The sequence below is a fragment of the Alosa alosa genome, chromosome 10 (assembly GCF_017589495.1).
Source record: "Alosa alosa isolate M-15738 ecotype Scorff River chromosome 10, AALO_Geno_1.1, whole genome shotgun sequence".
Lineage (NCBI taxonomy): Eukaryota > Metazoa > Chordata > Actinopteri > Clupeiformes > Clupeidae > Alosa > Alosa alosa.
In genome coordinates this window covers 22,730,958-22,875,136 of record NC_063198.1, presented here as the reverse complement: position 1 = coordinate 22,875,136, position 144,179 = coordinate 22,730,958, and the positions used below count along the sequence as shown (strand labels likewise).

Below are 144,179 nucleotides of genomic sequence, written 5' to 3'. Positions count from 1 at the left end.
CCAGAGCCCCTCCACCACACACAGGAAGAGCTCCTGTGCTCTGTACAGCATGGCGCTGGAGGACTCAGTGAGAGAGAGAGCGACTCCAGTGCAATGAGGAATAGAACACATTACTACATGTCTGTCAACAGCTTCCCCCCCATTTATTATGTGAATGCTAACAGGCTGAATAGCAGTGTGACAATCACCATATTAGCACATCCTCTATACCACAGTTTCCACTTTCCACCCTGTCAGATGCTCACTGGCCAAGTTGCTGTGAGAGGATTAGCATGCATTAATACATGTCCTCCAACAGTACTAGCATTCCCTGCTTGTAAGCATTTGAACACTCACAAACAAACTAGCATTACTAGCTCTGTATTTTCTACTAATTCTACATTTAAAGGCTCAGACTAAAAAAAAAACAAGTGGGGTGATTGTGTTCATTTATAACCTGATATATAACAGCTTCCAATTTGTCTGCACTTTTAAGTTCTTTCAAACTTGAGAGCAGGGTGTCTAGTGCTCTTGTCCTGCCTGCTGCTCTCACCTTCAACATTTTGAGACACCACATGTGCTTTCCTTTGTCATCCAATAGTTTCCTGCATGGTAAATAACTCTGTTTGTGTTTGTCTGTTTCAATGCATGGCTATCTGTCTGTTGGCATTCAGTGTCTCTAGAGGTCATCATCACATTTGGCCAGGGATTGGAATGTTATTCAATATTTCTTTTCTGTTCCAATGTGCCTCCTCTTCCATGGATGTGTTTCAGAAACCTGGCGTAGGTCAGGTACTGAACATAGCTTTGCACTGAGATAGGGAGAGGCAGAAGATGAGATTTGGATTTGTCCAGACAGGTCATCTAAGATATATATATATATCAGCTGGATGCAGCATCAGTGTAAATAGACAATATGGAAAAACGATTACACACACACACACACACACACACACACACACACACACACACACACACACACACACACACAACTTTTTGTCAGCGTAGTGGGTTAGTCCCCCTGTACTCTCATGCTGAGACCTGACAGGACACTGACACCATTTACCCTCCAATTCATTCTGTGTCTCAATTAAGGACTTCACTTAGAGAGCCTAGCCTCACTTTTCTCTCCTGTTCCGTCCTCATATCCTTCCCTCCTCTTCTTCTTCTTCCGCTCATTCACGTTGTCCTCCTCTCATCTTCGCTTTCCTCCTCTCTTCTCATCCTTTCCTCTCACCCACGGTCCTCTCTCCTCCTCATCGCTTTCTTGTTCTCTTTTTTGCTCATCCTCGCATCCCCTCTTAGTCTTCTCCTCCCCACCAGTATTCCTCTGCTCTGTCCCTCTCTCCTCTCGTCCCCTGTCATCCACTATCCCCCTCTTCCCTCCCTCTCTCCTCATCTCCTCTCTCAGGCTCACTTAGCCAGCCCTGTGAGTGCTCGCTCGCTGCCCCACTGCCCTGCTGCTCTGCCAAATCATTTCCATCACTGTCCGTCCACTGTGGTTAGCCCAGAGCGCAGTCCCACATGTAAATGACCTGCCCCGACACCGCCTTTCACCCGCCTCTGTTTCACATGCTAATTTATGCAAACCGACGAGTCATTCTTCACAAACACACACACACACACACACACACACACACAGACACAGCAGTGGTGGTAGCTGGCTAGCCTATGGCATTGTCCTTTCTTCTCAGGAACTTTTATTACAGTATACTCATCCTCAGATGTGCCTAAGATCTATTTCGATGTGTAGGTCAACGAGTGTGTTTGTAGACTTTACTGATTCCTAGTGTGATTGTTTGGGGTGTACAGATTTTGATGGTAGCAAACCTGGATGGGGTAGCATCTTTTCTCTGTTATATGAATGAATGGTGTGGCAAGTATCGAGCGTATAATGTTTGTTTCACGGCCTTGAATAAAAATTGATTCTGAAACTTTCCCCTAATGATATATGAATGGTATGTAACTATAACATACAGAGGTGTATTGCTGTATAAGTCAATCTTACCAAATATGTTGGACTCTCTTGGACTATCAGTGGCTGGGTCTCAGTTTTGATATTTTGGTGCAATTGTTACGTTTCAGAGGAAGCTCATGGATCTTCCCCCACGTGTTGACTTGAGAAAGCCCAGCCCTTCCCTAAAATGGCCGAAGAGCGGCCATTTTGTTAGGTCTCCTCTCTCTCTCCCCTCTTTGCATTGGTGGCAGCAGCCTATACGCACAGCTTTGTGCAGGCTAGCGGGAGTCAGCCAGGGGAAGCCATGTTTAAACTCAGCTCTTTACTTCTGCCTGTTAAACAGCAAGCTTGCGCTGGTTTGTGGGGCGGGAAAGAGCCAAGTTTGTAAGAAAAACGGGTGCTCGCTCTTTCTTGGCGCCGCTTGCCTCTGCTTCATGCCAACCTCACTCTGACTGCCAGTGAGTTACGCTTAAGCCTTCCAGAAATTAGCACAGTCGGAGAAGCCTGCGCTGCACTGTGCGTGCGCCGCCTCATGATTGTGTTGTAATGTTCCTGGCAACAAAAAAAAAATACTGCCTTTGTAATTACTGTGCGCGGCTTTTCCATCCAAACGACCCACCTGTGCCGGACGCTAGGATACCCTCAACATTTTATTTGACCATTGCTTAGGGGCAGTTCTCTGCATTCAGCTGAGAGCTCACAGGGTATAACTCAACCCCTCCTTTTTTAAGGAACGCTAATTGTTCCCTCAAGGTAATTCTCTTTAAAACTGCTACCAGACTCCCTTCTCTTTGTGCCTTTGAGGATAATGGCAGCTAGAGAACTCCCATCACCAGGCTATGGGCAAAGAGGACACCCCAACCCTTTCCCAGTGAGAGGCTGGCTCTCTCTCCCCCGATCAGGAACAGTCTGTCCAGCTTTTGTTCATGTTCTATCAGTCTGTGTGTTTCTATACACATCTGACACACTGATGCTCATTTGTTCGCTTGTGAATTGATTGATGTACTTTCACTCAATGGCTTCCTTGTGTTTTTGTTTTTATTGGCAAGTTTAAACCTTTCACTTCCACTTCAGTGACTCTAAGGAGATATTTTAAAAGCACAGCGCAATTTACACTATATTGAGACATGTAACTATGAGCATCTAATAAAGCACCTCTTCTCTCTCTCTCTCTCTCTCTCTCTCTCCCCTTCCCTCTTTTTTCTTTTTCTCCAGTTCATTGTTCTGCAGAGTAGCTGCCAGGCCATTGACCATTGAGAGACGGCTTGATTGCTGGCTTAGTCCTGGCTGGATGATGGCTCACTCTTGCCTAATTGACAGCTGTTCTTGAGGCTGAGGTAGTAGATTGAATAGTTGTGGGGTGCGATCCTCCCTCTGAGATAACTATACAATCTACTGTCTTTCCTAAAGAGACAGACTGACCTCCAGGCTGACCACTCACCACATCTGTTGGAACGTCCAGGACACAGGCAGAAATTCATATCCAAATATGTAACATCAATGATGCTGCCCATATTAAACATTATCTAGTAACTTTATCCGAGCCCTTTGTCATCAGAGTATGGCTATGAGCATGTCTGGGAAGATACCACATAGATGTGGATGATGATGATGACATTCACTTTCATTGATGTCGTATTGGTAATTGTCCAAAGGTATGACACAGATGTGATGCATATGACAATGTTAGCTGTTGTTGCTTCAGTAGCATCAACATTTTTGGAAAAAAACATTTTGGCAATCATTGATACTGGTAACAAAATTTTATCAAACCATTTGCTACAAACTGCTGTGAGGACATGTGACAGGATATCTATACGGTATCTCCTATAACATGTTTATCACATGCTTATACCAGTCTTATGACATGAAATACTTTTGGTAACACTTTATTTTTATGTGTCGCTGTTACAGTGTACCTACCTAATTAGGTACAGTGGTACAACCTGTGTAACAACATGTACTATCAGGTACTATCATTGTACTTGCATTATATTTGTGGGTACCTACATATAGTTGTTACATTGTAATACTGAGTGCTTTTACAAAACTTTTTTTGTAGGCCAATTTGCCTAAATTTTCATCAGAGGCAAAGAGCTGACCTGAGACCTGTTGGATGGGGTAAATCTGGTCATGATAGATTTGATATACAAACCATTCTTAGCTCCAGTCAAGGCCTCATTGTCTTCAGTGTACATGTAACAGCTGTGCTGCTACAACCTTGTTACTCTTTGATACAGTGGAATTAACCTTAAGTGTACCAGTTAATTACTTACATGTACATATGACATGTATGTTGTGTCTTCGATGTCTTGGAACAGGTCTGCTAATTCACATGTACTGTGTGGTGTAACAGCAGACACATTTCAGCACATCAATTACAGGATGCATGACATCATTGACAGGATGTATATAATATGTACATGTGAGTACTTAACTGGTACACTTTATTTTAATGGGTTTATTCCACTGTATCAAAAGAGTAATAAATGTGTACCAACACAGTTGATACATGTACTACAGTATGTAGGGTAATGGCAGACATGTTCCAAGACACCAATGACACAACATACATGTAATATGTAATTGTAAGTACTTAACTGGTACACTTCATTTTAATGGGTTTATGCCACTGTATCAAAGAGCAATACATGTGTACCAACACAGTTGATATATGTACTATGTAGTGAATTAGTAGACCTGTTCCAAGACATCGAAGACATAACATACATGTAATATGTACATGTAAGTAATTAACTGGTACACATAATAGGTTTATTCCACTGTATCAAAGAGTAACAAGGTTGTAGCAGCACAGCTGTTACATGTACACTGGAGACAATGAGGCCTTGACTGGAGCTAAGAATGGTTTGTATATTAAATCTATCATGACCAGATTTACCCCATCCAGCAGGTCTCAGGGCAGCTCTTTGCCTCTGATGAAAATGTAGGCAAATTGGCAAAGTTTTGTAAAAGCACTCAGTATTACAATGTAACAACTATATGTACTGTAGGTACCCACAAATACATAATGCAAGTACAATGATAGTACCTGATAGTACATGTTGTTACACAGGTTGTACCACTGTACCTAATTAGGTAGGTACACTGTAACAGCGACACATTAAAATAAAGTGTTACCATACTTTTTTGTGTAGACTACCCATTGTCTAGGAATGATATTAGAGCTATATTCATTACGCAAATAGATAAATCCTCTTGATGATGCAGTGTGATAAACATGTCTTTGCAGTGGTTATGTTTTCCTTATGACAATGTGGAAAGCAAATTTACCAGTTAATCTGCATTCATTGTAAATGTAGACACAATATGACATATATTCATTATGTACAGTGTGTCGATGAAGCCTCTTGGTGATGAGGAGTTATCTTGACCCGTGTACTTCTCTCATGTGTTATGGACTGTAAAAGGACTGGTGATGTCTTGACCAGTGGTCTGCTCTCATGTCCTGTGTGATGGGGTGTCTCAGCGAGGTGAGGTAGTAGGTTGTATAGTTTGCGGGAGGGATGAAACCCTATTTAGGTGATAACTATACAGTCTATTGCCTTCCTCGAGGGACACAGTAAGCATGTGTCTGGCTGGTTTTCTACATTCTGCCTTTATCAAAGCGTAAGTACCTTTAACAAACGATAATGACATTTGGCCTAAAAAATAATCTGTCTAAATATGAGGGCTTTATTATTTCAAATAGACATTTAATATGAACTCGATAATATATTTGTGTGTGTGTACAATTACATCATTATTCAACCATATTTTGCATTAAAAACAAATAAAACAAGTCAGCTTAAGTTTGGTGGATGGTATCTCACAGAAAGCTATAGCGTCTGCATGACAATTTATACTGTGTTCTTATAACACTGTATTTACCTTGATAATGAATCCTACAATATACTTTTCACACACTTATGTTTTATTATGAAACTATAATCCTACATACATCCTGTAAAACATGTACCAATACAAAAAGTATGAGAACACATCAAATATTATTTGACCTTATGAAATGCAGCATACATTAGGACACACAATAAACTGAGAAACATTTCTGGCAACTTTGACTAATGTTCATCTGGGGCTATTCAGATAGTCATCCCAAACTGTAGATTTCATCAGGCTCTCTGTTTCCTGCCAGCTGCCCATAGTTGACAGAAAGTGTGGTTGTTAAATATTCAGTTCACCAAAAGAGGGGGCTAACAAATTACAGGCACCACAAAATTATCTTAAGAGTTATGACAGGCTGACCTCTGTTGGCAGGGAGGTGGAACTGCATAGAGTTTATCACAAGGTGGATGATTTACCCTGAACTCTAGTCAAGGCTATTTCACAAAGATGCATTCTATAGAACGAGACTGTATGGTATTTAAGCAGTATTGAATTAAAATCTATTGTAGCATTTCACACTGTATTAGTCAGTGTGTGTCTCTGATGCAATCTGATATATATAAGTCCATATGAAGAGTTTGTTTCCAAAACGCTATATCCTCCATTTTAATGCATTTTCATAAATGCCTTTTTTTTTAATTATATTATTTTGTATTCCAGATTTTTTCAGTGGAACTGTAATTGGGTTAGGTTATTCTTATTTTATTTATCTTTACTCAATCACACAACTGCAATTGTATTGATATTACCTGAAATACACAATTAAATAACATGAATTACTGTTTTTAAAAATGGAGAGATAGGGTTTTGGAACCAAACTATTCATATCAAATATAGCCAGCATTTCAGACCACTAGACCTTGATGTGCTGCTAATTCCTGGTGGTGCTGGTGCTGTTGGTCACCTGACTGCCCCCTGGGGTCTCTTGGTACTCCATGCATAGAAGGTATCTGCTCCACAACATCTTAAAAGCAGACTTGATCTTGCGGATCTTCCAAGCATACACGACTGGGTTAACAGCTGAGTTTGCATGAGAGAGGAGGATGCCGACATAGAAGGCCTGGTGAGGAACTAGAGTACCGTAGAAGGAGGTGATGTTCATGAAATGCAGAGGTAGCCAGGAAACAGCAAAGAGTGCCAGAATGACAGCGAGGGACCGGGTGAGTTTCCGTTCCTTCTGGTAGTAGGAACGAGACCGAGACTCACTGCCGCCCAGTCCATGGCCTCTCAGCTGTTGGTGGATCCTTCTAAATATATAGAAGTACAACACCATCATAAGCAGCATAGGTGGGAGTAAGCAGGTCAAGAAAATAAAGTTGACTATGTATGGCATTGGAATCACCGCCAGAAATGTACAAGTGATGGTTGTCGAGTTGGATGCTTCCATGTATTCAAGAGTATCATGGCGATACCAACCAAACATAGGAATGAAGCCCAATATACCAGCAGAGAACCAGCAAACTCCCACAATAGACCAGGAGTGAAATTGTGTCACAACTCCCTTGTATCTATAAAGAAGGATTAGATAACACTGCCATCATGTAAAACTCAAACAATAATGATGCAGTCGTTTTTGAAAAAAGTAACTGCAACCGAGATTCAATGTCATGTCAATGTCAAATTTGATGAATCACAAATTAGTTAGGTTATTCTTCAAAACAGACATTTTTGACATAATTACACAATACAAGAGTAAGCATAGCAATGCTAGAGGACATATTTACTGTGATAATAAAGATAAATGCATCAGTAAAAGAAAAGTAAAGTGACTGGTATTTTGCAGATGCTTTTAGCCACACAGACTTGAAGCAGTGGGTGAGCTTGGGTTAACCAATTGTCCTACTCCATCACACCCACAAAATATAAAAGCAAAAATGTTACTAATAACCCATGCAATTGACAACTTTGAAGGGAAGGCAAGAATAGTGAAGCGAGCATAGAATGTGGAGGAAGATTACCGGTGAGGGATGTAGACACGTAGGAACCTGTCCAGAGCAATGGCCATCAGTGAATGAATTGAGGCTAGGGGCAAAATGACCACCACAGAACACAGGGTCACACAGCCATAGAAGGAGGTTCTGACCCGTCCGTCCACCAGAACCGCCATAGGTACCGCCACAGCCCCCACCAGGAAGTCAGCAACAGCCAGAGAGACGATGAAGCAGAAGGTGGGCTGCCGCCGCATGGCACCACACGCCCACACTGCCCAGATGACCAGCAGGTTACCAAGGCAACATGCCACAGCGATCAGGACCTCAAGCACGGTGTAGAGAACTTCTATGTGCTTGGCCATTCTGTTAAAAAGAAGGACTTAAACAGAGAATTAAACTCTAGATGAACTTCCTTCTGAACAGGCATCTAAAGCTCTTCTGAGAAAAGCTCAGGTAGACTTCTTGTGTTGAAAAACCTACCCTGCACTGATGGCACAACAGGAACTTCTTTCAATGTGTGGATTCTTCAAGGTGCTCTGATAGCAACAGTCTCTGCAATCTCTTAAATACACACACACACACACACACACCAATACCAAAGCTAAACAGGAAGTTTAGGGGCGCCAAAACATGCCTTATTTCGTGGACAGAATGACTTTTGTGTGACGAAATACATTCATAACGTAACATTCATTACGAAACCACGTTACATCGTAACGCCTTTTGTCCACGGAATACACAAATTGGTTTGCATTGTGTCCACGAAACACTGAAGAGAGCACATCGTTTTCATGGACCAAATTGACTGGTGGCCTTTTCCTTTCATGTACAGTACATACAGTAAGGCTGAATGCCAGAGGTGGAAAGTAACGAAATACATTTACTCACGTTACTGTATTGAGTAGTTTTTCTGTGTATTTTGTATTTTTTAAGTAGTTTATAAAATCGGTATTTTAAATTTTACTTGATTACTTTTTGAGTGAAGTATTGTAGGGGAGACCGGGTATGGTTGTAACATGGGGAGAGTTGTAACATCACCAATTCCACCAATCAGGGATAAGATATGAGCCATGTGACAGTTTCTGACTGCTCAGACTTCCTTAACGATCACACATGGACATTTTCAAGTTGTTAGTGCCATTTATCCCGGAGTAAGGAGAAAAATTCAACATCTGAAGAGTAACTTTAAAAAAAAAAAAAAAAACAATTTCTAGTGCTTTTACCATTGTAGATACAGTTGTATGAGTTACATCAGGTCAAACTATAGTTTCTCTAGTAAAGAATGGTGTAGCTCTCTCTTGCTAATGTCAAAGCACCATGCTAATACAGCTAGCTAAACAATGGATGACAGTGGTGGGGTAGGTTGTAACACAATTTTTGAATATGTTACAACCTGTGGAATGGGGCTAGTAGACCCATTTAATGTCTGTTTAATTTCATCTTTGTGTGTGTGACTGTTCAGCCCTCTCTCTCTTTCCATGAGAGACACAAATACATACACACACAAAAGTATAAACGCTGTGGTTTTTATATTTAGTTTAAAACGTTAATATGATCTTCATTCTCTATGTGAAGAACGGATTGTATGGTATACAATATGTTGGTGAATCTATTTTCACACCCTGTGTACCCTGTTTATACAATAAATCAGTATATCAAATGGAATTCCATTGTTTTTCTGCATTTTTTTGTACCTGTTACAATCTACCCCAATAGGTGTTACAATCTACCCCAGTAGTGGGGTAGGTTGTAACAAAGGTACACACTGTATTTGTCATAATCTCACAAATTCTGTAATATAGTTGAAGAGATTTAAATGGTTGCCACTTGTAGTAGACAAATGTGGTTACTTTGCCAAAAAAAGTTCCATAACTGTAGCTTTAAAAGAAATGGTAGTTTTAGGTGCTGAAGAAAAATGTGTTACAACCATACCCGGTCTCCCCTACTTCGCTACATCAAAAATCCCATCCGTTACTTGAGTAAAAAAAAAAGTTAAGACTAACGAAAACAGAAAGGGAGAGAAAAAAAAACCAGCGCCCTAAACCACTAGCCAAGTGATAATGATCAACATGTAGCCTACAACAGGACATGAATCAAGCTGACGCCATGCAGTCTTTATGAAAGTGATGGAGATGGACCTGGATCACAAGATGCATCAGATTAGCCTAACCTATGAAAGTGTATTTTCCGCTATTCCAATGGGTTGTCTCAGTTCGTTTTAGCACCAAAGATTGCGGAGATATTCAAGCAAACACCATGGGATTTCGTGTTTTGACGTTTGTGCTCACCTTTCTTTGGAAAGAAGTTTATTAGCAGTTGTTTCCCCTCATTTTGATGTCTCTTTTTCCTGTTTTGGCCTTTGTTTTTAGTAACCTGACTTGGCTGTCTTGGAGAAAGACATTGCACCAGCAGCATAACAATTAGCGGTCCACTACTAGCGATGCTCAACTAAATAAACAAAAGATAGACTACCTTATGAATCGTGCAGGCGGACTAAACCATTTAGCTCTTTAGCAAAGGAGAGTGAGAGTGACCTTAGACAGTTTTCACTATGTTTTGTATACAAAATCCAGTCAGTCAAACTTTACATTTCGTCTGACATTCATTTTTACATTTAATTTTGAAGTTAAAATATTCAGGTAAAATAAATATATAGTGGAAATAAGTATTGAACGCCTAATTTTTTTTCTCCAGTAATTAGCCTAAACTTCCAGTGAGTCTATTCGAAATTTTCACCACACATTATATTAACACATATAGGCCTAAAAAATCCAAACATAAGAGTTTTGTGTATTAAAGTGGAATGACACAGAAAAAAAGTATTGAACATGCCTACTGAAATTTCTTCAATACTTTGTGGAAAAGCCTTTGTTTGTAAAGACAGCTTCAAGACATTTCCTGTATGACAAAACTTATTAGTCGCAGTATCAGGTGTGATTTTGGTCCATTGTTCTAAACAGATTCCAGGGGTCCCTCTTGTGAATCCTGACCTTTAGTTCCAGATTACTTCCAGAACTGTTTAATTGAATTTAATTGAATTGGCTGCCTTCAAGTCTTTCTGGAGCTTTCTCCGAGTGGTCCTTGGCTCTTGGAATTGACTATCCTTCTGACTCCCTGGTCAGAAATATTACGAGGAGATCCTGTGCCCTCATGGGAGCCATTACCTCCTGTGATGTTTCTTCCACTTGGAGATAATGGCTCCCATGCTGCTTACTGGAAGATTCTGAAGTTTTGAAATGCATCTGTAACCAGTTTCATTGATATAATTTGCAACAATAAGGTTGCAAAGGTCTTGGGAGAGCTTTTTGCTTTTATCCATCATGAAATGTTTCTTGTGTGACACCTTGGTAATGAAAAACCTTTTTATAGCCCATCAATATGTAAGCTACTAACCAAGCTTATATTAATTTGCACAGATAGAAAGGATAATTAATCTCTAACTACTTACAGATTCCAGCTCGTTCCTTCCCTTTCCTTGCCTTAGTGCTTTTTCTTAGCGTGTTCAATACTTTTTCCCTGTGTTATTCCACTTCATTACACATGACTCTACTTATGGAGTTGTTTGGATTTTTTATGTGTGGATTACCTGAGTTATTACTAATGCCTGATGAAAATGTTGTGCCCCCTGTATTCCACTTTTCTAGGGCCCTCTCCTCCATTGCCCTATACTTTTCCCACTTTCCCCCCCAGTTCGACGCCCTTTAATCTGCTGAACCTTCTGCTCGTTTCCAAATATAAAAAAAAAACATTCTGCAACTCAACATTGGCCTGCCTGCCTCAGCTGCCTGTGAGGGGATTTTCAGTTGTGCTGGATTACTGTTCACTGCAAAGCGACCCAAGGATGAGTGCAACTAACTTTGAAAATCAACTACTGCTCAAACTTAAAGGAGAACCCCGGTGATTTTTCACATAGATCTCCATTTCTCAACATCCTTATCAGGCAAGTACCTCCACTCGGCGGCCATATTGCAACACTTTTTGGGCACTTATCGGGCATCTATTTTGGCAGAAATGCGTGTGCGTAAGGCTTCACGACACTAATCTTGCTCCAGCAGCGAGATCACAACAGATGATTGGAACGATGTCTTTACAGCACACCACATGATTGGCTCAATGTATTTTACAACACACCACATGATTGGCTCAATGTATTCACATGTCAACGTTTTGCCGCGGAAGGGTTGTGATATGTGTAGACAACTGCCATATTGCCGTTACAAACTAACCCCATGCATTACTATGGAGGATTTTTTGAGTGCTGTATCTCCTCATTAGAAAGTCTCTGGTAAAACTGGTTGTTCTGGTACCCACCCCAAAAAAAACTAACTAACTAGTAACTTTTACTTAAAAGTACATTTTTAAATGAACTACTTTTTTACTTTTACTTGAGTACATTTTCAGATCGGTATTTTAACTTGTACTTGAGTAATATTTCATCAAGGTATTGGTACTTTTACTTGAGTACAATATTTTCATACTTTTTCCACCTCTGCTGAATGCACTATTCTCTGTCGTAGACGAAATAAACTCTTTTTTATTGGTCAAACTGTTTTTTATTACTTTTTTGTCCAAAAGTAATTCTGTCTATATAAGTATAAGTATATATACTCTTTTGATCCCGTGAGGGAAATTTGGTCTCTGCATTTATCACCCGGTCCCTCGCTGTCATCCGTGAATTAGTGAAACCAGAGACTTTCTAATGAGGAGACATAGCACTCAAAAAATACTCCATAGAAATGCATGGGGCTCGTTTGTCACGCCAATATGGCCGTTGTCTACACATATCCCACCCCTTCCTCGGCAAAACGTCGACATGTGAATACATTGAGCCAATCATGTGGTGTGATGTGAAGACATTGAGCCAATCGTATGGTGTGTTGTGAAGACATCGTGCCAATCATGTGATCTCGGCGCTGGAGCAAGATTGGGGTCGTGAAGCCTTGCGCACGCGCAGTTCGACCCAAAGACTGTGCCCGATTAGTGCCCATAAAACGTTGGTATATGGCCTCCGAGTGGTAGCCTGGGTTTTCCCATGCTGCCTTACGCGCGTGATTTTATTGACGCTGCTAGGCAGCCTGGATTCTATGGACTTCGTTTTCACCTCAACGAAGGAACCAATCTCAGAACGGAGGGAGGGCAGCAAGACGATGACGACACACCGAAGCCGTTATGAGCTACGTACAGACGCATTTGATAGACATTCGTAGCGCCCAATAAACGGCTCTGGGCATTCGTAAACCACGTTTCAAATACGAGAAAATGAATGTCTAGTTCCCAGACCCCATCTCAATGAGATGAGGTCTGACGTTAGCCAGGCTAGGGACTTGCCTAAAAGGACTTTGGTGAAACACACTCAGCACACAGTAAACACACAGTGAAGCACACACTAATCCTGGCACAGTGAGCTGCCTGCAACAACAGCGGCACTCAGGGAGCAGTGAGCGGTTAGGTGCCTTGCTCAAAGGCACTTCAGTCGTGCCTACTGGTCAGGGTTCGAACCGGCAACCCTCCGGTTACAAGTCCAAAGCGCTAACTAGTAGGCCACGGCTGCCCACACGTAAATATGGAATGCACCTACACGCATCATTCTGTTCATCCTATTTCAATTTCGTCCACGAAAGCATTGTGTTGTGTTACAGAAATTATGATGTGTCCAAAAGGGATTTATTCTGTGACTCTGCAGTTACAGAAGGCATTCCATCCACAAAATAGTAACGTAATAATTACGAAATGCATTCAGTGACATATGCTTTCATTCTGTGGACGAAATGCATAATAGAATCACATACAATAATACATTTTGTGAGTCAGCAGTTTACTGAATGAATTATGCGTCACAATAATTTCATTACGTGGACGAAATGCCTAATAGAATCACAAAATCAGCTTTGTGACCTGCTACAATACATTTCGTGAGTCAGCAATTTACGGAATGAATTATGTGTCACAATAATTTCATTACGCGGATGAAATGCATAATAGAATCATGAAATCAGCTTTGTGGCCTGCTACAATACATTTCGTGAGTCACTTAGGACTTAGTATGTTTTACATACTAAGGCCTAATACCAAATGTTACAATGATTATAGTATTGGTCATCCTCTCCAAACCCAAACATCATGTCCCCTACAAACCTCCCTTCAAGCCGAGCTCAAAAGAGTGGCTCTTTATTCCTACCTAATGACTAAGCTTAGTCAAGCACATCTGCTTGGTTAGTTCCATCTAAATGTAAAAGTGGCCAACTTGTGTGTGTACAATATGTGTGTTTTTGCTCTCTTCCTGCCCACTTCAGAGTGCTTTCTCAGTAAAGGATGTTTACAAGTTTCAGAATCAGAAGCCCGTGGTAAGGTGTGCAGTGAGGTGGCTAACCACAAAACCGAGATAGCTAGATCCTGACCTTTTCTGTATGTGTGCCACACAAACACAAATTCACACATACACACTCACACATTGGACAGTATAGGAAATTGCTATAAGTTTAAAGCATGTTGTCGCAGAGACACCTGTAGAAAGACCCTGCAGGTGACACGCTGTTCTGTGAAAAACACACTGCTGATGACACACTTGTATGGTCACAAGAAATGACTGTAAGTCTACTTTCTCAGTATGCCGATCCAGCAGGTCTTTACCTGTATATGTGCACTAGGCAAAGCTTGCTGCTCTATGTGTATTCAACCCTTAAAGGTGTGGGTTTTTAAACATTCTAACATGTTTAGTCTTATACCCCCACCGTTAGTCTAGGTTAACATAATTTATTGAAATACGCATCCCAAAAGTGACAAAAACATCTAAAATGTTCTTTGCATGTTGTGTGTAGTTACATGTCCAAATACCAATGCAAAATGAGACACGATTTTCTAATACTTACAGTATATGACATTGTATGCATGCCCAAAATAATCAATATTATGCTTTCTTGATATACTGTAAAACTGAAATTAGTTGTGTGTGGCCCAAAACATAGAGTGTAAATTAAGCTATATATTTTCCTAAAAAATGTATACAAAAATTCCAGCGACAAAGATACATTTATTTATATATATATTTTGAGGTGAATGGGTAAGTGAAATATTGGCCCAGACAGAACATTGTGTTGTATAATCTTTGGCTGCATGATGTGTTCCTATACATGTGATTAAATCAACAGATTTGTTCAAAAAGTCCCCAAGGATAGCAAGTGGGTGCTATTCTATGATAAATACTGAACGGAAATTTGTCATGTCATCGTAGGTTAAACAAAACAAGCCAAGTCATTCAAATGTCGCCACACCACACGCCCACACTGCCCAGATCACCAGCAGGTTACCAAGGCAACATGCCACGGCGATCAGCAATTCCAGGAAAGTGTATATGGCCTCAGTGGTGTGATTTCCCATTCTGGTACATGAGCTGCAACTTCAGCTAAATACTGAGTATGACACACTTCTTTTTGAAACAGAGACTGTAGCTCTATTGAGGAAGCTCACAGGGGGGGAGAACAACACTACACTTGTGGCTTGTGTAATTTGTATGCTTCTATTTTTTTCACCCTTTTTTTCTTCAGTAATTTTGTGTCACACGGACCCATTATTTTTGTTTTGATCTGTTGCCTAGGGCCTAGGAGGACCACATTTTTTAGTATGTTGGTCTCAAGGAAGCATGTCAACCCATCCCATAACCACTCATTTGATGTATAGCGCCACCTAGTTAAAAATGAAAAAGCAAAAATTAGGTGTTGTAATCGCAGGTATCTCTGGCTGACAGGTTCAAAACTGCAAAGAATTTGAAGTGTAAGATCATGACACCCTTTGAATGCATGCCAAGTTTCGTGGAATTCCATTTATGGGGGACCATACAATAAATTAATATATGTGTACATTTAGTGACTGTACACTACGCATGCACACATACGCCCACACACACTCAGGAACACATACAAATACACACATAAAGATACATGCACACATACACATGTAAACACACACACACAGCAGTGGCGTAACTCCCAATGGTGCAGCCAGTGCAGTACACTGGGGCCCAGGCGCCAGGGGAGGGGGGGGGCCCACCTCCACACCCCGATATGGGCCCCTTTTCGTCAGTACTCGGGCCCACCGCTCAACACCGTAATTGAGATGTTATGGCGTCGGCAGTTCTCGGATATCAATATTTTTTTCTCAGACCGCTTTTACAGAATGTTAGGAGGGATTGACAGCTATTTATACCAGTCATGGTGACCGTATAATTTGTTGCATTGTGTTTATGTTCAGGCTACAATGAGTAAGAAGTAAAAAAAAAAAAATACCTGCAACTTAATTTCTTTTTTATTGTCAATTTTTACAAAGGAAGAAGGCCTGCTGGGAATGGGGAATGTGTTTATTCAATGATCTTACTTCCCGTCATTCGTGATTACATTACACTGTGTCACGGGGGTGGTGTTGGAGAGGGGGCCCCAATGAAAATGCTTGCACCGGGGCCCAGCACAGCACCAACTCGCTCAAAATGTACAAAGTATTTATCTACATCCTTTTCCAGAAACGGTGGCACTAATTTGATATTACGAGAAACATCAAATGTTGCATCAACCGTTGTTAGAATTTCAATACCCTCACTTTTTGCAGCTAACTGCAATCTGGCAATTACAAGCTGAAAGGCCAGCTCTTGCTCTCTTGCTTGCAACTGCAATTGCTCCCGGCGAAAAGCCAACTCTTGCATACGAAATTCATGATCCTGTTCTGAGCCGTCAGGGCCTTTAGGAGTCCTGGGCTGCTCAGGAGGATCTTTCGCTTTTACAGGACTTTCTGGTTTGGGAAGAATTCTCGACTAAGCGTGAAGTCAGAGCAGATATTACTGTGGACTTCTTGCGCTTTTTCTCTGACGAGAGCTCAACTTCATAATTAGCTGCCAAATCAATCAATTGCTCTTTAGTAAGGGTTTCCATCAAGGACACATCAGGATTTGCAATAAAGTCCTCGCCATTGTAGCGAAACCAAATTAGTTCCAATTTCAAAAGGAAACTAGTTGAGTTTCCAAATCAAACTTTGTACCCAAAAGAAACAGCTTTCAAAACACAGGAGTTATCAAAGCAGTACTTCAAACTGCAACAAAGTCGCTATATGCAATTGAAATTTAATTTTACCTAAGTGGTCAGCAACGAGAACAAAGACCACAAACAAAGCGCGCAGTTAACAAGATATGCAACCACAAACGCTCAAAAGGTTTAGGAAGCGCACGTCTAACTAAAGCTATAACCTGCAAAGAGGTTCAGTGAATGTAACGAAGCACTAACACGAAAAAACTTCCAACAGCGAAGTGTTACAAAAGCAACACGAAAACTCAAAGAAGCTTTTAGCCGCACTCAAAATTTGCAAAACAGAAAATGCTAAATGGAACAAAAGTGCACCAAACTGAGTCAGTGGAATCCCAACCTCCCTAAACTGAATCTCTCGACCTGGATGTCTTCTGGCCGTACTGAGCTCGAGGCCTCTATGGACCCCTTCCTCAGATATTGCCCGAAAAAAACAGTGACGCAGCTTCCCAAGGAATTTCCACTGAACCAGTGCAATGCACTTACCTTACTGTTCCGCACACTTGCAAAAATCAATGCCAATTCACAAAAAAACAAATTCCAAGATACTCGTGACAGGAAAGCCAATCAGGAGTATCCCGGACGAGCCCCCAAATTTATGTTACGGACCTCAAAGAAAGGTCCTAACATAACTTTAGAGACACACCAAAGGTAAGGCTCAAAAATACAGATTTATTAAATGTCCAAAAGCGTAAGCCAAAAAGCTGTGGTTCTCAGAGAACACTCCTCTGCATGTGCTCTCCCCTGGACTGCAGAGGTACGGGTCTTATAGAAGCATGCCAGGGTTAATTGGAGCAGGCACCTGGGTGAAGGTAGAGACACAGAAAAAGACAAAACACAAAATAGCCAGCAGGGTGTGCCAAAAATTACCCCCAATGTAAATCGAGAAATTTAGGGTTCGTAACACACACACACACATATACACACACAGTAAACATGTAGGCATTACATACTGTAACGTCGGTGCCTTCCGGACTGAGTGCTATTCTCCCAGAATGCAATGTGTGTGAATGCTGTATTGTGTAATGTCGGTTTTAGTGAGTGTAATTGTGTTTACTTTGTCATGTATGTGTTAGCTAGTGTAGTCTTTCTTTAGGTTGTACCTCATGTGTTTACCTGGTGTATTCTATGTGACTACACTGTTCGTGTATCATGCTTGTTTTATTGACTCCCCTTGTGTTTCCTGTGTATGTAGTAGTAGTAGGCCTTTATTGTCACATAGCCACAAGTACCAGCGAAATTAACTATCATACTGTCCATACATAACACAAACATACATACAATATGACATCACATATGAACTCACGACGGTTGGGCAGCCTCGGCGGGGGTGCAGTGACAGTTGACCCGTGAGTTCCGGTGCTTGGTGCCACAGTCTATGGTAGTGTAGGCCACCTAGGGCCCCGCCTGGAGTTGTTGTTGGCGGTACCACAAACTGATGGTCTGAGTGAGTGAATGCCCACACCAACATTATGGCAATGGCTAAGCCGAGGAGACATTGCCGAGGACGACAATGGCTTGCGAGGAGGCTGTGTAACGTCTGTGCCTTCCGGACTGAGTGCTACTCTCCGAGAATGCAATGTGTGTGAATGATTGTGTAATGTCGGGTTTATGATTTTAATATTTACAGATATCTAGGTTATATTTAACATTTATGTTTTATTTGGTCTGCTATGAAATTTAAAGCCCAAAATTGGAGACATGCATGTATAAATTTGCTGCAAATTCAAAACCGGATTACTCTGGAATGGCTATCTGTACAGGGGGATGCTTTACACCTTTCGTGTTCGGTAAGGTCCGCTGTTTATTCTGATATATGGTTTGTATGTATTGTTTGAAGAGTTCGCAAAGCATTCCACCGAGATGAATGGGTAGGATCGGGTTCGGACAAATATTTAGAAATTGTAGTCGGGTTCGAACACATGGGGGCGATATGCATTGGAAGCTTTACATTTAAAATAGCTTATTATGTTGGGTAACCAACAGATCTGCTTTACATGATGCAAACGTTTGTTTCTTGAGAATAAAATAAAATGTAAAAAAGACCTTAGGGACCGTTCGTTATTTATATTCTTTGTTGAGGGGAGGGTCACCTAACTTTTTTTGTCTAGGAGGCAGGGTCACCCATCTTTTGTATTAATGAAAACAGCAAAAAGTCCAAGTGGCTTGTTTGATTGTTGATTTCTGTCGCCATATAACGTTCTCTTTCGTTCCATAGCTCTGTCAACATTGAACAATGAAAATAGGGGAGATTTCCCGGGTTTCTCACGCAAAATACGGAAAATGTCAACATTCGTCTCCATTAACTTTGGAAGGGTTGGAGCAACAAAGTAGCCTATTTTATTCACGCCTAACAGCCTATATCGATTTGGTCAACTTTTGGTCAAAAAAGTTAAATTTAACTTTGGTTTACTTGTAGTTTACCGTGTAGCCTAACTTGTGCTTCATTCATCCACACATCCAGCTCCTAACGTTTTGACAAGCATTTCTACCAATTGACCTCGTTCCTGCCCATCTCTAGCTTTGCTGTCTCCATCCTTTCTGTTTTTGTTGTTTGCAAAAAAAAAATATATATAGTATTTATCGGTAACCAGCAACAAGTGCAATTTGTTAATTGCTGTCATTCTCTCTCCTGCCAACAAAAATGTGTTACGTTCCAAATAGCAGTGCGTAATTCTGCTTCATAAAGTTGAACAAATACATTTGGCCAGTTTATGGTCTACAGTGTAGTTGGTAAGTTATGGTAGGCCAACTTGGAGTGAATATACAGGGGAATTCTTTGTCTAGCTGAGTAGCCTGGCAGGAAAAGACGTAGGCATAGCCCACACGGCCGAACACTGCAATCGCTGATGAATCGTGCTCTCCGACAACCACGTTGTTAACTTAAATAGGCCTAGGTTAACATCACTCTGAGTTTGCATTCAAGCAAGCAAAGCGATGATTTGAATACATCTGTTTCACTGGAGGGCTAGGGGTAACAACAGGACAACACAGAAACAGGCCAGAAAGCAGGACTAATGTTATGAGAGTATTACAGTAATATGGGATATTCACGGAAAATATTACAACGGCAAGACAGCGGGGAAGCGTTAAAATGATAAACCCGAAAAAGTTGGCATGTTAGTTATTCTTGGGGGTCCCTGTGATTATTTGTGAAATTGTGCAAACGGCCTTTTAAAGCCATTTGAGAAGGAAGGAGTGTAGCAAGCTCCCCAAATTGGCCTTTCGTCTAAAAAAATTGAGTTTTGGATAATGTTCAGCTTTGGCAGCTTTAGGCCTACAATGACTGAGGAAGCCTAGAGACGAGTCCATAGCAACAAGTTCATGTGTTGAATTTGTTATTACCCAGTGTGCTTTGTTGAATGGTCTCAATGCTTTATTGTTTTATTTCATGTGAATACTTACTAGAGGAGTAACTTTTCAAGTAGGCTAATGCAGTTGCAGGAAGTGTGCATTTAGTTTCCATGCTTATTGTGTTTCCACAACAATGTTAGTGAGTAAATCTACTGAAATGGTGAATCTTGGTGAAGTGTAATGTGTAAGATCAGAAAGCAGAGGTTGGTTATAGGGCGGTAGCATATGTAGATGTGTTTTCATAGCGCGTAAAAGCGTGGGCGGAAGACATCGACAATTGGCCGGGGATTGTCATGTCAGTTTTGAAAATGCTGCTGGAGGGTCGTTGAAAATTATAGCGCAGGCAGGGGAGGGTCATGCAACTCTTGATCGAAGCACTCAAAATCCCTCCGGTGATCCCGTTTATAAATAACGAACGGTCCCTTACAGCTTTTTTCCTGTGTGCAAGATTTGTTTATGTAGCCGTGACAACGCATGTGCATGTCAGACGGCACGTCTTGGGTGACGTTAAAAAAAAGTTGTTAGCCTATCAGGAGATTTTAAGACCAAGTAAATTAAGCCTAGGCCTACTATGTGAAGGCAGTCCTATTTGCGTTGCATACTGTGGTAAAGACATATAGGTTACCGGTAGGCTATAAGGTCGTCTCATTCAACTGAGGAGGATTTCTTCGAGTTGCCCCAATTAACGTTGATGCTGCATATGAATCAGTGACAGAGGGACTGTAGTTTCAAAGACTGTTGCAGTTCATTTCAAGACTTTTCGTCAATGGTAAGGTTAGAATTCTACTTGATTGGGCCTCTTGTTAATGTATGCTGTGTGTGACCTGTGTGTGTGCACGCCCATCTGATCCTGTAGACAAGAACAATGTAGACATGTTTGTTCCGTTTAATGGGCTAAAGAAAGACAGGCTATACACAAACTTGAACGTTTAATCACTAGCATGGGAATAACTGCGATTCTGCTAGTCGCAGTATACATCCCGCCCACCAACAACAACAGCGATAAGAACGCGGCTCTTAGTGAACTGTACCAGGCTGTCAGTGAACAACAGACGGCACACCCAGACGGTTTCACCATCTTCACTGGAGATTTTAACCATGCTGATCTTAAAACTGTACTTCCAAAGCTACACCAGCATGTTGATTTTCCAACAAGAGATAACATCCTGGACCTGGTCTACACTACACACAAAGGAGCATACAAAGCCACCCCCCTCCCCCACATTGGACTTTCAGACCATATCACTGTTATGCTAATGCCCGCATACAGACAAAGGGTAAAAGCGAACAAACTGATTCGTAAGCAGGTAAAAGTGTGGCCTGAGGGAGCCTCCGATGCTCTTCAAGACTGCTTTGACACAACAGACTGGGAAATGTTTAAGCAGGCAGCCACTTACAACAACCGGACAGACATAGAGGAGTATACAGACACTGTAACCTCTTACATCACCAAGTGCATCGATGATGTGACCCACACAAAAGACATCATCACTCGGGCTAACTGGAAGCCATGGCTGACAGGGGATGTCCTCAGGCTGCTGAGGGCCAGAGACAAAGCCTACAGAGCTGGGGATGAAGCCGGCATGAGAACAGCGAGAGCCAACCTGTCCCGTGGCATCAAGGAAGCAAAAAAGGAATACACTCACAAGATAACCACCCACTTCAAAGACAGCAGGAACGCACAAAGCCTATGGCAGGGCATTCCAGGCCCTCACGGACTACAAGCCCGGCGCCACAGAGCTGTGAGAGCAACATCCCTCTGCTCAACAACCTGAACCGCTTCTTTGCTCGCTTTGAAGCACAAAACAGCACCTGCCCACAGAAGACCCATCCCCCTCTACATGAGCAGCCCCTGTGCCTCTCTGCCGACAGCGTGAAGAGGACACTTGCTGCTATCAACACCCGTAAGGCAACAGGTCCAGACAACATCCCAGGTCGCGGCGCTGAAGGACTGCGCAGGGGGAGCTTAAGGATGTCTTCACAGACATCTTAAACACTTCCCTGAAGCAAGCCATCATCCCATCATGTTTCAAAGCTGCCACCATCATACCTGTGCGAAGAAAACTGCTCCATCCTGCTTCAATGACTACCGCCCTGTGGCACTGACACCCATCATCATGAAGTGCTTTGAGCGGCTTGTCATGTCACATATCAAATCCATTCTCCCCCCCACCCTGGACCCCTTCCAGTTTGCATACCGAGCCAAGCGGTCTACAGAGGATGCAATCTGCTCTGCCCTCCACCCAGCCCTCACCCACCTGGAAAAAGAGACTCATATGTGAGATTGCTGTTTATAGACTTCAGTTCTGCATTCAACACCATAATACCACAACAACTCATCTGCAAACTTGACAAACTGGGACTCAGTACCTACCTCTGCAACTGGCTACTGGACTTCCTCTGTCAGAGGCCTCAAGTAGTGCGATGTTGGCAACAATACCTCAAGCAGCATCACACTGAGCACAGGGGCCCCCAAGGCTGCTGCGTGCTCAGTCCGCTGCTCTTCACCCTGCTGATGCATGACTGCACTGCAACCTACAGCAACAATCACATAGTGAAATTTGCTGACGACACAACTCTGGTGGGTCTCATCACCAAGGGCTGACGTAGACTCAATACAGGTTGGAGGTCGACCATCTGACCACGTGGTGCAGGGACAACAACCTCCTGCTGAACGTCAGCAAGACCAAAGAGATTGTTGTTGACTTCCGGAGAGGTCACACCCAACACCTGCCACTGACCATCGGCGGTGCTGTGGTGGAGAGAGCGAGCAGCACCAAATTCCTGGGGGTGCACATCGAAGACCTCTCCTGGACCACCAACACTGCATCACTGGCGAAGAGAGCTCAGCGCCGCCTGTACTTCCCTCGCGGAAACTCAGGCGAGCAAGTGCTCCACCAGCCATCATGACCACATTCTACCGAGGCACCATTGAGAGCATCCTCTCCAGCTGTATGCTGTGTGGGGCGGAAGCTGCACTGAATACAACAGGAAAGCCCTGCAGCGCATAGTGAACACAGCTGGAAGGATTATTGGTGCTTCACTCCCCTCTCTGAAGGACATTTACACCACCCACCTCACCCGCAAGGCGACCAAAATTGTGAGTGATGCAAGTCACCCCGCTCACAATCTGTTTGATCTACTGCCCTCTGGGAAGAGGTACAGAAGCCCTGCTCCCGCACTACCAGACTCACCAACAGCTTCATACACCAAGCTGTAAGGATGCTGAACTCTCTCCCTCCTCTCCCCCCTCCACCCTCAGCTACATAACATCCTGGACATTGGACCCACAATGGCCGCCTGCACTACTCTGCTGCTCTTACATAACTTGCACCACTATGCCACTTTCTTTCTTACTTAGGTCAAACAGAACTACCCAAGCCTTTTATTGGCCTGACTTTGCACTAGTATTTTATTGACTGTCTATGCACAATTTCAACCAAATTTTGCTGCTCTTATTTTTTTCATTATTATATGTGCCCTCTTATTTACTTATTTACTTACTTTTTTGTTTACTTGAATGTTATGTTTGTCTGTGGACTTAAATTGGTAAAATATGTCTTGTCTTCACCGTGGGATAGTGAGAAACGTAATTTCGATCTCTTTGTATGTCTGGAACATGTGAAGAAATTGACAATAAAGCTGACTTTGACTTTGACTTTGACTTTGAACTGAGGCATCACCTGCGTCGGGCTCGGGCCGGGTTCGGACAGAAATTTGCGGCCCGAACCATACTCCAACCCAGACACACAACATACCCCCTCCCCACACACATACACACCATTTCATCATTCCCCCTCCCCCCTTTCATCACCCCCCAAACACACACACACACACACACACACACACACACACACATACACAGATACAGTACACACACAAAATACACCTTCTTAATTACTTTTAATTTTACTCTTTTAAGTTGAGCTGGCTCTTGAGCTTAAGAATCTCATTACTTATAATTCATTTTATAAGTACATGACAATAAAACTACTTGAACTTGAACTCAGTGGCTAACATCGTTTAACCCTAAGAACCCTAGACTGGGCATTTTCACTACCTTTAGTTAGAAGCATTTATCCTGGTTATTGTAAGTGCCATACACACATGCTATATATTTTCTAGGCTACCCAAATCTATTAATACATTTTATGTATTAATACTTGAATTGATTTAATAATAATTGATTTTGAATAATAAAAATACAAAAAGTGTATTATAAAAATGTTGAAATTTTGACATGTACAGTACCCTCCAGAATTATTGGCACCTCTGCAAAAGTTGACTCTCACAATGAAAAAATTAGGAAAAATGCAACCTTGAAGGGAAGAAAATGTATTTTGAGAAAAAGGAAAATGTCATAAAGAAATAAATATTTAATTAAATATTTAATTAAACTAAAACACGTTGCTCACAATTATTGGCACCCCTGAAAAATCTTATAAACAAACAAAACAGAAGCTTTTTCCTATCTAATTTCAATCCTATTTTTCCTATCTAATTTCAAATAATTTAAGTTAATCAGAGTGTCTGAGAACTTTCAGAAGTAGTTCATGACTTTCATTTTCACTAAGGTATGAAAATAAAGTAACACAGAGGCTAAATCCTCTAGTCATTTTTCAACATCGGAAAGACAAGAGAATGCCTATGACAACTAGGTACTTTGTTGAAAATGCCTATATTTACAGTTAAAACAATTATTAAAAGGTTCTAATCATCTGGAAATGTGACAAACATGCTTGGACAAAGACCCATGGTTATCTTGCCCCATGTACAGTATGGAGGATGGTAAGATAGGCAAAAAATTCCATAAGAACCACTGTTGGAGAGTTACAGACAAAGGTATCATCTTGGGGTCAAGTCCCCCCAAAAATCTTCAAAAGTGACCTCACTGCTAATAGATTATTTAGAGGGCATGCCAGGTAAAAGCCTGTCCAGTCATTTAATTACCAATGTAAACGGCAAGAGTTACTGAATAGTACAGTGACTTTGTCTGGAAGTGTGGTCTATTGTCAGATGAAATGAAAATTGCACTCTTTGGCTAGAAACACTTTAGGTGTGTTTGGCGTACATAGAAGAATGGCTATATTAAAAAGAACCCCATGATGAGAATTATGGTGGAGGGGCTGTGCTATTGTGGGGCTGTTTTTATTCCCAAAGGCCTTGCATGGTATCCTGAACAACAAGTAGTTGGTCATGATTGGATCATTCATCAGGTCAATGAACCAAAACAATTGTCCAGATCAAAACACATATGGTTTGCTGAACACAAGATCAAGCTTCAGGCATTGCCGTTTCAGTCCCCTGATCTAAACTCCATAGAAAAACAGTGGAGTGAGTCAAAGAGGAGAATGCACAAGTGTAGACCTAGGAATCTGGACGATCTGGGAAGATTTTGTAAAGACGAACGGTCCTAAATCCCTTGCTTTGTATTCTCCAACTTTATGGGATGTCACAGGAGAATATTACAAGCTGTTTTATTGGGAGGCTTAAAGGAGAATTCTGAAAATGACATTTCTGCGCTCCATATCTGTGACACGAACTGATCTGACCTGACTTGATCCGAGTTTTCGTGTTAGCCTGTGTGTGCCTATGGTGTATTCACTCATAATGATTCTCTACAACAACTTTTTACTGCATTGCCATGAACAAAGTAAAAGCAAAAAGGTTTTGTTCTTTGTTGAACAAATTGGGATGCAATGTGAGCTTTGAATTGGATGCCATGCAGGAATTTGCTAGGATCTCAAAACCGGATTATGAACATGCTTTCCATAGAGAAACACACGATAGCTTTGGATTATAAATGCTTTGCCACAAAAACAGACAAAAACGTGGGGTAAGTCGAGCTTTATGAAGTTATTATTTTGTTGTCACTTTGTCTGTTTTATAACCCAGACGGATGTACTAATGGTACCACTTGGTACCAATGGATAGCCCTGTGTCTCATCTATCATGTGATATGCTTGCCATATCTATGCGATAACGGGTTCGTGAGTAATTCAAATGAGAGTAATCGGTGCGCAGCTGAACGCAGAGAAGTAGGCTGTAAATATGATGCAATTTGATTTAATTTCATGTTTTTTTTTTATTTTCATACTTGATTGTAGACAAGTGCGTAGTCTCGTTGGAAAGCCCCACTTCTGCTCTGCCACGCAATAAAGGTTTTATCTCGCTGTGATGAACAGTTAAAAGCTAAATTATTTTGCGCTGTGAATGCTAAGATTATTTTGACAGGCCAGGTTAAATGAAAATCGCTATTAGTCGGATGCACAGCAGAATATTGAAAGAAGGGGGCACCAAGGTCAGTGGCCTGAGAACTTCCGATTTTCAAATCTTTATTAGGACACCAACACACATCCTCTACATACTTACTGCACACTGCCCCCACTTACCCACACACACACTACACACACACACACACACACAGTCACTGCTCCACTCCCCTCCCACCCACACACACATCTTCACTGTCATCACTCACATACATCATACATACAGTACTCTGCTTGCAATAATAAGTCCCTTCACCATACTTGCAGTACACTGCCCCCCCTCCCCTACATACACAGCACATTATTTCATCAGGAAGCTTCTCCAACACACATCCCCAACATACTTACAGCACACTGCACCCCCACCCACATACACAGCACATTATTTCATCAGGAAGCTTCTCCAACACACATCCCCAACATACTTACAGCACACTGCACCCCCCCCCCCCCAATACACAGCACATTGTCTCATGAGGAAGCTTCTCCAACACACATATTGCACACTGCCCTCTCCCCACATACATTACATTACATTACATTTGGCTGACGCATTTTTAGCCAAAGCGACTTACAACATGGTAAACAGTTTAATTTTTAAAGCAATTCTCAACAATTTTAGGACAATTTAAAAAAACGGTAGAGTACAGTAAGAATAAGTGCATCAGTGAGTGCTGTTTTTAACAGTTACGTGTCAGTTTAAGACGGCTGGTGAGTGCTAGGATCAGCAAGACTTGTTGTAAGTGGTGCTATGAGAGGAGATGTTCTCTAAAGAGCTGGGTCTTCAGGAGTTTTTTGAAAATGGAGAGGGATGTCCCTGCCCTTGTAGGAACTGGCAGTGTGTTCCACCAACGAGGAACAACAGATGAGAAAAGTTTGGATTGGCCTGAGCGTACCGGTGGTAGAGCTAGCCGTTGTTCCTCTGAGGAGCGCAGCGGTCTGGAGGTAGCGTATGTCTGTATGAGGGCATTCAAGTAGGTGGGAGCAGAACCAGAGACTACTTTGTAGGCAAGGGTTAGAGCCTTGAATTCGATGCGGGCCGCCATAGGTAGCCAGTGAAGCTGGATGAGCAGTGGGGTAACATGTGCCCTTTTGGGTTGGTTGTAGACCAGGCGCGCCACTGCGTTCTGGATCATCTGAAGGGGTTTCACTGCGCAGACTGGGAGACCTGTCAGGAGGGCGTTGCAGTAGTCAAGTCGTGAGATGACTATTGCCTGAACCAGAAGTTGGGTAGCATCTTGAGTCAAGTAAGTCCTGATTTTCCGTATGTTGTAGAGTGCGAAACGGCATGACCGGGCGACTGAGGCAACATGATCTGAGAAGTTTAGTTGGTTGTCGAGAACAACATCTAGATTTCTTGCATTCCTGGTAGGTGAAACAGACAGGGAGTCAAATTTGATGTTGATGTCGTGGTGTATGGGAGGTTTAGCTGGGAGGACCAGCAGTTCAGTCTTTGAGAGGTTCAGCTGGAGGTGGTGTGCCTTCATCCATGTAGCTATGTCTGAGAGGCAATTCGAGATCCGTGCTGAAACCAAGGGGTCATCAGGTAGAAAGGACAGATAGAGCTGTGTGTCGTCTGCATAGCAGTGGTATGAGAAGCCATGCGAATGGATAATCTGTCCCAAGGAGGTGGTGTAGATAGCAAAGAGAAGGGGGCCCAGCACTGAGCCCAGGGGGGACCCCTGTGGTGAGATGGTGAGGTGCAGATAGCTGACCAAGCCATGATACGTTACGAGCGTCCTGTGAGGTAGGATTCAAACCAGGAGAGAGCAGAACCGGAGATTCCCATGTTAGCGAGTATAGAGAGAAGGATGCGGTGATTAACCATGTCAAAGGCAGCCGATAAGTCAAAGCAGAATGAGTACTGATGACCGGCGGTCAGCCCTGCTTTTTTTTTAAGGCTTCTGTTACAGACAGCAGAGCCGCTTCGGTAGAGTGGCCGCTTTTGAATCCAGACTGATTTGGATCCAGAAGGTTGTTCTGTGAAAGGAAGTCAGAGGCCTGTTTGGAGACTGCTCGTTCAATGCCTTTGGATAGGAAAGGCAGGAGTGAGACAGGGCGGTAGTTCTCGACTTGAGCAGGGTTGAGAGAAGCTTTCTTAAGTAACGGTGTTACCCGGGCCAATTTTTTTTTTTATTTTGTCCTTTTTTGCCTTTATTCAGATAGGACAGTGAAGATAGACAGCATGTGACAATAAACTTCCTTGTAACCTTAGGTGCTGTCAGTGGATCAGCATTATGGTGTGGTGGTGTTATATTTGTGGTGTTTGACCAGTGTCTATAAAAAATAAAAGACAAAGACCTCTGGTCAAAACGTTGTAGCTTATTAAACCACTCTGGGAGATTAAAGAACATTGTGCAGCTATCTTTTTGTTTTTTCATATGTCGGCTAAGCCTTATACCCAGCACCTGTTGAATAAAACAGACACAGTTTGACATTTGCGTAGAGAAAAACAATGCCTGTAGGCCTACCTTCTTTCAGAAAACCTCATAAATTGTTTTGTATGTTTCACCACTTCCTGACTCACACTAAACCACAAACAGACTCTCTCAGACTGATACTGGCAATGTTAATGGTCAGTACTACTTTCTATCAGAACCAGAATGGCTAAAAACAATGTTTTCTACACTGTGCTGGAGGTCCTGATCGCTGTGGCATGTTGCCTTGGTAACCTGCTGGTCATCTGGGCAGTGTGGACGTGTGGTGCCATGCGGCGGCAGCCCACCTTCTGCTTAATCATCTCTCTGGCTGTTGCCGACTTCCTGGTGGGGGCCGTGGCCATACCTCTGTCGGTTCTGGTGGACGGACGGGTCAGGACCTCTTTCTATGGCTGTCTCTTGCCAAGCTGTGGTGAGATTGTAGTGACCCAAGCGTCCATTCACTCCCTGCTAGCCATAGCTGTGGACCGATGTTTGCGTGTATACATTCCTCACAGGTAAGTTTCAATACACAGTATTATTAGAGCAAAGGTACAGACATAATGGCTTAAAAATCAGTAAACCTTATTTAATTCCCAAGCATAGAAAATAGTATACTGACCTTTCTTGGTTTTTCTTGACAGGATAGCATTTATTTCAAGGTTATTCAGCTCATTTGCTGGTATTAAATTATCTTTATAAATGATTACCATGGGTTCTGATGCATTTGTTGTTGTTGCTACTGTTGTTGATGCTGTTCTTGCTGATCGTTTGCTAATGGATTTTGCTTGTGAAACTAGTTGTTGTATAGTTGTAGTTGAAACATGCACACCTATTTCAGTCAATTGTAATTCTCAGTGTTCACATGGTTATTTTATCCTGTATGAAGTTTGCATGAAATATTAATTGAACTATTACTCTAACAGATACAAAACAATGATGACACAGAAACTCTCTTGGACCATAGTAGGAGTCTGCTGGGTGTCTGCAGGTATTTTGGGGTCTGTTCCCGTGTTTGGATGGAATCGCCACGACACTCTAGAACAGATGGAAGCATCAAACTCCACAACCATCACTTGCACATTTTTGGCAGTGATTCCAATGTCCTTCATGATCAACTTTAACTTCTTTGCTTGTGTGCTGCCACCCATGCTGCTTATGATGTTGTTATACTTCTACATCCTTATTAAGATGCAGCATCTGAAAGGAAGTGGGGCTAGCAGCAGTGAGTTTCGTTCTTACTATCAGAAGGAGCGGAAACTCACCCACTCCCTCATTCTCATTCTGACAGTCTTTGTAGTCTGCTGGCTACCGCTGCACTTCATGAACATGATCTCTTTCTACCGTCCACAGACCACAGTTCCCCATGAAGTCTTCTACATGGGCATCCTACTTTCCCAGGCAAACTCAGCCATTAATCCAGTCATATATGCCCTTAAGATCCAGCATATACGAGCTGCCTTAATGTCATTGTGGAGGAGGTTATTTATGTGCAAAGAAGCAGAGGAGACACATATGAGCAGTCAGACACCAGGGAATGCCAGCAGCTGCAACACACACAAAATGAGAGTTATTCAGGACATGATCAATGTAACAACAACAGAGCGTGACGAGTGATATTTGTCTGACTGCAATATATAGTTTCATGCATATTTGCATTCATACAGATTGATAATAGTTGTATAATGCCCTGTAATCCTGAGGGGGATATACCCATAAACATACTATCCCTTTGTTTCATTTTGCAACCTTTAAACTCCAGACTTTTATGGATAGTAATATTTTCATCATAATTGTGGATTCTACCTATAACATGTGATCCATAGTTCCCAACCTCACATGGTATTAAAACTAGATATACCATAAAGCGGTACAAAATATGACCACTGCTCAGTCCTGCACATTCTCTCTGCAAAAATAAATCACACTTTGTCAATTTGTCTCTATCTCCTACTCCATCCCCTACTCTTGCAACTTTTTGTATGTAAATTAGTGTGTCCATGTGTGTGTTTGCTTTGGTGTATGTGTGTGCCTGCTTACCTGCATGTGTATGTTTTTATGAGTGTGTGCGTCATGTGTAGTCACCATAATATTCAGATATGACCAAAATGCCCCGCCCCCGCATATACTGCAGGAAACCAACAAGCACCATTATCTGAAATGTAATCATCAAACGTAAATAACGCACACATTAGTGACCTATGGTTCCAGAGAGAGTAGCCTACAGCCCTGAGTGGTTTGTCCTGGTGGTTTTTCGTTAGTGCCATGCGCTATCAAAAGCTTCCATTTAGGCTACTGCGGTGCAGTAGGGCTGTAGTGTTAATTTCGTCAGACGAGACGAGAGGAAATATGTTCGTCAACGACCTTTTTTTTCATGACTAAGACGAGACGGCAGTAATGTCCTGAAACACTGACTAAGACCATCTTATGCATTATTGCATTATTGTTGACGAAAAAAGACGAGACTAAAATGTTTTGCATGAAATAAAAACTAAGATAAAATCTCTTCATTTTCGTCTACAAAATGATAAGACAGAATATCTAGCTGTTATGTTTTCAAAATATTACGAATAAGTTCATACGTTCAGCTTTCCTGTAGGCTAGTCTACGTGCTGTTTCTGCAACCCTGTGGCTGCAACATAAAACTACATGGAACAAGAACACTGCAATTTCTGCCAGAGTTAGCAAGCTAACTACCTAAGCTGTATGCCACAATTCTACATACCCAGAAGTTGAAGCTTCTCTCATACAAATTAACATCCCCCAGAATGTCCATACGAAAATGTTCATTATGTAATGTCAACTATTTAACTGATGATGCAAAGTTTTCTAGCAAGTAAGCTAATATGGAAAGTTCGCTAGCAAGTTAGCTATGGCTAAGATGGAGAGTCTGTTTGGGGAATATGTTGTGTTTGGGCGCATATCACCATCTAGCGAGGCGGAGTAAAACATTAATACTTTGGCCTATGACAGTGTTTCTCAAACTTTTTCAGTTTCAGGACCACTTAACTAACCCTAGCTAAAAAAAAAAAGAAGATTAGACCTACTTTAACAATAGCCTATAATTAGTCTACACAATAGGCCTACTCACTGAACCACCTTGCTTATTGTCTTTGCACTTTGCTTATTGTGTGGATTCATACTGTATGGCATATCTTACATAGACAGTGTTGCAGAACTGTTTTTACATACAAGTTGGTTCAATATTGCAAACAACTCATCTATATTATATTTTACCACGTCTGCTCACGGACTACTTGGGATAGCTTATGGACCACCAGTGATCCCCGGACCACACTTTGAGAAACACTGGTCTACTGAATATGACAGTGGTCCAGTCAAATCTTTTACTGTCTATGGTCAAATCCCAGCCGAGCTATAACTGTAGCTCGACTTACCTGTGCATGTAAACATACTGACTGACAAAAATCTGAATGAGTAATTATAACAGGCAGAGTAGCCCTGTGGACACACAATATTGTTTGAAAATTGAGATGTGTGAAACACTATTTGACTCAAATGGTAATCAGAAATAATTTGTTATAAAAAAAAAGACTAAAATGTGTTGACTAAAACTGACTAAGACTAAGATACCTTTAGTTTTCTTTTGACTAAAACTAGTCTAAAATGACGAGACTTTTAGTCGACTAAAACTTGACTAACAAAAATGATATTTGAATGACTAAATATGACAAAGACTAAAAAGGACATTTCGTCACAAGACTAAGACTAAATTAAAAATAGGTGACAAAATTAACACTATAAGATCCTGAAGACAATGTGCTGTGTATGTAGGGGGGGCAGTGTGCAGAAAGTATGTAGAGGAGGCTTACTGTAGCAAGCAGTGTGCTGTATGTATGTGAGGTGATGACAGTGATGATGTAAGTGTGTGTGTGTTGGGGATGGGGGTGGGGGGGCAGAAAGGCTAGGCAATCAAGGACATGGGTAGATAGATGGAGGAGAAATCAAAAATAATAAATAAAAAGTTCTATGGAGATATGCAAAAATTGGAGAAAGTCAGATATATGTGTGTGTGTGTGTGTGTGTGTGTGTTTTGACGTGTGATGAAATAAGAAAATAAAAAAAGGTCTGTAGCATAGGGAGAGGGATGTAAAAGTGCTAAAAGTCATGTAGGTGTGTGTGTGTGTGTGTGTGTGGGGGGGGGTCATGAGTGCAAAGTCAGTATAGTGTGAGTTCAGAGTTGGGAAATGTTTGAGAGTGCTCAGGAGTGAATGTGTGCAAAGTCAGTATAGTGCGAGTTCAGAGTTCGGATGGCCTGGGGATAAAAACTTCTCCTGAGTCTCTCAATTCTGGCTTTGTGACTACATAGGCGTCTTCTTGATTTCAGCGGTAGGAATAATCCATTGTTAGGATGAGAATAGTCCTTCAGAATCTTTTGGACTCTTAGGAGTACTCTTCTGGATTAGATATCTTGTAGAGCAGGGAGTTGAGTTCTTATAGTACGTTCAGCTGAGCGCACTACTCTCTGCAGAGTACTACAATCTCTAACTGTAGAGTTCCCATACCAGGTGATGATGCTACCAGTTAGAACACTCTCAACCGCTGAAGTGTAGAAGGCCTTCATGATGGATGTAGAAACTTTGAATTTCCTTAGCTGACTACGGAAGTTGAGTCGTTGTCTGGACTTCTTCAGAACATATTGAGTGTTAATAGTCCATGTTAAGTCTTCAGTAATGTGGACACCAAGGTATTTAAAACGTGTGACTCTCTCTACAGGTTGCCCGCTGATCATTAGTGGGGTGTAACTATAGGCCTGCTGATGCCTTCTGTAATCCACTACCATTTCCTTGGTTTTATTGACATTCAGTGTCAAGCTGTTAGATTGACACCACTGTGCCACCTCATCAACCTGATCCAAGTAGAGCTGTTCATTGTTGTTACTAATCAGACCCAAGATCACTGTGTCATCTGCAAACTTGATGATGGAGGTATGACTACTGTTGGCTTTGCAGTCATGTGTGTAGATGTTGTACAGCAGTGGACTCAAAATACAGCCTTGGGGAGCACCAGTGCTGATGGTTAATGTGTCAGATGTCAGACCCCCCACTCTAACCACTTGTGAACGGTTGGTGAGAAAGTCAAATATCCAGTGACACAGGGTGGTGTTCAGTCCTAAGGCCTTCATCTTTGTGACCAAGGTGAAATGTACTATCGTGTTGAATGCTGAACTAAAGTCAATGAACAGCATCCTCACATAAGGTTGCCATCTGTCACAGTTTTACCAGGATTGTCCTTTTTAATAGCCTGTCCTGGGAAATGGATCAACTCTACCAGGACACTGAATGTCCCGTTTTTCAAAAGGCTGTGTGAATACGTATGTTCAATTGACTATTTTCTCTCCACTTGAAATAGCCTATGCGTCTGTGTCTCTTGTGTGTAGAATGCGCCATCATTGGCTCTGTAGGGACGTGACGTAGCCTATCTACTATCTAGTGTGCCTGTCTTGGCAGCTACTACAGGCGGCAGAAGCAGTGAAGATTGAATAGTCTACCTAACGTCAAATACTCAACATTGTTCGTTAATATGGGTAGCGAGGCGGAGGACAAAGATGACCACAAGACTGACAGGCCAGTAAAAAGAAAAAAACGTTCAACATAAGTTATTCCAATGTCTGATTGAGACCTACTAAATAAAAGTGGCTATAGGTGTGGCTAAGCAGGGATGTGGTGGAGGCTAAACGCAAGTAAACACAGTTTATCCACCTCTGAAATTTCAGAATTAGAGAGTTTATCCACCTCTTTAGAGTTTACCTCTCAAAGGAGTTTATTCACCAATTGCAACTTTTAACATTCACAAATCACATTGTATTATCCACATTCACCAGCTTAGAAATCTAGACACACCCTAGCAGCAGCAAATTTAGTTTGCTTCCCAGGCTAGTCTAGCAACTCTTTGTTGACTCTGTTGAGCTGGAAAAATCAATGTTAATGCACAAAGGCCAAATTTGTCTTGTGGGTCTAATGTTATGGACATTTTCACAAGCAAAGCGGTTGGTCGGGTCATAAAATATGTTCAGGTTTTTTATCAGACATACAGTAGGTGGCAACCCTAACAGCACCATAAAAACTTCTTACGTTAGGTAATATTAGAAGTATGAATGTGGGATTGGCGATATTAAGGAGAAACTGAAAATAACTTATTTCCATTTGACTCAGAGGACTCATAACAGGAAATTATTTTCATATGGTTTCAGATCAACCAAAACCGCAGCCAATCACTGTCTTACTTCTTACCTCCTACTCAGAGTTGAAGTACAGAGGTTTGATCAGAAAATTACTTAAGTAAAAGTAATCTATAAGCATACCACTTAAGCAAAAGTCTTATCTTATTTACAGTTCTTAAGTATGACAAGTAGCCCATTATAAAACATACTTAAGTACTGAAAGTAGAAGTACAAAGTACTAGTAAAACCTTTTCGAGGCCAGGTAGGGTGACAACCCCCTCCCTTGCTATGCTTTTAATGAAAAAGAAAGCAGTCAGATATTTGGATAGGCTATAAGTTAATGCAGCACCTTAAAACTTGGTACCTATACTTTATACACAATGTCTGAAGCCTGAACAATGGTATGGTTGCCATTCATTTTTCACTGCTGCTTCCTTTTACAGGCCTATACAGTTTATCCAGCATGTTTAGATAGGCATTTACATCACACAAAATTGGTATTTAATTCAGTTCCTAATACAACCTACGTAGGCCTTGGTGTGCTTATGACTTAGCTATTTGCTAGGCCTTAACTCTGTCACTATGTCTTCATTCATTGCTGTGTCCTGTGGTGACATCAGGTCAGAAAATTCTGGAGTTGCGAATATCTAACATGCTGAATGGAAACTGAGGCTTTTGTTTTCATTGGCACATTATTTTAGCCTACTTCCTACCTAATCACATACATAAACATGCAGCCACATGGAAGCAAAACACACAACAAAACAAAGCAAAACAGCAGTGTCCGTCCTGACTTCATCAACACAATGGTCCAGGGGTGAAGGACATCAACTGGGGCACAGTTGTAGTGGCACGGCGATAATAAAAGAACAGAATCACACCATGGCTCAATCAAACCTCTCGGACCATAGACCACATCCACACTATGAGCTACACTGACATCCATACATACCTGAGCGTTATGCCCAACAATCCCAGTAATGCAGATCACAGAGCTGACCGGTAGACAACCAGGAGTGGACTAAAAAGACCAGTCCTGCACAACAATACAGGCTCTATATCATCCCCTCATTCCACACCATTAAACATTACCAACCAAACCACACAAAGCATCATACCTGCACAGCTATGGTTGCCAAACAATCAGCCTCCGACCCTGGAGCTTGGGAGGAAGGCAGGTCAGGGAAGCAGTTGTTTACAAAAGGGCCCTCTACCAGGTGGCGTCAATTTACCCCTTTTATAACCACTCAGGGCATGCTAATTGGACTAAACTAACAGGTACAGGTGCAGGGGGAACCCAAACAGAGGGGAGCAGAGAATTCATCCTGCTACACATGTATAGTCAGGTATCCCCATAGATTAAAATGGCAGAACACAAGACAAGAATGATAAATACTAAACATGATGAGGGGGGCTTACTGTAGGAAGGCAGGCTATACTGAAGAAGTGAGGTCAGGATCACACGTGGCTAGGACAAAGCAACCACCGCAACCCACACAGGTGAACTGTGTACTGGGAGTGTACACAGTGAAACCAGACATGCACTACAAATGGATACCCACCACATCCAGATAGATCCATATCCACAGATCTATCTATCTATCTATCTATCTATCTATCTATCTTCCATCCATCCATCCACCCATCCATCCAGATGTCAAGCCGTCCCTCCAGCAAAATCAACTCCTGCAGCAAAGTCAACGAAAACAAACAAATCACAAAAAGACAAGAAAATATGCTAAGGAAAGGAGAAATCACACCAGTTGTACCAGGTGCATGTTAAACACAAACACACTAAACACAACACACAGGACACTCATCAAGTAAGGCAGTGGATGGCCAATGAAAAACTAAATTCAGAGTGGACACCAGACAACACATAATGCTCTCAGGGAAGCCTGGTATCAGGGAAGTAGTATTCAAAATGTATTCAAATGTGGCAGTCTCCGCAACCCTGTGAACCCTGCAAATTTGTTTTCGGGTGGCACGTAATGTGTCCGATCCTCTATGTGAACGTGCAAACAGAGTGGAAATGGGTTGGTAGAGGGAGGGGCTAGTTTGGCGAAAGTCCATTTCTCTTACTGTACACACACAACTACAAACATGCATAGGAGAGGTCCTATGCAGGGATGGACTGGGACAAAAAAAAAAAAACCGACCCTGGCATATTTGGCCCAAGCGCCCCTCAAATCGGTCGGACACCTAATTAAAAAATACAAAATCCTTGCATTACCCTTAAATATGCATATATTTACAAAAAAGTGTCGTGGAGCACTGAAAATTGTGTGGTGGAAAAAACTCACACCCACCCGTTCAATTCAAGACCAAATTAGCACTCCAAGCTCGATCCAAGGAAACACACTGAGACGAAAGTAGCTGTTGAAGTGTCAATATTTTAATCACAATACTACAAAGTGACAGAGCCTGCCTAAGTCTAAGCCCATGCAACACTGAGCAGTAGAGTGAATGTACAGTATGTTCTGCAGAATATTTAACCCAATTTGAGATCTGTGCAAAATTTGAGGGCAGAGCAGCTGTGTTACATCCTTTATCCTCACAAAGGGGTCAAAGGCCCTCCTATTTCCTATATGCAACAATCCAATCAGAATTTGGTGTTCACCTTCTCAGTGGATGACTGACATCTTGGCAAACCAATAAGGGATATGACATCAATCCACCTTACAAAGCGTTTTTGGGTGTTATCATGGTAACTTTTCTATCAGCTGACAGACTACAATCAGCAAGATAACGTGCTGACCGACAGACTGAGGTTAGTAAAAACCTGAGTTACGAAGAAAGAATAAAATAGCTGATGGACAGGCTAACTGAATGCAAACACTTGCTGTGTTCAGATGTCCATTCTCTACAGAAAAGCAAGGTGCAAAGACAATAAAGTTTTTTTTTGTTTTTTTTTAGCTAGGTGGTCAGTGACTTTTTTTATTGGTTAAGTGGTCCTTGGTCTGAAAAAGTTTGAGAAACACTGCTGTAGGCTATACTACCTACCTACATTGCACATTTTAGAACAGTAGCTACAAGAGCTAATTCCCTTTCATGTCTTTCAGTAGCCTATCGTATAGGTCAGTGGTTCTCAAATGGGGGTACGTGAAGGCACTCCAGGGGGGGTTTGATATTTTAAAATATAAATATATTTAAAAAGTAGAATCCATGCAAAAATACTTTAGCGCAGCGAAGCGGTCATATAGGTATTGTCAAAGTTTTTTTTTTTTTTTCTCCCGTCATCTACTTCCTGAATTTTTTACCCGGGACTAGTGTTGTCACGATACCAAAATTATGACCTCGATGCGATACCTGCCATAAATATCACGATGCTCGATACTGAAACGATACTATGGCGAAATCCTAAGATATCTGGAAAAGAAAGGACTCATACCTCCTCAAAGTGTATTGAGTCATTTGTGTTGAATTCGGTGCACTTTTGTAGTGTGCAGGTCAATTCTGGGTTCTAAACTTCCTACATAATTATTATTTTTATAGTCCGTAAAATAGTAGGCCTACTTTGTGTGATTAAGTCCTTTATTTTTGTTATAGTTCATTTACATTGTGTTGTGTTTTGCCAATAAAGTAGCTTTAAATAGCCAAACTAGGCTAGATCAAGGTCAGTGTTGAAATTACTGCATGCAAATCACTGAATGCTATGCAGAGGGGCCTAATCTTTAGACAGTATAGGCTTCCGTAGGCCTTCCCGTGTTCATGGGATTTATTTGGCAGTTGCAAAGGGAAAAATGTGAGGATAGTCTTCTTTGCGCCCAGATCAACCTGGCCCATAATCACTCATTTGTGATTTGCACCCCGGTAAAAAATGAAAATGCAATTTTATTCTGCTTTAATCGCCCCTATCTTCAGTTAAGATGTTCAGAACTGCACCAAATTGTATGTGTATGATTGACCTGGCATTCTCAGGGGGTATGCCAAGTTTCGTAGAATTTCATCCAGGGGGGGGTCTAAAAATAATTAGGTTATGTGTACACATATACACATGCACACACACAGGCACCCACCATTTCCATTATTGGCGATAAGTAGTCGTTTGTCCACTAGATGGCGCACCGTTGCAGTGAGACGTAATTTTGTTGGAAGTTAAAAGTGGGTTGGAAAAACAATGGACGCTTCCTACAAGGACTATAGTTTACTGGAGAGAACGTCTAATAAGGATAGGACAATGTTCACATGAAATGTAATTCCCATTTCTTATAAATCTGAGGATGTTTATCGGACATGCTTGGTTTTTACTGCAGGTACGTTAATCTTATAATATCAATAAGGACCTAGGTAATGTTACCGTTGAGTATGTGTGTGATGGAGGCCAATTTGATTAATTGCATTTGTAGAAAACTATAAATGCGGTTGTACCAAGCAAATTGATAGCAGCACTGTAATTGTATCTTTCGACTGTCATTTGTTGCACGTGCTACAAAAATCATTCTGTGCCATGGAAGATTTACCAACGTTACATCGGTCTGATACAGTTTTGCCTATACATGCATGAGACTGAGACGCCTGTTTATTTTGTTTTAAGTGCGTACAGGGTGTGAGAGGGGAATCGATGTGCTTTGATTCCAGCTTGGTAGTTGTAGGTAGTCTGTGAAATTAAAAAGCACGTGTGTGTGAAGTATCGAAACAATGACACCTTCATTTCATTATGGCTGCTTTAGCAACACACCGCTAGTGGGTCCCATTTAGAAGTGGCTACTTCATTCGCGCTTTCCTTGACTCATGGAGCTGCGTGAATTTTATTACAACTTTTCGCCACGATATGGCAGTTTAAGTCCGCTTGATAAGGTGTAAGCCATTGGTTTCCAAAGGAGATTTTATTTGTGTCGCCAGCATTGACAATTTATGTTGTAAATAGGCCTACCTTATAAACCTACCTGTAGCTTAGGGAAGCTAACAGCTTTCTATTAGGATCTAGTTTGTTAGTTACAGTCATAACTCCCTGATGCATTTTTGCATTTAGAATAGCCAGAGCGTGGATATCTCAATTGGAAAATTAAACAATATCAGGTGCCTATAGACTAGGCTGGGTGAACCCAGCCTGATCTGCCTGCTATTTATTTTTTGATTTCTTAAAAGATTGAGCTTGGTCTGGTGAAAGCCAAACTAGCCAAGGACCTCAGTTACACAATGCAAGGGAACATGAATCTGGGTACCAGAACAACCAGTTTTACCAAAGACTTTCTAATGAGGAGATACAGCACTCAAAAAATCCTCCATAGTAATGCATGGGGTTAGTTTGGCAGTTGTCTACACATCATATGTCTACACATATCACAACCCTTCCGCAGCAAAACGTCGACATGTGAATACATTGAGCCAATCATGTGGTGTGCTGTGAAGACATCGTGCCAATCATCTGTTGTGATCTCGCTGCTGGAGCAAGATTGGTGTCGTGAAGCCTTACGCACACGCATTTCTGCTGAAATAGATGCAAGATAAGTGCCCAAAAAGTGTTGCAATATGGCCGCCAAGTGGAGGTACTTGCCTGAAAAGGACGTTGAGAGATGGAGATCTATGTGAAAAATCACCGGAGTTCTCCTTTAAGTTTGAGCAGTAGTTGATTTTCAAAGTTAGTTGCACTCATCCTTGGGTCGCTTTGCAGTGAACAGTAATCCAGCACAACTGAAAAGCCCCTCACAGGCAGCTGAGGCAGGCAGGCCAATATTGAGTTGCAGAGAGTTTTTTTTATATTTGGAAACAAGCAGAAGGTTCAGCAGATTAAAGGGCGTCGTACTGGGGGGAAAGTGGGAAGTATAGGGCCCCAATGGAGGAGAGGGCCCGTGAAAAGTGGAATACAGGGGGCCACAACATTTTCACCAGGCATTAGTAATAACTCAGGTAATCCACACATAAAAATCCAAACAACTCCATAAGTAGTCATGTAATGAAGTGGAATAACACAGGGGAAAAGTATTAAACACGCTAAGAAAAAGCACTAAGGCAAGGAAAGGGAAGGAACGAGCTGGAATCTGTATAGAGAGTAGTTATCCTTTCTATCTGTGCAAATTAATATAAGCTTGGTTAGCAGCCTACATATTGATGGGCTATAAAAAGGTTTTTCATTACCAAGGTGTCACACAAGAAACATTTCATGATGGATAAAAGCAAAAAGCTCTCCCAAGACCTTTGCAACCTTATTGTTGCAAAACATATCAATGAAACTGGTTACAGATGCATTTCAAAACATCAGAATCTTCCAGTAAGCAGCATGGGAGCCATTATCTGCAAATGGAAGAAACATCACTGCATCATCAACCGGCCATGCACAGGATCTCCTCGTAATATTTCTGACCAGGGAGTCAGAAGGATAGTCAATTCCAAGAGCCAATGCCATGCCAAACAAGCATACACAAAAGTTTCAAGAGTGGGGGATGGAGTAAAATATGGACACAAATTGAAGTGTGATTTATTTTCGCGGAACAGATGTACAGGACTGAGCGGCGGTCATATTTTGTACCGCTATGCGGTACATCTAGTTTAATAAATATTTCAGGAAGATATAAGTTCATAGAATTAATTTTATATTTCAGTAGGCTATTCAATTTCATTATCCTAAAAACCCAGAGTCCCCCCCATAACAGGATGGTTTGACCCAACCTGTCACATGCCACCCGCCATCACCTGTCAATCACTGTCAAAACTCAAACGATGGAGTCGTGGTTGAATATGCGTGCATGAATATGACTTTAAGTTTTGTAGCCTACATTTCCGTCAGTCTACAGTAGCCTATTTTAGCCCATCTTTACCAAGAGAACCCTTCTGAGATAGAACCCTTCCGACGCCCTACTTTAAGAGACCAACCACCACTCATGCGTCAATGTTGAATTATGGGGGTCTGATGGAAACTGACCAACAATTAACGTCAATTTCACACAATTTTGCTGTCCGGGTTTGCAAATAATTTCTTTAGAAAACTTAAGTTGCGCTATTTGTTATTGTGATCACAGCACGGCCTTAGCCGTTATCATTACCATGTCATTACATTATTGCAAACAACTTATCATCATTGTCAGCATGGCATGTCACACATAGCCTACCTGCTCCATCACTGAGTTCTTGTTCTCTCCACCACCTGCTCTGTCCCTCAGAGAACGGGAACGTTAGTTTTTGGTTCCCGAACGTTCCCTGAAGGTTATGTTTTGGTTAGGTTTTGGTTCCCATGGAAAGTTTCTGGGAACATTAGTTTTTGGTTACATAACGTCCCCTAACGTTCCCTAAACGTTGCAACCTTTAGGGGACCTTCCCCTGTATCTGTATGCTTACATGTCCTCGCTCAAATTCAACGAACTTCAACATGTTGCTGACATAGGCTAGCAATATTTACACTTATACTTGCAATATTGTATATTTGAAGCATCTATGGTGTCTTTTTTGCACAATAAGCACTACCGGCACCTGCCGCAATTTCAAGGTGTAGGCTACTTTAAGTAGGCCTAACTACTTTGATGCGCTCACAAAATCCTGGCTCTGAGCAAAAATGGGAGGGGTGGGGCCTGACAAGAGCTGTTATTGGATCAGTCCAGTGTCAGTATGGAAAATGAACTAATGAAGCCGCTGACTGTCTTTCCTTTGAGCCGGTTAAATTATATAGCCTATTTTGGGGCGCTGTGCCGTACCATATACGGGTCCGAGTGCCCACGGGGACCCAGGTTCGAATCCGACCTACGGTCATTTCCCGATCCCACCCCATCTCTCTTTTCCACATGCTTCCTGACACTCTCTACTGTCCTGTCCTAATAAAGGCAAAAAAAGCCCAAAAAATATACTTTAAAAAAAAAGGCCCAAAAGGTGCATCGGCCCACCGGGAAGATGCCCGGTAGGCCAGATGGTCAGTCCGCCCCAGGTCTTATGTACAAAAAATCCTCAGTTATCCATCAGATAGGTATCCAAGATTTTCTACCTTTATTATAACAGTTATGCTACACTTGATTTCAACAAATTCACTGCTGTGCTTACAGTACAAAAAGCCAAAACAGTTAATTATACAGTAGATACATGTTTACAGGTTTTGGCATTACTTTGTGTATATACAATATGTCTGTTACAACTCAGTCAAACATACATATAGAGTATATATACATACATATATATAAGAGGGAGTTAACGGTGGGTTCATGCGCATGGGGAAAACATTTTTCCCAATGAAAACATCATTGTTCACGTCACCTCATGTGGGAATAACAAATAGGAAATTGGGGGAATATTGTTAACGGAGTTGCCCAGTTGTGGGCTTGTCGTCACTTTTGTTGTCACATTGTAGTTCATTTATAGTCCATGTGGACTTTCATGTCCAACAATTTTAATGTGAACTTGGGAATTTGCCGTTTTTGTCACTTGAAAGCTGCATATCCACCTTTCACAAGCGTCTTACACCATATTTTTAAGCAAATACAGTTGTTTATTTAAGATTAGCTGTGGCATCCATGTTTTTAACACATTCCGACGGCAAAGCACATGAATGCTCGCAGTGGGAAAAACGTGGTAAAAACATCGGAATTATGGTGGCGGTCTCTGATATTCTTTCAGAGATGAACAACCATCACAGGAAGTCATAACAAAGGGACACCAGACCCTTTTGTAAGCAGGGGGTAGACGAATGTTCAGAAAGCGTACTCCCTATGGGCGGCTTTGAGGCTAGAAGTTGACCACTTGGAGTTTGCATTCCATTGACCCCCATTAATTTATCATTCATAAATTTAGGCATCACTGTGACATCAAATAATGTTTCATATGAAGTGTTTTAAGCCTTTATATGAACCTTTTCTATTTTCAGAGAAATACAACATTGTGTGACTGGCGTCATCACCTTGTAATTCACTTTATGGCTGAGTGATAAACTTTTTTCCGAAAACAATGCTAACAATGCAGTAAGCATGCGACTTTGCGTTGCACAGGAAATAAGTAACCATATTCTCTGGATAAGAAACTACGGTGCCGTGGAGGGGATATGATGGTGAAAAAAATATACATTGTGCGCATGTTTAATTAAACGAGTGCACAATTAATATAACGAGGGAACAAAATAAATAAATGTTTGCGTTTTAACTATATTGTTCCCACATTTTAATAAAACGTTTGTGCGTTTAAAGTACATCGTTCCCACGTTTAATAAAACGTTCATGCATTTAAAGTACATCGTTCCCACATTTAATAAAATGTGCGTTTAAATTATTTCGTTCTCACGTTTAAAATGTTGCTGCCTATGTGGTGTCAAATGCCTATGTGGTGTCAGAACATGTGGTGTCTTATTTTATGTTTCATTTCTGCCTATTCTGTGTCATGCATTTTAGTATGAGAATTTGCATAATGCAATGTGTATTTCATCCATGTGATTTGTTGCTTATTTCTATAACAGTGAGAACCGTTTCTTATTCTGTTATTTAGCTGTAGGGAAAGACTGATGACAGACATGTAGTCTACAGAAAACACTTAATACCCTACTGAATTGATATGCTATGATGCTGACTTTATTATTTTGTTTTTATATGCCCTTTAAGAAGCTTTAGGGGGATATATTTAATCACGATAAATGTATTTAATATATATGTACTGTAATATCACGATTAATTAACTCATTCAAATGTCTCTCGGCATCTGTAGGATGACATCAAAAAATGTGCAGTGGTCTCTTTATTTTTTTCCAGATATATATGCATGCAATACACCTGCTATAACTCAGTCACATAGTCTGATATTTCTGGGCTGTGTAGGTGCTTCCCTGGGTTTAGGTTGTTTGAACATGGAGTAATATTAGTGGTGTTCTCTGTCAGCCACGAGCCAAGAAGGCATACAGATGTCCCTGTATGCCTTCTTGATCCTGGGCACCTTGAAAGTGTATACCACCGGGTTAACGGCTGAGTTGGCATGCGAGAGCAGGATGCCCGTGTACAACACTGTCTCATGCACGTCCTTGTTGGCGTAGATGGCAATGTTGATGAGGTGTATGGGTAACCAGCAGAGAGCAAATAACACCAGCACAAACAACAGCGAGCAGGCCAGACTCCTCTCCCGCTGGTAGAAGGCACTGGACTCCCCATTCCAGCTCTGCAGACGTCTGCGGATCAGATGGAAGATATAGGCATACAGCGCTGCTGTGCACAGCATGGGGAGCAGGATACAGCCCAGGAAGTTGAAGAACACCATGTAGGACATTGACATCACATCCATGAACTTGCAGGTGGGAGGGTGGGTTGAGTTGATGGTGGTGTTTTGGGAGGTGTGCAAGCTCCACCCTAGCAGGGGCACAGAACCTAGGAGACATGCTGTGATCCAGCATCCCCCCACCACACCCCAGGACCTCTTTGCCGTCACTAGCTTTCTGTACCTGCAACAACAGTTCGAATAAGACAGGACCCTAAGCACAAGTTTAGCAACTTTATTGGCATGATTGATCTTGGCTTTATGTATACAACCTATGACAGTAGGAGCTGTTTTAACAATGTCTACATAGTTTCTGTATTTTCATCTTGTTTTCTAGTAAATGATTAGAATCAAAGCAGAATAATATAAAGTTCTCTGTCAGTGTAGTCATAATATCAGTTAGTTTCCTCTGATGTTATCATACAATTACAAATGTGTTTTTGTGTTTAGATGTTTGAGAAGGTTTAATATTGCTACATATTAGGCATGAAAGGCTCCCTGGTGGGCTCGTCCATCTCCGGGGAGCGTTAGCTGTATTGTGACGGCATCTTCTGTTATATTCTGCTGCTTACATGTTTACTCCGACACTGAATACCTTGTTTGCCCAATAATTACTATTTCAACACACACATAAATACTTCCATATCGTAACATGCTGATTCACTAGGTGCAACAACCAACCTGGTCCATGTAGACACTAATTACATTAACAATAGAGGCAGGTTCAAACACACCTGGCTCCATCAGAAACAAACCAACCAAGCCCACCAAGCTACTCGTGCAACAAGTACAAGTAATATTCAACAAGTAATATTCAACGCTGTCTACATTCCTCCACAAGCCAACACAGATGCTGCGGTTTCAGAATTGCAAGAAGTGTTAAATAGACAACAACACACGCACCCTGAAGCTGCGTGATTTCAATCAAGTGCATCTGAACCGGTCCATGCCTGAATTTATTCAACACATTCACTTCCCTACACGTGGTGACAACACACTGGATCACTGCTACACGCAGTTCAAGAACAGTTACAAGTCTCTACCAGCTTTCGGAAAATCAGATCATGCCGCTGTTTTCCTACTGCCTATGTACAAACAGAGAAGTCAGACGGACCCCCAGTGGCGAGGGAGGTCCAAGCTGGACTGACCAATCGGAAGCCAGGCTACAGGATGCCCTTAGCAACGTTGACTGGGAGATGTTCAAGACGAACTCTGCTGACATAAACGAGTTTACGGAAGTATCATTGAGTTACATCAATATGCTAACTGATTCCATCATCCCAACTGTAAAGATCCGAAGCTTCCCTAACCAGAAGCCATGGGTGGATAGAGAAGTGAGAACGGCATTAAAGACACGCACCATGACTTATAATGGGCTTATTTCAGGGGATATGACGGATTACAAAGCAGCATCTTATAGTTTCACATTAGAGCTATTAAAGATGCTAAAGCGGGCTATAGAGACAAAGTTGAAGCTGATTTCTTGGAGGGTGATCCAGCATGAGTGTGGAAAGGACTCCGAACCATCACTGGCTTTGAAAGAAAGTCCCTCCTATGATGAATGTGAGTAAAGCCCCCTCCCTGATGAACTTAATGCTTTTTATGCTCGCTTTGACATGAAAAACACAGACTATCTTGCACTAGCTGCAGCATGTGAAGCAAATGAGGATGCACCTTTCTGTGTCTCTGTGGTCGATGTGAGCAATGCCTTTAGGATGGTTAATTGTAGAAAAGCTGCTGGACCGGATGGAATTTCTAACAGGATTTTGAAATCCTGCGCTGCTCAGTTAGCTCCTGTGTTCACTTATAGTCACAAAGCCAGAACTGAGAGACTCAGGAGAAGTTTTTATCCCCAGGCCATCCGAACTCTGAGCTCACACTATACTGACTTTGCACACATTCACTCCTCAGCACTCTCAAACATTTCCTAACTCTGAATTCACACTATACTGACTTTGCACTCATTCACTCCTCAGCACTCATGACCCCCCCCCCCCACACACACACACACACACATCGGACTTTCTCCAACTTTTGCACATCTCCAGAGAACTTTTTATTTATTATTTTTGATTTCTCCTCCATCTATCTACCCATGTCCTTGATTGCCAAGCCTTTCTGCCCCCACCCCCCACCCCCCCCCCATCCCCAACACACACACTTACATCATCACTGTCAGCACACTGCTAGCTACAGTAAGCCTCCTCTACATACTTGCTGCACACTGCCCCCCCTCCCTACATACACACTACACACACACACAGTCACTGCTCCACTCCCCTCCCGCCCACACACACATCTTCACTGTCATCACTCACATACATCATACATCCAGTAATCTGCTTGCAATAGTAAGTCCCTTCACCATACCTACACAGCACATTATTTCATCAGGAAGCTTCTCCAACACACATCCCCAACATACTTACAGCAATAAGCTTGTATTTTTGTCTGTATTTTGTCATGTGTGTCTGTCAGTGTTAAGTTTTATCCAGTGTAGCCTACAGGGTCTGTATAGTACAACCTGAAGCCATATCAATTTGGCCTCACTGCCTACCTGAGTGGGATGTAGACACGTAGGAACCGATCCAGAGCGATGGCCAATAAGGAATGGACAGAAGCTTGGGTCAGAACGATCACCAGAGAGCACAGAACCACACAACCATGGACGGAGGTTCTGACCCATCCGTTCACCAAAACCGCCACAGGTATCGCCACAGCACCCACCAGGAAGTCGGCTACGGCCAGAGAGACGATAAAGCAGAAGGTGGGCTGCCGCCGCATGGCACCACACTTCCACACTGCCCAGATCACCAGCAGATTACCAAGGCAACATGCCACAGCGATCAGGACCTCCAGCACGGTGTAGACCAGTTCTACTTTGCTTGCCATGAAGAGAGAGAAGGAGATAGAGAGAGTTTTAAAAGATATTAATAGTTTCACTCAAACAGGAACAGGACGTACTGTAAGAGTTGTCGAAACAAACAGCTCAAAATGCTCAGCCCTCAGTCTGACAATGATCTCTGTTCTGTCGAAGAGTTGCATCTTTGTGGTGTGTGCGTCTGTCTGTGTGGGACTTCATGCATGTATGGTTGTGGAGATGTTTTGCATGTATGTGTGGGTGTGTTTGAGAATATGTGTTTGTGTGTTTATATATTCCTGTGTGCACCTCATGCATTGTGCATTAAAGTGGAACTTGTGTCATAGGGCCCACATTTTCTAGCAGGGCCCCTGAACATGATTGCCGGTTTCCACTTAAGACTTAAGGTTATGGATATAATGCACATTCTGAAAATGAAAGGAACTACAGTCACACAGTGCAGGCTACTCGCACGGTACAGCAAAAAAAATATTCAAATATGCTCCTTTTAGCTCAGAGAAATTAGCCCGGCCCCAAAACGCCACCAGCCCACCATAGATCACTAGAGTAAAATATGATTTTTTCACAAATTTATTTCTGTTGGAATACCTATGCGTTTAGCTCAGTGTCATTTTTGGAAAACTTTGTCACAGTGTGAAATAATGCTTCTTTGATTCTATGACAGTCACTGCCATACAATCTAAATACAAACAAGAAACTCCAAGAGAGTTAGCTTTCATTTGACACCAAGATTATGCTTCTACTCAAAGGGGTTAATAAGAGATTTATTGTTAGTATGCAATTTATGCAAAAATGTACTTTTGGATTTTCCGTTGAGTAATTAGCTGTTCCATATGTTTGCATGAGTTTTGAGGGGTGTTTTGTAGGGCTCTTACCGTAAAATCACGTCACTGAAACGCTCTACTCCTTGGCTACAAGATTAGGCTCATTTGACTTGATCTATGCAAATCTAACTTGATGTGATGCATGCTGGGTCGAACGCAATGCATACTGGTTAGAAATACAGTCCGGAGCTTAACATGGTGTCATCATGTCACATGACCTTGCAGAACTGATGATGTCATTTCAGAGATGTGATAGGGCAGTTTGGAATCTCCCCATGACGATTATGACAGGTTTGTGAAAATTGGTAAAAATGTAATGGATACCTTCTTATACAGTATGTGATTTCTGCAACAATGGTAGGCTAGCCTACTGAAAACTTTTTGATATTCTGTTATTTTATGCTGTTGGTTAAATGGATGACAGACATATTATACAGAAAACACTTAATTTTGAATGTATATGCTACAATCCAGGCCCGTTAACTGTATAACAACAATTGTTTATTTAAACTACATCATAGCAATGTATTTTGTCAGTCATCATGCTCATTTAAATGATTAAGAAGGAAAGTTGAACTGTATTTATTGCACACAAAATTCTGCGATATTTCCCGCAAGTCATGTCAGGTAGACTACAACTGATCTGTTCGGGACAAGCTGCCGTCTGTTCCAACTCCTACCGACCAACATTTGAAGTTCATGTTGACATACAGTATGAAGTCAGCCACAGTCAGCTGCAGTTAATCTCGAATGAGCCTATTGCCATCCGTCTGTAACCCAGACTAAGGGCCCGTCCCATTTCTCCCCCCTTAAAACTGCCACTTGGTTTTGATTGCCCTCAACATTAAAGCCCCCTCAACAAGGAAAGTGGAGGTGAAGATCCTTCCCTATGAAGTGGGACACCACTATATGCAAATTAGCGTAGCTTAAGCGTGCTCACCCACGTCCGCAGCCCAGCACCGGACGTATCTACTGGTAGTAGCCTGCTACTATTTTCATTCAGGAACATGCCCGTTCCAGCGGCCATTGTTGTGTGGGCCGTGCTGGTTTATCTACGTCTGGTTAATCAACAAAGATATTCGTGTTCATGTGAACGCCAGAACACACACCTTAAATATTGACAAAACTACCCACTACAGATACATAACGTTATTTGATGGGCAGACTCTCTCAAAGCACTCAGCAGATATCATGAACATCGTCAGATAGCTTCCTGAGACATTTTCTAACATTAGTGTTCAAAACTCATCAGTCCATCAAATTTTAATATGCTTATTTGCGAAAATATATTAAAAATTTGGCCGACTCGCTGAGCTCGCACAGTATCCTGGGTAATTTCATCTCCCACTTCGTTTTAAGCCTGCATTGGTCCTGGCTATATTTTGAGGGTTGATTTTAAGGGGAAAATAGCACTTCCCCTTGCTCCCTAAAGTAATGGGACACCTTAGCCCTACATGTGCACGCGCAAAAACGAGGGTTAGGGCAAAAATCTAGGGGTGGGGGAGGTATTGGGACGGGCCCTAAAAGTTACAGAGGCACAGATTCACGAGGGGGTGGAGGATTTTTCAAAGGATGTATAGTTTCAAAGCATTTTCAAAGGATGTATAGTATCTCTATATGGTGCTTCATGATATGCATAAAATTGATGTACAGTACGGGGGCACTGTAACAAAACCGGTGGCGTGAATAACAAGGCTAACTACAATCATCCCCCAAACACTGGTGAACAAACTGTCAGTACTTGGACTAACCACAACACTCTGCAATTGGGTCTTAGACTTTCTAACAAATAGACCCCAATCTGTCAGGATCCGCAACCATACACCATCATTCTCAACACTGGTGCCCCCCAGGGATGTGTCTTGAGCCCCCGACTGTATACTCTGACAACCAAACAACCCAAACAAACCATGTACTGAAATTTGCAGATGACACAGTGGTAGTAAGTGCAACTCAAAACGATGAGTCAGCATACAAAAGGAAGTGGTTACACTGGAGACTTGGTGCAACAACAACAAACTCAAGCTGACTGCAAAGAAAATGAAGGAGATGGTTGTAGACTTTATGTAGACTTCAGGTGGAGAGGACCCCCCTCCACATTGACAGTGCAGAGGTTGAAGCAATTCAACCTAGCATAGCAATTGCATAGCAATGAGGGCAATATCACTACCTCCAAGTAAATCCCTACTTTAAACCTCTGAATATGCTCAAAATATAATTATACTTCCATGAGTCTGTGGAGAGTGACTCTCATGACAGGAAGAATAAGGAGTCCGGGCCGTTTCAAGGAATTTGGGGGCCCCAAGCAAAATGGACATGGAGCCCCCCCACCCCACCCCACGCAAAGCCTACAGGAACCACCGCATAGCCATACAGTTTAAGTTCACCCACAGTTTATATAAATACAAAATTTTGACAGTGCAATACTGCAGTTGCATATATATATATATATATATATATATATATTACATTACATTACATTTAGCAGACACTTTTTGACCAAAGTGACTTACAAATGTCAGCTATATTACAAGGGATCACATTGTCCCCAGAGCAACTTGGGGTTAAGTGCCTTGCTCAAGGGCACTGTGATTGGAAGCCGGGAATTGAACCGACAACTTTCAGGCTACTGCACGCTAGCCCAGTTCCTTAACCACTACACTACCACCGCCCACATATATATATACTGTGAACATTTGCAAAAACACCACAGTACCATAAAATCCAATATAAATGTAAAAAAGTGCACAATAACTAAATCCAACATACTTAAACACACACACACACACTCACATTAACATTTTTCAGTTCTCACAAAGTGAGAAAATAAAACACTGCCATCTTACGCAGAAAAAGGATGCATTGTTCAAACTATAAAGGTTGTATAGCAATGTAAAAATCCAACATAAATACAACAGTGGCGGCTGGTGGTATTTTTTTCTAGTGAAGCAGTTATGAAATTATGACACCTCCCCACCAACATCAACAACTTGGCATTAATACACTGCAAAAACTTACCTAGTCACTAATAAGTGCTACATTGGAGATGCTCTTTTTTGGGTCAACGATGTTCATCACCTGACACTTCCGTCGAATCCATCTTGCTGACTGGTGGGGGAGACCCCTAGCTGATGTTAGAAAACACAGAGCTACACACAATAATCCTAAATAAAATATTCTCCCCTACACAGAAAAAAATCGGATGTACAAAATGAATGTAGAACAAACTATGCGAATTAATTACACAATTTATAATGAAACTCTAGTAAGGTCACTGAAGGCAACTGAAAAGTGATGGCAAGCTAATGGAGACAGTGATTGGCCAGAGTGTTGCGTCAATCATATTCAACGGCAGGAAGCGTGAAATTCTGCCCAATCGGTCACTGCTTCACGGGTGGGACTTATCTGCCATAAGGATCAATTGAAACGGAAAAAATCCACGAGCCGCCTGGGGTTTCACTCGATTTACATTGAAGTCAATAGGGAAAGATATCTATGGTAGTGAAGCAAAACGAAAATTTGGTGAAGCAGTCTGATTCACTGTAATTCTCTGTTCCACCGCGGGTGCGATGGCGCTGTTGTCACTCACAGAACTGATTTCAGGAAAACAGCTCGTGTTAGTGACTGTATTTCTCTTTCAAAGGAGTAAAATTGTGATAATTGTAAGATTTTTTTTGTGTTTTGTTTTTTACTTTTTTTTGGTGAAGCACTGCTTCACCTGTAGTCTTATAGAAGCCTCCTCTGAAATACAAGTACACACACACACACACACACACACACACATAAGATTAACCTTTCAGTCCATCTTCATCAGTGGAGGTATCCTTAGGAAGAGCCTGAGGGCTGAGAAATGTAAGCAAAGCACCTTGAGGGAGAAAGAAAAGATATGTTAGCATTTCCATATTTTGATATTTAGAAGGGATGCAGCTGCTTTCACAACTACCAATGCTTACTGTAAAAACATCCCAAGCTAATGTTATATATTGACCTAGGCCTACTTGTAGCTTAACATAGCATTTAAGCATTCTGCTGTTTGAGAATTAGACAGACGCACCTGATGCTTTAAAGACAGTAAACAGCTGGCGTGCATGAATACTACTAGACATGAATGTTCCAGTCTGCTTTGATGCACAGAATTTATCGTGTGGTTTTCCTAACCCCCATTTGGTAAATAGATTATCACGGTCGAATAGTTAGTATAGCAGAGAAGCTATGCCACTTTCATCAAACCCTATTACTAAGCTATAGCAATGTTATGTCATTAAATACAATAAACAGTGATTCTGGAACAGATCTGTGTCTTCCTTATCCCATTAATAAACATATTACAGTATGTAACCATATTCTGTCCGTTCGAAAAAAAAAGTTGCGCTAACTGTTCTAGTTTGTTACAAGCAGCATGGGCCGTCAGGCAGGTAGTTAACATAAACATTTTTTGCTAGTCTAGCCTTCCTGCTGCGACATTACACCATTTGTACAAGACAAGTAGAGCTATTTTATCCAGTATAATTTATAACTTACCACTATCTTGTTTTTTCTTGTCATCCTCTTCCTTTCTCTTCTGGCTTCCAGACGCATAACTCCGCTTCATTATGACTGCCAAGGTTTTATATTTTTGCGGCAGCAGCAGAGACCACAAACCTGGCTGGCTGGCTGCTGTCAGCGACTACTGAGAGGGGCCCCCTTGAGGGGGATCCCGGTATTGCCGATAACAGTGTCATCAGATCTGGACATCGCCATATTAGAGATACTCGCCTCATTAGAAAGCATTAGAACGTGACGCAAACCCCTAATACATACCGGGACCCTTTTTCTTCCATTTTCGGCAGGTGAAACAATCTCACTTCTGACGCTAGTGTAACGCCGATGAGAAGTTAGGAGACGGGAGGCTAAGGTATCGTTCAAAATCCAGTATATTTATTTCCTATACTATGGTTTTGGGAAACGCACCCCTGTCTGACAAGCTAGGGCACGGGCAGCAGGAGGTGTCATCTTAAAACAGCAAACTGATCAATCTATTCAGATCATGGTCTCAATCACTCGTCATTCAAACTCATTGGCCAACAACACAACAAAACACAACAAATCCACTACTCTGATTCTACTCTGATCAATGGCCAACCTATCTGAATATTCCCTTACAGACACCTCCCCCCAATCTAAACACATCAGAACTCATTGACACATTGTATAACACAAGAGGGAGAGGGAGACACAAACAATTTCGCGCACACACACAGGGATGGATTACTGCACGGGCCTACCGGGCCCCGGCCCAGGGGCCCAAGGGGTCAGGGGGCCCTGAAGCCCAAGCCTTTGCATGGAATCATTGCCTCAATATCAACACATCAAGAAGTAGGCTATGAATCTGATTGAATTTAGTATTGGCCATCCCCAAAATGCACCAGAATACAGGAAATCACATCATACAAATTAAAAAATTTCTGGAGAAGGACCCCCAAACCCCCCCTCCCACATATACGACAATAAGTGGGTGGGGGGCCCTTAATACATCTGGGCTCAGGGGCCCGAAAGTTCATAATCCGCCCATGCACACACACACACATTCGCACACACCGGGAAAACAGGAGACACAGGAGAAATGACGGGACAGTCCAACAAGAGGGCTAATAGCTTCGGCGCTACAATATTTTCATAACATGCAGAAAGGCAAGTGAAAGTGAGATAAGGCCTTTCAACTCTGCCTGGAGAGATGCAAAGTCACACAATAAAGTAACAAACAAGAGCAGACACCTATTCAAATTAATGTGGAGGCATACATCACTCCAAAAAAGGGAGGTCATATTGACAACAAAAATGTACATCAATCAAATCTTGGTTTAAATCTGAATTGAATGGTATACCACCCCCAAATTGCAAAAATAAGGCTAAAATAATGCTGGGAGAATGGTGCCTGCACCCACACATTGTGAGTCAGGTGTGGGCCCAGTTTGGCCCCCGCGGTCGTGGATCTGTTTGCCTCGACGGAGAACACGCTATGCCCTCTCTGGTGCTCTCTCAGGGCAGAGGTCAACCTGCCTCTGGCTCCTGAGAGGCAGCGGTTAGAGAGATGCGGTGTCTCTCCGCAGATGTCATTGCTACGATCCAGGGCACAAGAGTGTCTTCCACAGTGTCGGCTTATACGACACATTGGCAGCTGTTTTCGGATTGGTGCGAGGTGTTTCATGTTGACTCCATGATGGCTCCCATCGTAGTCATCTTGAACTTTTTACAGTCACGCTTTGATTCGGGCAGGACCACATCTACTATCAAGGTATATGCAGCCGCCATTTCGGCGTGACATGAGATGCTACAGTGTTCTCTTACCCCCTCTTATGGCACTTTCTGAGGGGCGCCTTACGCCAGAGGCCGCCACGGCGAGAAGCTGTGCCGTAATGGGACCTACATGTCAAGTCAAGTCAAGTCAAGTCAACTTTATTTGTATAGCACATTTAAAAACAACTGAGTTGAACCAAAGTGCTTACAAACAAACATAAAACAATGACAACGGTACAACAACAATAATAACATAACATGGGGGGAAAATAAATAAACAATTGAAATAATAAACAAATTGGTCAAAAATAAAATAAAGAATAAAGAGAGAGTGTGTGTGTGTGTGTGTGGGGGTATTAAGGTATATTAAAAGCTTGGGAGAAAATGAAAGTCTTGAAGTTAGACTTAAAGCAGTCAATGGTTGGAGAGGACTTAATATGTACAGGTAGACTATTCCAGAGTTGGGGGGCAACAACAGAGAAGGCTCTATCACCCTTAGTTTTAAGGCGTGTTTTGGGGATATAGAGAAGATTCTGAGATGAAGACCTAAGTGATCTTGGAGTGCTGTAAGGAATTAGTAGGTCACCTATGTAACTAGGTGCCAAACCACTGAGGGCTTTGAAGACAAAAAGTAACATTTTAAACTTAACTCTGTGCTCCACAGGTAACCAGTGCAGCTTAGCCAACACAGTAGTTATATGCTCACGTTTCTAAGAGCCACTTAATAATCTAGCTGCTGCATTTTGAACTAGCTGAAGTCTGTTGAGAGTGGAGTGGGTCAGGCCTGCATATAATGAATTACAATAATCTAGTCTAGATGTTATGAAAGCATGTATAAGAGTTTCAAGATCGGAGAAGGACAAAAAGGGCTTCAGTTTTGCAATGGTTCTTAACTTCTAAAAAGCTGCCTTTGACCACACTATTTACTTGCTTATTAAAATTTAAAGAGGAGTCAAAGAAAACCCCAAGATTCTTTACTTCACTGTGGCAGTTTGCAGAGAGAGGTCCTAGTGCATTTTTCAAGATAGAAACATCACTTGGAGGGCCAGAAATAATTATATCAGTTTTACTTTCGTTCAGTTGAAGAAAATGTCTTGCCATCCAGCATTTGACGTCACTGAGACAGTTAAAAATATTCTCCAAAGAACAAATGTCATTAGTGTTAACAGGCAGGTAAAACTGAGTGTCATCTGCATAGCATACATGTATACATGTAGTCCTGAGCGGTCACCAGAAGCACCGTTTGAGCCACTGGAGAGTGTCTCTATGTGCTTTTTGTCCTTGAGGACAGCCCTGTTGTTGGCCTTGTCTTCTGCAAAAAGAGTGAGTGATATGTGCGCCTTGTCGGTGAACCCCCAATGCCTTGTGCTGAGTGTGGATGTGTGGTGGTGTTACACCCTAATCCGGCCTTTATTCCCCAAAACATCACAACCTCTTTTAGTTCTCAGACAGTGGTGTTGTCTTTCATCCTCCTCCTCACGCTTCTGACGAAGACATCAGGATGAATTTGAATTATCCTGATTTGCCATGTGCGCCGCACGTTGGGGGTCTGTAAGACAGACCAGCTGCTCATTTGCTATGGGGCAGCTGCATCTGGACGGTCGGGCGGTCTCTACTCAGCGCTTGTCACACTGGTTGTGTGCTGCCATTTCTGAGGCTTATGGTGCTATGGGTAGCACTGCTCGGACGGGGGGCTCATTCAACCAGGGGAGTGCCAGCTTCTGCCGCCCTGCATAGAGGTGTTCCTGTTGGTGACATTTGCGCTGCAGCGTCTTGGTCGCCACCATCCCCCTTTCTTGGATTCTACCTCAGGGATATGACAGCTGGGTCTGTGTCCGAGGCGATATTGAATGTTGCTGCGGACAGGAAACAGCCAGAGTTGAGTTTTGGTTGTCGGTTCTTAGGCTACAACTTTTCCCCCCTTCTACACTGGGAAAGCTGGGCGTGGACTCATCTAGGCTCCGCCCTTTTTGCCACTAGCAGAGCTGTTAGAGGGCGGAGCCCATACGAAGTATAACGATAGTTACTGGGTATGTAACTCCAGTTATACGAGTATGGGCAGAGCCCTCTAACCATCGGAGCCCAGCTGTTTTTCAGTAATATTGAATATTGTGTGATCATTCACATCAGTGGCGATCCTAGACTTTGTTCGACCCTCCACACATACACACACACAGAAAGTGATGGCATACGTCAAACATTTCTATTTCATATTTGGGAATTTATATAAACTTCATATATTTTGTTAATAAGTTATAGTATTTCATGATCTGCATAATTACTAATAGCTAAACATGTTTAGTAATTTGAATAGGCCTACTTCATATTGATTTTTAAATTATTACACTTGTCTGTTGCAAACTATTTGTTTCTCCGCAAAAGCCACGATGAAACAGTAACAAATAAATGTAAAGAGTCATATCATGTGGAGTGTATTTTTTAGTTTAGGCCAGTATCCTTGTAATAAGCGTGTATTTATAAGAATTTGGAAACTTATTTCATTTTTAAATTTGATTTGATTTGGGGGCCCCCACCACCTTGACGCCATCAGTAATATTGAATATTGTGTGATCATTCACAACAGTGGCGATCCTAGACTGATGGATTTCCTAGACAGAAAGTGATGGCTTACGTCAAAGGTTTCTATTTCATATTTTGGAATGTATATAAACTTTATATATTTTGTTAATAATGTATAGTATTTTATGATCTGCATAATTACTAATAGCTAAACATATTTAGTAATTTGAATAGACCTACTTCATATTGATTTTTAAATTATTACACTTGTCTTTACATTTGTGGTGTGTAGGTCTAATTGAGTGCCTGTCAACGTGAAAGTAATTAGCATGGTTTTAGGCTAGTGGAAAATATTTGCATAGTGCAAGGATATGTGGATGCAATTCATCGTGTTGTCTATTCAAAGAAAATCTTTCCTGATCATAGAAGAGATAAGTGTCTCACAATGTTCATTTCTATGATATTTTTTGCAACTCGCAACATTTTTCTTTTTTCAATTTCAATACTGTCTGAAATCACGTTGAGTGCCTCAGGAAACAACTGTCAGCTAACAGTGGACTTTCACTTGAAGCAGATCTCAAGATCTTTTTGTTTAATGATCACTTCTCCTCTACACCCAACACATAGCTTGTCTTGTTGTATTGTTATTGCTTGTCTGTCTGTCTGTTGTTATGCTTTCCTTCTACTATGTTAAAAGACCTTGGGTTTGAGAAAGGAGCTATATAAAATAAACGTATTATTATTATTATTATTATTATTACTACTATGAAGCAAGTCTGAATGAACGCTATTGCTATTGTTTGCTATTGTTAGGGTGGAGAGAAAAGCAGCGTGAATCACCCAGTCAGAATATGTAGTTGAATACCTTCTTCTTTATCGTTTGGTGCCCTTGATGTAGCCTCTGTGTATCATCTCTGTGACATGCCGGCTCAATGCATGAAACATGAATGGGGAGACCACACACTGATTCCGTAATAATAAAGATAATTTATTAAATAAAGGTAAATTTAACAGAGACTAAATGATAACGTGGTGTAGTGCAAGTCAGTATAATGGAAGGAAACCAAAAGTGTCATGCAAAATCAGTCTAGGGGTTTAACAGCCAAAAGACAACGAAAGCCAAATGCCAGGAGGAGGAAGCCGCCCTCACTGTTGTGGATGCAGGGGATTTACAATCCTGCCAATCAGGCACACCTGAGAAGGTCACACTTTGTAACAAATTTTGCGGAACCTACACGGTCTACGCAGTCCTCTATCCGAGGAAGTGGAAAGGAGTCGGGCTTCGTTACCATGTTCACTTTGCGATAATCTGTACAGAATCTAAAGGTACTATCTGGTTTTGCTACCAGCAAGCATGGTGACGCCCAACTAGAATACGACGGTTTTGCCAGACCATTCTCAAGTAAATACTGGACCTCACCCTCCAGAATTTTCTGTTTGGCTGGTGGAACGCGGTAAAAAAGCTGCCTAATTGGATCAGCCCCACCAACGTCTATATCGTGCTCAATAGCATTAGTGCATGTCGGTACATCGGAAAATAATGATGAATAGGATAAAATCAGGGATTTCAATTCACCCCTCTGTTCATCGGACATATGACCCAACAGGCCATCAAGATTTTTCAACATTTCTGAATTTTTCAGATGTGGCAACAGTAAACAGTCGTCAGGGCCACCCTTCTCCTCCCCCTCGGCTGCCACCCTCAGGGGAGGAGAAACCGTACCCCCGTCTGCCAGAGCAGCAGTCTTAACATCATCTCGATCATTTCGGAACGATGGAGTGTAATACCGTTTTAATAAATTGATATGACACCGCTGAGACGATTTCTTTCGATTTGGTGTAGCAATTAAATAATCCTGCTCAGTGACTTGACGAACCACCGCCAATACCTGATCCCCTGGAGTGAACAGTCGTACCTCTGCATGACGGTCGAAAACCTTTTTCATCCGTGCCTGAGATTTTATGAGGTTAGTTTTTGCACACTGCCCAGACAAAAACAACCTGCGACGAAAGCCATTAACGTAATCAATGAGGTTAACTGGAGGGTCCGATTCCTGCAAACCATCTTTTAAAACGGACAGTGGACTGCGAACCTTATGTGCAAATACTAATTCATTCGGACTGAAACCCAGACTATCCTGCGAGACTTCCCGAGCTGCCAGCAGTAACCACGGGAGGCCTTCCTCCCAATCGCGCTGTAATTCACAACAATAAGCACGCAGCAAAGACTTTAAGGTTAGATGGAATCGCTCTAAAGCACCTTGGCTCTGCGGATGGTAAGCGCTACTTAAGTTATGCTTTACCCGAAGTTGTTTCAAAATGTCCGCAAACATCTTCGAGGTGAAATTACTCCCTCGATCAGACTGAATTACTTTGGGAATGCCAAAGACTGAAATAAACTGTGACAGAGCTTTTACTATAGACTTTGTAGTGATGCTTCTCAAAGGGAATGCTGCAGGATATCTAGTAGTTTGACAGATGACTGTTAACAAGTAACTAGAGCCAGATTTCGATGGGGGTAATGGACCAACACAATCTATGAGGAGACGTTCGAAAGGCTGACCCACTGCTGCTATTGGATGCAGTGGCGCGGGCTTAATAGACTGGTTTGCCTTACCAGCTATTTGGCAAATATGACAGGTTTTAATAAAGCCTGCAACATCACGCCTCAATCGTGGCCAGTAAAAATGCTGGAGTAGTCGAACATACGTTTTACGCACACCGAAATGGCCCGCTCCCTCCCCATGGACAGCCTGTAATACCCGTTCTCTGTATTTCTTCGGCACGACAATCTGTAATAGTTAACAGTTTACAATCTGTAAAAAGTGTCAGTCAACTCGTTGTTATAAGAGACAAATTTACGCACAAGCAAGCCGTCAATGAGAAAATATCCCCGGTCTGCGCTCGGCATTTTCTCTTCCGATAAAGCCCCACCCAATAGCTCTGCCAACCCATCATCCTCTCTCTGGGCCTGAACAAAATCACAGCGTTCGAACGACGATGGCAAATTAGGTAGCTGTGGGCATACACGTTTAATGTCGGAGAGCTCACCAGAACCATTCACTGCCTGCGCGCGACTCTTTGCCCGAGTCACACAAGACGCAGCTTAACACCTCAGGAAACTCTGCGGCAGATTCGTCTGGTTCATCAACCTCTATTGGCTTGGTAGTCACTATGGGATGCGCTGGTTCTCTCGGCCATACTCGATCCCCTGCCAAGATGTTACCTAAAATCACATGGACACCTGGTACAGGCAACGCTGGGCGCACCCCGACAATAACTTCACCCTGCACAAGATCGGAATTCAGTATGACCTTGTGCAGGGAACGGACATGGTTTGCATACCGATGCCCCTAATGAGAACACTATTTCCTGTATGGGATTGTACTGAAAACGGTAAAACGGACTCGACCACAAAAGGTCGATCAGACAGGACAGGGGAGAAGTCTACAATAATGGTGTTCAAAGACTAGAATACAATAGACCTAAGAAACACATTTTAAAGAACAAATATAGGAGGGAAGGAGAAGTATGTATTCAGTGGTAGGCTACATGTTCTCCATGCTGATGTAAATAATGGTCCAGTGATCCAGTGGAGTGATCTTGAAGGCCCTTAAGAGATATTACATCAGTGTTTCAGAACAAGGACCACTTAACCAATAAATAAAAAAAACCTCACAGACCACCTAGCTAAACAAAAAAAATAGTAGGCCTACTCATTGCTTATTACCTTGCTTATTGTCAGAGGATTCATGATTTAAACTGGCGTAGCTTACATAGGCAGTGTTACAGAACTGTTTGGATTTACATAAAAGTTGTTCAACATCGCAAACAAATCATCTATAGGCCTATTATATTTTAGCATGCCAGCTCGCGAACCACACTTTGAGAAACACTGGCTTAGGCTACATGAATAGACAAAAACAACGATGCATATTTACATGCACACTGAAACACTATGTAGAAAGAGAGCATTCTGGAAAAGCATGATTGTATTTGTAGTAGCTTATCTGCACAGGTACAGTTGGCAAATTATCAAAGTTAACAAACCATCAGAAATTTAAAACGATGACTGTAATTAACATAAGCTGAAGTCGCCCATTTGAAATGTAAATAAATTGATAACTTAACTACCTAGGAACAGCGAAGATAACTGCCGATAGAGAGGGGAAACATTTTGTTAACGACTTGCCCGTGTATCAGGTACACTGGCTGTATTAACTATCAATGTACCTCAAGGAATATAGGAAACTAGCATCGAGCCCGTTCCTTAATTAGACATTCTCTGCTAAGCGTGCTCCAAGCGTAGACTCCCAGTTTGGTTGCACCCACACAACTAGCCACGACGGCGGAGCTGCTCCTGCTCTGTGATTGGTTAGTGAACTGAGATTCATGGTTGGCTAGCCAAACCTGAGGATCGCCATTGGCTATTCAACAGGAAGCGCCAGAACAGTCTCAAAATGATTTGTATACTTGTAGAAAATACTTGTGCGAGCAGCAGAGATTTGTAATGGCAGAATAGTTTTGTAATTGAAAGACAGCAACTGTGGAATATTTCATACCTGTGGAATATATTTGTAAGTGAACGACATATGAGTAATACTTAAACCTGAGAGATACGACTAGAGTGTTGCACCAGGGCGACGCATCCCACCCCCTTAACTGAGTGCGGTTGGTTGGAGTTCGACCTGTTTTTATTTTTACCTCGAAGCAATGGACATTCCTTCTTCCAATGACCATACTCAAGACAGTAGTGACACTTATTTTCAGAGTCGGTTTTACTGCGACTGGTCAGCTCATGTCTAACCACAGCCTGACCACTATTGTTACCATTACCCCGATTATACCGCTGTTCATCCCGTGTGTAATTAACCCTGTGTGGAATATACTCATTACTTCTACCTTTATGAGTCAAGGTATACTCATCCGCAAGTATGGCAGCCTCTGCGGCAGTCTTAACCTTATGCTCATTAATAAAAGTTGCAAGCCGTTCAGGGACAATGCGTTTAAATTGCTCCAAGACTATCAAATCACATAATTCCTCAAACGTGTTAACACTTACAGAGGAACACCAGCGGTTAAAAAACCCAACGAGGTCTCTGGCCACCTCAGAGTATGTTTGTCTGTCATTTTTTCGCCAATTTCTGAAACGTTGCCTATAGAACTCCGGGACTTGTTCGTAAGCCCGCAGCACCGCTTCTTTAACTGACCTGTAACTCCTCCGCTCAGTTACCGACAAAGCAATATACGCGTCTTGAGCTCGGCCCTCTGGAACAACATGGTGCGCTCCGAATCACCCCAACCCCGCTCATCTGCAATGCCCTCAAAAAGTGAGAAAAAGATGTCGGGATCATGGTCACTAAATTTGGGTAAAAACCTAATCATATTTGAAAGGCTCCCGTCTACGACATTTCCACCCGAATCATCCCGTATTTTACCTTCAGCAATTCGTCTTAAGCGCTCTCTTTGAATGTCGTTTTCCCTTTCCTCCTGTCGGTCACGTAGTTTAATCTTTTCATACTCAAACTCGCGCTCCTTTTCCCTTTCAATGCGCTGTTGCTCTAGTTCATATTCCCAACTTTTACGCTCTGCTTCTATTCGCTTCAGCTCCACTTCACGCTCCTGCTCACGTTCTGCTGCCTCTAAACGCTTTTGCTCCAGCTGTAATTTCAAGAGCTCCATTTGTTGGTCAAAAGTTAAAGCATTTGGTTCAGAACGCGACCCTTCATTTGAACGGGGAGGAGTAGAGGCCGCTGTTGGAACTACGGGGTCAGGGGCTGAGCCTATCTCTATAATGGACCTATTTACCAATTTTGATTTTACCTGATCTTTTAGTTCTTGTTTTTTTAATTCTTTCGGCAGAGTGTCGTCAAATTGATAATGCTCCGCAACTTTGCGCAACTGAGCTATAGTTAACCCATCCAAACATGCCTCCGATAGACACACAAAAAAACTGTCCAATGTTTCCATTACTGCAATTTTACCCTGAACTGCGAACTGGATTAATTTAACGCGCTTATATCCCAAAAAAAATGCCTACCAAATCAGATTTTCCTTCAATAGCTCAGACGCAACAGTGTACAATCCGCCGATAATCTAACACAGGTGCAGATAACCACCCCAATAACCCACAAGACTAGAGCTGCCCCGCATCTAACTGAAAACAACAGCCCTGAATATTTCCACTGCCTAGTCTTCAGTGTGCCCTCATGCAATTGAGTTGCAAGCAACCCCAGCGCGTTCGACACACCAAACACAACAAACACATACACAATAGCACCCAGCGGTAAGCGCTCTTCACCTTGTGCGGGGTTTCACGTCTGCTCAGGTAGGCTCTAACCTACCATCCCCCCCAATTAGCAACTAAACTACACCTGCGCCAAATTACCACAGCCTGCACGTCTTACCTGCAGCGAAAAGTAACGAAAGCTGCAAGCAGTCCCTAAATGGCTCTCCTCCACAGCAAACCAAACAACAAAACCTCAATCAATTAGATCGCCAACCGAAATCTCAGTAAATTACCAAATACTAACTTATCAATTGAAAAAAATAAACAATTTCAGCGCGAGTCTCCCCAATTTATAATTAACTTCACAGGCAATTTACGCCCGCCAGTAAGGCCAATTCAAAACAGTGTACTTCACGGAAAATCACCTTACCAAATTCCGGAAAAAATCCCAGAGAGTCCCCATATGTGACATGCCGGCTCAATGCATGAAACATGAATGGGGAGACCACACGCTGATTCCGTAATAATAAAGATAATTTATTAAATAAAGGTAAATTTAACAGAGACTAAATGATAACGTGGTGTAGTGCAAGTCAGTATAATGGAAGGAAACCAAAAGTGTCATGCAAAATCAGTCTAGGGGTTTAACAGCCAAAAGACACCGAAAGCCAAATGCCAGGAGGAGGAAGCCGCCCTCCCTGTTGTGGATGCAGGCGATTTATAATCCTGCCAATCAGGCACACCTGAGCACCAACACCTACTCAACAGGAACAGAGAAAGAGGGGTAGAGAGCACAGGCACACCAAACAGGGCGGGGTCTAAGACCTGCCAATATCCGTCACATCTCTCATAACAGTCTGTTTAGCTTTTGAATCATTGTAGATCTCCCCAGATCCCACAATGCAGTGCAGTTGAAGTGCAATTAAAAATGTACAGTAGGTTGCTGTATTGTAATTGTATAGGTTGTAATTGTATAGGTTGGATATCAGTAGGCTAAAATTCAGTAAACATTTTTATTGTGAAATAATCCTGAATACCTGAAATGTTTCAAATGCATGATGACACAAGGTTATACTTTGCATGGACACCGCCCTCTAACAGCTTTACTAGCGCCAATAGGCTCATTCAACTTGTAGGCGGGTCAATATAGGGTTCAACGTCAAAAAAATTGATACAAAAGTTTTTTTTATGGATTCTGGTACTGTTGGACATGCTAAATAACATACTAAAAATCTAGTAAAATCTGACCTTGAGAAAGGGGTCATTTTCAAAATGGCCGCCAAAATGGCTGTCAACAGGTTAGAATAGCTATATCTCAATTACTATTCAGCCTACAGGGGTGAAATTGATATCAAATGATGGTCAAATTAAACAAGAATAGGATTTTAAATGTTAAAATTGAAAATGTTTCAATGCTCTACCTTTTTCAGCCATAAATTAAAATCAATGCGTTTTAATACAGAGCAAATGCAATACAGGATTATTAACCATCTCCATGGCATGGAAGAAGATAAGACATGTCTTAACTGGTGTTATATCTCATCTAGAGGTTATATGCTTTTAGAAAATATATGGTTTGGGGTGTTTAATCTGTTTTGCCTGGACAATATAGGCTAAAATCTATCCCCTTTACACTAGATTCGCCTATACAGAATAGAGGGCAATGCATTGTGCATTCATGGAGGAAGATGGGACATGTTTTAAATGGTGTTATATCTTATCTACAGATTATATGCTTTCAGAAAATATATATTTTAGGGTGTTTAATTTGTTTTCCCTGGACTTAACATGCCAACATATATCCCTTTTACACTAGATTCGCCTATACAGAATAGAGGGCATTGTATTGTGCATTCATGGAGGAAGATGGGACATGTTTTAAATGGTGCTATGTCTTATCTTCATATGCTTTCAGAAAATATATATTTTAGTGTGTTTAATTTCTTTTTCCTGGACTGTACATGCCAACATATATCCCCTTTACACTAGATTCGCCTATACATTATAGAGGGCATTGTATTGTGCATTCATGGAGGAAGATGGGACATATTTTAAATTATGTTATATCTTATCTACAGATTATATGCTTTCAGAAAATATATATTTTAGAGTGTTTAATTTGTTTTTCCTGGACTGTACATGCCAACATATATCCCCTTTACACTAGATTCGCCTATACATTATAGAGGGCTTTGTATTGTGCATTCACGGAGGAAGATGGGACATGTTTTAAATTGTGCTATATTTTATCTACAGATTATATGCTTTCAGAAAATATATATTTTAGAGTGTTTAATTTGTTTTTCCTGGACTGTACATGCCAACATATATCCCCTTTACACTAGATTCGCCTATACATTATAGAGGGCATTGTATTGTGCATTCATGGAGGAAGATGGGACATATTTTAAATTATGTTATATCTTATCTACAGATTATATGCTTTCAGAAAATATATATTTTAGGGTGTTTAATTTGTTTTCCCTGGACTTAACATGCCAACATGTATCCCCTTTACACTAGATTCGCCTATACATTATAGAGGGCATTGTATTGTGCATGCATGGAGGAAGATAAGACATGTCTTAACTGGTGTTATATCTCATCTAGAGGTTATATGCTTTTAGAAAATATATGGTTTTGGGTGTTTAATCTGTTTTACCTGGACAATATAGGCTAAAATGTATCCCCTTTACACTAGATTTGCCTATACAGAATAGAGGGCAATGCATTGTTCATGGCATGGAGGAAGATGGGACATGTTTTAAATGGTGCTATATCTTATCTACAGATTATATGCTTTCAGAAAATATCTACTTTAGGGTGTTTCATTTGTTTTCCCTGGACTGTATATGCCAAAATGTATCGGCTTTACACTATATTTGCCTATACAGAATAGAGTATGTATTATGCTTGGTGTGGAGGAAGATGGAAATGTTATTTTGTTGATTAATGTTATATTTCATGTACAGGGTATATGCTTTTACAATATGTAGAGTAGCGTTTGCGAGTAAGTGGGTGTTTTATGACTTTAATGAACCATGACCCATGTACTATATAGGCATACATTGTATATTTGTGTAGATCAATAATTGTTGGCTCTATCATTAGGGGGGAGCTAATTAAACTGAATCTTAAACTATATGCATAAGTAGATCAGAAATAATTATTATATCATTATTCATCATCCTCTGACTCCTCTGAAAGGAACTTGTGTGGATTGTCATATTGTTCATTTTGACACGTTCCACAGGCAGCATTGCAAGGTAATCCATATCTTCTACACGAACAGCGGAGTGTCTTGCAGAAATGCACACAATTAAGAACAGTTGACTGTCTCTGTACTTGGATCTAACATGAAAGAGTATTTGATTGAGGTTGATTCCATTCCATTAATCAGTATCTGAAAGCTAAACTGAGGGAGCGGTACGGGAATGAATAATGCTTCAGATATAGTCAAAATTAGCTTCTGGTGTCTTTGAAAATGATGATCTGATACTTTAGTGTGACATATATGACTCAGTGACCGCTAAATCTGATTAAACATGAAAAACACTTTCCTAGGCTGAATAAAGCTTCATAGCCAAAATTAGCTTCTGGTGGCCATCTTGGATGCCATCTTGAAAATGACAAGTCTTTGAAAATGATGAACTGATACTTTAGTCTGACGTATATGAATCAGTGACCTCTAAATCTGATTAAACACGAAAAAAACACTTTCCTAGGCTGAATAATGTGTCAGATATAGCCAAAATTAGCTTCTGGTGGCCATCTTGGACGCCATCTTGAAAATTATAAGTCTTTGAAAATTATGAACTGATACTTTAGTGTGACATATATGAATCAGTGACCTCTAAATCTGATTAAACACGAAAAACACTTTCCTAGGCTGATAGATATCCCAAATTAGCTTCTGGTGGCCATCTTGGGACGTTTATCTTGAAAATGACCCCTTTACTGGGGTCAGATTTTACTAGATTTTAATATGTTATTAAGTACATCTAAAGGTATCATAATCAGTTGAAAAACCTTTTGTATACATTTTTTTGAGGTTAGGTGTTTTTTTTTTTCATATATTGACCCGCCTATTGATGCAGATCTGACTTGATGTGACACATGCTGAGTTGAAAGCAATGCATACTAGGATGGACGCAATGCATACTGGTTAGAAATACTTGGCTCATTCAACTTGATGCAGATCTGACTTAATGTGATGCATGCTGGGTTGAAAGCAATGCATACTGGGATGGACGCAATGCATACTGGTTAGAAATACTGTCTGACTTCTGGCAGCCGGAGAGGAACTTACCACCGTGTCACCATGTCACATGACCTTATAATATAGTCTGCACCTATATCCAGTTCTTGCAGTTGTCTTTCCACGAACTGCACAAGTTGAAACCTGCTCTGATGACGTCAGTTCAAAGACGAGATAGGGCCATTTGGAAGGATTCTCCCTATGACGATTATGACAGGTTCCTCATTCTGTTTCCTTATGTTAGAATGTGCGAAAATGAACAGAAATCGAGGGAATACCTTCTTATATGTGATTTCTGCAAAAATGGTAGGCTAGCCTACTGAAAACGTTTGGATATTCTGGACAGGACAAGCTGCCGTCTGTTGTAGCTCCTCCCATCTAGCATTTGAAGTTTGCGTTGACGGATGAAGTCAGCCAGTCAGTCGCAACTCATCTCGAATGAGCCTAACCCCTTGCTGCGCTTTAGCCTTTGTAAGGATTTTGCATACCCCTCCCCCTTCGGAGGGGGCTACCCTATATAACGGCAGCAATCAGAACAATCAGAAGAATTGAAGTTGGAATTCTCCAGCCACCTCCCCGGTGGTCCTGGCGAGAAATTTTACAAGTTGTAAAACTTGCCCTGGTTTGATTTTGGACCTTCATGTCCAGTGCTTCATCTGCTTTGGAGCAAAACAGTCTTGCAATGTGCTGGCTCCCCAGCCAGGCTGCGGATGTGTGCAGCTCTCTCCCTTCTAGATAGATGGGAGAGGGCTGCACACTTTGACGGCAAAATCCGTTTTGAGCAGGCACTCAGTGAAGTACTGGAGGCAGTCTCTGTTGGAGAGGTACCACATTGTTTTTAGTCAAGGTGAAGGCGACAGTTGCCAATATGACAGTGTTATCGTGGGGTAAGTCCAGCTATATGAAGTTATTATTTTGCTGTCACTTCGTCTTTTTTATAACCCAGAATGATGTACTTGGTATCAAATGATAGCTCTGTGTCTCCTCTTTTTTCATCTGACATGCGTGGCATATCTATCCGATCACGGGTCCGCGAGTAATTCAAACGAGAGTAATGGGTGTGCAGCGTTGGTTTGTGTACATGACGTTATTATTTTGCAGTCACTTCGTCTGTTTTTATAAGCCAGAAGAATCGATAAACATGGTACCAATGGATAGCCCTGTGTCCCCTCTTTCATCTGACATGCTTGCCATATCGATGCGATCACGGGTTCGCGAGTAATTCAAACGAGTAATGGGTGCGCAGGTGAACACAGAGAAGTATAGACTGTAAATTTAATTTCATGATTTCTTTTCATTTTCATACTTGATCGTTCAGACAAGTGTGTCTGAACTTTGGAAAGCCCCACTTCTGCTCTGTCATGCAATAAAGGTTTCATCTCGCTGCGATGAACGGTTCCGGAGCAATGTAACAGAGAAGAAAGAGTGTGTTTTTTGACGCACTTTGCGTCAATCGGATTCTAAGGGTTAAGTAGATAACAAACATATACAAACAACACTTATATTGAATGCAGGCCTGCAGGCTCATTTTAATGATTAAGAAGGAAAGTTAAACTTTGCACACAAAATTCTGCGATATCTCCTGCAATGTCTCCCACCAGTCACCTCAGGTAGACTGCAGCTGATCTGTTCAGGACAAGCTGCCGTCTGTTGTAGCTCCTCCCATCTAGCATTTGAAGTTTGCGTTGACGAATGAAGTCAGCCAGTCAGTCGCAACTCATCTCGAATGAGCCTAACCCCTTGCTGCGCTGTAGCCTTTGTAAGGATTTTGCATACCCCTCCCCCTTCGGAGGGGGCTACCCTATATAACGGCAGCGCACCCCACAATCAGAAGTATTGAAGTTGGAATTCTCCAGCCACCTCCCCGGTGGTCCTGGCGAGAAATTTTACAAGTTGTAAAACTTGCCCTGGTTTGATTTTGGACCTTCATGTCCAGTGCTTCATCTGCTTTGGAGCAAAACACTCTTGTGATGTGCTGGCTCCCCAGCCAGGCTGCGGATGTGTGCAGCTCTCTCCCTTCTAGATAGATGGGAGAGGGCTGCACACTTTGACGCCAAAATCCGTTTTGAGCAGGCACTCAGTTAAGTACTGGAGACAGTCTCTGTTGGAGAGGTACCACATTGTTTTTAGTCAAGGTGAAGGCGACAGTTGCCAATATGACAATGTTATCGTCGTCTTCCACCATCCCAGTACGATTTAGTAAAGGAACATATTCAGGGACTGCTGGAGCAGGGAGTGGTAAGACAAAGCTGTAGCCCATATTACCCACCTATTGTGGTTGTCCAGAAAAAAGATGATACCATATGCCTTTGCGTGGATTACCGCCAGTTGAATGTGAAAGCAAAGAGGGACGTGTATCCATTGCCAGGGATCGAAGAGTTGTTAGATGCTCTTTCCAGAGCTAATTTAATTTACTAGACCTCACTGGCTGAGCATGATATACCAGTAGCTAAAACAGCGTTTTGCACCCCATTTGGGCTTTTTGAGTCTAGCCGAATGCCGTTTGGGTTGTGCAATGCACCAGGAATGTTTCAGTGGCTAATCGAATGCATTTTAGGTGAAACTGAAACTCAGTAAATGTCATTTTTTTAGTCAGAGTTTAAGTATTTAGGGCATTTTATTTCTTTCTACTTATCCCTCCTTGATTTGTGGGCAGCCGTGGCCCACTGGTTAGCACTCCGGACCTGTAAACGGAGGGTTGCCGGTTAGAGCCCCAACCAGTGGGAACGGCTGAAGTGCCCTTGAGCAAGGCACCTAACCCCTCACTGCTCCCCGAGCGCCGCTGTTGTAGCAGGCAGCTCACTGCGCCGGGATTAGTGTGTGCTTCACCTCACTGTGTGTTCACTGTGTGCTGAGTGTGTTTCACTAATTCACGGATTGGGATAAATGCAGAGACCATATTTCTGTCACGGGATCAAAAGAGTATATATACTTATACTTCAACGTACGCCAAAATCAGTACAGTAAAAGGGTGTAAAATGACTGACAACAACTGTCATGCAGCTAAGATCATTTTTAGGCGTTGCTTTTTGTTTCACAAAGTATGTGGCACATTTGGACAAATTGGTGGCCAAGTTGCAGCCTGGTCAGAAGAAACCACACTGCTGATTTGTCAAAGCCTTTTGTCGTGGAAGTCCATGGCAGTAACCTGGTGTAGGGGGCAGTGCTGCCTCAGGACCAGGGGGGGGCAGGGTTGTCCAGTTTCTTATGCTGGGCGAGGGTTGTGACCCACAGAGAAGAACGTGTCCAATTACAGTGCGATGAAATTGGAACTGCTGGCACTGAAGTGGGCTGTCACAGAAACATTTTGTGAAAACCTTTTAGGGACCCAATTCATGGTATTGCCTGATAACAACCCTCTCTGTTACCTTCAAACGGTAAAGCTTGAGACAGTAGAGCATCGTTGGGCCTCCAGGTACTAGCAACGAAAATGTGGATGCCCTTTCCCGGGTGCCTGATGCAGAGCTGCCAACCCTCACGCATTTGATTGGTGTAAAAGCGTCACAGACAAAAGGTAAAGGTGACCATTTCTCCTTACAAATCACAGTAAAAGATTTATTTCAAGCCATCTCGCAAGCAATACAAAGCTATTTTCTTTACACATCAGTAATTTATTGAAACATCAAAAGGATAGTAGCAAGAAGCACAAATGGTGTGCAAAATATTCAATAAAGGGCAAATTCTCCCATGTACTGACTTAAGCGAAGCACTTCTGAGGGCTGTATTAAGGTTGAGCGCCACTACAAGGTTAAACAGCATATTGCTTGATGTTGGCAGTAGGCCTAGTTCTAATTACATGTAGGTTACACAGAACGTTACAAATTATCATTACAGCATCAAATTTGTTTTGGTGCTTACCATTGTGATACAGCTTTATGTTTTTTTCCCATTACAGTGTGACAAGCATATGGCATATTTCCCAACATCACCTTTTCAATGAGGCTACATTGTTAAATAGGGAAAACCCTGTTATAATCACTCCGTCTGGATATTGGAGGTCACCGACGATGCACTTTCAGTTTTCAAGTCATCATCCCATATTCTATCGGAATTCCCCCTATTACCGTTGGTCCCGTATTTCCACCATCTTGCGTGTATGTGTCACTTAATATTTATTAATATACATTCTATACAAACCAAGACGGTGGATTCCTAAAGAAACGCAAGCACCCACACCATAGGTGTACCTAAATTAGCTATGTGCCAAAAATGACATTTTACTGTGACTCGAAGAGCTGTAAACAGTGTTGTAAGGCTGCGTGTACACATCCGCTTGGAGCTCCAGAGGAATTTTTATTTCATGATGAGAATTCTCGGTCTAAGCGTTCATGTGCCATTGAAACGGCGTAAATAGGCGACCCATCAGGCCAGCACTATAACTCCGAGCGTGGGAAAAAAATAGGATATTTCAGGCAGTAAATGCTCCCGTTAAGAACCAAACCAGATTTTGTTCAAATCTACTGTACACACCTATGGCTACTGAAAAATGTAAGGTTCATTTAGCAAATGTTATTTTGAAGTGTTAAAAAACATTGTTGTTTTAGAATTTCCGAACAAAAGTGGTAATAATTGGGGGTCTTACGATACTTTGTTCGAATTTGTCCATTTCTTTCCAACTTGACTGAAGTCATCCATACACTTGCGCAGACACCTGCACTATTGTCCAGCAGCAATTATCATTGATGTTCTGTCTCTGACTTGTTTCTAATGGTGGCTGGTATTGTTATGCCTGTCTCTCTACTGTATTCAACACTGCTGGGGTCAATCTACAGTTTTGTTAGCATAGATATATTGATATCAGAAGCAGCTGCCATTGAAACTTTCTTTGTCAACAGTGAGTTTTAAATTATACATTTACACACCTCAAGCATGTCTTGACTCTTTATAAACTCTTTGGGGGCAGCAGTGGCCTACTGGTTAGCGCATCGGACTTGTAACCGGAGGGTTGCCGGTTCGAACCCTGACCAGTAGGAACGGCTGAAGAGCCCTTGAACAAGGCACCTAACCGAACAAGGCTGCTCCCCGAGCGCCGCTGTAGCAGGTAGCTTACTGCGTCGAGATTAGTGTGTGCTTCACCTCACTGTGTGCTGACTGTTACACTAATTCACAGATTGGGATAAATGCAGAGACCGAATTTCCCTCACAGGATCAAAAGAGTATATATACTTATACTTAAACAAAACTCGGAGCAAAAGTAACATTTTGTTACGTCAATTCTTTGTTATGCTATGTGATGACACATCATATTACTGTAGGTCGTTCGATATTCAGTCCACCTTGCTTACATTTTCAAACTCGAAGATTTGTTTGTGTTCTTTCTGGATTTAAATGGCATGATGAACCAGGATGAACTTTACATATCAGCCTTTGCCATTGGTCTGTGTGAGTATATGTGGAAATGGGTAAGTGTCAGAAGAACCCTTAAAGCAACACCAAAGAACTTTTCCTCTGTTGCATGCACTATTTGTTTATCCAACACCGGCTTTGCAAAAAACAATGTCCACAGACAAGGTAGAATATGTTGCATGATTTTATGAAAGTACGATGTATTGCGACATCAGATGCATATCAAATTTGTAGTTTCTTATGTCTCATTCCACCGAACTACAGATCCGCTACCCGATCTGGCAAACTAGTGCGGTTATAGCTGATAGAGGGCCGCGAAGTGAATGCAGAAGTGCCGTTCACCCTGTTACAAGTTGATGAACCACTGAAACGATTTTGGAAATATTATTTTAAGGTACAAAAAACTCTTTAGTGTTGCTTTAACTTGAAAAGCGATGCAGTCCAAAATGCATTCCTTATTATTCTAAACTAGAGATTCATCAGACTTAATATTTCACTTGAAATAGATTAGTCTTGATCTATTGTGTCAATAGTTTTAAGCTCATCACATGTGTTTCTCTTAGGGTTACTGCTGTGATCATGTCCTGGTGTCTGGCTGCTCTTTGATACTTCTATTTCACCTTTGCACAGAATGAACCTTGTCTTTATAGCATCTCGTAGACGCTGGATCTTGAGGGCGTATATGATTGGGTTAAGGGCCGAGTTGATTTGTGAAACTAGGACTCCCACATAGAACACCTGGCGGGGAATTGTCGACTTTGTCCCATAAAAAGTAACTATGTTCATTAACTGAATTGGGAGCCAGCAGATGGCAAACAAAACCAGAACAAGAACGAGGGACCGGGCCAGCTTCTGCTCCTTGTGATAGTAGGAGTGGGACACTACACTGATGGTACTTCTCAGCTGACGGTGGATAAGTGTGAAAATGCTGCAGTACAGCACGGTCATAACCAGCATGGGGACAAGGAAGAGGGTATAAAAGCTGAAGTAGACCAGGTAGGACATGGACATGACGTTAAGGAACTGGCACTGGGTCCTGTTCTGGGTCATGGTGGTGCGGTTGTTCCAGCCCATGAGGGGAGTGAAGCCAACTGTAGCAGCCGTGAGCCAGCATGCAGTCACCACCCACCAGCAGCGTGAAAGGGTCACCGTGGTCTTGTACCTGTAACAGTCATACAAGAGTGTAAACTTTACTGCACACAAGGAACTATCCAACAAACACATTAGATTCAGGGAGCAACCCCTAAAGACCCTCAGAAGGTTTTACATTTAGAGAACATTTGTATAACATTCTCTAAATGTTTCATTTTGTGGAACCTTTAGCGGACGTTCCTAGAACAATCGGTAACACTTTACTTGAAGGTATCTACATAAGAGTGATATGACACTGTCACTTTCATGACACATGAACCCTAACCCTAACATGTCATGACAAAAACCAAATGACACTTAATGACAGAAGCATTATGTCATAAACGTTTATGGCTTGTTTATAATGTTTGACAGTGTCATGTCACTCTAATGTGGATACCTTAAGTAAAGTGTAACCGAACAATCTCTGAAAGTTGCTATGTGGAACTTCCAGACAACCTATAGGCAATGTTACCTGAATGTTCTATTACTTACAGGGAAGCTACACCGGGCGCGTAACTGAAGCGTTTCTTTTACGTTGCTACTGCTGCAACAATTAGCTTCCATTATAATCAATGGAAGTAGCTACAGTACACCAGACATGATAGCGGCGCGCACATTAGGGGAAAAAATAGACCAGAGTTATGCGCCCAGTGTAGCTTCCCTGTTAAGGTAACATTTTTGGAACCTTTAACAAATGCTTTATGAATAGAACCATATAGTGGCACCTATAGTTACAGCACAATTGGCACAAATGCCTGTACGGTAACCTCAAGGTCCTGTGGACGTCAGATCTGGTTGCACAGAAACTGTCTTAAAAATGTCTAAAATTATTAAATTAACGCAAATTCAGCAAATCCCCGCAAATTCTGGGCGACCTTGCAATTTTGTCCAAACACCACAACTTTTTCGCAAATTTGACCAATCATCGTAGTTTCCCCGTGAAATTTCACCTACCACAACAGTCCCTTGCACAGAATATTGAGCCAGGTTCCACACAGACATGGGCATTATTTATTTATATATATTTTAAATACATATTTAATTACTTATTCAATTTTGTAATTTAATTTTGTAAATTGTATTTTGCAGGATTGGAAAAAATCAGATGTAGTTTTGTAGCAAAATGCGTTGAAGGGTTGTATTTAGAGTTTTTAATTCCAGTGGTGGAATGTAACGAAGTAGGCTACAAATACTTCGTTACTGTACTTAAGTAAATTTTCCACGTATTTGTACTTTACTTAAGTAAAATTTATAGTGCATACTTTTGACTTTTACTTCGTTACATTTTACAGCAATTATCTGTACTTTTACTCCGCTACATTTCTACAACACCATCGTTCCTTTTTACGATACATTTTATGATCAGTTTTTTTTTCTCTCTCTGACAAACACGTTTGTTGCTACCAAAGATTCTGGAGCGCTACGTGCATTCTTAGAAACATAAGCTTCTAGTCTAGACCTGGCAAAGCGTGAGCTTGTAGCCATCTGCATTCGGTAGGCTATATTCACCAGACCCATGGCTACACTGTACATGCAACTGTGTTCTGTGCCTTTCTCTGTCTGTTATCTGCAGCGTTAGGGCCTCCTCTCGGTGAGATTGCTATCCAGCGGATCAGCCGGGTTACAGGCTATGCCCATGCTTCTGTCACACGCCTGATCATTTGCGGCACAAATGAATGGTAGACTATTAATGAACCGGTGGCGGAAAAACTTAACATTTTCCAGATTAGGAAATATTCCTTAATTGTGTGTGATTAAATAAAGATGCATAGCCTACAATTGGGGGTAGTAGCGTGGCTCATTCAATGTCTATCGTCTGTCTGCGCAAGTGAAACTGAACTTAATCATAAAGACACCTTTCTAAGCAACTTTTCTGTTCAATCAGCATAATTGGCATTACGATCCACCCAACGTTTCCCTTATCTACCCCGTTAAACTTCAGGCTCTCGTGTTTTGCTGAATGATATTACTCAGCAGATCACCCTAGTAGATAACCAGAATTACAGTCTCTAGAATTGTAGGTCAGAATGTAAACTGGGCCACAGATGGTAAGCACAATTGCATTAACTTAAAACTATCTAGTCGAGTATAACCTAAAACTAGCTTAATTAAAATGCCACAGCCCATACTGATTTTTCCTTTTAGAATATATATATTAAGAGAATAAATCATTATGCAAATACTTTTACTTTTAATACTTAAAGTACATTTAAAAGCAGGTACTTTTTACTTTTACTTAAGTAGGGTTGTCATTGTGGTACTTTTACTTTTACTAAAGTAAATATTTCTCTGTGTATTTGTACTTTTACTTAAGTACTGAGTTTCAGTACTTCTGTCGTGTGGGCCCTGTGTGTCTCCCAAATGTTGCATAGAATGTGTTTACATATCTGTTTACCTGTGTGTTTGCTGATCATCGGGGACTATACAGAGGGGGGACAGACACGTGTGATAATTATGAATGTTTTATTGGGGCAATACAGACTGCAAACAAGAATACTGGACATATTGTGTTGTAGAGGGAGGGGGGATGTACTGTAATGGCCAGTCTTTGGTCTGTGTCTGCCGCTGTTTTGTTGTGATCGGTGGCCAGTATGGACGATCGCCGCCCACGGGGTGGATGACATACAGGTGTAGGCCCTCGGAAGAGTGGATGGCTGCGATGCAGATTGGTGGAGCTCGTAATGGACTGGGAAATAAAAGGGCTCACCAGTATGTGATTCGGCAGTCTGGGGGAGAGGGAGCGACAAGCGAGGCACGGACGACGGACGACGGATCCAGCCATTAAGACGGTGCCGCTGTTCCTGCGCGGCCCTGCAATCCATGTCACCGATGAAGCTTGCCGGCCGCGTCTAGCAGAGGGAAGAGGCTACGAGAGAGGACTGGAGATCGTATGATCGTTAAGACTATTCTGCGCTCTCAAACCGATCTAAAGGAACGGTGATCCCATGTAAATGCCCGTGTGAATTAAGTTATTGTGATTGTTTGCCGCAAAGCGCTCATCGTGGTTGTTTACTCCTTAACAGTGTCAGCAGCAGTGAGTCGAGTGGCGCAGTGCTTCCGGGTTCTCAGGACGGTGACGTCATCACGCCAAGAAAGCGGCGGCGTGCCCACGCCAACCCCATCCCCTGTGAAGGCAAAATAAGAGTCCTCTGGCTGTGCTTCAAGCTAAAGGTCCTGTGCTAGTGGATAAAAGACTGTAATTTTCCCCGGCCTACTTGGTGCACAGTGGCCGGGTGAGACTCAGTTTATTTTGATTTTGTGTTTTTTTGTTTCGGTCAGGAGGGGCCCTGACCGAACGGACATTTTTACTTGTTTGTTTGTGTGTTATGTTTCTGCCTGCATGAATGGGTTCTGGCTTGGGGGGGTTGGGAGGCTAAGTTGCTGGTAATGGTCTGGGGGTCCGTAGTGTGCACGTGTGCAAATGGTTGTGTGCCGTGAACAAGATTTGCTGTGGTACTCTGCTTGATGTCTTGATGTGACTAGGGTTCTGAAACCTATGGTAGCTGATGGTGTGGTTCTACTCACTTGTTTCCAAGATCCTAGCTGTGCTGTGTGACCAATGCTGACCTATTAACCCTTGCTCGAAACCTGTGTGGGTGGAATGCTTTTGACCTGTATGTAATAAAGATTTGTACATTTTCTTAAACATCTGTCTGTGTTGTGGTGTGTGTCCTGGGATTCTGAGCCTGTTCAGGGGTTGTTGTCAGCACTAGGCGACACTTCCTCCACCACTGTTTAATTCCTTCGTAATTTGTATAGCACAATTTACAGTTGTTTGTAGCCAAGTTGCTTAGCTTACTTAGATAGAAACATCCGACATGCATGACAACTTTAATGGTATGTTACCGACGTGACTGTGTTGATCACCGATGGTGTAACGTAAGGATTTTATTCATGGACTGCTGTTTTCATGAATACATGACTGTTTATAAGATTTTTTATAAATGTGTCTTAATATTGTTTAGCTTGGCTGTAGGGATGGCTGCTACGATTATGAGGTTTTTGGGTGGCTAACTATGATTGGAGCTCCTACACCTAAGCCTACTCGTCGACACATAATTTTCTAAGGGGGTGTTTTGTCTTTACGCAACGGCAGTAGCCTATGCACGGTGTGTAAATGTATGCATACACTGTTACGCTGTCATGAATCAATATTTGCTTGTAAACTGGTATGCTATGTATAGTTTAGCCAAGGCAATAACACTTAGTGAGCTCTGAGACTAATGTTACCTCTCCAAGCAATATTGGAGTCCTCCAGTGACAATAATAGTTTTAGTGAAAAGAGTAATGGTTGGTGGTGATTAAGATTATGTGGAAGTAATGTAAAATAAAACTAAACAACCTATTCACTATCAGACCTGTGATTTTTTTTTTTTTTTTTTTTTTTTTTTTTTTGTTATTTTAGATGGAGAGAGCAAAGTACGTGCAACTGAGGTGAAAGCAGCCGACTGCTGATGGCAAACATGACCCCAAGGACCACGATGGCATGGACATGGAACATGGATGGGTAGTTTCTGGATGAAGAGGAAGACATGTGCTAGAGGAGGAGAGTAATCTCCCATCATCCTCAGCTGGGTAAGCATGTTTGTGTATGTGTGTTCGCCCAACTGGGCGTATGCACATTTCTGGTTGTGATAAGAGTGTTGCTTATAACAATAATGACAGGGATTATAGTGATAGTTTGATTAGATTTGTAATTCAATTTCTAATTTTCTTATCTGACAATTTCTTTATTTTGAGCTTGGTCAAGTCCCATGTCAGGTAGAAAGCATACACTTTGCCTATCCTTCTAACACAGACAGGGACACCAACTCCAGTAGCATTTACACCTCATCGTCTGCTAGGCTTAGATGCACACACACACACACACCACGGATCTGGTGTGAATGTGTCGTTAGTGTATCACCTTATTTGTAGGGCAAATGATATCGATAATTATATATTGTATTGAATTATATGCTGTATGGTTGTTAAATGTTTTAATTGTTTATATTTGTGAATGTTAATATGAATTGATGCTTTGTTCATCATGTTAAAGTATTTTGTTGATCTTTGTTATGCTGTTGTCTCGTCATTCTTGTAGTTCTTGTAAACATATGTTTGTTATTTACCTGAAGTTGTTGTTCCTGATTATTTAATGAAATTGTCTTAGACTTATCTAAATAAAAATGATTTATTTCCTCTTTTGTAAACCTAACACATGTGCCAGTGTCTCTTATTCTTGTTTTCATAGTAGAATAAAGCACACGGAGAAGCAGTTACCATCTGCCTAGCCTTTATCTTTCCTCCCCACAATTGATTTAGCCTCTTCAGAGTACAGTAAGACATCCTATATTTAGCTATGCATCTTGTTTTGATGGTAAAACATCTTAAATTATTATACATGACCATTATATCTGTGTATTTTTGGTCAGATGTCAAACCAGGAAAGGAAAACATCCTACTCTTTAAAAGTTCTACTTGTTACTGCAACTTGCAGTTATGAGTAAATTAATCATAACTTCTGAACCAAAGGTGATAAATTGATTCTGTTTTTTTTCACTGAGGAGAACACAACACTGTCTATCTTTCACACACTATATCTACAATAGACATTGGGTGAAAAGTAAGATTCATCTTGACAAATTGATATTTTCGTGTTTTTGATGTTGAATTTTGAAGGTATTGTTTAAAAACAATGTGTGTTATACTCAAACTTAGATATGTACCATTTTAAAGGGCTAGTACTCCTGATTACAATGGTGGGTATATCTTATCTCTGCCATTAATAACACTTTATTTTAAGGTTCACATGTTAGCCACCAATACATACCTAATTAATACCTGTATTAGTGATTTCTAAGGCATGTGTTAGGCAACATTAACCATTTCTTAGGTGTGTATTCACAAATGTCTTGTTCATAACGAATTAGGTCTTTAGTATTGATATAATCTTAATAATGACCTTGTAAGCCTTGATCTCTACATACTAATTAATAGTAAGTACCAAAATAGAATATGTATAACTACTTGTATACTGTCTGAATAAATCCCAAATAGTAGGAGAACAGTTGTAGAATAAGCAAGTGTATGGCTCAACCTCATTGCTGCATTTCACTGCCCAGGTTGCTGTGTGAAATAGCACTTAATAACTGGGAGATTGGCTCCCATTCTAAAGTGGAAACTGGTTCCTTGGTAGCAAGCACATTATCATCAGTAATACCTCTGCAGAATGTACTTATTAGAATTGGTTCCATATTCTAAAGTCAGGCATTATTATTATTAAGAATTATATAATGGGAACAGTCTAAACTATAACTCCTGGTCAATACAGACATTATTTACCCTTAATACATTGCTAGTGCATACATTGTTTATTCAAAATATGGTCCCTGTACTAAAGTAGAGGCTGGGTGCAGCAGTCATGTTACAGCAGATATTAAGAAGTCCATTGAGGACCTAAAGGCAAGGGGATACCTTCTCCCAATACTGATAAAATACTAGTCCACTCCGGCAAGTAAATAGCAAATGTTCTTTTGTGTGATTTCTTTACTGCTACTGTAGTTTTCAGGCAAATAGGCCTGCTGTGTACAAGTTTTTGATATGTGGTAGGTGGGTCCCGTTTCAAAGAAGACCACCACAGATGTGTTGAATGACAATTCTTTTGCCCTTTTTATTTGTTTAAAAGACGTGTTTTTATCCTGTCAATTCTAGTTAAAACTAGCTTTTGCTAGTCTTTTTGTGCTTTGTGAGCTCATTGAGAGTACAATGTAACATGTTTACAGAACTTGTTAAATAAACATTGTCAGTGCTGTCACTTTTCTCATCTTCTTTTCTATTGTTAACACCCTCCCAGCCTCTACTTTAGAACAGGGACCATATTTTGAAGGAACATTGTATGCACTAGCAATGTATTAAGGGTAAAGAATGTCTATATTGACCAGGAGTTATAGTCTAGACTGTTCCCATCATATAATTCTTAATAACAATAATGCCTGACTTTAGAATATGGAACCAATTCATGACTAATAAGTATATTCTGCAGAGGTATTACTGATGATAATGTGCGTGCTACCAAGGAACCAGTTTCCACTTTAGAATGGGAGCCAATCTCCCAGTTATTAAGTGCTATTTCACACAGCAACCTGGGCAGTGAAATGCAGCAATGAGGTTGAGCCATACACTTGCTTATTCTACAACTGTTCTCCTACTATTTGGGATTTATTCAGACAGTATACAAGTAGGTTATGCATATTCTATTTTGGTACTTACTACTAATTAGTATGTAGAGATCAAGGCTTACAAGGTCATTATTAAGATTATATCAATACTAAAGGCCTAATTCGTCATGAACAAGAAATTTGTGAATACACACCTAACAAATGGTTAATGTTGCCTAACACATGCCTTATGTGGCCATTCTCCCATACACTCTAAGTATTTCTCTATCTACAATAGAATTTGGGGGGAAAATTAGATTAATCTTGACAAACTGATAGTTTTGTGTTTTTTGGGGTTGAATTTTAAAGATATTTTTTAAAACATATGTGTGTTCTCCTCAAAATTATTAATTATATTTTATACCATTTGAAAGGGCTATTTCTCCTGATTAATGGTGGGTAAATTCTATCTCTGTCATGTAGCATAATCACACAATAAGCCTTTTTGTGCCATAAGGCCATCGAGTATGAAAAAATGGAATGTTCGGCACGATCTGCAAAGGGTTAAATACTTGTGAAAAATCTGTCATTTTATTCTCAAATAGGCTATGCCAAAATTTCATAATTCCGTTAAATATACTACCTATAGCCATGCCAATAAGCTATGCTTATCATAGTCTGGGAGCCAAAGGCCAGAATCTTGGTGAACCTGGTTTTGTCGGTTTAAGTTTTTTTTTTCTTTGCTGTTTCTTGTTGCGTAGGGGGTTACTCAATAAAAACAGGGAGGGTGCCCGGTGATATCCATTGTACAATTCCCAATATTCAGCTCTAATTGAAACTCTCCTAAACGTGCATCCCGCCTGTTATTGGCTGGGGTTTGTTATGTTTTGTGGTGCAGGCTGCACCAGTTTGTTTTTGTTGCCGTTTGTGGAGCCTGGGTGTTTAGAGAGACCGCGTTTTTTAACAATGTGTTCAGGCGACAGGCAGCTAGCGGATAGTGAGGAGATGTCTGCTGTATGTGTATGTGTTTTTTGCACCTGTAAATAATTCTGTATATTGGGACAGCTTACAGGATGTCATTCTGTTTGTCCCCTATGTTGCGAGTCATGTACAGTGTATGTAGGCAATGCATTTCTAGCACAAAAAGGAAATGCAGTTCAGTTAACTGTTTGCGGTCAGAGGAACATTCTGTCTGTCCATCAGCTATTTATTCTTCATAACTCAGCTTTTACTAATCTCACTTTGTCCATCAGCAGGGGCGGAGCTAATGGTTCACTATAGGGGGTGCGACGATCTTTAGTGGGCCCCTATACTGTCGGTGTTTATCCCAACATCATGTTTTTATTTAGTCCACTTCATATTGTGCTTATTAGAGGCTGAGGCATTTTGTTTATGTCCTGATGACCTAGCCTACCGTTTAGTCGGTGCATCGGGGCAGCTTAGGCCTGCGACGATGCGAACTGTATGATCAGGCGCGCCTGCAGGTGTAGACCTACGGCCGTACGCACTGTGCGTACCATCAGGCAACTCAACGAGAGAGAATTTCCCCTGTGTGTGTTCACACAAAGTTAGCCCACCATAACTTCCCAATTGCTTCACAATTGTGCAGTATCCCATTAACTGCTCGACAATAGGCTATTTACAATTTTATTTAAAATTTGTAAACACGTTGTCAAACTCAACTTTAATGTACACACCTTTTGTTTGAGCAGGAGAGGGAATAATAGCCTAACAAACGCACGCAGCAATTACAAAAGTTGTGGGCTAGGCTACTTTCTTTTGCTATGGTTGCCTGTTATCAAGACACATGTTAAGCTAATTCACTAACTCAAGACTTCAAGGCTATCATGGATATAAAACGTTTTTTGGAAACAATGAAAGGGTGGAAGTAGCAAAGGATGGAGGCAGCAAAACTAGGAGTTATTTCAGATGAACAAGGTAGGCAAAATCCTTGTCAAAACGTTAGCATTACATCTGGATTATACTGAATAATGTTTACTGATGTTAAAGCGCGAACGCTGTTTAAAGCCATGCACCACGGTAAACTAGAACAAAACTAAAGATAACTTTACCCTTTATAGGGCTGTATAAAATTGTCCAAATGAATAGGTCGTTATTAGGCGTTGTTGTTGTATATTGCATATGGATTTTGTACTAGGCTACTTTTTAGGTGACCAATGCACGAACGAAACCGGGTAACGGACAAATATTATTAAGCCTTTCAATGTTTTGTTGCGCGCGGAGGGGTAGATTGTGCGCTTAAGGGCTTCTACATACTCGACGCACCGACCCGGTAGCTGACACCGTGGCGATCAAAATGGCGTAGATCTTGCTGGTAGCCGCCAGGATTTTAGCCAGGTAGCCGAGGTAGCGCACCACTCATTTTTTTTTCAGGGACAAAGCCGGAAACAGGAAGATGGACTAGTTCGAGGGCAAGCGAGAGATGCAGTGTTTTGTTACAGTCGTGAATTTTTAATAGTTTGCTGGATAAGTTAACAAAGTTACCAGCGAGAGTTGCAACACATGGAATTAAGAGGAAAGAATAGAAACGATTTATTCAAACAAAGGATATCTATTAAGGTTTGAACAAAATCTCTTTCCACTTCAGGAAATTACACAAACTCAGCCAGCTGCTAGCTAGCTAGCCAGCTAACTAAACTGTTTAAATTATTAAAATTTACCTCGGGATGACTAAAGTATCTATCTATATATCCATCTATCTATCTACCTGTGCGCACACCTTGGAAACTAGATGATAATGATGGTGGTAGTTGTGAATAGTAGCAACCAAAGTCTGAAGTACCATCACAGAGGCTAGATAATAGCAGAGCCCGTTTACATTCTCTGCTACTAGTGTTTCTTAATGCAGCTTCTTCTGCTGTGTAATGTAGTTAGCGTTAATCGTTTCACAACAGCGACACCTCTGTTCAGGAGAATATTGCAACTAGTGTTGTGACCACGACGCGCGAGTATAAATGGTTACGGCGCTTCTGTGACGTCACATTGTCGCGCTACCGGTCGGGTGCGTCGAGTATGTGGAACGTTTAACATTCATTCCTACTGGCGTGCCTGATAGTGACTGCTGTTGTCGCGGCAAGCTTAGGCCTATGCTCCTGTCTCTACATAGGCACAGTGTAGACTAGACCTACATGCTATGTCGCTGATTTTCTGTAATAAATGCAGCCTGTAGCATAGGCTACTTCGGCAAACCCAGACCGGTCGTGGCATCAGTTTCACTTTTAAAACGCAACAGTGTAGCGAGAGGGAGAGTGCGGGCTATTTAATTTGCAGCATGACAGACGAACTCCCATTGTGAGCGCAGTGGCATCTTTAGTAGGCCTAACATTTTTCATTATTATTTTCCCCCAGCAATCAGTACAAATAAGCATCGGTAAATATAACAATTAATCAAGATAGATTTGGCCAAAAGTGGGCCCCCTTTGCGGTCGTGGGCCCGGAGCGACCGCCCCCCCCGCTCCCTTCGCTTATGTCCATCAGCTATTTATTTGACAAAACTCAGGGTTTTTACTAACCAGCAGTCTGTCTGCCAGCTCTTTATTTTGCTTATATCTCAGGTTTTTATAGCCTAGAAATCTAGACGCACCCTAGCGGCGGCAAATTAATTTGCTCAGCCTGTACGTCTAGTAGCAAACCATAGGGATTTCTATTGGCTGACACCATGGACGTCATCCAATCACAGTGCTCTATTTTGTTAGAGAGTCTTAAGGCGGGCTTAACAGGATGACGACAGTCCTGCGACAGTGAACAACAAGGAAGGTGGCAATGGCGAACAAAGAGCGGTTGTTTGAATCGGCGTTGGCGTCAACTTTGGAGGAGTTGGACTTGTGCTTTTCTTTGAAAGTTGAGCAACACAATGCACTTAAGTCATTCCTTTCGAAGAAGGATGTATTTGCCGTTTTGCCGACCGGACACGGTAAAAGTTTACTTCCCCGTTCACTGTTTTCATCGCTCTGGCCACGTCATCCTGCTCTTTGTTCTGATTGGTCGTAGTGTTGGCCTATTGCATGCCTAGGCAGTTTGAAAGACAATTCTCTGCCCGCCTCTTGGATTAAGCGAAGTGAATGGGTCGATTCCAGACTATACATTTCAATGATATAGGATGGCCCGCCAGGCTAAGGTTTTTATGTTTGTTTTGCTGATAGATTAGGACATAGGAAACACAGACACAACCAGGTTTTGAATGATGAATGGTGGTAATTCATTTGAATGGTGGGCAAAGTAAAGGTAATTTAGGAACTTGGTAAAATCAACTTGCCAATTTAAGATCATGGGCAAGATCTTTAGCGAAAACATTAATGAATTAGCTCAATACTACCCCATGCCACGCAATAGCTATAATTTATGCACAAGAACTTGCCAGACTCTGAGTGAAGAAGATCACCACAAAGCAGAAGGATAGGCAGCTGTATTTTCACTTGACTTGGCTAACACTGTATAGCACAGCGGTTCCCAGTTTATTCTCCTACCACCACCTTTATCCTGACTTGGCTCGTGTACGGTACCCCCATCCGACACATAAAAACGCAACACATTCTAATGACACATTCCAGGCATCATGTTTAGTTAGCCACCCTACATGATAGCATGTATTCCTGTCAAACTGGATGGTGGTGTTTAAAGAGAAACTATGCAGTTTTGGCAATTTCTCCACTGTTTTCTCGCTTTTTGCTTGCAGGTTTCTCTGCAGAGCTCCCCCTACAGCTTCAGAGTATATATTTTTTTTCGACACTCTTTAATTGGTTAGTCTGCCGTTTTCACTTTCCCTGTTCCTCTGACAACGGTTTATGACCGCCGATAGTTAAGCGGTCATATAATCATACTGTATGATGATTGTCAAAGTTTTTTTTTTTTTCCGTCATCTACTTCCTGAATTTTTGGTCAACAATACCCGGGACACCGAAACACCGGGGCACATGAAATTTGGTGGGTATGTAGCCCCACTAGACTTTTACGGAAAAAATTTGTTTGGTCCCCGGGGGCCACTCCCCCTACCCGCTGGGCCCCCGGAAACCAAAAAAATCAGTTTTTCCTAAATAACTACCTGAACCGTGGCACCGAGGATGAAGAAATTTTTATGGTATGTTGGTCTCAAGGGCCCACATCAACCTAGCCCATAATCACTCATTTGTGATTTGCACCCCCCCGGTAAAAATGAAAATGCAATATCATTCTGCTTTAATCGCCCCTCTCTTCAGTTAAGATGTTCAGAACTGCACCAAATTTTATGTGTATGATTAACCTGGCAGTCTCTGGGGGTATGGCAAGTTTCGTAGAATTTCATCCATGGGGGGGTCTAAAAAAATGTAAGTTATGTGTACATTTAGTGACTGTACACTCATTGGCCTGTAGATGGTGGTGCACACATATACACACGCACACACACACACAGGCACGCACATACTATCGGTATCGGCAATTAGAACGGCCGATACATAATTACAAATTCAGTAGGATTAAAGGAAAACCAAATATTCATCATCATCATCATGGCTGCATTTCCAGTATTGGCGATACGTAGTCGTTTGTCCACCAGATGGCGCATCGTTGCAGTGATACATAATTTGGTTGGAAGTTAATCTAAAGTGGGTTGGAAAAACAATGGACGCTTCCTACAAGGACTGTAGTTTACCGCAGAGAGCGTCTAATAAGGATAGGACGATTTTCACATGAAATGTTATTCCCATTTCTTCTTGAAGCCGAAATAAATCTGAGAATGTTTATCGGACATGCTTGGTTTTTACTGCAGGTATGTTAATCTTATAATATCAATAGCTATAGGACCTAGGTAGCCTACAATAATGTTACCGTTAGCATTGGTTGAGTGATGGAGGCCAATTTGATTGCATTTGTAGAAAACTATGTGGTTATACCAAGCAAATTGATAGCAGCACTAATTGTATCTTTCGACTGTCATCTCATTTGCTTATGACCATAACCTAGGCTATAGACAAGTGCTATTTCAAGAAAAAATCCTTGTATATGGGTCTAGAGGCATTTCTTAGTCAAAGTTGGGAACAGGACTTTTTTTCAGTTTTTGACCATCTAATTAGCATAAACAAAATGGCGATTTTGGGCACTTTCTTTGGACGGGCATCATTATACCATGTAAATAAATTAATATTGTTCACATCTGTGCATCTCAGAAATCTCCCGTGGGCAATAAATAAAAAGTAAATGCTATGAAAAATATAAAAATGCAAAAAAAACTATTATTATACTAATTAGCCTTATTATCACCTTATTATACTCTTGACTATGTTTACGGTCCTCTTTGGCAAAGAGTGTGGCCTGACTTCATAACATCTTCTTCGTGGTGGGTGGACACATGTTTGGAGTTTAAAATCATTGGAGTTCCTTTGAACTAATCACGAACAACCGTAGAAATATCAGTAGAATATCGCTATGTTTAAGTGTAATAAAGTGTGTACATTTATAAATATAAATAGAATACTATGGGTGGGATAGGGGCAAAATGTTCGCTTCCTTGTTGTCCCTGTGAAGGTTGCCATCGACATGGACACCTCAACAGGCACAGGCAAGGAGGCACCGGGGGGGAGGGGGTGTGAGGAACCATCCTCTGCCGTCCTTTCCAGTCGGAGGCAGAGCAGTTGCCATACCATACTGTGACACAGTTGGTGAGGATGCTCTCAATGGTGCAGCGGTAGAGGTTTAGAAGTTCACCAGGATCTGAGGAGAGAGGTTATGTTCTTTAGTCTCCTCAGGAAGAAGAGATGCTAGTGAGCCTTCTTGATCAAGGTAGAGGTGTTGAGGGTCCAAGAGAGGTCCACACAGATGTGGACACCCAGAAAGATGAACTGGTGACATGCTCCTCTTCAGTCCTGTTGATGAGGATGGGGCTTTGTGTGCTAGCTTTTGACTTCCTGAAGTCCACAATGAGGTCTTTGGTCCTCTTGGTGTTGAGAGCCAGGTTGTTGTCGGTGCTCCGCGATGTTAGGTGCTGGACCTCCTCCCTGCAGGCTGTCTCATTATTGTTGCTGATGAGAGCAATCACCATAGTGTTGTCTGCAAACTTGACAATGGTGTTAGAGCCATGTACAGGTATGCAGTTGTAGGTGAAGAGGGAGTAAAGGAGGGCTCAGCACACGCCAGTGTTCAGGGTGAGGGTTTAGTGGGTGAGGTGAGGTTATCTAATCTAACAGACTGCAGTCTGTTGGTTAGGAAGTCCAGAATATAGTTTCAGAGGGAGGTATTGATGTCCAGTTCACTGAGTTTGGAGGGGATAATGGTGTTGAATGCTAATTTTACTAACACAAATGTTATGAAGAAATATGGGTAACACTTTATGGTAAAGGTACATGAATTATCATGAATTCATGCATGAATTAACTCATGATTTATGCATTACTTCATTCCTTTATATCCTATGAATCATCAGGAATTGACATGAATTCATATACTCTCATTCATGATGACCTCATGTATGAACAACACATTAAAGCATTAGGTGTGATGGGTATATCATTATGATTTATGATTTCTTAAGCATGATAATCATGATTACATGAATTTTAGGATAATTGCTTATGCATTCATCATGTCTTTGGCACCTCAAATAAAGTAGTGAATAATGACATGTGTTTAGAGAACTCCAAAGTTATGTTCAAATCAGAATTTGAGCAGTGATGACCACATTTTTGGCAGAAAAATAAAGTCATGATCATAATGATGTGCCCACCGTACCTAATACTTTAGGAATGTGTTCATGTATGAGGTCACAAATGACAAACTATGAATTCAGTAAATTCCTGATGATTAATTAGATATTAATGAATGAAATAATACATAAATCATGAATTAATTAATGTACCCTTACCGTAAGTACCGTACCGCATCTCACGACTCGACTACTGCAATGCCCTCCTGACAGGTCTCCCAGCCTGCGCAGTGAAACCACTTCAGATGATCCAGAACGCGGCGGCGCGCCTGGTCTACAACCAACCCAAAAGGGCACATGTTACCCCGCTGCTCATCCAGCTACACTGGCTACCTATGGCGGCCCGCATCAAATTCAAGTCTCTAATGCTTGCCTACAAAGTAGTCTCCGGTTCTGCTCCCACCTACTTGAATGCCCTCATACAGACTTACACTACCTCCAGACCGCTCAAGGCTCCTCTGGCTAAGCGGCGTCTAGCTCTACCACCCGATGCGCTCAAGCCAATCAAACTTTTTCTCATCTGTTGTTCCTCGTTGGTGGAACACACTGCCAGTTCCTACAAGGGCAGGGACATCCTTTTCCACTTTCAAAAAACTCCTGAAGACCCAGCTCTTTAGAGAACATCTACTCTCATAGCAACACTTACAACAAGTCTTACTGATCCTAGCACTCACCAGCCGTTTTAAACTGACAAGTAACTGCTAAAAACAGCACTCACCGACACACTTATTCTTACTGTACTCTAATGTTTTTTTTTAAACTGTCCTAAAATTGTGAGAATTGTTCTAAAACTTACTGTTTACCATGTTGTTAGTCGCTTTGGTTAAAAAGCGTCAGCCAAATGTAATGTAATGTAATGTAATGTAATGTAAGTGTTACCGAAATGGGTAAAGGCCTGTGTAACTTACTCCGAGACTACATACATTACCAACCCAATTCGCTTCAATTATGTAAATGTAATGTAAATCAGGTTTTATGGCCAAGTATACTTGGGTATACAAGGAATTTGGTCTCTGCATGTATCCCATCCGTGAATTAGTGAACACACAGGTAACACATTGAAGCACAACCTGGAGCAGTGAGCTGCCTTGCTACAGTGATGCTCGGGGAGCAGTGAGGGGTTGGTTAGGTGCCTTGCTCAAGGGCACTTCAGCCGTGGATGTGGGCATGGGAGACTAGTGCTCAACCTTTCCACCACCCACATTTCCCCTACTGGTCGGGGATAGAACCGGCAACCCTTTGGTTTCAAGCCTGAAGACCTAACCAGTAGGCCACAATTTTAAACTTTACATTTCATCACTACACATCTTTCTTGACCCTCAAAAAACATAAGTCTCATTTGTCAAATACCGTGTGCCTGCTCCGTTATAAAATTTTAACAATTACATTTTTCAAAGGTTTTTTCAGGTAATTAACATGGGCATACTAGATTTTTTTTTCTGTATCCTTGATCTATTGACCAAGGAAGATTTCTGTGAACAATATGAATTAATTTACATGGTATAATGACATCCGCCCAATGAAAGTGCCCAAAATCGCCATTTCGATGGTCATAAACTCAAAATTCAGCTTGGGAACAGGGCTAGTTGGATTCAGCACACCTTAATTATGCACACCTTATATGTGCCTCTAGGAAGCACATATCTCAAAAATATCACCTGTCTACTACTAACAGGAGCTAAGTGAGTTAGCCACAACACGTTCGCTACGTGATGGTTTTTTAATGGAAAATATATAGGCTACCTGAAAGATAACCTGTCTATGATGCATCCTAAACACCGGGCTGGGACATTTCTGCTCAAAGTCTCAAAAAGCATCTGAGTCAACGTTCATTCCCAAACACCCATATAGGCTACTTCAACCCTCTATTTTCAAAAGTGATTCAAGTAAGGAAGAGCATGGCCCAAAGTAAAGTAACTAGGACTGAAACTACATAAATTCGTCAAAGTGAATAATTTGTGTCAACTCGCCGCAATGTAGATTTATTAACGAACCTGTGATGATCTACATCACCATTTAAACCAAATGTTTTAGAGCGCACTTGAGAGATGTATCCAGGGCAGGGCTGTACCTACACATATTTGTACGTGCTACAAAAATCATTCTTTGCGATGGATGATTTAGTACCAACGTTACACCGGTCTGATACAGTTTTGCCTATGGCTACCGTGAGACTGAGATGCTTTTTGTTTGTTTGAAGTGCGTGTTTAGGGTGTGAGAGGGGAGTCGATGTGCTTTGATTCCAGCTTGGTAGTTGTAGTCTATGCGATTAAAAAACACGTGTGTGTGAAGTATCCAAACAATGATAACGCTTTCATTATGGCTGCTTTAGCCACAGACCTTGAGCTACTGTATAGTGGGTTGGGTTCCATTTAGAAATGTCCACTTCATTTGCGCCTTCCGTGATTAACACAGCTGCGTGAAATGTATTACTACTGATATGCAAAACGATTAACTTTTCGCCAAGAGGTGGCAGCTTTTTAAGTCCGCTTGATACTGTAAGCCATTGGTTCCCAAAGGAGATTTTATTTGGGTCGCCAGCATAGCCTAGTGACCATTTATGTTGTGTAATAGGCCTAGCAAAGGGCCTACCTTATATTGTTTGTTAACAGTCATGGTTTTGTCATAACTCCTCTATGCATTTTTGCATTAGAATAGCTCTGAAACCGGGGGGCGAACACGTCGCAGGGGGGGCGCCAGTGCGTGGATATCTCAATCGCAAAATTTGGATGTGCAGTGGCCTTACCCACGTAAAACAGAGTGAAATAACATTTTGTATAGAAACATTATATCATTGGATACATATATTTTTCTAGCTATTTAGCCTAAACGACATAGTGCATAGTATTTCCATAACCGCGAGACAGCACTTCACGATGACGGCAATGAGTAGTTAACAGACAAGACGCAATCTATATGAATATCTGCAATCTAGCAATCTGTGTATGAGTATGATGATAAAATGTGTATGAACAGTCTAGCTACGCATTTCATGAAAGCCCTTTTGGACACAGTTATTTGCATTGACAATAAAGCTGAATATCATATGAACTAGATGACTAAACTTATGCATATGTAGAAGAAGAAACATTCACAAAAAGCATGACATGACCTCTCTTCTTGATAGCTGTTGAAAACTGCATGGAACTGACAGGGATTGTTTTGTTTAATAATAAATAAATAGATAAATTATTAAATAAATAAAACATTATGCTGCTACCTTCTGCTTTTCCCAAATACAATGTAGCCTACAGGTGTACCTTTCATCAGTCCAGTTGCAATGGATGGACTGTGATGAACTGCCCTACTTGTGATTGTTTAGAGATTAGCGGCCCGCACACACACATCCCAAACAAGCATACACAAAAGTTTCAAGAGTGGGGGATGGAGTAGGTTGGATCGGACAGGCCTGCCCCCACTGCTTAAAAAAAATCCTAGAGGAAACACTGGAACTCTGGATTCCCAGGGTATCATTAAAGGAAAATTCCGGTAAAAGTCCCTTTTCTGGTTTGTTTTGGATGAACTAGAGTGGTGGACACCGAAATTTTGACGATTGGTCCTGTCTCGACCTTTCTGACTCGTTTTGAATCGCCTTTGACTACTCAGAGTGGCTGCCAACAGGCATACTGTAGGCTACTCAAACATGTCCTAAAACAACCCTTAACGTTCGTTTTCTTAACTGCAACTCACCGAGTGGTTAGTGGTGTTGACACTTAAGACAGGGCACAGTACAACATACACTACAACAACAAATAAATAGGTATGCACATTTAAACATGAAATTGAATTATATTTAACAAATGAAACAGACTTCCACACATCCAGCACTTTACATTCAGCTTATAATTTTGCTTACTATTACTGGTGAAGTGGTATTTGGATTACTACTGTAATCATGATTAACTTTTTTGTATGAAAATTCAATAGAAAACTGGCAACCTTTCAATGGTCATTGGCCATACAGGCCCCACCTTACCTGAGAGGGATGGCCACACGTAGGAACCGATCCACTGCAATGGCCAGCTGGGAGAAGACAGATGTTTGGGTCAGAACAATTACCACCGAACAAAAGGCCACACAGCCATGGAAGGACAAATGGATCCGGCCATCTCCCAGAATCCGCATTGGCACCACCACGGCCCCCACCAGGAAGTCAGCTACGGCCAGAGAGGCGATGAAGCAGAAGGTGGGCTGCCGCCGCACGGCACCACACTTCCACAGTGCCCAGATTACCAGCAGGTTACCAAGGCAGCATGCCACACCGATCAGGACCTCAAGCACGGTGTAGACCAGTTCTGCTTTGCTTGCCATAAATGTTGAGAGGGCCAGAGAGACAGAGATGCAGTGTGTGGGGAAACTTGAGAGTAAAAAGGGAACAGTGAAGACAAAATATACAGAATGTGCAAGGAGGAACATGATTTACTTGATTACATCAACAGGAAGGCCTTTTCAGTTCACACATCCTGGGTTAGTAGTCTTGACCAATAATGTATGATCACACCAAGTGCAAAGTAAACCCTTTTCACAAGGGCGGCCATAACTGCCATAACTGATTCAACAACTGTTGCCTACTGTCACACAACAACAAAAAAAAACTAAATATTTGTTATATTTTTGGGCTTTTATTCCTCTAATCAGGGGAGAGAGTGACATGAGGCGAGTAGGGGTGGGATCGGGAAATGATCCGGGGAGGACTCTTACCCGGGTGCCTGTGGCCACGAATAGCACAATATGGTTCGGGAGCTGTAACCAATTGCGCCACAGGTAGCACAGATATGAACAGATTTGTGAAGATGCAGGAGGTCAGTCAGCTGAGACGTTCGAGTGAGTGAGCTATTGTCCAAGCTCTAAGGGGTTTGAGTGGTGTGGGTTTTCCTCCTGTTCAACTAAGACAGGACATACATCTTTTCTGAATGCACTCAACTTCTCTGTCAATAATGATCGCAAAGTAAAAGTAAAAAGTAAAAGTAAAGTCGCAAGTGAACTGTGACCATTGCATTTAACAGTGAAAGTCAGCTACAGTATACTAACCCCTCAAAACATTATTGCCTGCATTTCCCCAAATAACTTGTAATCCTGCAAGAGCTACAGTACATGTGTGCCCATTAGGAATGACGATGTTTTATAGTTGTGTTGATGTGCTGTGTGTGAATTTGAATTTGAAGTGGAATTAAATGATGTGGCAAACATATTTAAGCAATACTGATCATGTTAACTTTACCATAACTTACATGCTTGTAATGCATGCATGGCTTAACTCATGTATGCATGAGTTAAGCCAACCTTATTTATCCAACCGCAACCGCATTTATCTTGTCCGTTCTTTTGTGTCATGTTTCATGACCTCTCTCCACATCCTACAGTATCAGTATTTTGATATTTTGGAAAGGGTGTCATATTGAAATCATACATTTGCTATATGCTATTGGAGGCACAGTACCTAACCTTAAGGGGAACCTAAGGAACCTGGTTAGAGGAAATAAGGAAGTTTACTTGTTAAACTTTAATTTCAATACAGATAACAATGTTCAAAAATACAGTATTCGTTGCAAAATATCAAGTATGCAACATTATAGATGCAAAATAATCCTAATGTTCTGATGAAGACATGTTTTGTCGCAACGCGTAAGCCCACTTAAAGAAAAGGCTTTTTAACTATAAAAAGTAGTGTGCCTTTGGAATCTTTTGGTCGAACCAACTCTTTTAAGGCAAAATAATCCTTACAGAAATGTCTCAATCATGTCAAGAGGCATAGAAGCTGAAGCATCAGAAGGAGGAATGAGAGGTTAAATTAATCCAGTCGATAAATATCAAATTGCAGATCTTGCAGAGACAGGGCACTGGAATTCCAATCTTAATTGTTTTTCTGGCAGTGAACCAAGAGATGCGATGTAACAGATATGATGGAGACAACACATTACTTCACATATCACATTGTTACACACAGAGCTAAACCAGCATGAAGATGAAGTGTCTAATATGAGCGAAGAGGTGGCTCTTTATTGTTTGTGGATGTAGTGTTTTGTTGTTTTTTCAATCAAAGTCTTGTCCAAATAATTGATGTACAGGAAAACCAGTGTCTGCATCTCAATTTCTAATGACCTTGAATGCTGCACTAATGTTGCACTAATTTTAACTTCCACTAAATGTCATTGCATCATTGTGGCTATATTATCTATATTATCAGCCTAAAGTGAGATGAGGGAAGGGTGCATGAAGATGCCATTTGGGCAGGGACAACTTTCACATACAGTATAAGCAATGGCTCAAGAGAGAATATTGTACAAGACAAGTCATTTTTTCCTGGACATTCTCTGCAGTCAGGATTCTTTAGATCATCTCACCTCTCTCTTCGTCAGTTATTTAGCATAACATTTTCCAGTTTGTAACAAGTGAACAGTGAGTTATACTCTGCATAATATTTTTTTGTTTTTTTGAATATGGGGGTATGTAGATCTATATTTTTTTATCTATATTTCTATATCTATCTTGTGTGTGTGTGTGTGTGTATGTGTTGATGAAGTCTTGAAAGTTCAACTCAGTAAAAGTGAGACATTTATGTTATGGCATAAGAGAAACTGGAACTGGATTAGACTGGATTAAATTGATTTGCCCAGAATTCACGCAACATCCTGTCAGACAGAAAGCCCATCCTGAGAGCCATCTTAGTTCTCTATATGGCTGGTGAATTATTGCATGGTATTCTACAACTTTCACATTCAGTATAAGCGATGACTCAAGAGAGTATTATTGTACAAGACAAGTCAGTGTTTTCCCAGAAATTCTCTGCAGTCAGGATTCTTCTCTGCGTCAACTCTGCACTCCCACCACCACTGGCATGGACATCAGTCTCTTCACAATCCCTCTAAGTAGACAAGGTGCTGTGTCCCTCATGGCCATAAAATATACATGTCTTATAAACAAGAGTGATAGCTCAAGTGACTTTTATTTGGCTGTGAGCGTAAGTATATGTAAGACTTGGAACAGTGAATACTCTTGCTTAATTAAGTTCAGGGTGTTTGAAGCTGTCAGAGTGAGAAAGAATTTGGGGACACTCTTTAATTTAACAAAATTGAACACTCCTTTTTTACACACAAAACGTACAAATATATATATATATTTTTAAATCAGTGACTTCCTCAAGCATATCGCAATATGGAGGGACTCATTTGGTTTTATGTGTATGGAGTCGGCCATTCACCCAGACCACTATCATTGGTAGACCTACTCTCTGGACCCCACTGATCATGTACACCAGGGTTAATATCATAACTCTCCGCCAGAAACAGTTTATTAAGCTGGAACAGTCTGCGACACACAGCACACGCAGCTTGGCGAAGTCGTAAGCCTTGTGTAACGGGTACCGTAGCAACGGCACCGTGGTGAACAGATTGACTCCTGTAACACAGGAGAGAAACGAGGAGACAGCGTGTCAGGGTCAAGCTCTCTGCAGTAATTTATTTAAGAATCTTCTTCAGCAAATACATCTCTATTGTTAATAATCTTTTTATGTTTCACATATTGCATATTCAATGTATTTTTAACATTACAATGAATTTCAGTGTCCATGTCAATACAAAATCCATAGTACAATAAACCTCTAAACACCAACTGCATGTTCACTTACTCTTCGTGCGTGCATTTTACACTATTTATCAAAATGAAAGGTAAAGACAATGGTAATATTCACCAGCTATGTTTAGGATACTTGGAAACTTCCATTCACCGTGTATTATCAGTATCTGGTGAATACAGTACTGCAAATCATGCTCAAAACTAACTTCATGTCATTTTAAACTCTAACCATTCTTGTGTAAACTCAATGAGCAACAAAACATTTCCAACCGATGGTGGGGAGCTAACATACAGTGAGCTAACCAACACTCGTTACATTGCAAGCTCATAAAATATCTTCGCGTGTGTACGCACGTGGGACAGTGTGTGTGTGTGTGTGTGTTAAGCTAACTTGCCCTCTCGTTTCAAACTCGTTACAAACAAAATCATAAACAGACTCTATGAAAATTACTTCACTAAAACAGTCCACTCATCTCCCAAACACATTTCAGTATGGCTAAATCCTAGTTCTGAGGTGTTTTTGTACATTTGCCCACCTGTAACACAGGAGAGAAACGAGGACACAGTGTGTCAGGTTCAAGCTCTGCAGTAATGAGAACAATTCACACTTCACGCAGCTAAGCCCCATCACCCGACCCTGCCCCCTGCTGGCCCGGAGCAAACACCACACAATTCACTTTGCAGAAATTACATTGAAAAGAAAACCCTTGGGATACTTCGCTTCCAAAATAATACACAATAAATTGTGTTCAAATAAGAGACAAAAATTCTGAATATTATTACACAAATACACAATACAAAAACACTTTTGTGGTCGTCACACATGCACTGCGGCCTCTGCTGCTGCTGTCGGTCGTGCAGGGTGTGGATGAGGCCAGTGAAAATATTTCTCTAGATCTCGGCCGGTAATTAGCCGATTTTCCCATATCACATTAGGAACGCTTGCACACATCACAGCGGAACCCTGCGCTCCGCTAATGCGATTCATTTAGGACATTTGCACTGGGCACATTTTCTCCAGGGGTTAGCTACATGTCACATGGACGATGTACAATGTGGACAGGCACACTGTGTGTGTGGGTGTGTGTCTGTATAATGGTGACTGCACATTTGTTTGTGACAGTGTTTGGTGTGGTAATGTCTAGTTGTTTGATTGTGCGTGTGTGTGTGTGTAGGAGAAAGAGAGAGAGAATGTTCATGGTACTTTCTTCCAGCTCAACTGTCTGTCTATATACATTTTCAGAACAAACACACATTTAGCCATTTTTGTTGGTTCTCTTTGCTAAATGTATTTGTTTGTTTTGTTCATGAATTCATGGCACCAGTCATTACCATGCACCATCCGTGCCCCCCACCTCCCCATCACTCATGCGGTCAATAGGCATGGATCCTGTGCTCTAAGAGTCCCTCTGGGATCCTCTAATGACTTCCTGTCCCCATTTACACTTATCAATCTCTGAAATAATGTGTGTCATGTTCGCATTTTGCCTTTCTATGGATGTGTTTATAGGTTGTCATTTGCACTGGAGCGTTTGGGTGTGTGGTATTGCTAGATGGACATTAAAAGGAAAATACTAAGCCGGATTGGGAAACAATAAGATTACAATGTATCTTTGGTTTTCAGACAATACAGCATTATTCACCATCTGCCTGTGTGTCTCTGATATATCACTGTGGAAAGGGTCTAAATGTGATGGCACAGAACAGAAGCATAATATAAATGTTGGTATTTCATGCAATGCTGCTACATGCACGCCGTGTGTCTGCTGTATAACATCCTTTAAGCTGAGTCTGACTCAACTTTCTGCTAGAGGAAAAAAAAAACAGTGAATGCACTTTTATTTTATCACAATTAAGTGACATAATTACATGTCTATTTCTCCATCTGATGACCAGAGCACCAACTGAGCAACCACTGTTTTTTTTCTAGATTGCCCCCATTGATGTGTTTTGTGAAGACCCTATCCTCCAATGACTTCAGTTGCATTGCCCCAAAGTATTTTTACTTAAGCTTTACACTACTCACGGCTACGTCTCAGGAACTCTTACAAGAAGCTTACTGTATGTCTGGTACCACTAGAAGTGTAGGGGTGTGTTAGCTTCATAACAAGAGGTTTCAGTCCAATTAGGAATTAGCAGTGACTCCAGGGCAACGTAATTAAATTAATATATGATTGACTCATGGAAAATAATTTTTAATTGACATGGATGTCTAAGAAATCCTTGTTTCCAAAAAGACCCGGAAACGACCAATCAGCAAAATATGATTTCCAACCTCCATATTTCAATGAACATGGGTGCTCATGAACATGCCCCTAGAGTGAAGCACTGTAGCTGCATGGCTGCAGCAACTCGAGCTAGGTAGAACCAATTGTTTTTGTACCGACAGTACTCGTGACTTTGAGAAAGAAAGATCTATGTAAAACATTGCCGGAATTCTGAAGACACCAGTATCCATACATCCAAGCTGATGATGTTATCTGACTGGTGGGAGACATGTGAGAGCTGGCTGGGCTTGGTTGACTGGAGATCGCAAAGGCTGCAATTAATCATGCAGCTTGTATCTCTCTTGTGTCAATGATTAATCTTGTCACATTTGTGGTGTTTATATTGCACTGCCTTGTGTGACAGGCAGTGAAGGTCACCTATCAGGAGTGCTGTGTGTCTCATGCACTAGGCACGCTTACCAATCAGAAGAGAAATTTAAAATATTGAACTTAAGTGAGTGATTTTTAGCATGGCATGCAATGCTTAAGTATATCCAAGTTGTGTCTTGGCTGTATCAGAGGGATTATTTTCTAATTTGGCACAAGACAGTGCCACTATGTTAACCCAGCATGGAATATATTTTGAAAACTCTTCTCAGCAATGTGTATAGTAGCTCAGAAAGACTATCTGTATCTTCATCTGATACAGGTTGAACTCTAAAAGAGGTATAACCATAGAACAGTGTTTCTCAAACTTTTTCAGACCAAGGACCACTTAACCAATAAAAAATAAAAAAACTTCACGGACCACCTCTAAAAAAAAAAAAAAACAGTAGACCTACTTCAAAAGTATATTACACAGTATAGGCCTACTCACTGAACCACCTTGCTAATTGTCTTTGCACCTTGCTTATTGTGTCAGAGGATTCATATGATTTAAACTGGCGTAGCTTACATAGGCAGTGTTGCAGAACCGTTTGGATTTACATACAAATTGGTTCAATATTGAAAAATATTATATTTTACCAGGTCTGCTCGCGGACCACTTGGGATAGCTTACGGACCTCAAGTGGTCCCCAGACCACACTTTGAGAAAGACTGCCATAGAACATGCAAACCAATTAATAAAAAAATTAATGACTCAGCAAAACGAGATGAGAGAACTGACAAGTGACTTCCAATCACTCAGCCCCCATCGTCACGCATCTTCATATAACACCACAGCAGGGGCAGTATATGGCAGTTTCACAGATGTGTGCCATTTTCTCATTGGGTCAGCTTCATTAAGATGTCTGGTTTCTGTTTATTTCATTTATTAGCGTATGCTTTATGTACAGTGTTTTAGTAAAAAAATAGGAAGGAATATCTGCACACAAGCTCCCCTTCTTTTTGTTTATTAAAGTTACACCAAAAGTAAAGAAGTATTGGAATAATGTGGTCAGTTCTTTTAGTTTTCGTGAGAACCCTACAGTAGCCGCTGCATTTTGTATCATCTGAAGCTGTTTGATAGCCTGGCGGGCCATCCTATATCATTGAAATGTATAGTCTGGAATCGAACCATTCACCTCGCTTAATCCAAGGGGCGGGCAGAGAATTGTCTTTCAAACTGCCTTGGCATGCAATAGGCCAGCACTACGACTATATCCGTATCCGGTCGGCAAAACGGCAAATACATCCTTCTTCGAAAGGAATGACTTAAGTGCATTGTGTTGCTCAACTTTGCTCAACTCCTCCAAAGTTGACGCCAACGCCGATTCAAACAACCGCTCTTCGTTCACCATAACCACCTTCCTTGTTGTTCACCGTCGCAGGACTGTCGTTATCCTGTTAAGCCCGCCTTAAGACTCTCTAACAAAATAGTAGGCCTACTGGCTACATTTCAGCACTCCATGAAATTATAAAATTTAGGAAAGCCTGTGAAAAGCCCATTGCAGTAGTCAAACCTGGAGATGAATGCATGAATACGTTTTTCTAGATCATGTTTATGACATTAGTCCTCTAAATTTTGGAGGGACTTAGGAAATGTGCCAGACAGTAATGATACATTTACAATGTGATGCACGTCTGCAGCTATGAGGTGAAGAACAGATTTAAACAAACTGGTAGGTAGAGTTTGTTGTGGAACATGTGGAAGAGTTGAGGTTCTGCACAGTTTTTATAAGAGTCTCATAGTCTATCAAACTAAGCTTTCACATCAAGTTAAAGCGAAAGGCACATGTAAAACACAAATATTTTGAAGGCGCACTGTCATGAAATGTAAGCAGCCCTTATCAATGAGTCCCAGGCAATTACTCTTTCGCAGGATGAATATCCTTAGGATTTTTATTCAGTCATTCAATTATTGGATTAAGTGTTGCTTTTTTCAGGCTATGTTTCCGATTGTAACCCCTTGTCAGTAAATAGTGAAAATAAAAAACTAAGTGTAAGACTTTGTTTTGTCGTTGCTTATGAGCGCGGTGAAGTTAGTTTTAAGTTGGATATTCGATTGGGGGAAACCGTTTATTCTTCACCAGGATGCCTATGAGTTCAAATTATATAGTGCAGATGCATTAAGGCTATACTCTGCGACTGCTAGTCACACAAACATTTTAGTAAAGCAAGGTTTAGTGGCATGCTTAAGCCATACGCTTTAGACCATGCATTTCAGGGGCCGTATTCACAAAGAATTTTAAGGCTAAAAGTAGCTCCTAAGTGGCGAATTTAGGAGCAACTCCTAAAAATAATGGGTGTGTCACTCCTAACTTTAGGACTCCTAATTTTTTTCACTAAAAGTAATTCACGAAGCATTTTAGACCTAAAAGTAGCACCTAAGTCTGGGACAGCCTAAAAGAAGTCGAGAGGACTCCTAACTCACTAAGACCTATTCACAAACAGCTTTTTGTGGCATTTCACGTTATGATGTTTTGAAATGGGTATGCGCCAACAGGAGCTTCAATGTGAGGGAACAATTTTGCATTGTAGGCATAAAAGGGATGCTATAACGCCACCAACAACAACCAAAACTACTCATTGTCAACATGTAAATTAAATGTAACGTTTCATTGTGAATCAAATTAAAATGTTCTCCTCTTTGCAAACGTAGGCATATGGTGACAGATTAATTTAATAATGTTGCAAAGATAGCCTAGCCTACTGCATCAATCCGTAGGCCTATGTTTTATTAGGCTACTAGGCTATTTGTTTTGCCTTACTCTTTATTCATTTAGGCTAGGCCTTTTTATTCAGTTATTCATCATCTTCCGTCCTTCGCACTACTTGTGTAGCGCACACATTCTCAGACCTGTCACCTGTCACTCATCATCGTAGGGGAGGTGTTTGGAGTCATTTCCGCGTTACAATCATCAGCCAATCAAGGTGGTCACTTCAGTCAAGCTCGTGCATGAGTAATGACGTCATCCATAGCAACGAAGACTCACTCTTAGTTTAGGAGTTGTCATTTCTCCTTACTAAGAGTAGGTCTGAAAGGCTTTGTGAATAACTTTTAAGAGAAAACTCCTAGCTAAAATCTTTTAGTGCGATTTAGGAGTTCTCCTAGTGGTAAGATAAAGGCTTTGTGAATACGGCCCCAGATCCTCAAGATAAGGCCCTTTAGCTAATTTCTCAGATGTATAGACTAGAATTCAGTGCTGTGCCAACTACTCAATATGTCTAGCAGACAGAGCTGTATTACCTCAGTACATTTTAATTCAAGTGACATCCAATCCACGTACCTGAGAGTCTGAAAGTAATGCAACTGTCCAACTATTGATTTTCCAGTCACTTATCAGAAAATGGCTAAGGTCCAACCTCACCTAGCCAATACTCTCTCTCTCTCTCTCTCTCTCTCTCTCTCTCTCTCTCTCTCTCTCTCTGTCTCTCACACACACACACACACACACAGAGCTGTGTCCACAGGAGCTGTGGGCGGCGAGGCAGGGAGGAAGGGATAGCTGCCTCCTCCAGATGTGCGTCTCTGGTCTCTCTCCATCAGGGAGCTGGTGCAGCAGAGCAAAGCCAAGCCGGGGTTGGAGGTGGACACATCGGCAGAGTGGCTATCCATCCCATCCATCTCATCCCACGGATCCCTGGGCTGACACTCCACCACAGGAGAGGGGGGCAAAGAGAACTAGTGCTGGTGAAAGCATTCTCTCTCTCTTCCTTAGTTTTTACTTTTATTTCTTTCTCTCTATCTACCATACTCACTTATTCACTCACTTTCTCTCTCTCTCTTCCACACATTTGCTCTAACTTAGGCACTTAGTCACTCTCTCCCTCTCACTCACTCCCTTCTTACCCCGCCCACTCTCTCTCACTGTCAGTCTTTCTCATTCCTTCTCTCCACCTCTCTTTCCTCAAACAGCCCACAGACAGAGAGGGAGAGACAGAGAGAGAGAGAGAGAGAGAGAGAGAAAGAGAGAGAGAAAGAGTGAGTTCCCAGCTGCAGTGGGAAGCAGGCAGAAGAGCATCATGCTGCCCTGTTCAGAGCCCCTGCTTTCGTTCCCGCTCCTACTTGCTGTGACCGAACCCTGACCTGATGGAGGACCCTTCCACACTTCCGGCCGACCTGGACCGGCTGCGTCCTCCCCGGGGGCTGGCCGCGGGCACCGAGATGTCCTCCCCGCAGCCTGGCATGAAGCCGTGGGAGCACGTGGACATGATGTACATCTCAGTGGAGAGCAGCATTGCGCTAGCGTCCGTGCTGGGCAATGTGCTGGTGGTGTTGGTGGTGGGGGTGAACCGGGCTCTGCAAGACCCCACTTTCTGCTTCATCGTCTCGCTGGCGCTGGCCGACATTGCCGTGGGCGTACTGGTCATCCCGCTGGCCGTGGTCATCAGCCTGGGCCTCGAGACGCAGTTTTACACCTGCCTCTTCCTCTCCTGCCTCCTCCTCATCATCACCCAGAGCTCTATCCTCTCACTGCTAGCCATCGCCATCGACCGCTACCTCAGGGTCAAGATCCCCACCAGGTGAGCCTCTCGCATGATGCATCAGTCATGCTTGCCTGTTTTAGCTTAAACCTAGTATCGGGATAGCCCCCCACATGATGCATTCTGGCCTGTTTTTAACATGCTTAAACCTAGTGAATAGCCCCCCATATGATGCATGCTTGCCTGTCTTTGGAATACTGACACTGCTACCTCAGCATCCAGAAACCCACCAGTTGAGCGCCCCCCATGCATGCCTGTGTCTGCTGTCCTCATATTAACTGGTTCCACAGGGTCAAGGTCCTCACTAGGTGAGAGCCCCTAATGCATACCTGCCTGTGTCTAAGGCACCAGTTTTAAGCATCTCTGACATGCTTTCAAAGCACTGCTGTGTCTCCAGTAATGTTTTTTATTAGTCTTGTCGAACAGAATTTACCATGACATAAAATGTGTGTATTAATTTAGCTTAATTTTATGTTGAAAATCAAAGCTGTGACATTAAAACACATTAAGTGATTTTGCGTAAATAAATGTAAAAAAAAACGGTTCCTGTGTTATGTAAATTTGGTGTGTGAAACAACAGGGGTTCGGAGTATATCGTTTTTCTCTCTGTGTATTTCCTCCTGGCTTCTGGAAAGCCATTTCTCTTCTCAGTTTAATGTGAATCAATGACTTGGACATCAGGGGCTTTTAAGTAAATTAAAACGTCTCTCTGGCTTTCTCAGGCAGTCGTTTCTATGGTCAGCGTGTTTGCGTTTTGGCAGATGTACTGGCATACTCTTTTGCTTGTAAAGTCAAATGAGAACATGACACATTTCTCGTACAAAGCAACTGACAAAAGTGCTTCTTTAAAATCTATTTTGCCATGCATCTATTTTACCACGGAGGGTTGATGTGAAATACCGCATGTTGAATCAACGATAGTGAACCATTAAGATACTACTAATGGGTATTAAGAGTCTCCAAAGCTGGAGCCTATACTGGACGCAGTGACAGTAGAAAAGATATGACCTCTTAGTACATAATGCATTATATAGTAATAGAAAATATTATTTTCAGAATTCTGATTAATATTAATACAAAAAGACCATAAGCGTTAGGGTTGAATGAGTTCATGAGAAATATATTAAATGGGCAAACTTAAAATTATATGGCAAGCACCCTTCTTACTTGGCACACACGCTGAAGTAAATTAATGTCCTCTCCTCTCAAATCAGTTTTAACATAAATTACACATACACAAGAGATCAGTGAACTTATCAGAGACATTACAATTGTATTCTTTTTGCAGATGCATTTATGTCATTTACAGGTGTGAAGTACAGGTATAGTGCAGTTGACACTCTTTTGGTGTTATTTTGTGTGTGCTTCTGGCTAACACTATTGAACTTAGTATTAAAGGTGAAGATCGGAGTATAGGTCCTGCATTTGTCCAAAGAGACTTTCAAAGGCATCATACACTGGTTGGAAATTGAACTGAAGTCATCTGTTTTTAAAACTTAACTTATAAACTTAACTTAAAACCAATGGAATTTATTGAGATGTCTCCTTTTTTTATCCCCCGCTCCATCTTCCCTGTCCCATACTATCCACCTACCCCTGCCTGCAGGTACAGCAGCATCGTGACTCAGCGTCGGGCATGGCTGGGAGTGTGTGTGTGCTGGCTCCTCTCGGCCCTGACAGGTGTAGTGCCCATGTTTGGCTGGCACCGGCCACTGCAGGGCAACATGACCTCGGACCTGATAAAATGTCAGTTCACCTCGGTCATGAGCATGGACTACATGGTCTACTTCAACTTCTTTGGCTGGGTGGTGGCGCCGCTCAGCATCATGATCATCCTGTACGCCGAGATCTTCCGCGTTATTCGCCGGCAGCTTAACCTCCGTGCCGAGGCCACGGCCGACGCCAGCAAGTACTACCGCAAGGAGCTGAAGCTGGCCAAGTCGCTGGCGCTGGTGGTGTTCCTGTTCGCCCTCTGCTGGCTGCCGCTGCACATCATGAACTGCCTGCTCTTCTTCTGCCCCGCCTGCCCCATGCCCAAGAGTGCCATGTACGTGGGCATCTTCATGTCGCATGTCAACTCGGCCCTCAACCCGTTGGTGTACGCCTTCCGCATCCAGCGTTTCCGTGCCACGCTGGTCCAGATCGGCCGCAGATGCATGCTGTGCAAGGCCACCAGTGCCAGCGCGCCAACTTTCACAGAGAAAGCCGTCGTAAACCCGTAGAAAACTCCTACTCCATACAGCACACAGCTCTAATGGCCGCACACGGAAGACAACAGGATGCACAGGACTCTATGCTTCAGTTTTCAATTGTGAAGGTTGAGGGGTCATGTCACGCATCACGCTAGCTCTTCAAAGGACACTCAAGTGCAGTGAAAGCATTCTGTTGAGATCTTTGTTTCATCTTAACAGTGTCTCCGTTGTTCCATTTTCTCATCTGTGACAGAAAGAAACAAAAAAGAAAGGAATATACGTCAATGTGTCTAATAAAACAACTGCTCAGCCAACATTTGGAAAAGTCATTTGGAAATGTCTTTTTTAACCATTTCAGATGTCTACCATTACATAACAAAATACAGTGGATTACTTGGTGTATCTTTCAACAGTGGTTGAAAATTAAAGTATAAATATATCTAAAACACTTCAAATGTCCCTAATTTGAACACATTTACATTATTTCAAGATGAATCGTGATAATGCCAAAAACAATAACAAAATCAAATCAATCCGTGAATGTGTTAGGTATAGTTATGATAAAAGATAGGACAAGAGACTGCTGGTTCTCTAGACGGCAGGAATATTCCCTGAGGCACAAAGGAAGACATTACTGTAGACTATAAATGTCTTGTGATGTTTATGGGTGGAGAGAGGTATTAGTCATTGCAATGCCATTCTGCATAGGGCATAGATATGATGAGCCTAATGAAAGCATTAAAATGATGATACAGTGTCACATTTCCTTGTAATTGCCTAACAGTTAGCTCCCAGATATTTATCTGCATCCGGTAACTTGCTGCCTTCAGCTTATCAACTAAATGATCTGGCCGGCATGCCTTGGGCAACAATGAAACGTTTTCATTTTTTCAACAAGAAAGATGTACATTACCAAACATATCAATTTACCACAATGTTTTCTCAGACAAAGTGCTTTGACCCAGAGATGTGGTCAGGACAATCACATCACAGTGTTACAGTCAAGAAGTTCTAACACTCTTTATACAGGACAAGTTTTCTACTTGTGGCCGGTGTTGAAAAGGCTCCAAATTTGCTTTGGTGAAAGCTAGATCCATTTCAATTCTGGCCTGAACGGAACACAGTGCATTTGGCCTCTGATTTAAGGTGGCCTTAAAACAGCTCTTTTGTTCTGCTTTATAACTCCTGCACAGTCATCACGCCAGTGCTTTGATTGGACAGTATTTCACACAGACTAGCATAGTGCACTGCTCTGTAGTGCTGTTGCCTCTCACTGTATCCAGGCAAAAGGCATACTGGTTATCACATCCAGATACAAGTGCTACTCCTACTATTGTTAAACAGGGATCCTACTTCACTAGTCCATATTTTTACATGATATCACATGCTAAACATATTGAATTTTGAATATTTTATTTTTACTTAATTTTTTATTTATTATTATTATTTTTATTTTCTTAATTATATTATCTCTCTCTTGTCTTTTTATGCTCAGAGTGAAGAGAAGGGCATACATTGTGATTCTTTTATTTTATTTTTATTCAAGTGTTATGTATAATTCACAGGCGTGCTAACGTACCCTGTGTTTCTGTTTACATGCCTATGTGCTGGAAACTTAGTGGTTGGTGAGGAATGGGGTTGGGGGCTGGTCTGGGGTGCAATGTTTGTTGTGTTGAGTGTGAATGTGTTTGTGTCTTGAGTTTTGTCTAGTATGTATTTTGTTATTATTTCAAAAAAGGGCATGTAATGTATTGATGGACCCCCTTGAAAACGAGATGTTTCATCTCAAGGGGCTATCCTTAATAAAATTGAAATTGAATTACTAAGTTTAAAAAGAGAAAGATTAACAATGATATAATTTTGTACATTGGTGACTTTACACAACAAATTATTGTTGTATTGTGATGTAGCCAGTACTCCTGTTATGCACTTTGTAGCTCTTATGAGGTCTTGTTCAGTAGGCCTACAACTTGAGCTATTTAAGTTATCTCTCCATTAATGAGGAAAAGTCAAGTGTTTTGAAAAGATAAATGATTCATGTTTCATTTTATACTATTTTAAGTACAATGACTAAAAAAACAAAAATGGGCTTACAGTATGCTTGTTTTGTTTGACCTCATATTCTCATGGCTATGCAAGACTACCTCATCAGGCTGCTTTTAAATCTTAGCTTCGCAAAAAAGGCTAGCAATAATAAGGCTAATAATAAGGCTCTGCTTTGGGTATTGGGAGGATTTACACACACGTCAAGCGATAGCAGATGAGCATTCTCATTCATCTCAATGGTAGCTGTCCAACATGGATCATAATGGATCATGGATCATGTTCTTTGGGATGGAAGTCTGCAGGTAAACTGTGTCTTTCTAGCAGTAGGCCTATAATTCATAATTAGTTTTACAGCATCTGAAGCTAAACCAAACTGATCTTCCACTATATATTCACCAGCACCCTCCAATCTCCGATGATACGCTGTAAGAGGCTTATCAGTAGCACCAGTACACCCCCACAGCCCAGATGGATGGAGGATCAGTGAGGGAGACGGGATATGGACCCCCCCTCTCTGAAAGACCCTTGGAAAGGGTACAAGGACCTAAGGCCTGGATAAACACGAGTAAGGTGTAGGATGAACATATGTCCATATTTCAGGCAGACAGCCAAGCTTTCAAGCCCTCTATATGCCCTGCGGTTAACTGTGCTCTTTTCTGAGCATTTGTTCTCCATTTTGACAACTGTCACACACAGGAGCAATGATGAATCTCATGCATTTAGGCATTCTGTAATGAAGGGTGATGGTCATCCTATTCCTGGGACAGAACAAGTGTAACCATAACCACCCCCTTACACACAACTCCAGTGTGTCCAGAACAGAGAGGGGTAAGACCACAAGGTCCAGCCTTATTCTATGTGTTTAAAGATTTATTAAATTGGGATAAAATATTGGGTGTTCAAAATGATGGTAATCCAATGACCATCTCAGATGCACTTACTAGGTTACATAATCTTATGCAGTTATCCTTACCCACTAACCCAAAACCTGTAAAAGTCATGTGACCATGATGACACATTCAGCCGTACAGTTCTGACCATGCTGCATTTGCATTATGCACACATTTTCAAAGAAAAGCACACTCCCATGTGCGCACACATACACACACACACATACAGACACACACTCCTCACCCCTCTTGCATGGGATTTTAAACAGGTGTGTTTGCCTGTTAATCCTTCTCATCTTCTTAGTGAGGTGTCAGGTCCTAATTACCCTGTCCATTTCTCACACTCACACAGGGCACATGCACAGATCACCTCCACAAGCTTCACTCCGACACAAAGGCAGCAACAGCACATAACGTGTCACAGCCGCTGGTGGTGAAAGGCAGAGCGATTTATCCTGGAGCCAGACGACTTCTGAACATAGCCATCAATCTCGACACACTGTCATTGGAAAAAAAAGGACAGTAAAGGATAAGGACGATAAATCCACCGAATGGACACCTGCCATTAAACAGCTTACGACACCTTCTGACTCTGTCTGCGCCAGCACCAGAGTACGAATGACAGAAACCTTCGCCTCAAAGGGAATTTAGTCATCACTACTTCAGTGTTCCTCAATCCAGGTGTATATCTTTTATTTTTTCCCCACCAGTTGACAGACTCCAGTCCTCCAGGAGGTTGCCCTGCCGAGATGACAGAGAACGGAGAGACTGATGAGGTGCGGGCAGAGGAAGGAGTGGAGTTTGAGAATGAAGAGGCCATCTTGATGCACTTCCAGCGCTACACCGAGTCCCGGGCTGCCCTGCCCTGGAGTGAGCGCACTCGGCATGAGAAAGTGACCTACTACCTAGACCGCATCTTTCTCGTTTTCATTTGCATAGTTGTGATGATATTTATGGCAGAGGCTATCTATAAGATGTGGTATGTGACCAATGTGAAAGCGATTTACAAGTTTGTGGCGGACATTGTGACATACTTTCTCACACAAGAGGAGGATGAAGAATTAATTGAACTATAATATGTATGATGATTAGAAGCAGGTAGAAGCAACTGTACTCCACATTCATTGTCAATGTATTTAATTCAATGTATAACTCACTGTTAATTAAAATATCTTTCAAAATCCAGGAGAAATCAAACAAAGCCCTGTAAACAATCTTTGAACCACTTTAAATGAAACACACACTTAGACAAACAAACTGTTCCGTTTTAAAATGACAGACTGAGGGAAAATGCACACTTTATTAGAACAGTAAAATGGGGGGGGGGGGGGGGGTATTTTGGATTATGAGGAAACCTGAGAGGTTAGAAATGCATTGTTAGAAATTTGTTGTGGCTCTTTATTTCATTCTGTAGACCCTCATTTAATGATCATATACATTTGTCACAGAATGGGAATATGATGATATGTTGTGTAACATCATCACATAGAGATTATATAAATGCATAGAAGTATATGTACTTTCCTCTTCAGTCTCTCAAGTCAATAATAATAGTAACTACCGCCAAAGCAAAGTTATGTGGTTTTCACAGTATATTTCATTTGAGTTAGGCTGCAGATGACAATGGAAATTAGACAGCCTTAATTTCAAGTCATGACTACTATGGCTAGATCACAATGTAGTTTTTCTAAGCTTTTAGATACATGGAGTGTTAGTGAAAAAGCTAACTATAAGGCTTGGCTAACTTCAAAATTCATTTATTTCTGAAGCAGTGTTAACTTTTTTTCTTATGTAAATTAGTCGAAGAGAGAAATTGACTTTTAAATTAACTCACATAATAGGGAGTAATTATTTGCCTTTTTTTCTTCTGGCCCTCTGCTCCCATAACTTTCTTCTTTTTGGGTCACGGGTGAATTGTGCAACCGTTTCCCGCTTTCCAGTCTTCCACTGCAGCCATACACGCAACAGTTGGGCTTTAGTTTTTTGCTGTGAATAGCCTATAGTTACCTTGTTACCCCTACTTCATTATCTAACTACATACTTTTCGTAAAATATCTTAGTTGCTCGTGGATAAATAGTACTTCATATGAATTCAATTGCCACATTCCAAAGTCTAAATTCCAAACCGCCAAAATGTTGTCAAACTGGACTCTGTCTTGACTGTGGGCCTATGTATAACCTAGTGTGGAACCTGCACACACCCGGACTCGAACCTGCGAACAGCAGCACCTGGGATCGGATCGGGACTCGAGCGTGCTGACAATCAAGCTAGCTTTCATGCCAGCAGCACTCTTGAGGCACCGGGGAGTGAGGTTTACCAATGCACAGCTAAGCTAGCTGGCATCCGTTACCTTGTTACCCTTACTTCATTATCTAACTACATACTTTTCGTAAAATATCTTAGTTGCTCGTGGATAAATGCTACTTCATATGAATTCAATTGCCACATTCCAAAGTCTAAATTCCAAACCGCCAAAATGTTGTCAAACTGGACTCTGTCTTGACTGTAGGCCTATGTATAACCTAGTGTGGAACCTGCACACACCCGGACTCGAACCTGCGAACAGCAGCACCTGGGATCGGATCGGGACTCGAGCGTGCTGACAATCAAGCTAGCTTTCATGCCAGCAGCACTCTTGAGGCACCGGGGAGTGAGGTTTACCAATGCACAGCTAAGCTAGCTGGCATCCGTTACATATGCCTCCACGTCCCCCCAAATACTACTTCCCCCATAATCACTGCAAGCTTCTCCTGACTATCATGGTAGTGTCATTCGACTTGATGCAGATCTGACTTGATGTGATGCATGCTGAGTTTTTTTGTAACATATTGATAATGAACTACAGTTGCATGTGATGTCACGGAGCTTCATCTCTAACTAATCAAAATGACAATTTGCTTTGTTTTTATTTATTCAATTTTGCAATGAACAGTTAGTTAACTGTACATCATTAAAAATGGGTGTCTCAACTGTAGCCTACCGTCTCCATATGATAGATAGATAGATAGATAGATACGTTATTGATCCCCAGGGGAAATTCAATGGGTACAGTTGAGACAAAAATGCACCTTATGTTTATGAGCTAATTGTGGAAAATTTTAACTATTTATTGGTATTATTGATTGATAATATTTTAGTCTACAAGCTAAGGAAGCGTGACACTTCAGGCCTAACACTTAGGCTACTGCCAGCTCGTCATGTGAGTAGGAGCACAACTCAAGTTACCCTAACATAAAGGTAATCACCACGCGCTTTACATTGCGCTTCGTTAGCACAAAACATTTTTAAGCCAGTCAAGCAAATTGCCATATTGATCAGTTAAGAAATGAAGCGCCTAGCTGTAGTTCGTTAATATGAACAATGCAAAACAATTAATACTGGTTCTAAAAATATATTAGGCTATGACCACTAGAAGCAGGTGACCCCAATGCATATGAAAGCCATTTAATTAACTTCCCGATGTGGACCGAGACTTTTCCTAAAAAAACGAGCTATGTCTACAGAAGAATCCAGACAGTGGTAGAACCAAAGCATCAACTCCTCTAAACTGGAAAAGAAACCAGTAGGGGGTGGTGAGATTAGTTTCCCTCGCCTTCATCAGCAGCGTCCGTTCTTAGACGTCACTTCCACAGCAAACTCTCCCTTCCGGAAATCACAAGCAAGCGTGACCTACGTTTCGTGTCTGTAACAGGCTTAAAGTAAGTTTATTTAACTAATTAGTAGTTTGACTTAATTGTGCCCATTAATTATATAATTTAAACCTCAAATGTAATAGTAATAATGTTATTGATGGTATGTGACCACTATGGCCTTTTACAGTCGAGCAGCAAGGGCTCAGGAGCTAGGGAGGTAACACGTCAACGTGACAAGCACCATCTTGTTCTCCCGTTGGAGCACACAATATTAAATGCTGGTTTGAAATGTACATAATAAGTCGTACATTTGCCAATGAGATTGTTCTGTAAGTTATGGTTGCCCAAGGAAATGTGTATTTACATGCCGCCCATGTTCGGTGACACTGACTTTTTAGCTAGCTATCTGTAGGCTAACGTCACTTCACTACATTCCATTACGGTAGCTAAGCAAGTCCTTATAAGGTGAACAGGCGGCCTTTAGCTCTTCATCAATCAGATGTCATGAGAGTGTAGTTGTTGATTAGGGTCATATAATAATGCAATACGTGTTTACACCGTATGTTTTACACACATTCAAAAGACGGTGCGGATGTATAGCACACGCTCAAGTCAAAATGAACTTAATTAGCAAGATTGCTGGCAGGTTGATCTGCTAATGATGGTTTGTGCAGCTAACGTTAGCTAAACAGGTACCGTTTGATGTGATATTGATGCACCGTCGCTTCGCACGATCCAGCCGGTGCATCTATGTCACCATTTATGAGTGTGTCGGGTAGGCCTAGTTTAAAATGTTGAATTCTGGTATAGCATAATCGCAGTAAATTATATTGCGTGCATGACGTATTGGATCTGTTGGATATTTTGGATATTTGACTCTGGAGGTCATCTTGAAGGCAGTATTATGGATAATAACCAGGTGTTTTAACACAAATTGCATGGATTAACCAATGCAAGCAATTTTAACATCTTACGGTATGGGGTGGGTGGACGGGCCTATGACCCCAAAGTCAAAGAAGTTTGAGAGAGGTATAGTGTAAATTACATTTGGTCATTTCCTCTCCCTACAGAATGCGTTACGTGGCCGCTTACCTACTGGCAGTACTTGGTGGCAACAACACCCCCTCCTCCAAGGATATCAAGAGCATCCTCGGGAGTGTCGGAATAGAGGCCGATGATGAGCGTCTTGACAAGGTAACCTAGGTTTTTATGTTTTTAAATTTCGAAACCTTACACTGATCAGGTAAAAGTTTAGTGTAAGATCACAGAGCCCTCAAATGCGCTCAATTCATATCTGTGATCATATCTATGCAGTTTACTGTCCAATACAATGTATTTATTATTTTTATGAATTGAGATTGTTCCATTTTCTGGTCATTCTTTTTTTTTGTATAATGTTTGTAGTGATCTGTGATTTTTCTATGGTAACTTAAAGGGACACCAGGCAAGCCTGATGCTTTTTCTCTATGAAGCTTACCCTAGCGTTGGTACGTGTCAATACGTGTGCGAGTCCTCGCTCGGTCTGAAGCTCCTTTCCTTTGCATCTTTGGTCAAGGGTTTTCGCTGCTTCTTCGCCGGCTCTGCCATTATACACACATTTGCAACAATCGCTAGCGTTTTGTTAGCCTGCCTCTGTGCTGGGAATGCAGGATGTAAACTGATCCTCCTTTTCGCGATGTCTGTGAGACTTTGTGAGACTGAAGGTTGGCGGGTCGGATACACCGAACTTGCAAGCGGGATATTCTTCCTACAGGCAGTAGAGGCGGGCAGGAGAGTCTTCGTTCGCCCTGTAATGAGTCATTTAACCATATACCGACTTACGAAGATGATTAATTAACACTAAAACATTGCCTGGTGTCCCTTTAACTTAATCTATGGTGATTTTAATTATGATAAATGACTTGTGTTGTGCAGTGTTTAATATCCGAATTGTTTCAACAGGTTATCGGTGAACTTAATGGAAAAGACATCAATGAAGTCATGAACGCAGGTAAATGAAGAATGTGTCCAATATATTTCTGATGTGTTGGGACATTAACAACTTCATTTTATCAGTTATGACTATTATATAAAATATGTGTGATACATCTGACATTAGCATTAACCCCAATTTGTACTGATTTAAAATACCGTGGAAAGGTTCCAATGGCCCACCTACCATGACTTCTTTTGCACTTACTTCAGTGCAAACATGATCAGTTAACTTCCTCCTGCCCAGACCAGTAAAGAAGCAAGGACACCCCAGCCAGACGGCCTTTCCAAAACTAGCTGCTAGCCCTCTTCCTACCCACTTCCACTCTGTTTGCATGTTCACATGGTGGGTCCGCAGATTTTTCATGTAGATCTCTGTTTCTCAAGGTCCCTGAGTAGCTTGAGTTGCTGCATCCAACAGTTAGAGTTTCCAGGCAGCTACAGTGCTACACTCTGGGGGAATGTTCATGAGCCCCCATGTTCATGCTCTCAGAGTGTAGCACTGTAGCTGCCTAGCTGCTTTAGCTGTTGTCTGCAGCAACTCAAGTGAAGTCAAACAGATTAGGTTTTTTCCCCCATACCGACAGTACTCAGTGACCTTGAGAAACAGAGATCTATGTGAAAAATGGCCGGATTTCTCCTTTATGTGCCACCAAAAGCAAGTTGCGGGGAGTGAATTGGGTAGGGATAGAAGCTATAATGTCCCAAGGAGTGAGTCTGCATCGATGCTCACTTGGCAAGTTTTTACATGTCCGTGCAGCACCTGAACGTTATTTTTTGGCCTGCATAGCAGTATTTGTTGCTAATAAATGCAATTTATGTCATTACACAGAAATGGCCTAATGTGAAAAATGCCAAAGATAGGAAAGAAGTAGACGTCAATAGCATAAACATTTACGGGTCTACTTATTACACCGTATTTAAAAGTTGAGTACTTATAAATGAAGTATGAAATACAGCTCCACATGCATAATAATGAAAGGAATAAAGAGGGAAGGCATTCTTTATTCACTAGGGTACTCAAAACTTAGTTTTTGTGGTGTTTTTAATATTTATTGTATTCATTATTTAATGAAACGATTCTGCCGTCAATTTCCTCTTTCCGTCGAGAACACCCCAAAGTTAGGCACTCATACCCTGTGATTATACCCTGTTCCATAATGAAAGTGCCCTCGGCATCTGTGAAAAGTCATAAAGTTCACTCTAACGGAGTGGGGAACGCCTGGTTTCAGGAAGGGCCTTTCTATCTAGATCAGTGGCAGGTAGTAACCCAGGGGTTTCCAAATTTCAGGTGACCCCACGGTTGGGAAACGATGTAGTATGGGGGCATCCGTGTACATGTAGTATGTAACATGGGGGCATCCGTGTACATGTAGCATGTAACATGGGGGCATCCGTGGCCTACTGGTTAGGGAATCGGACCGAAGGGTGGCCGGTTCAATCCCGGACTGGTAGGAAAAATGTGGGTGGGGGGAGTGACTGAACAGCGCTCTCCCACATCCATATTCACGGATGAGGTGCCCTTGAGCAAGGCACCTAACCCCCAACTGCTCCCTGGGCACCGGATCAGGGGCTGCCCACTGCTCCGGGTGTGTATGTGTGCTCCTAGTGTGCTCACTGCTCTGAGGGTGTGTGTGTGTGTTTGAATGTGTGTACACTGTGTGTGTGGGTACACTACCCCCGGATGGGTAAAATGCAGAGCACAAATTTCCCCTTTGTGGATCAAAAAAGTATCAATCTAATCTAATTTTATCTAATCTAATCTAATCTAGTGACCTCATTCCGATGTGCTCCTGTTTTTTCAGGTCTCTCAAAGTTAGCCTCCGTGCCAGCAGGTGGTGCTGTCATGGCCTCTGCCGCAGCTGCAGGTGGAGGTGGAGCTTCTGCAGCTGGGGAAGCCCCTGCCGGTCTGTATCACCACGTTTTGTTAATTGAGGACAAAATTAATTGTTAAATAAGGAAGATCATAATATTTAAGATCAGAGTGTATTATATTTGTTATAGTGTTATTGTTTGTAATTACTGTGAGCTGATATTTTTGTTTGTTCTTCTCCACAGCGGAAGAGAAAAAGGAGGAGAAGAAAGAGGAATCAGAGGAGTCTGATGAAGACATGGGATTTGGGCTCTTTGATTAATCTTTCTTTTTTTGATAAAAATAAAAACAAAAACAGAAAATTGCAATCTGTTTTGTGGTCTTGTCTTGACATAAAGTGTTTATTTATGTTTAGATTTATGGTTATAATAGGATGAATCAGTCTCCTTGATTCCCTGATCTATCTCCCTGAAATGTAGAAATTTGTGTGACCCTACACTTCAAAGTATGGAAAAAATAAGCATTTTATTTCATAATGTGTGTTTTATGCCTAGTCAGGTAGTGAGGTCAGCATAACTACCTTATGAAGGTGAATATAAAAGAGACACAATGATGTGGAGAGGAGCAGCGATGTGTTTCTTAATGGATATCAATCTCAAAGGACCTATTTTGTTAGAAACTCCGCAACGTGTATCCTATGTTGTACTGCTAGTTTGTTTTTTAAGTGTCAAAGTTAAATAAGGTCATGAAAACAAAAACTACTTTGACAGATATCTGGTAATTAAAAGGGCTATTGCAGCTGTTTAGGAATCAGTATTGAGTGTTTGATGCATGAGAATGGTGGGAGTATATATATATATATATAATGTGTAATTCATTAGTTCATATTTCATATGTCAGTTAATTCATTAGTTGTCTGGCTAACACAATTGTTGCCTTGAACAGCCACCTGGGGGGATTCCAAGTAAGTGGTAAATCACCTAATAGAAGAGCTGTATGGCTTCATTCTCCAAACAAAATAAATGCCATAGGGCTTGTTGTATACCACTTACTCTGAGTTAAACCACATACTTGGAATACCCCCCAGGGCAAACTCCTGTTAAAAACAAACAAACAAACATAAAAAAAAACTGCAACCCACTATTGCACACAATATGCAGAAATAACAGTGGAGAACAAAGCATAATTCTGTAAGGCTACTTAGTGTGCTCGGCTCTCTAGTGAGTGGCCAGCTGCATTCATGTCATTTGTCAGTTGTCCTGTAACGTGCTCTACCAAAATAGTCAGCACTTGCAACATGGCATGCCCTGGCAAAGGAGAGTCACACTGACCAGTGCAGTGTCCAGCAGCCTTGAACACAACCCTTCTCTGCAGACAGGGGTAGAGATAGAGAGGAAGGCAACTCGAGTGCTGCCAGTCCTGTCTGGTCCCCTCACACTCTCTCAGATGAAGTACACAAAGAACACAGGTGAGGAGATTACACTGAAAATGGTCTTTAACGTAAACAATGTATTTGCTTATCTAAAAAATACCCTATATGCGGATATGTATTAGTACACATATAAGTACATACTAAATTCATGATCTGACCGGTACACCATAGAATAGAAACTGATTCCGCCAACTATTTTCTTTAATTTGTAACTTCTGTGATGGCTTTATGAAAATAACTTTTCATTTATTAAAATATATATGTCCTACAAATTTCACTTTAAGGACAGTTGGAAAGGAAACAGGACAATTTTCTTTTTCAAGTGTTATGTTTGTGTTTCAACTCTTGTTTTGCAAGAGACTAAATGTGTACATCCTTGGTGTCTGTAAAAACGTTTCAGACCATACGAAATCCCCAGCAGCCCTGATTAGGCATCTGCATTCATATGGGCTTTTGGATAGAGCCACAGATGGAGACGGAGAGACCTTTGAGGAGGTGGACGACGAGGTGGCAGAGGTCGAGGAGCCAGAGGTCAAGGTGAAGGGGCAGGAGAAGAGATCGTCTGAGGAGGGAGGGAAGCCCACATTTGCTGACATTGATTGGCCACCAGAGGGAGTCGAAGTGGACTCTGTGGAGTACTACCGCAGACTGAAGGACCTGCCCTGGAGCCTCCCTGCCCTGGAGCAGGCGCTATACCTCAGCCTGCCTGCGTGGCTACAGGCAGGTGGGTGCTTTGGCCTCTCCGTGCTATGACACAGGGCCCAGTACTCACTGGGCACCGATCCACCACTTCTGCCCTCATTCAGAGTGTCTGCCAGGTTTCCCCTAACATGTTGCTCAACACCGGAGCATTGTAAATGTGTCTTGTCTCTCTTTCTCTGAGGAGATACATTATATTGGCATACCATATACAGATCACACATACTGCATTGAATTTTATGTTCAATTGAACAAAACTAGTAAAATAGAAAAAAGCTAAAGAGCTACACTTAAAAGCTGTATGCACATTGTACTATTGTGTTTAAGAGGATAAGTTGGCTTAGTGTAAATGAATTCTTTGTAGTCCTCATGTACACAGCACATGACCAGTGTCTCTTCTCTTTGTGTGCTCCTTTAGCTTTGCTTTGTAACCTTTTGGGGCATGTGGTCAAATCTGATGTGCCAGGCTTTTCCTTCCCAGTGCGCATGATGTCCTACCTCCTTCTCCCCTACACTTTACCAGCCTCTGCCATCTTTCAGCTCAACTACAGGTGATGGCTACACTCTCAATAATTAATTGACAAAGCCATAAACTAAAACCTTTTCATATCACAAGAAGACAAAGTTCAAATGCATTTTAACTTGAAGTCTGTTAGCGATGTTATCAAACCTGTATATGGTGATGTACAGTAATTCCTCCTTGTGAAACACTTTGCCTCATAACTATTTTTCTCAATCCTAACACTCCTGAGTACAACACTCCCAATATCCTGCATGCTTTAGATATGCTGGATGTGTCAGACTATAAATGATGTGCCACCAATTTACATCAGATGATGGCAAGTACTGTCTCTTTGCTTGTACTCTAAAGATTCATGCGCTTGGCATATTGGGATAAAACCAATTTGCTGAAGTGTTTCAAAGGAGTCCAAGAGAGTGTCCATTGGAAGAGGTGGAACAGAAAAGTCCAGGAGAAAGCCCATTGGCTGAGCTGGATCGGAGGACTACAGGATAAATCCCATTGGCCAACGTGGGTCACAGGGCTCCAGGAGAAAGCTCATTTGCTGTGGTGGGACGTGAGGCAGGTTGTGCGGCTTCTCGTCAGAGTCTCTGTTTCCAGTCTAAAGACAATGCTCCCTGGCAGGTGAGGCCTCTTAATCACTCCAAGTGCAAATCATCTTGAAGCTCTCGACACATTCCTGGTTCTTTCAGGGAGCAAGCAGAAAAGAGCTCAAATAAAACGCTGTTGACAGTTCGACTCCTGCCAAATGCAGTGTGTGTTAATCTAATGACACTTGAGGGCACCTTGAAGGCAATCTCTACTTTGCCCTTTTGATTGCCAAACCCAGATAAGTTTCCAGCTAGTTATGGTTCGCTGTGTGTATTGACAGACAAGATAACTCATTGAATTTACTTTCATTTGTCTCTGTTGTCTTTGAGTTTCACTTCTGCATTCCAGGTTGCCGTCTCTTCCATTTCCTTTACTGCATTTTCCAGCTGTGAGCCTCCAGTGGCTCCAATCCATCCCTCTCCCCTCCATCCCTCTTCCCTCCATCCCTCTTCCCTTCATCCCTTTCCCGTCTCTGTGCTCCCTTACTTTCTTTGCTCCTTCTCTCTTGCTGCGGATTCTCCCCTTACGGTTCCTCAGTTTTGGATCAGCGCCACAGACAGAACCCGGCCCTGCGAGGGGCACCATCCAAAGAAAGCGGCACTCCGTGCTGCGGTTCCACCTCTCCACCACCTCCAGCGCCTCCAACCTGGACCCCCTGGGCCCTTCCTCAGACACCCCCTGCCCCCCAGAGCCCCCCCGGGCCTTCTCCCTCCTCATCAACCTGCAGCTGGAGGTGGATGAACAGCCAGAGTTCTACCCTGTTCTGCCTCAGCTGCCAGCCCCCCTGGAGGTCCAGCTCAGTCCAGAGGAGGTGGAGGATGAAGGCCTCTGCTCCCCCCATATCTCCTTCCTGGGCGTCAGAGAGGAGGATGTGAGAGATGAGGACAGTGATGTGGAGGACTCTGGGACATCTGGGATAGCTCCTCTTCATAGTCCTCCCATAATGACCTTTGCCAGTAAACAGTCTCCGAATAGCATTCAATTACATGCATTAAATATCACTGAATAAGTATTGAGTGCTGGTATGTCTAGAACTAAGAGATAATAAACATCCCTCTGACTTAACTGGAATATGAAGTGTATACATTGTTTCTCCTTTATCAAAAGAAAGCAACCATAATGGTGAAACCATTGTGAATGCAGCTTGTGTTGAAGGTAAAGCTGCCATTCTAATCCCAAACACTTTTAATCAGTCAGTGAAATACTCCCCATGGCCATCTAGCTGTCAATTAATTGTTTGTACACAAAATACTCTGGTGTTTGTACAGTCCTGTCTCTGTAAATGGAAAACAAATATAGTGGCTCAGATCAAGCTGTAAACAATGTCAATGAGTCAACTTGAAGCTTCAGCACATATAATTAAAACTAAATCACGCACTGCATCTTTAAGAATTGCTTTTTGACAGTTGAAATGGAGAAAAAGTTTCACAATTTTCATCACAAGGTACATGTCAGTCATAATTACCCCAAATTAAATTGTTTTGGTGTTATTTATTCATGTGTACAGTCAGAGGTCATCATCTGATTGTTTTTGTTTCAGTCTTACAGGAGAACCAGACATTGCACAAGAGCTTGCCAGAGGGGTAGGCGTCTATGACAACCTGCCAGATCGGTTCCATGTCTAGGAGTTATATAATAACATTGGGATGTAGTCTTCCAGACCTCATGTGTTGAGGTTCTCGTGTCATTGGAAATGCACTGACATGCTGTTATACAACCTGGTTAAGACAGTTTGTGCAGTGTGTGATATGATTGGCATGAGGACTCAGGCATAAGCCTCTTTTGGTTCAGTGTATGGAACGGATGGCCAATTATTTATTTATTTTTACATCTGTTGGTGGACGTAGATACCAAATATCAGGTTTTGTGTTTGCCAAGTTGGAATGTGTTTTTCCTACAATGTAAGGCTTAAATAGATTATTGTTCAGCCATGTGAGTGATCCTATCTCAGCAAGGGTTCATATTTCACCCACTAATAGCAGCAAATATGACCAAGTTAGTCTTCTTTCTTCCTCTTGAGTACCTTAGTTATACCTTAGTTTGTAGGTAAGAGACTAACTTGAACATTAGGTTTAATAAAGTAGAAAAAAACATATTTATTTATTATATTATATTATACAATATGTATGCCAGCATACATAATATAGAAAATTATTCACATTTGGAAATAATTTAAAGTAAGGAGCTACACACACTGCGATGCACATTTTAAACACTATTTTCACATCATTTACATTTGGCAGTTGTCTGACATTAGGTCTTGCCATTTCTTAAAGTGCTGGATTTGGTAAACTTTGTCAACTTCGTCCTTCATTGAAACACCTCCGACTGCTTCGGGTTACAGGCAGAGAAGTAAAGGTTGTCTCCATTTCCTGTCATTATCTGACTGGCTCCAAGAAGAGAATCCTCTACACTTCTCACATTCACATTCCTGAGAGAAAAAAAAGAAGATAATTTAAAAATGTAATTCTTAACATTATTTCTTCACATAATGATCATGTAACTTGTTGTTTACATTTAAAAATATATACATACATATTTGTACATGTACACTTATAACAAGCTGTAGAGGTCAAAAAGACTTTCATGCAGAGCAGTTTGTCACTTGTTTCAATGTGACTCAAATGTGGGTCATTTGTGTGCCAATTACTCCCACATCATACATCCTCTTGACTACCATTGACCCAAACAGGTATAACTACCACTTACAGTATGAATGCTTATTGTTGAATTATGGGGAACCCATAGCCTGGCGAGCCAGACCCACATTAAAATGTAGGGTCTGGGCACTCACCGTTCGCAGTGCTCAGTCCGAGGGGCGGGATAATCAGTTGTCTTTCAAATTCCCTCTGCACGCAATAGGACAGCGGCAGCGCTATGAGTCCCATGCGTTTCCCACCAGCGGAGCTAGTTGGCTAGTTCAAACGTTTGCCAACATAATAAAAGCTTAACTCGTGTCACACTGTTCGCCAGCAGCAACATCCATCTTATTTGTTTTCAAGTAGCAGGGAATTCAAGCCAAACCGTTGCAACTCTGCCATCAATCATTATGTTAAGCCCACCAAACGACTCTATACACGATTTCAATGGCCTGATTAAGTTTCGATTTCTGGAGCTTACAAGCCAACGGAGAGTTGCTAGACTAGCCCTGGCAGCAAATGTAATTTGCTGCCGCTAGGGGCGCTTCTAGATTTCTAGGCTAGGGAACCCATATGTTTACTTCCAATTTCAGGCTTTTTTGTGCGTAACTCTTTCTACTGAGTCATTGTGTTATACTGTGTTATTCACCCATATCTTCCAGCCACAATACAGAAACAGATTGCATTAATCATGCATCAACAATATTAACCACCCACTCACCTTGGCAGGTGTTTGTTTCAGGTGAAAAATTGGACCTTTCCCGGGCCGGGGTCAGCGATCGGGCTCGTGGGCTGGGCCTCTGTCGTGTATGTGAAGCGGTCCTGCAGATAGCGGTTACCCATGCCCATGATGTGGCTGTGACTGTGGCGCGACAGGCCCGCGACCCGGGCCGTGAAGTCCAGCGTGAAGGCCAGCTTGACCAACTCCGGCGCCACCACCTGGTCCTCGACCGGCTGTGCGGGCGTCTCGGACTGCACGTACTGGTCAGCCAGCTGCTGGAAGGAGCCGTAGGTCAGGCCCTGAAAGAAGCTGGTCAGGCTGGGGCTCTCCTTCATCTGGGAGGCAAAGCAAGACGGAGGACAGGGTAAGAGTTTGTCTACAGAGTGTGCTGCTTCACAAGCTCAGACATGTGCCGATAACTGTGGTCTCTGACTTAGCTTAATCTGTTCTGATTCAGCTGGGTGAAAGTGGTACGAGAGTAATAAATCAATGACCTTATAGCCGTGGCAATCAGTTATCAACTATACTTGGTTTCTTAGGTTCAAGTTCAAGTAGTTTATTGTCATGTACTCATAAAAGGAATTATAATGAGTAGGTAAATACAGTATAAGTACATATATTCTTACTCTGACTTTAAGAAAAGTGGAAAAGGCGAAAGACAAGAACTTCTAGTGTATGGACGTAAATCAGTGTGAAAGACAACACAGGTGAGCTTAACTACAGCATGAGCAGTTCTTCATGGAAATTGGGTGTAGACGGCCATAAATACAAACCTTTGCATCCAGGACATCCCCTTGCTGTTTGATAAGGGCTATGAGCCTGTCTGTCACCTCCTCTGTTGACACTGTGAAGAGAGATATAGCTGTTATAAGACATGTATAGATTGCAGGTATAGAAATGTAGGTTATCTACCAATTTTTGGTGTTTGTCTATTATGAAGGATAACACAATGCAAGAACAAACATTTCTCACTACCAGCATAAGTGCTAAAGGAATGTTGCACAAGCAAGAACATGCTTGTTAGTAATGGCTGAACAATTAAGTGGGCATTTACATGTCTCAGATGAAACATACTTTTTATCTCTGCACTTTACCAATAAAGATTTGAGTCTCACAAATGTCTATGGTGCAGTCTCACAAGCTTTTGCTCCTGAATGTGGCCAAAGTGGTTGAGAAATGACCTATAATAATGAGCTAGCTAATAAAGCCATACAGACTTTTTTAATGTAAAATGGCAATAACGTAACACGCAAAGGCAAAAATACTTACAGCTCTGAGTGTCTGTTTCAGTGGGTGGTGCGCCTGGAACAAGCGCCACATGCTCCTCTGTGGGACTATCCATCACCTCAGTCACAATCTTCTTCAGCTCATCAGACACATTCTCATAGTACGAGTCTGTGGGCTCTACTCTCTGGAACCCTGTGATTAAAACACATACATGTCTCAGTCAGTAATGCTACATACGATTGTTGCAATGAGGACACAGACGCATGGACATCACTTTTAAAAGGTACTTGGGTCAACAAGTGCCATTCAGCTATTGTATTAAATCCAGCTGGAGATTATATAGGTACTGTATTTATCAATAGTTGCTTTAGGACACACCCACAGTCCCTAATGTGTTTGTACAAGAAAGTAAACCAATGACATTCATCAGACATCTATTGAATAAAGACGCATAAAAGCATCTCTGTAATAAAGAGGATTAGCTTGATGTTGCTCGAAAGCACATCTGAGCAAACCTACCATCCGCCACCAGTGATGGGGGTCTGCTGATGGAGAATCTATCCATCGACAGCCTCAGAGACAGTCCCCTGCGGGAGCGGCGTTTTTTGGTGGACCTCTTGCGGCGTAGCGTGACTTCCTCTCCGCCGGTGATGGGTCTGGGGATGGACAGGCTGTTGGGTGGGGGGCGGTCTCCACAGGCTCCTGGGGGGGGCGCACAGCTCTTACAGGGCTGGGGTCCCGTTCATCGGTGTCGCTATCGCCACGTGAAAAGAAGCCGACGATGCTCTTCCAGAAGGAGACCTTGGGCTTCTTGGTCTTAGGTTTGCTTTTCTTCTCTCTTCTTCTCTTCCCTTCCTCTTCTTTTTTCTCTGTGGAGGACTCCAGGTTTGAAACTGCTGTGGTCTCATCCTCTGCTGTCTTGCCCTCAGGAGAAGCTGGTTTGGAACTTTTGGAGAGTTTGCTGGGTCTCCTGCCCTTGTCCCTGAAGCTCATCCACCTCTTCTTAAGCGTGTTCTTCTTCTGATCACTGGCTTTCTCATCCGTCTGCGATTCACAGACAGGCCTGAATGCGGCATTGGGAAGCTCCTCTGCGTCCACCATGAGGGGTATAGACGTGTCACTAGAGTGCCTGCGGTCCCTCTTGTTCCTCTCCGCCAGTGTGACCCACTTCCCGCCAGCTCTCCTGCCATTGGATGGTCCATCATTGAGGCTCAGGCTGCGTTTAACATACACTTCCAGCAGACGGGAGGTGTCCTGCTGGCCCACATACAGCAGCAAGGGGCCCGGTGTGCAGCTCTCATCTGGTGTAGACATTTAGCTAAACACAAGGGAGGGGAACAGCAACCACACGATCAATCATTTATCAATCAATCACGCCCCTGCATGACAAGCAAAAGATGAGTAAATTATAAAGCACGCATTCAATAAGTGAAAGCCAACATACTGAGCAATCCTATCCATAATCCATATTTTCTTTTAGCGCTGGTGGACAATCTAACACCTACAAACAAGCTTGTTTGAAGGGTTACAGTCACTGCACCAAAAAGTCCATGGGGAGACATTCAGGCAATGAAAAACTACATAGGCTGGGCTTAACACAGCTTCTTATAAAATATAAACATCTTAATGGTGTCTTACTATGCTCACAACTCTTGATCAACTTTTTCACAATTCCTTTCTATCTGTAAGTAATTTTATATATATATATAAAATATGCATAGCCTATAGGCCTACTGTATCAAACTTGAAATCACATAATGTTGGCACCCACCTTTTCTCCGTGGTTTGTCCTCGATCTCTTTCTCTTGCTATGTGCTTGACCTGATCACAACTTCAGAAAGACTGAACATGAAACCTAGCTCAGCAGGTATACTTTGGACCAAGTTTGGGCATATCCAGAGCTGACGCCACGCCTCGAAAGATCGGGTAACCAATCATAGTTTATTTTTCATAGTCACTCGGTGTAGGAGACATGCGCAGTCGCATGCAGGTGAATGAGAATGTATTTCGCAGGTGAGCAGGTCAGCTGATAAGTCGCTCTCTATTGCTGGTTGTTTACGGTTTCAGTTGCCGAGGCTTTACAAGAAGGAAGTAGATGCGTATTGCTCACGTAACGTAGAACACGTCTGGGATTTCCCATCCATCCAGCAGCAGTGAAAGCCTAAACGAGTTGAAAGTTAGTTCAGTCGTCATGTGATTTTTCATAAACCATGTGCATAGGACAGGAATTGTGCCAGTATGAGACTAATCATTCACATACAGGGTTTACTGGCCAATATACCGTATAGTGTGGCAACTATAGCCTACTTGTGTTGGAAGCAACCTGAAAACCCTTAGCAAGAGTTGTTAATTGCATTATTATAGGTAATCAGTGACAGGTTTATCTCTAAGTAGCCTACATTCTTGTCATCTGTGTCTCATCTTTAATCAAAACCCAGAAATAAAGTTTATAACAATAGTCTAGTTCTTAGTTGAAACTGACGAAATTGTCTGTATTCGTCATTGTTCAGTCTGTATTTGTTACAAATTAGACTGCAGTCTATAAATAAATAATAAAATCAATGAAAAATGGCATTGACAAAAATGACAGTTTCCCCTAATAGGGTGTTACACAACATGTTGGTGGAACTCGCTACTGTACCAGTTCCTACTAGAGCAGGGACATCCCTCTCCATCTTCAAAAAACTCCTGAAGACCCGACTCTTCAGAGAATATCTCCTCTCGTAGCACTACTTACAACTAGCCCTGCTATAGCACTTCCACCTGACTAGAATTGACACTTGACTGTATAAAAACAGCACTCACTGATGCACTTTTTCTGCTGGTGAAGGTACTCCACCTTTTTAAATTGTCTTAAATTGTTCTAGAATTGTTGAGAGAATTGCTTTAAAAAACTTTAAACTGTTTACCATGTTGTAAGTCGCTTTGGCTAAAAATGCGTCAGCCAAATGTAATGTAATGTAGAGGTAGTCGCTTAACCCTTACCGACACTCTTTATCCTTGGGGTCAATTTGACCCCAGCTAAATAAACCCTCAGAAAATGATTATAATTCATATTGTTACCCAGTTTTTACTTAAGGTACTTAACAAGAGTGTAATAACCACCATCAAAAGCCCTACAAAACAATCCCACCCCCCACACCCCTTTATGAACCTTGGAAGTGAACCATATATTTTATGATGTTAAACGTTGCTTGGGGTCAAATTGACCCCAAGGATAACATGAGGGTTAAAAGAAATGCTTTCTCTGTAGTTCTGAATGAGACTTCTGCATCTGGCCAGCTCAATGGAGTTTTAAGCCCCCAACGTCGTCTTCCAGGCAGCACTGCCACCGTCAACTTAAAGGCACCTAATCCTAAACCTAACCTTATAGTCTAGTTGCATTTTCTTGAACCCAGAAATGTTGAGTACCCTAATGTTTTATTGCAGAAATGTCATCTATAGGCCTAGTGGATGGATTTCAACTTGGTTGCTAAAAGTTGCACCTTGGGCAATTTGCATAATTAGCATAATAAAATCATTAACCCTTAAAGGTGTAGGTTTTTGAACATTCTAAGTTCCGCAACAATTGAAGGTTCTAAAATTCTATGTTGAATTCAATGAACCCAGATATTCTTTAGAATGTTCATTTCTCAACATTCCCGTCACACCGGTGTGACGGTACTCCTTTAAGGGTTAAAGCGTGAATAGGGTAAAATCTTTCAATTATAGCTATCACCATGTTTAAATATGCAAATGAGGCCCTATCTCAATAAATATGCACTTATTTGCTTACAAACAAAATCAGATCGTTTGATAAAGCCAGGCTCAAAATTATTTTTCCAAGGGAAAGCACGTATACTTGGGGGTCTGAGTTGGTGAAAACCTTTAAGGAACCTGGTCAGGAGGCAGTGTTAACCTATTACCATTCCAGCCTTCATCATGCCCAGGATCGAAGGATTGAAAGATTTTATTAGAGTGGTTAGAGTTAGACTATAAGGCAGGTGTTGCAGTGAAAAGGACTGAGCTGTTTCACAACAGCACTTAACTTGCATTGTGTTTGACTGTTGCGATGATAAACTCGGAGATGAATACTGATGAATACAAGGATTAGGGAGGGCATACTGATCTAGTCCGCCTGCAGCAGTTAACTTCCTTGCTGCTTGGACACATTACTATTACTATACTAAATTTCTAATTCCAATTACTGTATTATAAAAGTATGAAGTGTGTCAATAAAATAATAAAAATAAATTCCAAAAGGGAATAATCTGGCATAAAACATGAGTATGAATGTGTAAATGTATGTAAGTATATAAGTAAACTATATATTTCTTACTTATATTTATACCTGTTTGATTTCCAGCCAGAGTCACATGCTTCTCCATTGACCTCCAGTTATTGACTGCCCCCACCAAGATGGCGATTCTGTTTATGTACGTTCGAGAGCCCAATGCGGTATCTAGCTTTCTAATATCTATGTCAGTAACATCACCTGTTCATGTTAAAGACCTCACCTCTGTAACTACATTACTGTTCATGTTAAAAACTTCACGATTCCTCAGTTTTGGATCGGCCACAGACAGAACCCGGCCCTGCGAGGGGCACCATCCAGAGAAAGCGGCACTCCGTGCTGCGGTTCGACCTCTCCACCACCTCCAGTGCCTCCAACCTGGACCCCCTGGGCCCTTCCTTGGACACCCCCTGCCCCCCAGAGCCCCCCCGGGCCTTCTCCCTCCTCATCAACCTGCAGCTGGAGGTGGATGAACAGCCAGAGTTCTACCCTGTTCTGCCTCAGCTGCCAGCCTCCCTGGAGGTCCAGCTCAGTCCAGAGGAGGTGGAGGACGAGGGGCTCTGCTCCCCCCATATCTCCTTCCTGGGCGTCAGAGAGGAGGATGTGAGAGATGAGGACAGTGATGTGGAGGACTCTGGGATAGCTCCTCTTCATAGTCCTCCTATAATGACCTTTGCCAGTAAACAGTCTCCGAATAGCATTCAATTACATGCATTTAATATCACTGAATAAGAACTGAGTGCTGGTATGTCTAGAACTAAGAGATAATAAACATCCCTCTGTCTTAACTGGAATATGAATTGTATACATTGTTTCTCCTTTATCAAAAGAAAGCAACCATAATGGGGAAACCATTGTGAATGCAGCTTGTGTTGAAGGTAAAGCTGCAATTCTAATCCCAAACACTTTTAATCAGTCAGTGAATTACTCCCCATGGCCATCTAGCTGTCGATTCATTGTTTGTACACAAAATACTCTGGTGTTTGTACACAGTCCTGTCTCTGTAAATGGAAAACAAACATAGTGGCTTAGATCAAGCCGTAAACAATGCCAACGAGTCAACACAGTGCTTCAATGCACAAACATTGGAATTGAATCGCAAACTGCATCTCTAAAAGTTGCTTTTTGATATTCAAAATGGAGAAATACAATTTCACAATTGCCATTACAAGGTACATGTCTGTCATAATTACCCCAAATTAAATTGTTTTGATGTTATTAGGTCATCATCTCATCTTGTTCAGTCTTACAGGACAGCCAGACATTGCACAAGAACTTGCCAGAGGAGCAGGCGTCAATGACAACCTGCCAGATCGGTTCCATGTCTAGGAGTTACATAATACAATTGGTATGTTAAAGTGTAATTTCAGTGAAAATTGACTGAAGGCTGTCTCCACAGCAGAAAAACACCCTTGGGTCAATTCCAATTCCAGCTCCATTCAAATATAGACTATGGCTGATTTAAACAAACTCTAGCATTGTTTGTGCGACATTTATAGCACAATATTAACAATGTTATGCATGATATTAAGTTGGTTTAAAAAGCCTTCATTGCTTTCTAAATGGAAGCATGTCATGACATGACATCTAGACATTTTCTGTTTGCAATTAAAAGTGATTAATGAGCCTCGTAGCCACCTAGCTGGTGTCGGGGAAAAAATCATCTCTGAATCCTCTTAGCCAAATAGCACTCTGGAACCAAGCATCCGAAGGACAATGGATCTTGTGTAAAAGATCTTGTGTAATTCCAGTAGCCTACTTTTCCAATCCGATGTGGACCATTTCGCAAGAGATGGTATCCACCTGCTCATTCCAGCAATTCCCGTACCCGGTAGTGTCATTTTGCATGAGATGGTCTCCACTTGTCATCACCTCCCCTCTTACTGACTCCCTTCACCTCATTGCCCTGACCGTTCCTTTTTCCAGTAAATGTAATAGAAGAATAATAACCTTAGAATACTATACTAAATGCAGTGGTGTTGAAACTCATAAGAATGTGACATATGTCAGGCATTAGCCTCTTTTAGTTCGGTGTATGGAACTTTTAAAGTGAAAATGGCCAATGATTTGTTTTTTCTTCTGATGGTAGGCTATACCATATATCAGGTTGTGTGTTTGCCAAGTTGGAATGTGATTTTCCCACAATATAAGGCTTAAATAGATTATTGTTCAACAATAGGTGTGATCCCATCTCAGTAAGGGTTCATATTTCACATGCCAATTGCAGCTTTCTTCCTCTGAGTACCTTAGTTCTACCTTAGCTCATGACTATGTTTGTGGGTAAAAGTTGAGCTTGAACATGAGGTTTAATAAAGCAGAAAAAAACATATTTATTGTATTGTACAATATGTATGCCAGCATACATAATACAGAAAATTATTCACATTTGGAATAAGTACGGAGCTACACACACTGCGATGTGTATATTTTAAACACTATTTTCACCTCCGACTGCTTTCCATTACAAGCAGATGAGTAAAGGTGCTGTAATAATTCACAGTCTGTCTCCATTTTCTGTCATCAGTTTACCCAACTGGCTCCAAGAAGGGAATCCCCTACGTTTCTCACATTCACATTCCTGAGAGAAGAGAAGAAGATAAACTTAAGAAGTTAATTTAGTATTCTTAACAAGTAGCATTATTTCTTCACATAATGCTACATGAATAACTAGGCCTAGCACTTACAGTATGAATGCATATTGTTGAATTATGGGGAACTCATGTTCACTTCCAATTTCAGGCTTTTTTGTGCGTAACTCTTTCTACTGAGTCATTGTGTTATGCTGTGTTATTCACCCATCTCCCAGTCACAAGCCAAACACAGATTGCATTAATCATGCATCAATAATATTATCCACCCACTCACCTTGGCAGGTGTTTGTCTCAGGTGAAAAAGTGAACCTTTCCCGGGCCGGGCTCAGTGATCGGGCTCGTGGGCTGGGCCTCTGTCATGTATGTGAAGCGGTCCTGCAGATAGCGGTTGCCCATGCCCATGATGTGGCTGGGACTGTGGTGCGACAGGCTGGCCACCCGGGCCGTGTAGTCCAGCGTGAAGGCCAGCTTGACCAACTCCGGCGCCACCACCTGGTACTCGACAGGCTGCACGGGCGTCTCGGACTGCACGTAATGGTCAGCCAGCTGCTGGAAGGAGCCGTAGGTCAGGCCCTGGAAGAAGCTGGTCAGGCTGGGGCTCTCCTTCACCTGGGAGGAAAAGCAAGACGGAGGACAGGGTAAGAGTTTGTCTACAGAGTGTGCTGCTGAACAAGCCCAGACAGGTCCCCATAACTGTGGTCTCTGAAGACAAGAACTAGTGCAATGGGCGTAAATAAATGTGAAAGACAACACCAGTGAGCTTAACTACAGCATGAACAGTTCTTCGTGGAAATCGGGTGAAGACGGCCATAAATACAAACCTTTGCATTCAGGACATCCCCTTGCTGTTTGATAAGGGCTATGAGCTTGTCTGTCACCTCCTCTGTTGACACTGTGAAGAGAGAAGGAAACACTGCTCTCAATAACTCTGACACAGCATAGCTGTTATAAGACACACAGATTCAATTCAATTCAAATGTATCAGTTGTAGTGAAATGTGTACCAACATCTCTGCAGAGAAGGTGTACAATTTGAAGAAGAAATCAGTTCTCAAACGAAAGTTTTGATTGCAACAATTAGCTAGTTCACGCACCAGGGTGTAAATAGCACACATTACTATATACAGTACACCAGGGTCCGAATAGCATCCATTTCTAATTATACAGTGATGCAAGTGATTGCACTGCTGGTACGAATAGCATAGGCCACACAGCTGATCTATTCACACCCTGTGACAAAACAACAAAACGTGTTGCTCGTTTTTTTTTTTTTTATTACAATGTGTGACCAATATGCCAGGGTAAATGCACAGGGGTGCAAATAGCATACCCTGATATTTGTACCAGACAGAGCATTAATAGAACACATTTCTATGTGCACCTGGGTACGAATAGCATTCACTTCTAATTGCACCAGGGTACAAATTGCACACACTGCTAATCGTACCAGGGGTGCAAATAGCCTCACCCAAAAAGTATAAGTATATATACTCTCTTGATCCCGTCAGGGAAATTTGGTCTCTGCATTTATCTCAATCCGTGAATTAATGAAACACACTCAGCACACAGTGAACACACAAATAATCCCGGCGCAGTGAGCTGCCTGCAACAACTGCCCCTAACAAGTGAAGCGAGAGGTGTGGGTGATAATTATGTCTGACCTCCCTAAATTCGGTCCCTAAAATGAGTCAGCGGATTTTGCAACAGCACACCAACAAACACAGTTATGCAGTGTCTATTAAAAACTATGTAAAACATGATGTGCAATAAACTAACAGTTTGAATAACCGAGGCTACTTTGGACAGTCTTCATACTTTGAATAAACAAATGACAATTCCACACACACACACACACAAAGCTTGATGCGCCTCTACTTCAAATCTGACTTAGCAACTTTCACTTGTACTGGAGTAATATTTGGCAAGGTGTATCAAAACGTTCACTTAATGAGGAAGTGTGTAGTATAGTGTGTTGAGAAGTTACTTTTTTCATGTCTCAGATGAAACATAGTTTTTATCTCTGCTCTTTGCCAATAAAGATTTGAGTCTCACAAATGTCTATGGTGTAGTCACAAGCTTTTGCTCCTGAATGTGGCCAAAGTGGTTGAGAAATGACAGTCTGAGGAGCTCTAGCCCATAATAATGAGCTAGCTAATAAAGCAATACAGACTTATTGTAAAATTACAATAATGTAACATGCATAGGCAAAAAATACTTACAGCTCTGAGTGTCCGTTTCAGCGGGTAGTACGCTTGGAGCAAGTGCCACATGCTCCTCTGTGGGACTATCCATCACCTCAGTCACAATCTTCTTCAGCTCATCAGACACATTCTCATAGTACGAGTCTGTGGGCTCTACTCTCTGGAACCCTGTGATTAAAACACATACATGTCTCAGTCAGTCATGCTGCAATGAGGACACAGGCGCATGGACATCACTCTAGTTTAGAAGGTACTGGTCAAAAATGCCACCCAGCTATTGTATCAAATCCAGTTGGAGATTAGGTAGACAGATAGATAGATAGATAGATAGATAGATAGATAGATAGATCATTTTCAACATTTGATATGTTGTCTATGTCCTTTTTGCTGCTATGTCTTTTTGCTGCTAAATATGGGTTTACGAGACTTGTATATTATGACATTCTGTTTTTATTTGCATTTTACACAACGTCCCAACTTTTTCTGTTTTGTGGTTGTACAATTAGGTACTGTATTTATCAACAGTTGCTTCAGGACACACCCACAGTCCCCCAATAGTATTTGTACAGTAAAGTAAACAAATTACATTTGAGGGATCAGACATCTATTGAAGAAAGATGCATAAAATCTCTGGAATGAAGAGGATTAGCTTGATGTTACTCGAAAGCACATCTGAGCAAACCTACCATCCACCACCAGTGATGGGGGTCTGCTGATGAAGCGTCCATCCATCGACAGCCTCAGAGACAGTTTCCTGCGTGAGCGGCGTTTTTTGGTGGACCTCTTGCGGTGCAGCGTGACTTCATCTCCCCTGGTCTCCACAGGCTCCTGGGGGGGGTGCACAGATTTCACAGGACTGGGGTCCCGTTCATCGGTGTCGCTATCGCCACGTGAGAAGAAGCTGCGAATGCTTTTCCAGAAGGAGGACTTTGGCTTCTTAGTTTTAGATTTTCTTTTCTTCTCTCTTCTTCTCTTCATTTCCTCTTCCTCTTTCTCTGTGGAGGACTCCAGGTCTAAGACTGCTGTGATTTCAGGCTCTGCTGTCTTGCCCTCAGGAGAAGCTGGTTTGGAACTTTTGGAGAGTTTGCTGGGTCTCCTGCCCTTGTCCCTGAAGCTCATCCACCTCTTCTTAAGCGTGTTCTTCTGATCACTGGCTTTCTCATCCGTCTGCGATTCACAGACAGGCCTGAATGCGGCATTGGGAAGCTCCTCTGCGTCCACCATGAGGGGTATAGACGTGTCACTAGAGTGCCTGCGGTTCCTCTTGTTCCTCTCCGCCAGTGTGACCCACTTGCGATGCTTCCCGCCAGCTCTCCTGCCATTGGATGGTCCATCATTGAGGCTCAGGCTGCGTTTAACATACACTTCCAGCAGACGGGAGGTGTCCTGCTGGCCCACATACAGCAGCAAGGGGCCCGGTGTGCAGCTTTCATCTGGTGCAGACATTTAACTAAACACAAGGGAGGGGAACAGCAACCACACGATCAATCATTCATCAATCAATCACGCCCCTGCATGACAAGCAAAAGATGAGTAAATTATGAAGCACGCATTCAATAAGTAAAAGCCAACATACTGAGCAATCCTATCCATAATCCATATTTTCTTTTAGCGCTGGTGGACAATTTAACACCTACAAACAAGGTTGTTTGAAGGGTTTCAGTCACTGCACCAAAAAGTCCATGGGGAGACAGTCAGGCAATGAAGAACAACATAGGCTGGGCGTAACGCACGCTTCTCATGAAATATAAACATCTTAATGGTATCTTACTAAGCTCACAACTCTTTTTCACAATTCCTTTCTATTGGTAGATGTAAGTAATGTATATAAAATATCCATATACTGTATCAAACATTATCACATAATATCAAATAATCACATAATATTGGGCCCACCTTTTCTCCGTGGTTTGTCCCTCTCTTACATGCTTGACGTGATCACAACTTCAGAAAGACTGAGCATGAAACGTAGCTGCTCAGCAGGTATATCTACATTAAGCTTTGCACCAAGTTTAGACATATCCAGCGCTGATGCCGCGCCCTCGAAGGATCGGATAACCAACCATAGTTCCTTTATCTTGTCACTCTGCGTAGGAAACACGCGCAGTCGCGCGCATGTGAATGAAAATGTAGGCCTACGTCTCAGGTGAACTAATACGTCACTGGTTGTTTACGGTTTCAGTTGACGAGGCTCTACAAGAAGGAGGTAGATGCATATTCATCGCAGAGCTACACCTACGCATAAACAATGTGCACAGGACAGGAATTGTGCCAGTATGTCACAGAGACTTATCATACACATACAGAGTTTACTGGCCAATACTTATAGTGTGGCAGCTACTTGTTTTGGAGGTAACCTGAAAACCCTTAGCAAGAGTTGTTAATTGCATTATTATACATAATCAGTGACAGGGTATCTCTAAATAGCTACACAATTCATGATCATCAGTGTCTCATCTTTACTGAAAATCAATACCGAACAATACCAAGGTAAAAATATAGTTCTTACTTATTTGAAACTGATACAATTGTCTGTATTCATCATTGTTCAGTCTGTATTTGTTACAAATTAGACTTCAGTCTATAAATAAATAATAAAACCAATGAAAATGGCATTGACAAAAATGACAATTTCCCCCTAATAGTGTGTTGCACAACATGTAGAGGCAGTTACTTTCAAGACATGCTCTGTGTACTGTAGCTCTAAATGAGACTTCTGCATCTGCCCACTCTTCCTGAGCAAACTGCTTCAGACATCTCAAGTTTGAATGGTGCCTTCTGCAGGTTACATGTTGTAGCTCTTTCCAGAGACATTCAATGGGATTTAGGTCTGGACTGAGTGAGTCATCCTGTTTTTGTGAGCTATTTTTAACCCACCTAACTCCTAAGGCGTCATTAGTAACATCTTCGCTTTGCAATGTACTGACGCATGACACGCGACAGGTAACACGCTTCACTGACTCATTTTACAATAAGCAATGTGTTTACGCTCACTCTGAGGACTTGTACCCAGCTGCCTGATCAGCCTCAGGCCAACACACACTAATGGGACCAGGGGTGCTGCTAGATAAACAATAATTCTGGGCCCTCTTATAATTATAAAGTATTTGTTTTTGTTTTTTTTTGTTTTGGACCCCCCCCCCCCCACCCCCGCTACTGGCCCCCCTGAATGGGAGGACCCTGCAGCTTTGATCCACACATTAGTTTGTTACATTAGTTTTTGTTAATAATCACTATTATAGTGAAATAACACATGTATATAACAGTTATCTATTACTTATATTTGTTTTTGGGCCGTATATGTCTCTTATTTTCCTCATTGTGGCTATTTTTAGCCAATCATTTAGCTAATGATTTTCGTTTAAAATAGTTTACATTTGTTCTACATTTCTTATCCATAAGCTTATGTTCCACATTTTTTAAAAGAAAAGCAAGCAAAAGCATCTTTGGGAAGGTGTCTAGCCATGGTCATGAAGTGTTTTAACAGGGATCACGCAGGAGTCTATTGTGCATGCAGGAGTCAAGAAGTATCAATGCATACACCCCTCCTTTTCAAGGAAGGAAGCAAGTGATCACGCCAAATGTTACAGCTTGATCAGGTAGATTTGGAATAAATTACCTGATAAGAGCCTGACACTGTAGTTGTGGCAAATTTTCCGGTTAGAACACCATTTAATTTCAATTTACACCAGTTTTGTGTCCCTATGTGATGGGAAGATTGTTATGACACACAGTAGATAACAGATAACTCTCCCTGTGCCTTTCCCTGATAAGATAAACCAAGAGCTCTGTGGGAATCCCCGCCAGGTCACCACATTTCTGAAAGTCGGAAACCTGCCTATAGAGAATATGAGGTTCCCTTAACAATGACACATTACAGTAAACGACTGAAAAGAAGGCTGTCTGAGAAGCATCCATTGTTCAACTGTCTCAAATATGTGTGATAAGACAAGTGAAAGCAAAACGTGTCTTGTTAGAAGGCTCACTAAGTCCTACAGGACTTAGTAGTTTGTTTATGGCATCTTGACTCTTATGGTTTTACAATACAGTGGTGAACGAAGTACACCAGTCATGCAAAGAAATCTAAAATAAGTACTAGTACTTATTCTTCTATAGTTAAATATGAGAATGTTTAAACATTTTAAATATTGAATACGAGGCTGATGGAGTTCAATAATCAAAATTCAACCACTAGAGGTCAGGAAAGTACAATATAGAACAGCATGGGAAGATAAGACATAAAGACCTTTTGTGGCACCTTTGACATAATTGTGCAGTTCCTAGCATCCCAGGTTAAGTGTAAATAAGTGAACGTGAGTAACAGCATTACATACAGTAGCAGTGTTGAGAACAATTTAAACTTAGACAACTGTCTCTGGATTGTGCCAGAGGAAGATACTTTAAAGGTGCAGGATTGCACAGAAAGTCACGTTGTTTGTGTTTAAAGGGACACCAGGCAACGTTTTCGTGTTAATTAATCATCTTCGTAAGTCGGTATATGGTTAAATGACTCATTACGGGGCGAATGAAGGCCTCTCTCTCTTCCGCCCCTACTGCCTGTAGGAAGAATATCCCACTTGCAAGTTCAGTGTATCCTACCCGCCGACCGAAGCAGGATCAGTTTACAGCACAGAGGCAGGCTAACAAAACGCTAGAGATTGTTGCAAACGTGTGTATAATGGCAGAGCCGGCGAAGAAGCAGCGAAAACCCTTGACGGAAGACGCAAACAAAAGGAAAAGAGCTTCAGACCAAGCGAGGGGGAGTTTCTTAGAGAAAAAGCATCAGGCTTGCCTGGTGTCTCTTTAAGTTTATATTTCAATTTATTAGCAGACGCCTTTGTGCAAAAAAAACATTAAAATTATATTTTAACCAAGGACCAGCAAAACACGTCAGAGAGAGCTGACCCAAACCTTCAGTATTCCCGAGTTTTGTGCAAATAGGGTTTTGTGGAAAAAGGCTGCCCCCACTTGGTTTGTTTCCAGTTTTCAGAGCCTGGGCTGCCTACAGAGACTGTTTTTTTTACAGTGTATTCATGGAATGGGCAGCTAGTGGTCGTGAGGAGATGATTGCTGAATGTGACAAAAAATGTTATGTGTTTGAAATCGTGTAAAACCTTTAATATGAAAGAGTTGTGAAGAGACAGGTAAAATCAGGTGATAGGTGACAGCCTCTTTCTTTCTGTATTTCATGGTTCGTCTTACAAATATAAAAATAATACATACAGTATATAAACAGAACAAAACATGCCTTGAATGTAACACTGCCCTCATACACACACACACACACACACACACACACATACACATACACACAGCAGTATGTTGTTCTGGTGGTGGAAAAACAGCATTTATGCTTTCATTTTCATGAACTACTAAACTTCTAAACTACCAAGAGTCAAATTTCAGGGCAAAGAATTGAGGGGAAATTAAGTGATCTTTTGGATTAACGAACCAATACTACTCCACCTCCAGGAGTGTCTTCTTCAGATATACACAGGAGAGTTTCCTGGTGCTGTGGGAAGGGGACTTCCCACAGAGGGACTTCCCACAGAGGCCAATTAACCCTTAAAGGTGTAGGTTTTTGAACGTTCTAAGTTCCGCAACAATTGAAGGTTCTAAAATTCTATGTTGAATTCAATGAACCCAGATATTCTTTAGAACGTTAATTTCTCAACATTCCCGTCACACCGGTGTGACAGTACTCCTTTAAGAGTTAACAACATGACACTGGATACAAGGTTCATGCACAGTTGCCTGGTGGTAGTCGCGAACGCTCCGCTTGTTGTAGCAACTTTCCTTCATGGTACCATGCACATTGCCTGTAGAAAGGGTAAAAAGGGGTAAGGTGGCTTCCGGCAGAACTGGTTGAGATACACATGTATTTACACAGACCGCTCACTAGGGGGCAGTTTAGGCAAGAGAGCAGCTCCACGGAGTCTTGTATGCACTAGTACAGTCAGAGACTTTCTAATGTGGAGACACAGCACTCAGAAAAAACTCCATAGAAATGCATGGGGCTAGTTTGTCACGCCAATATGGCCGTTGTCTACACATATCCCACCCCTTCCTCGGCAAAACGTCGACATGTGAATACATTGAGCCAATCATATGGTGTGTTGTGAAGACATCGTGCCAATCATGTGTTGTGATCTCGCCGCTGGAGCAAGATTGGTGTCTTGAAGCCTTGCGCACGCGCATTTCTGCCGAAATGGATGCCCTACGAGTGCCCAAAAAGCGTTGTCAAATGGCCGCCGAGTGGAGGGACTTGCCTAAAAGGACTTTGGTACAGTTCTCAAACTTTTCACAATTGGCTCTCCAAATACCACCATTACGACTGGTATTAAAATACAATTCACATATTGTATTTTATTGCCAATTTAACATATTGTACATTGTACATACTGTTTTGTGTCATTTGTTGCTGGGAGGTGCCATGGAAGCTTCACTAGTCAAGTGTGCTGGGCTCATTTTCACCAGCTTCAGTTTCTGCTCGACATATTCACCGCACTTCTCTTTCTAGTACTTCCTGTTTGAAGCCATGATTGCATGAATGTTTTTGATCCATCATGTCTGCTTCCTTCTCCTTTTCTTGCCACCACAGCTTAGCTTGTCAACCATTTGCTTAATGCTCCTGCTCCATACAGTTAAACTAGCCTAGTAGGCTTTTTGGGCCCTATTGGCTTATATAAAAATCAATATAGGTCTACTTTTTCCATGAAAAATAAAAAATAGTTTAAATTTAACTTAACATTGATCGCATGGTTAAGGATTTTGAATTATATACAGTATATTCTGATATCATCTGAAGTGATTATGTCACCTTTATTAAAAAAACATCTTGGACACTCAAGGAGTCTGCGTACCACCAGTGGTACCCGTACCACAGTTTGAGAACCACTGCACTAGTAGACAGTTGTATCCAGTACATCACTTTAGTACATTGGTGATTTGCTCATTTTCACAACATATTCAGGGTGCACCAGAACATCAAATTCTGCTTCCCTTCTGTCACCCCTGCTTCTCATCTCTTAGAAATACTGACATGTGTAATAACCTGTTTTCACCAGTCTGCTGCCTCAAAGCTGCAGTTGGCAAGTCTGACAGATTGAGGGGACTCAAAATTTTGAATGTTTACAACTCTCATGCCCCTCCCCCACTACCACCGAGCACCCTCTCATCAAGTTTGTGCTTGTCAGTGCGCACCAGACTGCACCAGACTGTGATTGACAGTCAGATCTGACTCTGATTGGACCAGAAGAACCGGGAGCTGTTGATTTTTGTAAAACAAATAACAGGCTCCAGGTGGAGTTAGAAGTGCGGGTTTTTTTCTAAAACTGGCTGATTTATGTTGTTCTGACAGAGCATAGTGCTGGTTTCAGTGAATATGATCAAAAAACCTTGCCAACTGCAGCTTTAAGTACTTCAAGGTAGACTCAAGGGGCAGAAAGGGTTCAAAAGGCACAAATATGCAAACTCTGACACTATAAAGACTGCAAAGAAAGGCTCTTTCTTGATTCTCATCTTGTACCACGCAGGTGGGACCAACACAGTGGCTATGCAACTATACTTACAGTACTGTATAGTCTGAGTGAGATCTTAAATGAGCCCACTTGGTGCTAAATTGGCTGTACACACCTCTGTGATACTATTGGATAGGGCACATTGTTTGTATTGATTACCTGTCAGGGCTGTGTTTGCTTGTCAGTAGGTGGTAGCCCTGCTATTTTATGGAAAAATGCTAGCACAACTAGAGCATAACAAGTCCTAAATGGATTTTGTTTTTGGCTGGTCCTTATTTTCTTATGTGTCACTTTTGATCTGTTGGTGCGCTGTGTCCAAATGGGCTCCATCGGTCTCTGGTCGGGCCCCAATTGTTTGGCCTTGGTCTGTGATGTATGGCCACAGGCCCAGAATCAGCCCATTCTGTGCGAACAGCCAGCAGTGTGGAGGGCATTCACTCTGACTTGGATATGGGCAGCAGGCTGAGGTTGATTTAGACGCATTTACAGGCAGATTACAAGGTCAGGGTGGCCTCTGGGGTAATGAGTGACAAACGTAGATGTTCATGGAAGCACACTGCCGAACAGCTGCCAGTGGTTAGTCCGCAGAGGGATGCGCTGACTCTCTCCGTGAGGCAAATGCAATTAATTTATATCAATTTGTACGTGGAAAACCAGTCTCTGCGAGAGGCGAAATTAATGTGTCAAGCCTAAGTGTATCAGAGGACATTAGCCTAATCCTATCAGTGTTCGCGCGAGGCTCTGTACCAGAGGAGAGGAGAGGACTCTCTGGACTAAGTCATGAAGAGTAATGTCAGCACTACCATAGCAAGGCCCAAGGAAAGAGTTTCTTTGAAAAGAGCAAGCCAAAATGAAATGGCTTACATTCCTGTCCACACCTAGAGAGGTGCGGTAGGAGAGCGATATATGGAGGAAGAGGATTGGTAGACTTCAAAAGGTAGACTTCACTTTTACTGGAGTAATAGTTTACCAAGAGTATCTCTATTTTCACTCAAGTACATGATCTTCGTCCACCACTGACAGTTGGTGGTATCCTGTGAAGAACCTCATCAAATGTTTGTTTTTTTGCACAACTAGAAGAAATTATTGTAGTGATGCTTTTTCAAAATACCAACTCTGGTGGATAAGTCTTATTGACATGCTGTTCTGTGTGTGTACACAAGTGCTTATAGTTATGTATGAACAGCTGTGTTATATGTTAATAGTTTATTATTGCTGTTAGATCACCGCATCTTTATACTGTTATGACTATGGTCGTAACTCATTTTAAACACCATAAAATCTTAATGAAGTTCAATGTGCAGTGTCTGGTGGAGGAAAGATAAGAATGACATATTTCTGTTCATAGAAAACATGTCTGTAGCATACATCACAAAGACAACATCATACCGTAAGTTATATGCAGCTTATTTATTCAGTTATTCATTTGACATTAATCTAGAAATTGAATTATCATATAGACATAGATATAAAGGACTTTAAAATTGCCTGTTTGGATTACCGAAAAGCACTTTTAATGCACACATGTGAAAAGAAGGCGATTACTTGCCACAGTCTTATCTAAGTGGCCGAGGGATAGCCATCAAATTACCCCATGACCACTTTGAATTATTGAGCGAGACCAAAACGTCAGCTGCATTATTCAGATGCTGGTAGTAACCCAGCCTTGCCAGCAGACCGCTACCCCCAGTGCAGGGGAAATCCCTCCTAATGGTTATTCACATGGTTATTCCATACAATCATATCGTAGAGCTATCTTTTATGTATTATATGGCTCTTCAGAATGCTGAAGAAAGTTCCATCATAGGTGGGCACAAATACATCAAAAACTATTTTGTTACAAACTACAAATACTGGCTCATAAAATGTAACAAAATAAAATGCAAAATACTAATGTGAAAAATGTATTTAATTAAAATACAGGTAATTAGTAATATCCCCCCACTCTCACATTTCCTCAAGAGTTCTCAGAGGTAAGGTATGTGTTTATGTGTGTGTGTGTGTGTGTGTCAGAGGGGTGACTTGTTTGGTAGGTTTTGGCATCACAGCACACTTCAGCTGTGTGCTGGCATTTAGACCAGGCAGTCCTGTTTCCTGCCAAGACTCTCTGCACTAAGAGGGATACTTTGACGATGGCCCTGATCTGATTCAGATGCCGTCTCTGCATTTGGCCACTTTAGTGGATTAGAACAATGCTGCTAGAAAGTGTGTTTTGTTGTTCAAAAATAATGTGTAAGCCTTCTCAAAATAACATGTTGCAGCCTTTTGGTCCAAAAGAAAAACAAACACACACACCCCAGAGCTAAACAGTCATAATTTATGTCTGTGTGTCTTAACTGAATGTATAATAATTATATCACTGTTTAAGTTAAGCTAAATATGGTAATCGAATATGGGTGTATGCATATGCTAAATGGCTGCATAAAGACATATTTGTGTGGTTGTTAAATGACTCCAGGGATAGTGACAGGTGGAGAGGGAGGCCCCTGGCAGTGCTGGGCACTGGAGACTGGGAGCTGGAGGCTGGAGGCTCGCCTGAGGCCAGGGCTTCCCTCCCTGCCTGGGCCTGACGTCAGCAGCAGACCCTGCCTCTCCCAGGAGGGTCAGCCATGCTGGGTCACCCTCTGTCAGTCACAGGCCACTCTCCACACACACACACACAGACAGACACAGACACATCTACCTTCTTGCAAATGCATATAAACACAGGCACACCTACTTAGTGAAATTAACTCACATGTTTGTATATGTCTGTCACATGGGTTCTGTGACAAAATGATGACTCAGCCAAGATTTGCAACTCCAGTGCTAGGAATGTTTTATTTACAGTCCAAGGTTCTCCAAAAGTGAGCAAGTGACCAAAAATAAAACAAAAATAAAAGTTGAAGTTTCCAAACTATACAAAATATTGTAGGCCTATGAACTAAGAAAAGAAAAACAAAATGTATGTAAAGAAAAGAAAAACTTGCCAGTCTGAAGAGCAAAACTGCACAGCCCAGCACCACAAA

General features: G+C 41.8%; 8 protein-coding genes and 3 long non-coding RNA genes across 13 annotated transcripts in view; 6 read left to right on the top strand and 5 right to left on the bottom strand.

The window, feature by feature from the left end:
• The window catches only part of LOC125302248, an 8,217-nt gene extending 4,743 nt beyond the window's left edge, over window positions 1–3,474 (top strand). The window contains exon 2 of the long non-coding RNA XR_007194872.1: window positions 3,152–3,474. This is a non-coding gene — a long non-coding RNA (uncharacterized LOC125302248). The remainder of the gene's footprint in view (window positions 1–3,151) is intronic.
• Window positions 3,475–6,597: 3,123 nt separating this feature from the next.
• On the bottom strand, window positions 6,598–8,630 carry LOC125302263 (adenosine receptor A1-like). Its single transcript, XM_048255372.1, has 2 exons — window positions 7,801–8,630; window positions 6,598–7,350 (listed from the first exon to the last, which is right to left on the bottom strand). Exons 1-2 carry the CDS (start codon window positions 8,133–8,135, stop codon window positions 6,714–6,716), a joined length of 972 nt encoding a protein of 323 aa, XP_048111329.1. The 5' UTR covers window positions 8,136–8,630; the 3' UTR covers window positions 6,598–6,713.
• Window positions 8,631–28,772: 20,142 nt separating this feature from the next.
• On the top strand, window positions 28,773–30,817 carry LOC125302212 (adenosine receptor A1-like). The gene is made up of 2 exons (XM_048255296.1): window positions 28,773–29,399; window positions 29,808–30,817. Exons 1-2 carry the CDS (start codon window positions 29,068–29,070, stop codon window positions 30,496–30,498), a joined length of 1,023 nt encoding a protein of 340 aa, XP_048111253.1. The 5' UTR covers window positions 28,773–29,067; the 3' UTR covers window positions 30,499–30,817.
• On the bottom strand, window positions 30,354–36,326 carry LOC125302213. Its single transcript, XR_007194867.1, has 3 exons — window positions 36,184–36,326; window positions 36,018–36,101; window positions 30,354–30,428 (listed from the first exon to the last, which is right to left on the bottom strand). It is a non-coding gene; the product is annotated as an uncharacterized LOC125302213 (long non-coding RNA).
• An 8,229-nt stretch (window positions 36,327–44,555) lies between these two features.
• On the bottom strand, window positions 44,556–49,168 carry LOC125302223 (adenosine receptor A3-like). The gene is made up of 2 exons (XM_048255310.1): window positions 47,778–49,168; window positions 44,556–45,404 (listed from the first exon to the last, which is right to left on the bottom strand). Exons 1-2 carry the CDS (start codon window positions 48,110–48,112, stop codon window positions 44,831–44,833), a joined length of 909 nt encoding a protein of 302 aa, XP_048111267.1. The 5' UTR covers window positions 48,113–49,168; the 3' UTR covers window positions 44,556–44,830.
• Window positions 49,169–73,860: 24,692 nt separating this feature from the next.
• Window positions 73,861–93,907, bottom strand: LOC125302556 (adenosine receptor A1-like). The gene is made up of 2 exons (XM_048255795.1): window positions 93,500–93,907; window positions 73,861–74,716 (listed from the first exon to the last, which is right to left on the bottom strand). Exons 1-2 carry the CDS (start codon window positions 93,832–93,834, stop codon window positions 74,062–74,064), a joined length of 990 nt encoding a protein of 329 aa, XP_048111752.1. The 5' UTR covers window positions 93,835–93,907; the 3' UTR covers window positions 73,861–74,061.
• Window positions 93,908–103,724: 9,817 nt separating this feature from the next.
• LOC125302555 (adenosine receptor A1-like) lies at window positions 103,725–106,697 on the top strand. The gene is made up of 2 exons (XM_048255794.1): window positions 103,725–104,252; window positions 105,820–106,697. Exons 1-2 carry the CDS (start codon window positions 103,819–103,821, stop codon window positions 106,433–106,435), a joined length of 1,050 nt encoding a protein of 349 aa, XP_048111751.1. The 5' UTR covers window positions 103,725–103,818; the 3' UTR covers window positions 106,436–106,697.
• A 2,999-nt stretch (window positions 106,698–109,696) lies between these two features.
• On the top strand, window positions 109,697–110,537 carry LOC125302508. Its single transcript, XR_007194917.1, has 2 exons — window positions 109,697–109,953; window positions 110,052–110,537. It is a non-coding gene; the product is annotated as an uncharacterized LOC125302508 (long non-coding RNA).
• Window positions 110,538–112,899: 2,362 nt separating this feature from the next.
• rplp2 (ribosomal protein, large P2) lies at window positions 112,900–117,126 on the top strand. Its single transcript, XM_048255725.1, has 5 exons — window positions 112,900–113,040; window positions 114,045–114,168; window positions 114,916–114,964; window positions 116,751–116,852; window positions 117,004–117,126. The coding sequence occupies exons 2-5, from the start codon at window positions 114,046–114,048 to the stop codon at window positions 117,078–117,080; spliced, it is 351 nt and encodes a 116-aa protein (XP_048111682.1). The 5' UTR covers window positions 112,900–113,040; window position 114,045; the 3' UTR covers window positions 117,081–117,126.
• A 934-nt stretch (window positions 117,127–118,060) lies between these two features.
• LOC125301781 lies at window positions 118,061–121,071 on the top strand. The gene is made up of 5 exons (XM_048254518.1): window positions 118,061–118,226; window positions 118,591–118,914; window positions 119,308–119,440; window positions 119,761–120,033; window positions 120,349–121,071. The coding sequence occupies exons 1-5, from the start codon at window positions 118,061–118,063 to the stop codon at window positions 121,007–121,009; spliced, it is 1,557 nt and encodes a 518-aa protein (XP_048110475.1). The 3' UTR covers window positions 121,010–121,071.
• A 10,147-nt stretch (window positions 121,072–131,218) lies between these two features.
• LOC125302477 lies at window positions 131,219–135,591 on the bottom strand. 3 transcript variants are annotated; one of them, XM_048255681.1, is made up of 6 exons: window positions 135,548–135,591; window positions 134,338–135,101; window positions 133,670–133,819; window positions 132,273–132,343; window positions 131,726–132,060; window positions 131,219–131,438 (listed from the first exon to the last, which is right to left on the bottom strand). In XM_048255681.1, exons 2-5 carry the CDS (start codon window positions 135,095–135,097, stop codon window positions 131,743–131,745), a joined length of 1,299 nt encoding a protein of 432 aa, XP_048111638.1. In that variant the 5' UTR covers window positions 135,098–135,101; window positions 135,548–135,591; the 3' UTR covers window positions 131,219–131,438; window positions 131,726–131,742. The 3 variants fall into 3 exon arrangements, with proteins under 3 accessions (XP_048111638.1, XP_048111639.1, XP_048111640.1); XM_048255682.1 differs by having other exon boundaries at window positions 134,338–135,162; window positions 135,548–135,584; XM_048255683.1 differs by lacking the exon at window positions 135,548–135,591 and adding an exon at window positions 135,228–135,247.
• Between the last annotated feature and the right edge of the window lie 8,588 nt (window positions 135,592–144,179).

Excerpts from the sequence above, each read along its gene's own strand:
- LOC125302263 (XM_048255372.1), bottom strand. The coding sequence starts at position 8,135 with ATGGCCAAGCACATAGAAGTTCTCTACACCGTGCTTGAGGTCCTGATC. Across the intron at positions 7,351-7,800 it reads CGTGTCTACATCCCTCACCG|ATACAAGGGAGTTGTGACAC; the intron begins GTAATCTTCCTC and ends CCTTCTTTATAG.
- LOC125302212 (XM_048255296.1), top strand. The coding sequence starts at position 29,068 with ATGGCTAAAAACAATGTTTTCTACACTGTGCTGGAGGTCCTGATCGCT. Across the intron at positions 29,400-29,807 it reads CGTGTATACATTCCTCACAG|ATACAAAACAATGATGACAC; the intron begins GTAAGTTTCAAT and ends TTACTCTAACAG.
- LOC125302223 (XM_048255310.1), bottom strand. The coding sequence starts at position 48,112 with ATGGCAAGCAAAGTAGAACTGGTCTACACCGTGCTGGAGGTCCTGATC. Across the intron at positions 45,405-47,777 it reads CGTGTCTACATCCCACTCAG|GTACAGAAAGCTAGTGACGG; the intron begins GTAGGCAGTGAG and ends CTGTTGTTGCAG.
- LOC125302556 (XM_048255795.1), bottom strand. The coding sequence starts at position 93,834 with ATGGCAAGCAAAGCAGAACTGGTCTACACCGTGCTTGAGGTCCTGATC. Across the intron at positions 74,717-93,499 it reads CGTGTGGCCATCCCTCTCAG|GTACAAGACCACGGTGACCC; the intron begins GTAAGGTGGGGC and ends TGACTGTTACAG.
- LOC125302555 (XM_048255794.1), top strand. The coding sequence starts at position 103,819 with ATGGAGGACCCTTCCACACTTCCGGCCGACCTGGACCGGCTGCGTCCT. Across the intron at positions 104,253-105,819 it reads AGGGTCAAGATCCCCACCAG|GTACAGCAGCATCGTGACTC; the intron begins GTGAGCCTCTCG and ends CCCTGCCTGCAG.
- rplp2 (XM_048255725.1), top strand. The coding sequence starts at position 114,046 with ATGCGTTACGTGGCCGCTTACCTACTGGCAGTACTTGGTGGCAACAAC. Across the intron at positions 114,965-116,750 it reads CAATGAAGTCATGAACGCAG|GTCTCTCAAAGTTAGCCTCC; the intron begins GTAAATGAAGAA and ends CTGTTTTTTCAG. Across the intron at positions 116,853-117,003 it reads AGCTGGGGAAGCCCCTGCCG|CGGAAGAGAAAAAGGAGGAG; the intron begins GTCTGTATCACC and ends TCTTCTCCACAG.
- LOC125301781 (XM_048254518.1), top strand. The coding sequence starts at position 118,061 with ATGCCCTGGCAAAGGAGAGTCACACTGACCAGTGCAGTGTCCAGCAGC. Across the intron at positions 118,915-119,307 it reads GCCTGCGTGGCTACAGGCAG|CTTTGCTTTGTAACCTTTTG; the intron begins GTGGGTGCTTTG and ends GTGCTCCTTTAG. Across the intron at positions 119,441-119,760 it reads ATCTTTCAGCTCAACTACAG|ATTCATGCGCTTGGCATATT; the intron begins GTGATGGCTACA and ends TGTACTCTAAAG.
- LOC125302477 (XM_048255681.1), bottom strand. The coding sequence starts at position 135,097 with ATGTCTGCACCAGATGAAAGCTGCACACCGGGCCCCTTGCTGCTGTAT. Across the intron at positions 132,344-133,669 it reads TGAAACGGACACTCAGAGCT|TGTCAACAGAGGAGGTGACA; the intron begins GTAAGTATTTTT and ends CTCTCTTCACAG. Across the intron at positions 132,061-132,272 it reads GGGATGTCCTGAATGCAAAG|GTGAAGGAGAGCCCCAGCCT; the intron begins GTTTGTATTTAT and ends TTTTCCTCCCAG.